Source organism: Salvelinus namaycush, unplaced genomic scaffold, assembly GCF_016432855.1.
Source record: "Salvelinus namaycush isolate Seneca unplaced genomic scaffold, SaNama_1.0 Scaffold6, whole genome shotgun sequence".
Taxonomy (NCBI): domain Eukaryota; kingdom Metazoa; phylum Chordata; class Actinopteri; order Salmoniformes; family Salmonidae; genus Salvelinus; species Salvelinus namaycush.
The window spans coordinates 943,449-1,067,799 of record NW_024061308.1 but is presented as its reverse complement, the minus strand read 5'-3'; the positions used below and the strand labels follow the sequence as shown (position 1 = coordinate 1,067,799).

General features: G+C 42.3%; 6 protein-coding genes, 1 long non-coding RNA gene and 2 pseudogenes across 9 annotated transcripts; 4 read left to right on the top strand and 5 right to left on the bottom strand.

Moving 5' to 3' along the window:
- Positions 1 to 8,576: 8,576 nt before the first annotated feature.
- LOC120042018 lies at positions 8,577 to 13,149 on the bottom strand. The gene is made up of 3 exons (XR_005475998.1): positions 13,119 to 13,149; positions 11,316 to 11,424; positions 8,577 to 9,877 (listed from the first exon to the last, which is right to left on the bottom strand). It is a non-coding gene; the product is annotated as an uncharacterized LOC120042018 (long non-coding RNA).
- A 348-nt stretch (positions 13,150 to 13,497) lies between these two features.
- agk (acylglycerol kinase) lies at positions 13,498 to 16,179 on the top strand. Its single transcript, XM_038986860.1, is given in 13 exon segments — positions 13,498 to 13,797; positions 14,036 to 14,075; positions 14,178 to 14,257; positions 14,412 to 14,487; positions 14,582 to 14,707; positions 14,827 to 14,921; positions 15,047 to 15,116; positions 15,257 to 15,336; positions 15,490 to 15,547; positions 15,638 to 15,703; positions 15,705 to 15,786; positions 15,897 to 15,994; positions 16,105 to 16,179. Coding segments are annotated over 13 exon segments (1,056 nt in total). The 5' UTR covers positions 13,498 to 13,687.
- A 2,860-nt stretch (positions 16,180 to 19,039) lies between these two features.
- On the bottom strand, positions 19,040 to 32,812 carry dennd11 (DENN domain containing 11). Of its 2 annotated transcripts, XM_038986858.1 has the most exons (9): positions 32,249 to 32,811; positions 31,476 to 31,575; positions 31,193 to 31,351; positions 28,554 to 28,710; positions 26,708 to 26,846; positions 26,401 to 26,532; positions 22,162 to 22,312; positions 22,016 to 22,084; positions 19,040 to 21,921 (listed from the first exon to the last, which is right to left on the bottom strand). In XM_038986858.1, exons 1-9 carry the CDS (start codon positions 32,604 to 32,606, stop codon positions 21,726 to 21,728), a joined length of 1,461 nt encoding a protein of 486 aa, XP_038842786.1. In that variant the 5' UTR covers positions 32,607 to 32,811; the 3' UTR covers positions 19,040 to 21,725. The 2 variants fall into 2 exon arrangements, with proteins under 2 accessions (XP_038842786.1, XP_038842787.1); XM_038986859.1 differs by lacking the exon at positions 22,162 to 22,312 and having other exon boundaries at positions 21,726 to 21,921; positions 32,249 to 32,812.
- A 201-nt stretch (positions 32,813 to 33,013) lies between these two features.
- Positions 33,014 to 38,584, top strand: wee2 (WEE2 oocyte meiosis inhibiting kinase). The gene is made up of 11 exons (XM_038986913.1): positions 33,014 to 33,930; positions 34,260 to 34,474; positions 34,606 to 34,663; positions 34,828 to 34,997; positions 35,356 to 35,477; positions 35,755 to 35,901; positions 35,985 to 36,083; positions 36,174 to 36,259; positions 36,346 to 36,516; positions 37,067 to 37,215; positions 38,000 to 38,584. Exons 1-11 carry the CDS (start codon positions 33,661 to 33,663, stop codon positions 38,163 to 38,165), a joined length of 1,653 nt encoding a protein of 550 aa, XP_038842841.1. The 5' UTR covers positions 33,014 to 33,660; the 3' UTR covers positions 38,166 to 38,584.
- A 1,380-nt stretch (positions 38,585 to 39,964) lies between these two features.
- Positions 39,965 to 51,678, top strand: bida (BH3 interacting domain death agonist). 2 transcript variants are annotated; one of them, XM_038986872.1, is made up of 4 exons: positions 39,965 to 40,159; positions 40,475 to 40,737; positions 43,186 to 43,319; positions 51,053 to 51,678. In XM_038986872.1, exons 2-4 carry the CDS (start codon positions 40,482 to 40,484, stop codon positions 51,254 to 51,256), a joined length of 594 nt encoding a protein of 197 aa, XP_038842800.1. In that variant the 5' UTR covers positions 39,965 to 40,159; positions 40,475 to 40,481; the 3' UTR covers positions 51,257 to 51,678. The 2 variants fall into 2 exon arrangements, with proteins under 2 accessions (XP_038842800.1, XP_038842799.1); XM_038986871.1 differs by having other exon boundaries at positions 40,472 to 40,737.
- Positions 51,679 to 53,885: 2,207 nt separating this feature from the next.
- On the bottom strand, positions 53,886 to 94,951 carry bcl2l13 (BCL2 like 13). Its single transcript, XM_038986891.1, has 7 exons — positions 94,758 to 94,951; positions 85,726 to 85,911; positions 79,449 to 79,544; positions 79,075 to 79,231; positions 78,332 to 78,404; positions 77,728 to 77,856; positions 53,886 to 55,640 (listed from the first exon to the last, which is right to left on the bottom strand). The coding sequence occupies exons 2-7, from the start codon at positions 85,847 to 85,849 to the stop codon at positions 54,705 to 54,707; spliced, it is 1,515 nt and encodes a 504-aa protein (XP_038842819.1). The 5' UTR covers positions 85,850 to 85,911; positions 94,758 to 94,951; the 3' UTR covers positions 53,886 to 54,704.
- Positions 94,952 to 96,324: 1,373 nt separating this feature from the next.
- LOC120041994 lies at positions 96,325 to 96,989 on the bottom strand (annotated as a pseudogene).
- An 11,454-nt stretch (positions 96,990 to 108,443) lies between these two features.
- LOC120042012 (V-type proton ATPase subunit E 1-like) lies at positions 108,444 to 113,253 on the top strand. The gene is made up of 9 exons (XM_038986892.1): positions 108,444 to 108,668; positions 109,782 to 109,847; positions 109,927 to 110,036; positions 111,147 to 111,213; positions 111,328 to 111,417; positions 111,564 to 111,632; positions 111,790 to 111,884; positions 112,277 to 112,364; positions 112,600 to 113,253. The coding sequence occupies exons 1-9, from the start codon at positions 108,636 to 108,638 to the stop codon at positions 112,660 to 112,662; spliced, it is 681 nt and encodes a 226-aa protein (XP_038842820.1). The 5' UTR covers positions 108,444 to 108,635; the 3' UTR covers positions 112,663 to 113,253.
- An 843-nt stretch (positions 113,254 to 114,096) lies between these two features.
- On the bottom strand, positions 114,097 to 123,040 carry LOC120041993 (annotated as a pseudogene).
- Between the last annotated feature and the right edge of the window lie 1,311 nt (positions 123,041 to 124,351).

The window sequence follows — 124,351 nt, the reverse complement described above, 5'->3', positions numbered from 1 at the left end:
GCCCTTTCCACATCTGTAAACAAGGTATGATACAGGCAACACAGCACATGAGCATGCGAAAAACAACAACTAGGGTCTCATCACTGCAGTGTACTTACCAAACCAACCACCCAGCCAAGGGACCAGTCCACTCTCCTCCACACCTGCAAGACCCTTCATCTCCACTGATAACCTTGCCAACCCACTCAGAGCTTTTGAAATGCTCCCATCCGGACTAGTATTGTTAGGGACAAACATGCAACACTGTTCTCCAAACATTTTACATACACCTCCCTGGTTGGCCAGAATCATGTCCAGTGTTAGTCTATTGTGTCTACTGGTTTTAGAGGTAGCATCCAATTGTTCAGCCATCCCTGTAAGTGCTGTGTGGGTGTATTTAACAAATCATTATTAATTATAGTAGATATAATTGATCCAGGCATTCTGCTTAGCATCAACAATAGCTGGGCCAAAAATGGGCAATAAATGCCACAGGCCATCATTCCTGTTTGATGTCTGGTATTCGTGGGGGACCCCTATTGGGACCCCAACAGGTTGGTGTGCATGTTATCTGTACCCTCGGACCAAGGAGCGTCACGGTTCTTCCGTCTCCTGGGTTGGTACCGAGTCTCTGTGTCATGTGCAGCTCCCAGAAGTTGGTTAGCTATAACCTCAATAATAGGCAATGGTGGTATCAGACTGGCCAAAACACATGTGCAACGACAATTTCCTTTCAAAATGGGGTCAACCGCCTGGCAGGTCCACACATCCACCATACATCAGCAACACCTCTAGTTAATAGTGGCATTAGTGATGCAGGTAGTAGTAGGGAGCCTCCCATAGTCTATACCCCTACCTGTACCAGTGATACAGCTGTAATATCCCCCATATGCCTTAACTCCCCACGGTACCTTCTGGGGAGGGACTTCTGGGAACACAAGACTCAGAGTTTTACACCGGGTTGAATTTGGCTTAAACTTTCCAATATACACATCCAACCTTCCCCATTACTTAGGGCAAATAGGTGAGCAGCCAGAATAGGTCTGGCATGTCCACATACGACACCGTCCTTTCTATTAAGTGTTTTGTAGGCCAACCACATATTCTCCCTTCCCTCATAACCAGTTTCAGTCCCCAATTGGTCACTATCTGAGATGTCTTTTACATTTATTACCTGTACCAGATTGGAGAGCTTAGGTGATGGCGTGGGACTTGGTCTTTAAGTGGTGGAGGAGGCCGGCTGAACCCTGGTCCGTTGGAACTGGTGGTGGTTCCGGCAGCACTGTGATGGTAACCTCCCCATCGTACCCTAAATCAGACAGCTCAGGACTACCAGCAGTCCTGTAAAAACCCCACCCTCTCTCAGAAAACGCATCATCAGCCAGAGATCAAGCAACACTTTCACTTCTATGAACGTACACAGTGTTGAGAGGTCGGGGTCAGGGATTCTTCATTAAGGAGTTGATCCCCGAGCTCTATTAGCAACGGTTCTTCTCCTTAACTCTGTGATCATTCGGCAGTGTCAGTGTGTCTCACCCTCCAAGTGCGATATGCCCCCAGGTCGAGTGAATCACCTTCTCCTTTAATTCACCTGTAACGCATAGAATCCTGGACATACAGGCTTGGCTAACAAACAGTTTCTCATTTGTTCTATCTGATTATATATTTAACTTCTATACCCATTTGTTAGCTAGTAACTTGTAATTTTTAATTTTTAATTAGTTTATTATCCAATAGGCCCCAATCCTATCCTAGACCACAATGTACCCCTCTCCCGTTTGATACCTGGCTCTGGCCAGGTATCAACCTTACCTACTCTTAATATTAACTTAGGTAAGATTAGCAAAAGGAATAACAGCCCATTCAAAACCGTCATAGCCAATGTTTAAAAACAGAAACCTGACTCCTCTGTGGTTAATTGCAATTATGGTCAAGAGTTATAAACTCTATTATAATCAATTTACCTCAAAATTAGTATTCCAAATGACCACAATTTCATTATCCTCACTACATTTCCCCTGTGGGTGATCAAACCACACGAAAATGCAATGAAGACAGGTCAAGAGGTTACATCACCTCCTTACATTCGTGTTTCATACTATATCTAGACTTACTAAAAGAACCCTTTATCTTAAAAAATCCCTTGTCTAAATAAAACTCAGAAAATAATCCTCCTAATATATATATAAGTGTACTCCTTTAAGATATCTTATCTCTGGGAACACGGAAACCCTTAACCTAAACGTTTACTCCAAAAAACAAAATTATGTCACCAGCATTCAACCAGGCTCCCCGTCGGCTGGGAGACCGTTGAGTGCTGCAATACTGCCATCTTCTGTCCATTCTCTGCACAGCTCTCCACCCGCTCTTATTCAACCTTCTCAATTTGAGCCATATTAGTTTCTTATTTTAGCTGTTGTTTTATAAATTTTGATTTTTTGATTTTTTTATCTGTTATTACCTAGTTAGACTAGAGTGTCCGTGACATACATCCATAGGGATCCGGTTATAGTTATTCTATTAACCATGTGAAAGTGCCCAGGGACACCCCAAATATCAGTAGGAATATCACAAATAAGGGGCCAGATATCCCTAGCCTTGCCCAGGGAGGGAGAAATGTCCCTCTAACTGGGCGAGGTTCCTTTTTCAGGGGAGGCGGAGTTTGATGCCGCATCCCCTGAGTCAGGAATGTCTTCATTTGGAATCGAATTTAAGCTGTTTAAACCAGCTCTGACTTCTGTCAGTGTTCTAGAAGGGATTGGGGCTGGAGTGCAATGTGTGAGGTGGTGCCAAGGTGCGCCTGATTTACCTTTGACCTGGACTGAGTGTGAAGTAACCTCCCTCACTTCGTACAGTCCAGTCCACCTGGGTTCTAGCCACTTTCTCTTGTGGACTTTAACCCCACCCAGTCACCAATTTTTACCTTCAGTGGTGCCGGATCTCCCGTCAGCTTCCCCATTGGACCTTGTGAATCTGTGTGGAGAGAGCTGCAGAAAGTTCCGTCAATTATCAGACATTACAATTTGTTGTACATCAAGGGCGGGCATATGACCTCCCTCCCTTGGTGGACCAAGCATGACTCTTCCAGCCATTATCTCATGAGGAGAGAGATGGGTGCCTGCACCTGGAGAGGCTCTCATGGCCAGCAACGCCAGGGGCAGGGCTTCAACCCAAATCAACTTCAAACCTGCACATACATTTGATTGGCGCGTTTCACGAGGCTTTTGAGATTGTGGCCTGTACACTAACCCAAACTTGTGCACAATACCCAATCTTTCCTCCACCTGTCTCAGGTGTTGGTTACTGAAATGGGACCCGTTTGTCGGATCGGATTTGCCTTGGAACTCCATACCTTGGTATGAGTTCGGTTTGCAGCCACTTAATGACCGATTTTGCATCCTCCCTTGCTGTTGGTATTGCCGCGACCCATTTGGAAAACCTGTCTACCATTACCAAAAGGTTATTCTTGATTTTTTGATTATTATAAATTTTGATTTTGATTTTTTTTTTTTTTTTTTTTTCAGCGCTGAACGTGAATTCTTTGCACATCAGATATGCTGCAACTCCATGGTGGGTGTGGATTTCCAATGGATGGCACATTACCAGATGAGCTGTTTTTTCCAATAGCTTTTGCCACTGCAGCCACATACCTGGAGCATGTGGTTTGTCCTACTTCAATGTGGTCCAGTTTGGAGGAGTGATACATCAACACTCTTCTCTCCCCCTCTTGTTTCTGGAAAAGGATGGATGATGTAAATCCTTCTTTTTCAGAAACATCCAGATGGAACTTGTGTTTTTTAGTCAGGTGCTGTTAAGGCTGCTGCCACTGAGAGATCTGTTTTCAAGAGTGCAAAAGCCTTTGATGCTTCAATAGTCCAGGTCAGTGATGAGTGTAGGTTAGTGGTGGCCAGCTTCAGGGCCATGGGGCATATTCGTCAGACATGCCCTGGAAGGGAGGAGGTGGCTGCTGATTTGGGTCTGGATTCGGGTGGTTGTATGCGGGTTGAAGGGCCGCACGTGGTTGATACATCATTGGCCTGACTCCCCCTCTTGGTCTAGGGGCGTATCCTCGTCCCCTATTGGCCAGAAACTGGCTTTGGGCCGGGGTTATTGGGTGCGGACACTGTCGCACCATGTACCCAGCTTGTTTACAATTATGACAGCTTCCATAAGATCCAGAGTACCTCTGGGGCTGTCCCCATGTGGGTGAATAGTTTGATTGTGGTAGTGGGTAGTAGGGTTGTAGTGGTGGTTCCGACGAAGGGTATGGCTGAAGCGGGTAGGCATACGGCAGTTGGAATGGCTGCTCCTGGGGTGGGTGTATAGGTGGTCTCTGCTGGGTGAAGATGGGTAGTTGTTGTTGCTGTATCATTTGGGAAACAGTTTTTTCAATAATTTGTGAGATTTCTTGTTGGTCTTCAGCCACCATCTGTTTCTTGGGTTTCTCCCCCTTCTGAGCCTCTTTCAATTGCAGTTTCAAAAGTTGTACCTGTAGGGACTGGACTTGTGTTTCAGCCCCTCCCTTATCCTTGTTGTATTGGGTGATGTGGTGATGCACATGGGAGTTGAACTGAGCCTGGGGAAGTGCCATTAACCCCACAGTGCCCCTGAGTTTAGTACAGACCTCGTTTGGAGCTCCGCTCACCACCATCTCCTTCCACATGCTGACCGTGGTGGCAGTGTGGTCATATGGTTCTTCGTGGACAGTTCTCCATGTGGTTTTTGCTCTGTCGAGGTAGGCTGCCGGTTGTTCCCCTGTATTGATGGTGAATGATGAAAGGGTTGCATGGTTTCGTTCTGTGGGATATGCCCTTCTCAACACTGCCCACAATTCCGCTCGGAAGTCTTCCTGGGCCAGTGCAGCCGGGGCTGTGGCAAGATCTGCATCTCTTATCAGAGCACTCATGGTGGTATGGTCTGTTGCTCTAGCCAGAAGGGCCCTCATGTCACCTAGACAGAGCCGTAGACCTGACGTTAGTGTTTGCAGTTGAAGGAGCCATGCAGAGGCACCCCCATGCAGGCTGGGTAATTGTTCCATCAAAGTGGTAAGGTCTGTCATTTTCCAGGGTTGGTATTCTTCATGCCCTCCGTCCGGAGTGGGCCTCAACGGCATCTGCATCTCCGACCCTCCCCGTCCTCCATGTTGGGGATCCCAGTCTGCCCTGGACGAGACACCCCTGCTGCTCTGTTCTTGAGAATAGGGAGGTGGTGTTATTTTCTCTCCCTGTGGCAGTTCCGGGTATAATTGGGTTGGGGCCGATGGGGCGACTGTGGTGGTAGGTGGGGCGTCATTATTGTTGGGCCTGCCCTCTTTGGTGTCAGTTGGGGCTTCAGTGACCACCCCCATCATGTCAGGTTTTCTGTATGGGAGAGCCCTTCGGATTTCCTCAATTGCCCACGATCCTACTTTCAGCTCAGCCTCTGCTCTTTCTCTATGCTTTGTTCCTTCCTTCTTAAATAAGTGACTCTTATTCTTTTCAACTTCACTTTCTATCCCTTCCTTCACTACTTCCTCTAATTCTTTCTCCATAGTGAGGAGTTGCCCTTTTGATGGGGCCGCCCCACTAAGGTAACCTGCCTGCGTCCATTTTAGCCTCACTTCTTCCCACACTTTTTAAACTATTTTATACTGTATTTTCCCCCCTGCTCTGTCTTTCATTCTCTGATCTAAGTATTCATTGAATTTGTGTTTGGGGACGGTGGTCGTGGCCATTTTGTAATTAAGCTATATCTGGATCTATTCTATATATTATTATTTTTTTCGTTTTCCAACAATATTTCAGCTATATCCTTTTGGAACCATATATTAGTATATTCAAGCGCTCCTAAAATAATTGGAATAAAGATTTTAGGAACTATTTCCCAAAAGTTATTATTGGTTTTCACTTTTTCGATTAATTAAATACTTTGCCAAAGTATTTCGGCAATAACCTTTTGGAACAATATGTTAGTAAATTCAAGCGTTTCTAGAATAATTATTTAATTAATTCTAGGACTCATTTTTCTCAAAAAATATTATTATCACAACATTCAACTAATTAATTAAATACTTTCCCAAAGTATTTCAAACGTTGGCTTTTGGGACAATATATTAGTGTATCCTAGCGCTTCTAGAATAATTATTTAATTAATTCTAGTCCTTAAGGCAAACCCAGCAGCACGAGAGGGAAAAAATCAAGTCAACTTATTAGCACAAAATAGCTTCACAACAGCCCACCCATTTTGACTCCGCGGTCACTTTCAACACAGCCTCAATTTAGCATATCCCTAATTAGTAGCAATCGGCCTCGTGGAACGTTCAATCACTCACATTGATTTGGCGAGTTCGGGTTTAATTCCTATACACCTAGTTCAAGCAATAACTTCTTACCAACGCTCCTAATCGAAAATTAGTTATCGACTAGTCTCGATTCTGCTCATGCAACTTATTTCATCAATTCCTCACTGGTACATCAGACTATTTGGAATACATTCAGAATAACACGCATAGCCTTCTGTCTACTGGAATGCCAACTCCAGTAGGCTCAGGTTCGCTATTACCAACTTGATCACACAATATCACATTTCATCATTTCACATAATTTCATCAATTCCTCACTGGTATATCAGACTACTTGGAATAGATTTCAGACAAAATTCATTTAATTCCTCACTGTTATCAGACTACTTGGAATACATTCAGACAAAATTCATTTAATTCCTCACTGTTATCAGACTACTTGGAATGGGATTTTTAACGCAGATATCCTTACACCATGCCTTAGATTCTAAACAATTCCACATAAATTTAACAACAATTCACACTCACCCCAGTACTCCTGATCACAATTTAGATATTGGCTATAATACAATATACAGATTTTGATTAAACAGGCATCTGCTTACCTTATAGTTTCGAGCTCTTTGATCAGTTTCCTGGGTGAGTTGAATCGCGATATCTCCTTCGGACAGGTCACCTCTCCTTCTGGAATCTTTCTCCCACACGTCTCCTGTCTGATCACTTTTCTATGGACCGAATTCAAAGGTGTCTATACCATCCTCTGCTTACCAAGTTTTGTTGATAAAACGTTTACTGGAGACAGGAGATCAAGTGGAGACATAGGACGAGGTGAATATTTGTATAATAAGGCCGTTTTATTCAAGTGTAAAGATATCAGGCAAAGCGTGCAGCACGGCCCCTTCTGTCTGATTCGTATGGAATCGTCGGAAAAGAGACGCTCTAAACAGTTCATACAGATTATATAGGCAACAAGCAAAGTAGGTTGATCTTGTAGTCTGGCCTTCTGATTGGTCGATCTGGGTCGTGGGTAGTCCTGATCAGGCCTGGTGTCAACGTTCCATTGGTTCTTGAGATAGTTCTTTGTCTTGTGCTCCAACCTTGAGTTGTGTGTGTCTGTGGTTGTCATGGGGGAGGGGAGTTGTGTGTGTCTGTGGTTGTCATGGGGGAGGGGAGTTGTGTGTGTCTGTGGTTGTTGTCTAATGAGACCAGCATATGTCCAAGGGAAAACGGGGGTGTGTGTATTTTGTATAAAAGATAGCTTATGTTGAGAAGTTGTTATTACAAGTTTCCAGTATCTATTACAATTTCTTACAGTACACTGGCGGCCGTTAGCCAGGCCCTTCAGCATGTGTAGGTATGGGATGTACAGGGTGGGGGCCAGAAGGTCCCCCATCTGACGTACAAACTTAGACAGCACCACCTGTGGCACAGCACACAAGCAGTTACAAAATGTCCTATTGGAGGATAAATGATCATGTTAGAGCTGGGCGATAGAGACAAAAATCTATATTGCAATAAATTGATAGCAATAAATCTGGCCTTTGTAAAATGGTATAGAATCAGCTTGATCCCCTCTGTCAAAGAAGCTTGGACCTTCTTTTTTTGATATTTTCAGTGGTATTTTTAACAAACACGCCCCCATAAAGACAATGAGAATTAAAAACAGGTTCAGCCCCTGGTTGGACCGTGATCTTGCAGTTACTCCACCTCAAGAATTGCATTCGGCGAAAGGCTCGGCACACGCATACTCAGGCTGACTGGCTATCGTTCAGGCAAATTAAAAATAAGTGCACTCGGGCTATCCGGAAGGCCAAAGTTAGTTACTTTAAGGAGCAGTTCTCTCTCTGTGGGTCTAACCCCAAGAAGTTCTGGAAAACGGTTAAAGACCTGGAGAATAAACCCTCCTCCTCACAGCTACCCATGTCCCTTAAAGTTGATGATGTGGTTGTTGCTGACAAGAAGCACATGGCTGAGCTCTTTAATCACTTCATTAAGTCAGGATTCCTATTTGACTCAGCCTTGCCAGTCCAACAGCCTTGCCAGTCCAACATTTCCTCATCTCCCATCGCTTCTAATGTGACTATTCTAAGCAATATTGTGCTGCTATTTTTTTTTACTTGGCCAAAGCTTTTGATACGGTAGACCATTCCATTCTTGTGGGCAGGCTAAGGAGTATTGGTGTCTCTAAGGGGTCTTTGGCCTGGTTTGCTAACTACCTCTCTCAAAGGGTGCAGTGTATAAAGTCAGAAAATCTGCTGTCTTAGCCACTGCCTGTCACCAAGGGAGTGCCCCAAGGCTCGATCCTAGGCTCCACGCACTCCTCAATTTACATCAACAACATAGCTCAGGCAGTAGGGAAGCTATCTCATCCATTTATATGCAGATGATAGTATGGCTGGGCGGTATTCCGTATTTTATGATATACCGGTATTGATGCAGGGACTGGTTTGGGTTTTCACTTTACCTTCTATACCGGTATTTGAATGTTTGGTTTGTTAAATGTGATACGCCATGTGTAATGTCAATTTTGAAAGTTTACTTGAGTCATCTCCCTCCGCTCTTTCTCTCCGTGCCACTTTCCACACAAACCTAGCCACGCCCCCTGTCACTCAAGTGAAAATATGTGGCTGGCATACATGCGATATACAGCTAAAACACTTAACAGAAAGGACTGTGTTATCTGTGGTCATGCTAGGCCTGTTCTGGCAACACACCCATTTGCTTTAGGTGACGGTGAGGGGTGGATGTGTATATTGGAGGGATTTTACCATGTTAAACCAAATTCAACTCTGTGTAAATCTTTGAGTCTTGTGTTCCCAGAAGTTCCTCCCCGGAAGGCCCCGTGGGGTGTTAAGGCATATGGGGGAAACTACAGCTGCATCATGGGTACAGGTAGGGGTATAGACTATGGGCGGTTGCCTGAAGCTGATTGCATCAGTAATGTAACCATTAATGCTACCTGGCCGGTAGAAGGGCTGAATCAAACTAGAGGCGTTGCTGACGTATGGTGGATATGTGGACCAAACAGGCGCTTAACACCTATTCTTAGAGGTGACTGGCAGGGTACGTGCGCCTTAGCCAGTCTGATAATACCATTAACCATTATTGAAGTTACAGCTAACCAACTTCTAGGATCCACAGAGCACGTGACCCATCCATGCACGCGACCCATCCATGAACAATTGGAGGCTACCTCTAGAACTGCCAGGCAAAATAGACTAGCCCTAGATATGATCCTAGCCAGTCAAGGTGGGGTTTGCAAAATGTTTGGAGAACAATGTTGTACATTTATCCCTAACAATACTAGCCCTGATGGGAGCATTTCGAAAGCTTTAAGTGGTCTAGATAAACTATCAGTGGAAATGAAAGGCTTGGCTGGAGTGGAGGAGAGTGGACTGTTCTCTTGGTTGGGTGAGTGGTTTGGTAAGTACACTGCAATGGTGGTTACTGGATTTCTGACCCTAATTGTTGTCTTTCTTATGTTAATGTGCTGTGCTGCTTGTATTATCCCGTTTGAGGAAATCTTTTACAGATGTTGCGCACGCTGCGGGTATGATGCCATTGCTTGCTCCCGGGGGGATGCTGAGACTGCCTTGGCAGAGGATGATCCATGGTTTGCTGTGAAAAAATAAAAAATAAATTCCTTATTTTTAGTTTAATTCATTACTTTTTGTTTCACAATATATCCCTGTAATATTTTACCCTGTATGTTGTCCTACCTTATGTCAAGGTTTAAAGTTCCTGGGTGGCTGGTAGCCAACCTAGTATCTGTTAGGTGTAGCAGGGTGGACTAGATGGTTTTTATTCTTTATACAATAAAGGTGTGTTTCTTTTAATCTTTGTATTCTGAGTATGACACCCTTGTGGGTGTCAAATGGGGGAGTCGAAAAGCAGTCGAAAAGCATATATAATTTGTTGATTTTTGTTTTTCTGTAAAAATAATTTGTTGATTTTTTCTGTTTTTTATAATTTGTTGGTTTTTGTTTTTCTGTAAAAATAATTTGTAGATTTTTTCTGTTTTTCTGTTAATTTTTATTTTTTTTATTAATAAACTTTTTATTATTTTCATGAAATGCTATCAACATATTACTATGTTGTGACCGCTGAAATAAAGGATAATGAGTGACACCCTAGGGGGTGTCAAAATGGGGACTCAAAAAGCGTTCATATATTTAATTAATGAACTGTTGTTCTCCTTTGAAATGAGGGTTTCAAGTTCCTAGGTGGCTGGTAGCCAATCTAGTACATAGTGGGACCGAATGAAGGACATGTAGGTATTTTAAACTTTGTTGCTTTTATATGATTCATTGATTAATTTTTATTCGCACCCTAGGGTAGAGGATTGAAAATATGCTTGGCCTATCATGGGGGTGTCTGTGTGTGCTGGAAGTAACATTTTGCACCAGATAGTGTGACTAGCTGAGAGGCTGTGGTTAACCTTGAGCGGGAACAGTATGTTTTCTATGCAGGTGTAAATAGCTCAACAATGTTGCAGAACTGTCTGTGTTAAATGAGGACACGAAAAACGGGAAGCGGGAAGCTGCCGCTGGCTGATCCCGCCCTGGCTTACTTTTTTTTTTTAAACAATTAACCTGAATTAGGGCCAGACTAGTTACCATATTTTCTCACATTGCCATTGACAGTTTTTTCTATTGTCTCTTTTTGGTCCATTTAGAATGTTAATGTAGATTGTATACAAAAAAACAATGTATGGTTAAAAATTTTCATGTTTTACTGTGACTTGTTGTAGGCTCCTAAGTGGACCATAAGGTTAAAAACCAATCCAAATTAAGAAAACTAAACTAAAAAACAAAAATAAAATACGAAGTAACTCTGCCAGAGTGTCTCTTTTGCCGGTCCCAAGCCCGGATAAAGGAGGAGGGTTGGAATTGTGACATAAAAAAAAACAAGAATCGACAGAATAAAGTTCATTTGTAGTTGTAAACATATTTAGGGTGTTTCGTCCATCGCAACTACATGCACATGGCCAATTATGCAAATGAGGCGATGACGTCATTTAGCGACTTTTAGGACAGCCAATAGCTACTTTCCTTACTGAGGAGTTGTCAACACTGCTGAGCTGCAGGTCCAGGAGTTGGACGCTCTCGGGTTGCCTCCTCCACACGCATCCCATAACTCCTTCTGCGGCCCACACTGACTGGCTCCTGATAGGGGTAAAGTAAGTCAGTCAGTGTTATGTGTGTAGCCATTACAATGTGTTCTGAGCATATCATATTGGCAAATTGTAGAGATTACGAGCAAGCTAACTAACTGGAGTTTAATAAGCATTTCCCATTTTGTTTTCCTAACGAACGTTAGTTAGCACATGATACTTTCACATTTGTTAACTCGGGAACGACCTCTTGAAGCTAACAGCACCATTTAACAAATAATACATTATTGAACTGGTAGGAGGTTTGCGGCATATTAATCAATATGTGGAGCTGGAGATTTATATTTCCCTCACTAACTTTAAACATCAGCTATCCCGAGCAGCTAACCGATCGCTGCAGCTGTCCATAGCCCATCTGTAAATAGCCCATCGAATCTACCTACCTCATCCCCATATTGTTTTTATTTACTTTTCTGCTCTTTTGCACCCCAGTATTTCTACTTGCACATCTTCCACTCCAGTGTTAATTTGCTAAATTGCAATTACTTGCTACTATGGCCTATTTATTGCCTTACCTCCTCACGCCATTTGCACACGCTGTACTGTATATAGACTTGCTTTTTTTCTATTGTGTTATTGACTGTACGCTTGTTTATTCCATGTGTAACTGTGTTGTTGTTTGTGTTGCACTGCTTTGCTTTATCTTGGCCAGGTCGCAGTTGTAAATGAGAACTTGTTCTCAACTAGCCTAACGTAAACTCACCACATTCCGTACAAATGTGCGCAACCGCAGCATTCAAACGAGGCTACAGAAGAAAACTAATGGGACTGAGTTGACTTCAAAATCGGGGGTGTGAACTAGGTTTCTATTCAAGCATTGATCGACATGGTAATGGCTCTATAGTATTGGAGAAAAGTTGAAAAAACGGACCCTCCGTTACATCGTGACGTGTCATGTCGTAACGTACAGCACGCATAAAGCAACTATTTATGTCTTACAATCTCTCTCCACCAGGTGTAGCACTTCTCTCATCGTTTAAAAACAAGAAATGGACAGTGACGGGGTAAGGCGGGATACCTAGTCATTTTTTGCGTCAAAGCCGCTGTTTTCTTCTAAGATCACTTTAGCACCGCCCTAAAAACCCGATTCAAATTCGACACAAACTTTCAAATAGGTATGTAATGACACATTATATAAACTCTTTATAGTGTTTTATTTACATTTTAGAGGCGATAAGGTGATAAGTTGGACAGATCGAGTGAAAAAAAGCTATTTTCCCACACAACCTCTCTCCTTCTCACTATCACGCATTAGTTTCGCTTCCCCACCCGCCATTTTTTTAAAGACCCGACAGGGCTCATTGCCTGCTTGAATTATGCAGAAACGGGCAGCGTTTAGGTCATGTAATTGATAATGTTGGAAAGGGGAGAAATTGTGCTTCACAATGATATTGACATTACAGTTGATCTGGAAGTATTACTTTTTGGGGCGCTAAAATAAGGGCAATTGTACGGACCAAGGCGATGTACGAGCTTACGTTACCTGGTTAAATAAAGGTAAAATAAAAAAAAATGTACCCACGCGTGTTATTATAGCGATTGGCTAACATTAGCTAGCGTTCCTCCTGTCTGAACTTGACACAGTGTTATATATAATTAAAGTGCTCTTGTAAAGAAATATGGATTGTGTTGTAAATAGCCATAACCAACCTCTCACTGCTCTATTATTTGAAATGAAACCCATACCCGAATTTCCCGCCATCTGCGCCACCATGTAAATGTCGAATTCTAGAGAATTGGCCCTGGCTTAGCGCCAGAGTAAAAATACAATAATTAACGTTTAAAAAAATCATTGATTACATATATCTTCTGTTCACCAGCCATTATACTATTCAGTATATAATGTGACTATTGATATTTTAAAAAATGCAGTGGCAAAGTAATAAAACATATATCTTTTTTTTTAGACTACTCTTCAGGCGAGGTCTTCTTTTTGTTTAGACCTCAGCTAGTGTATGGGAAATGTAGTGTTTCGTCAATAAGCTAAGCACTGAGCTAATGACGATTACTTATTTCTTTAAGTTGTGTACCATTTTCAATTTGTAAATTTCCCTTATTTTTGTTTATGTTGGTATGTTACGGGATAACTTATTTCATAACGTGTTTAATGAAACTCAACCGGAACTAATACTATTAAGATAGCTGCAGCAATGTGTCACATGCGAAATGGTTCTGACAGGGAAAGGACATTAATTGTGATGCTTACACAGATGATACATAGCGTTTTTTAAACGGATATTCTGATAGTGTCGATAATGGCTCGGGTTGTGAAAGTGTTTGTAACTCTGCGGAATCATTGGAAGAAGTCCACAGTCGCTGCGTGTGCCCTATCATACGGTGGACACTGGCTGTATGGTAAACACTGGTGCGTAACGTTTCCTTCAGAATTACCGGTATGGTTGTTAGATCAAGTACAGATCATCCCTAGCATTAATATCATTGAGCACGTACACAGGAATTGGTAGCCTTTGAGAAATCATCAGCCATCAAGGTCTTACAGAACGGTTCTTGTGATTTGAAATCCAACAACATTGAATAATAGGAGAATGTATTTTAATCAGTTGTTTTCTTTGTCAATACTTTTTTTATTTTTTTATTCACAGTGATAATCTGCTGCGAAGAGATGCTTGTCTGGCGGCCAGGGTGAGACATGGCTTATTGTGTACAATATGTGTCTGCATTCAAGGATTCTGCACTTGCATTTACTGTTTTCTCTAATACAAAATACTCCATTCTCAATTGCAGGAATTTGGACATCAGCAGATATCACCCCAGGAGCAGCTGAAGAAAGCCACAGTCATCCTAAACCCAGCAGCTTGTAGTGGGCAAGTAAGAGATAATTGTCACATTCCCTAAAGTTAAGCAAAGAGAATAAGCATGAGGTCCAGCTTATTGCACCACAGCCATTTCCCTTTTATATTGTAATTTGTGTTTAACTAATTTGTCTTGCTGTACTCTTGCTCTTCTCTCTGATCATAGGAAAGCCAACAACTTATTTGAGAAGAATGCTGTGCCTATATTACACCTGGCTGGTATGGAAGTAACACTAGTAAAGGTGGCCTACAATTTTGTTTCCCCATGGCATCTAAGGCCTTATAGTTTATAGTTCTACATAGTGTAATACTCTACATGTGTCTTCTCTCTTACAGACAGACTATGAGGGCCAAGCAAAGAAATTGATGGAGCTGATGGAGCAAACAGACATGCTGATTGTGGCTGGAGGGGATGGCACTCTGCAGGAGGTTATCACTGGCTTGCTGCGGAGGGCTGATCACGTAAGTTGTGTAGCATTGACTGTTGTGTATTACTAATTGTATGTTATAAGTGTTGTGTAATACTGTTTTAGCTAAGCTGTCTCTAACTACCCAGTCCTATGGGTGTTTCTCAAACCCAGGAGTCGTTCAGTAAAACCCCCATAGGATTTATCCCACTGGGCTCCCACAATTCCCTGAGTGAGAGTCTGCACATCCTCAGTGACAATCAGGTGAAGTAAGTATCCCATTGAAACACGGCACACTTGTTCATTCAGATACAAACCCATGCCATCATCTTGTCGTTAGTGTCCTAAAATATCCTCCAATCCTTTTGTCATCCATATTGCTTCTTGTTTTTAGACACATCACATCAGCGACATTGTCTATCCTGCATGGAGAAACGGTACCTCTGGATGTGCTGCAAATCAAGGTGAGACCAGAAGGGTCTGGGATTCAGGGAGGGGTCAAGATGACACAAACTGATATTACCTTAAATCGACATTGAATAACCATAACTCCATTGAGAGCAAGATAGAAAATTGTATTGTGTTTCTGGTTTTATGTATCCAGGGAGAAAAAGAACAGCCAGTGTTTGCCCTGATTGGTCTACGGTGGGGGGCCTTCAGAGATGTCGCTTCCACCATCAAAAAGTAAGAACCTCACAATTACTAGTCAAACTTCAGAGCTTATGGTAAACACGTTTCCCACATATTATACTTTTACGTGCATTACATTATAATAATATGAAGTTGTGTTTCTTCTCTAAAAATACATTTCTCATATTGCTGTGCTTTCTATCTTAGATATTGGTACCTTGGCCCGTTGAAGATAAAAGCAGCTCATTGGTTCAGTACATTACGGGTGAGAAACATGACTGTTTCCATTCAAAGTCCATGGACTGCCGTTGTTCCTCCATGCATTTGTACCATGCTGTCTTCTTGTATCCGCCAGGAATGGCCCCAGGTTCACGAGGCCTCTGTGTCCTACATAGCCCCGACCCTTCGCCCTCCTGACCTGCCCGGAACAAAAGCCCCAGCGCCCCAACCTAATGTACCGCATTGCCCGCAGACTGAAAAATGACTGGTACCCACCTATTCCAGGTAACACTATGTTTGTTTGTCTGTCTGTACATAACACTACATCCTTTAAATGTCCTTGTGTATCTTCTATTTAACAAAGCATGATTGGCATTGGTTTTCTGTTTGTGCAGCGTCTCCCAAAGTGGAGGAGCCAGAGAGGTGGGATGAGAGAACGCTGTCTACTTTGGAGCTGTCAATACAAACTCAGAACAAAAACCCTGTCCAGACGGTCAGCACATTTTATTTATTTTTTAATATATATATATTTTTTTACCTAGTAGCTACTACAACAAAAGTGACAGGATGTTTAAACTGCCTGTTCTCTTTTTTGTCCTTCAGCGTATTGATGACTCCCTGCTGGTGTGTGTGGAGCCGGACTCCTTCACTGTGGGAGATTTTATCACTGTTGGGTAAGTTGTGGAGATTTACAGTACCAGTCAAAAGTTTGGACACCTACTCATTCAAGGGTTTTTCTTTATTTTTACTATTTTCTACATTGTAGAATAATAGTGAAAACATCAAAACTATGAAATAACACATATGGAATCATGCAGTGACCAAAAAAGTGTTATACAAATCAAAATATAGATTCTTCAAATAGCCACCCTTTGCCTTGATGACAGCTTTGCACACGCTTGGCATTCTCTCAGCCAGCTTCACCTGGAATGCTTTCCAACAGTCTTGAAGGAGTTCCCACATTTGCTGAGCATTTGTTGGCTGCTTTTCTTTCACTCTGCGGTCCAACTCATCCCAAACCATCTCAATTGGGTTGAGGTCAGGTGATTGTGGAGGCCAGGTCATCTGATGCAGCACTCCATCACTCTCCTTGGTCAAATGCCCTTACACAGCCTGGAGGTGTGTTTTGGTTCATTGTCCGGTTGAAAAACAAATGATAGTTCCACTAAGCCCAAACCAGATGGGATGGCGTATCGCTGCAGAAAGCTATGGTAGCCATGCTAGTTAAGTGTGCCTTGAATTCAAAATAAATCAGTGTCACCAGCAAAGCACCCTGACACATCACACCTCCTCCATGCTTCACTGTGGGAACCACAAATGCATAGACCATCCATTTACCTACTCTGCATCTCACAAAGACACGGCGATTGGAACTTAAAATCTCTAATGTCCATTGCTTGTGTTTCTTGGCCCAAGCAAGTCTCTTGTTCTTATTGGTGTCCTTTTTAGTAGTGGTTTCTTTGCAGCAATTCGACCATGAAGGCCTGATTCATGCAGTCTCCTCTGAACAGTTGATGTTGAGATGTGTATGTTACTTGAACTCTGTGAAGTGTTTTTTTGGGCTGCAATTTCTGAGGCTGCTAACTCTAATGAACTTATCCTCTGCAGCATAGGTAACTCTGGGTCTTCCTTTCATGTGCCGGTCCTCATGAGAGCCAGTTTCATCATAGGGCTTGATGGTTTTTGGGACTGCACTTAAAGAAACGTTCAAAGTTCTTTACATTTTCTGGACTGTAATTTATCTTTGCTTATTTGAGCTGTTCTTGTCATAATATGGACTTGGTCTTTTACCAAATAGGGCTATCATCTGTATACCACCCCAACACAACTGATTGGCTCAAACGCATTAAGAAGGAAAGAAATTCCACAAATTAACTTTTAACAAGGCACACCTGTTAATTGAAATGCATTCCAGGTGACTACCTCATGAAGCTGGTTGAGAGAAGCTGTCATCAAGGCAAAGGGTGGCTACTTTGAAGAATCTCATATAAAATATATTTTGATTTGTTTAACACTTTTTTGTTTACTACATGATTCCATATGTGTTATTTCATAGTTTTGATGTCTTCACTATTATTCTACAATGTTAAAATAAAGAAACCCTTGAATGAGTAGGTGTCCAACATTTGGACTGGTACTGTACTTTCTCACATTATTTGTGTAATACCTGAGTAAAGTAAATGATTGCTTACTCATGTAGCATGTGTCAAGGCTGTTGCATTTTCTGCATTGCAGAGAGAAAAAAGTGGAGGACTCAACTGCATTCACAAGACAATCACTGAAGCTGGAGGCTAGTGCATGTCGACTCAATCTGCCCAAGGTCACATACTCCCTCATCTGTCTTAAGCCTATAAACTTCAGAGACAAGACCAATGAGCCACCGTGCCTCCATCTTGGCACTCCCCCAAGCTATAGAAATGCATTTCTTAATGTCTGCATACATTTTTGCCACATGTATTCTATTACAGACACCTTCATTTAGAAGAATGCATTATATTGTGAGCTAAACATAAAAATGAACAATTTATTAAAAAAAACTAAATTCCTTAAACTATAATTTCTGTCCCCACTACAACAGAAAATACTTAAATACCTTGAAACATTTCATTTAAATACTGTAGAATTCCATTCATTCTTATTCCTACTGTGGAGTGTCAATATGGCCGACCGGTGGCTTCAAAGCCTCTCAATGACCAAAACATTGCATCAGCAATCCAAGGTTTACATAAATGATTGGACAAGACGCATTACGGTCTTTGATAATTATAACCTTTAAACAAATTACATGTATTCTTGTATAAATTGGTTTATTTTAGTATGTGTGCGATACTCTTTTTGCTCTATGACCTCTCCCTACTGTCCTGTCCCGTTTCCTCTCCCACAGGAAGGTGCTGGCTTCTACAACATCGACAACGAGGAGTATGAGGCTATGTCGGTGGAGGTGAGGCTGTTGCCACGGAAACTGCGCTTCTTCTGCAGCGCTGAACGCTCCTGCTGCAGTGACAACAATATGCAGGACACAGAGAAATAGGGAGGAGGGTCAAGGCAAGAGGTCATTAGTGTCTGTACTGGGACTCTACCTCTACTGTATCTGGGTGTGTTTTTCTGGAGTATGTCCTTAAACATCCATAACACACAGCTGAACCAGGGTGGACCAGTCTACAGTGAGGTCTCATTGTTACAGTACATTGACATGTTCAGTTGAAATATTTTCACAATTATGGAAGATGACAATATGATGAAGTAACAAGAACCAAGCATTTTGGTTGCTATGTCCAAACCAATTAGCTTATAGAAGTCTGCCCGGCAGGACTATTGGTGTAACTGACTGATTTACTATTGTATATTGTCATGTGTATTGCTAAATGTGTAATGAGTCTTATTCAATAATTCTGTTATGATGCACACAGTTCTGTCACTTTTTAATACCAATGAAAAGTGCAGACTTTGTCCTCCATGTACAGTACTCTATGATAAGATACATTGGTATGAGAATCACTCTCCCTTGGCAACACTATCACAAATACAATCCAACAAGTATCAGAGAAAACCAATGTTTTATTGTTTTACAGTGGCAGTACTGTGTAATGTCACCAGCTTGAAAACAAGAGTGGCTCAGGCGATCAAGTTACTAAATGTGTATTCATCACTAAAGTCTCTTTCCATGTTTTATAGTAGTACCGGTTCTGGATGTAGCTGTGTAGTTAACCAATGTTTTAAGTATAGGTTTACATTACAGTTGCTGTGATCAAGGATTAACAGTTAGCTATATGAGTTGTTAAAGTACTTGAAGCATATTAGTGCTGAAGTAATACAGATTAAGCTTTCTATTGACATTCAGTGGGGTGACATACTGTACAAATATATTCAAATGAGCCAATGCTGGTACAGGTCTGAACAATTTCCACAAAGAAGGCATTTGATACATTTATTTTTGTGTCGTGTGCATTCTCTACTACATTTACATGATACACCTGTAAAACAAACAGTCGCATGCCCAGGATGTGCTGAAAAGAACAGGGTGGGACAGGTCAAAACAAACAGAAGGGAAAAGGGGCTAAGTCAACATGGCTGTGAACTACATTTAATCATATTACCAAACACCAATATCAGTAGTGTCAATTGACATGTTGATAAAGTAGTTGGAAGTGTTTAAAATCTAAAACATTTCCTCTATGCCTCTTCCTGTTGACAGGTATAATAAGCCTGTGGTCTTAATTGAGTGCCTGCACTTAACACAAAGATTACCCACTAATTAGGCTTTATAACCCACACTGTAGGACAGAACTGTCCCCAGCTAAACCTCAATGAACAGCGCCACTATTGCTGACATCTACTGACCAGTCGAACCCAATGAAAGCAGTTCGCTGTCTTCATCCAAAATATTTGATGCGTCATTGAACTCACATCTATTGGATGACTGCTTCATACATTGATTTAAATCAGTCACCCAGGACTATAGAACAAAATAACGTCATCTCCAGGGCCTGTTTTCGAAAAGTGTCTCACTGTAGGAGTGCTGATCTATGATCAAGTTCCCCTGTCCATGTTATCTTATTTTGATAAAAAATCTAAATTGATCCTATATCAGGGTCTGTCTGCCCAGAGAGGGGAGTAATTCCCTCTGTGAACCTCAAGCATACAAAGGAGTCATTGTTACAGTGACGGGGCACAACAATCTCCTTCCTGCAGCTGACAAGCTCCAACAAGAAAGAAAGTTGTATCTGCCCTCTCATAGACACCCGTGAATCTAATTTAATCTGCAACAAATCTCATTGATAACCGGGCAGTACAGTTTGAAGTACACAACACACAAAGCTTCCTGCTGGCTCCGAGACAGACAGACTGTTACATCACTGACTGCACTTTTAGTAATAGTTTCTCTGCTGACAACATTGGGCCATTAAATCAGAACACAAACAAGTTGACCCATAATCATGTGGTCATCAAACAAGAGTACAGAAGTTGTGGTGTGGTGCAGCATTCATGATAAGTTAGTGTCATAGAAACACATTCATTTAAGTTTCAAGTTCACAATTTTAAAACATCTAAACTTGATAAAACACGACACAAAACATTATCCAAAAGTCACCATACACATGTGCAATGTGACAAGGGAACAAGAAAAACATAAGTGACTGGAGCCTGTATGGGTGTCAGCATTGGACCAAGTCAGACAAACATGTGCAGTCTAATGAAATGTTACAGTATTTAACAAATATTCAACCTCAGCTCCATAATAAATACCTCCTTGGATGAGGGCATTATATCAAATAAATACATCTGGCATGACTCATCTTTCCCTTTTAATGTGTATGATTAGCTGACATCATGAAAAACACTATTTGAACCAAAAGAGGTCTTCTTGTTTATGTGAAGCAGATTCATGTGAATTAGTCTTGAAGTGTGAATCTTTCTTGATTATTGACTTTTATCAAACACACAAATATTCACATTGCTCCTTTTTTTCCATTCTGAAAAATAAAAGGTTGATCAACTTCAGCATAATTTGTTTAAGAGGAAAACCAAGTGAAAACACTTTATTCTCAGCTCTAGCAAACCTGATGTAGAAGTTTAGGAAACAACATCATGGTAAAGTTATTCAGCAGAAAGATTGAGATCCATAAAATAAAAGCCCTGACAATCACGTGAATATTTAGTATTACACTATACATGGTTAGGTAGAATCCTCTAAAGACGTAAGAAAAAAAGGGCTTGGTGCCATGGCTGAATTTGGAGTTAAGGTTCCAAGTGAGAGGAACAATCAATTATCCATCCCCAAACAGGATGCTACTGTAGATACATGGCGCTGTTGGTCAAAGTCAGCAGTGCTCCATAATATTGGGAGCAGTACAACGAGGCACATTGATCAAAGGTTCCGTGGAACTTCCACTTCCATTGACTAGGGCTGGTGAACCAAGCAGAAATCCAAGTGAGAAGAGAACAGATGCCAAGCGAACAGACAAACAAGACAAGTGGTTGTTGAATGTGAAACAGACTTTAGCAAGAGAACTGCAGAGTCCAGGCAGTGTCTATTATCGTGGCCCAATTGGCCAGGTGAGCTGTCTCTAAGTTAACACTGGCCAAAGGCAGCTGTATCCCGGAGTATGGCGAGAGACCAAGAGAAACCTGCAGGCATTTGACTGGGCAGGAGGCCAGGGGACGAAGAGTAGGAGGCAGTGTCTTCAGGGGAAAAGGAGAGAGGAGCACAGGCCACACAGGGCTCAGGGGCAGCAGGGGTTATCGATTACCAGCATGGCATCAATGCCATAGAGCTCCAGCAGATCCACCAGGAAAGTGCGGTCTGCCTGAGGGTCCAGCCCCATGGCCCTCACGTGCTCTGCCGTCAGGGTGGGGTCCGCACTCGCCGCCACCTCCGATAGAGTCTGGAAGATACGGTTATTCTGCTCCATGAAAAACCTAGTGGAGAGAACAGAGGACATTCTGTAAGAAAGTTTGATAAACACTCCAGACTGAGCTCAACCAAAAGATACTGTTGTGTAAACTAACTCACAGGATAAAGAGGTCCTCCTCATTTGATGTGCAGTCTCCATCCACCTCCTGAGTGTAAAGTAGCAGTTGCCTGAAAAGACAATAACATAATCATCATCAGCATCATCTCTTCAAAATGGCTTCCACCATTTATCAGTTTCTGTGTACCTCTGTTCGCTGAGTTTCCTATACTTCTCCCGGTCCACCCCATTCAGCCGGAGTAGTGGCTGAAGGCTATCTCTGTGTGTCTTCACATTCTGGTTGTCAACATATACATCATACAGCTCCTTCTTCTCCTCAAAGATCTTCTCTGTCGTACCTAAACACACACACCCCTTTATCAATCTTAGCATAATGTATAGTGAACCAAAATATAAACGCAACAAGCAATAATTTCAAAGATTTTACTGAGTTACAGTTCATACAAATTTATTAGGCCCTAATCTATGGATTTCACATGACTAGGAATACAGATACGCATCTGTTGGTCACGGATGGGGAGTAACGGATTACATGTAATGCGCTACATGTAAGGGAATACAAAAACCGGTAACTATAATCCGTTACCAGCAAAAATATTGTAATCAGATTACAGATACTTTTGAAAAACTAGATGATTACTTTTAAATTCAGAAAGGATGTCCGGGAAGAAAAATAAATGTTTGACATTTCTGTTCTCAATGACATCCAAATAAGCATTGAAAAAAGGCACAAGTTTAAATTTGTTCCACCTGAGCGAGTCTGACCACAAGTCAGAGACCACTATGATGACACACCAAATGTGTTTGATGGATCGCGGGAAAAGAGCAGGAATAGGCTTTTGTAGGCTGTAGTCCAATGTCTTCCAATGGTGTGACTGCTGTCGGCACCCAAAGATTATCCAACTTGATTAAACGCTTGGAGGTAAGGATGACAGCAGTGGTGTAGTCTACGGCGATACGGATATCACTTATTATTGATATCTTCATAGAGCATTGTGAATCACACTGCTGCTCTATCATTTAGCTATTTGTGCCTTATGGATTTTGGTTGTTGTGGACGCCTGTTTACAAATCTAAATGTGTATTTGAATCCAATAATGGTCGAATTCAAGAAGTTTAAGCTGCCTATCAATCATTGTTTTTGAAACAGGTGGACTGCCAGTGAAAAATGTGCTCTTGCAACAGCTGCATAATACGGATCCCAGCCTACGGAATAAAAGTGGAGCATTTATTGATCAGTCTAATTCGTGCTGATAAAAAAATAAATAAAAACATAGGCCTAATGGACACATGCTCAAACTCGCACACATTTGATAGACTTAAAGAGGAAATCTGTAGTTGCTACATCCCTTTTTGGACTTGTGTGTGTGTGTGTGTGTGTGTGTGTGTGTGTGTGTGTGTGTGTGTGTGTGTGTGTGTGTGTGTGTGTGTGTGTGTGTGTATGTATGTATGTATGTATGTATGTATGTATAGATATCCATTGATTCTTGAAGAATATCATTTATAAATGCCTCATGAGCTTAGTTCAACTGTCACAATCCATGGGAACCCCAAATATAAGCTTGTTTTTTTCCAACGTTTGTAAACATTGTAAATGTAAAACACTGTAAACCCTCATAACATGGTTAAAACAATCATTTTGATATCATGGATGGTCAGTCCTTGCATCCATAGCTCTGTCTATTTATCTGAGTGGTTACATTTCTCCAGGCCCATCCCTCAGCTTTTTACCAAAACAGAGGTGGTGCGACCGTTTTATCTGTGGATTTGCCTTTAAAAACCATTGCATATTATCAAGATATCACCAACAACAAGGTAAACAATAGGCCTATAGCAAATGGCATTCATTTTTAACATGTAAATAGCACTTTTCAGTAGTGCTCAAAGCATGCCATTCAATGAGCGCTGCATTTATTTTTCAACTCGAATCAATGAGCCCACTCAGTCCTCCATGACAACAAAATCACAAACAGAGTATGGCTGGCTAATAAGTCCTTCGTTTTGGGGTTATGCTCAGGTAAAACAATTTGGCTAATCTATTCTTCCATATTTCCTATTCTTGAAGATCAAGGGGTATATCATTTATTGGAATTCTGATACACTTTGGTTTTTAATGTAAAGATAAAATTTAATCGTATTATTATATGTAGTAGAAAACGATGGGTTAGAAGAAGCCTACATAACCAACCCATAAAGTAAAATTTTACATCCATATACGGTCAGCTATGTAATCTTTAACATTAATTTATCCTGCAATAGATGTTATTTAATTGGTAGCATACATTTTTGTCTTCTTCTAATGCATCTTAAGGGGAAATTAATCTAAAAGTAACTGAAAGTAATCAAATTACGTTACTGAGTTTGGGTAATCCAAAAGTTATGCTACTGATTACAATTTTGGGTAGGTAACTAGTAACTGTAACAGACTGCTTTTAGGAAGTAACCTACCCTGACTATATATACAAAAGTATGTGGACACCCCTTCAAATTAGTGGATTCGCCTACTTCAGCCACACCCACTGCTGACATGTGTATAAAATCGAGCACACAGCCATGCAATCTCCATAGATAAAAATTGTCAGTAGAATGGTCTTAAGAGCTCAGTGAATTTCAATGTGGAGTTCCAAACTGCCTCTGGAAGCAACGTCGGCACAGAAACTGTTAGTCAGGAGCATCATGAGCAGCCGCACAAAAGCCTAAGTTCACCATGCGCAGTGTCAAGCAACGGCTGGAGTGGTGTGAAGCTCGCCGCCATTGGACTCTGGAGCAGTGGAAATGTGTTCTCTGGAGTGATGAATCACGCTTCACCATCTGGCAGTCCGACAGATTAATCTGTATTTGGCAGATGCCAGGAGAACGCTACCTGCCCCAATGCATAGTGCCAACTGTAAAGTTTGGTGTAGGAGGAATAATGGTCTGGGGCTGTTTTTCATGGTTTGGGCTAGGCCCCTTAGTTCCAGTGAAGGGGAATCTTAATGCTACAGCATACAATGACATGCTAGACGATTCTTTGTTTCCAACTTTGTGGCAACAGTGTGGGGAAGGCCCTTTCCTTTTTCAGCATGACAATGCCCCCATGCACAAAACGAGGTCCATACAGAAATGGATTGTTGAGATCGGTGTGGAAGAACTTGACTGGCCTACACAGAGCCCTGACCTCAACCCAATCAAACACCTTTGGGATGAATTGGAACACCGACTGCGAGCCAGGCCTAATCACCCAACATCAGTGCCCAATCTCCCTAATGCTCGTGGCTGAATGGAATCACAATGTTCCAACATCTAGTAGAAAGCCTTCCCAGCGTGGAGACTGTTATAGCAGCAAAGGGGGGACCAACTCCATATCAATGCCTATGATTTTGGAATGAGATATTCGACGAGCAGGTGTCCACATACTTTTTGTCATGTAGTGTACCTTAAAAAAAAAAGTAGGGGCATGGAACAGAAAACAAATCAGTATCTAGTGTGACCACCATTTGCCTCATGCAGCACGACACATGTCCTTTGCATAGAGTTGATCAGGCTGTTGATTGTGGCTTGTGGAATGTTGTCCCACTTTAATAACTGTGTGAAGTTGCTGGATATTGGCGTGAACTGGAACACACTGTCATACACGTTGATCCAGAGCATACCAAACATGCTCAATGGGTGACATGTCTGGTGAATATGCAGCAATGGAAAAACTGGGACATTTTCAGCTTCCAGGAATTGTGTACAGATCCTTGCAACATGGGGCTGTGCATTATCATAATGAAACATAAGGTGATGGCGGCAAATTAATGGTACGACAATGGGTCTCAGGATCTCGTTATGGTATCTCTAGGCATTTAAATTGCCATCGATAAAATGCAATTGTGTTTGTTGTACATAGCTTATGCCTACCCATACCATAACCCCAGCATGGGGCACTCTGTTCACATCAGCCAACCGCTTGCCCACACAACGTACACACGTACTGCCAAATTCTCTAAAACGGCGTTGGAGGTGGCTTATTGTAGAGAAATGAAATCTGGCAACAGCTCTGGTGGACATTCCTGCAGTCAGCATGCCAATTGCACGCTGCCTCAAAACTTGAGACATCTGTGGCATTGTGTTGTGTGACAAAATTGCACATTTCTGAGTGACCTTTTATTGTCGCCTGCACAAGGTGCACCAGTTTAACGATCATGCTGTTTAAATAAGTTTCTTGATATGCCACATCTGTCAGGTGGATGGATTATCTTGGCAAAAAAGAAATGCTGAGTAACAGAGATGTAACAATATTTGTGCACACAATTTGAGAGAAATACGCTTTTTGTGCGTATGGACAATTTATGGGATATTTTATTTCAGCTCATGAAACATGGGACCAACACTTTACATGTTGCGTTTATATTTTTGTTCAGTGTATTAACTGTGGATTCAAAAGCCCCAGGTCAACACTCACAAGCCACGTATGACATCTCTGTTGCCAGGGCAGCGATGTCTGCCACATTGATGTAGAAGAAGGGGCGGAACTCAGGCACAGACACACCTATCCCAGGTATAGAGATGTTGGCCAGAGAGCAACAGCAGTACACTGTGGGGAGTACAGAGCAACATGAAAAACCACTACAAAGACAGAGTACTCAGTGACAGAATTCTGTAATAAAATCTGAAAAACAAATATGTGGGGGTTTGTAAAGGTGACTGTGTGTGTGTGTGTGTGTGTGTGTGTGTGTGTGTGTGTGTGTGTGTCAGCTGCTCCCTCTCACCCCTGTAGCACACGACACCCACAGGTGGTGGAGAGAAGATAAGGATTCGTTTTCGGAGTAGGGCAAACTTCCACAGCACCATGATCTGCTCCCCAAAGAAGTGGATGAACTGGGACATGCAGCCGGCCGGGTGGGTGATCTGGAGGGGACAGAGAGAGAACAGACTGTCAGGCTGTCTGATACGGTAATGCTTTTTCAGTCTGGATAAGCTTGCTCAGCATGGACCAAAAACAAACTATTGCACAAAATCTCTCCTTGACATCAGGAGTCTGAGTTACATGGACAAACAGCACCAAGTCTTACCAGAAGCTGCGTCTGGTAAGACGAGGGGTGGGGGTGTGTGTCTATTTGTCAATAACAGCTGGTGCTAATATTGTCTCATATTAAAGAAGTCTCGAGGTATTGCTCACCTGAGGTAGAGTACCTTATGATAAGCTGTAGACCACACCATCTATATTATTCGTAGCCGTCTATTTACCACCACAGACCGATGCTGGCATTAAGACCGCACTCAACCAACTCTATAAGGCCATAAGCAAATAAGAAAATGCTCATCCAGAAGCGGCTCTCCTAGTGGCCGAGGACTTAAATGCAGGAACACTTCAATCAGAAATAACCAAAGTTTTACCAGCTTGTCACGTGTGCAACCAGAGGGGAAAAAAACCTCTAGACCACCTTTAATCCACACACAGAGATGAATACAAAGCTCTCCCCCCCGCACTCCTTTTGGCAAATCTGACTATAATTCTATCCTCCTGATTCCTGCTTATAAGCAAAAACTAAAGCAGGAAGTATCAGTGTCTCGCTCAATATGCAAATGTTTCAGATGACCCGGACGCTACGCAACAGGACTGTTTTGCTAGCACAGACTGGAATATGTTCCGGGATTCATCCAATGGCATTGATGAGTATACCACCTCAGTCATTGGCTTCATCAATAAGTGCATCGACGACGTTGTCCCTACAGTGACCGTACGTACATATCCCAACCAGAAGCCATTGATTAAAGGCAACATCCGCATCGAGCTAAAATGTCAGAGCTGCCGCTTTCAAGGAGCGGGACACTAATCTGGACGCTTATACGATATCCCGTTATGCCCTCAGACGAACAATCAAACAAGCAAAGCGTCAATACAGGATTATGATTGAATCCCACTACACCGGCTCTGACGCTTGTCGGATGTGGCAGGGCTTGAAAACTATTACAGACTACAAAGGGAAACCCAGATGCAAGCTGCCCAGTGACACGAGCCTACCAGACAAGCCAAATGCATTTTATGCTAGCTTCGAGGCAAGCAACACTGAAGCATGCACGAGAGAACCAGCTGTTCTGGATGACAGGACTAGCTGTTCTTATGACAAGCCATAAGACTGCTAAATAATTAATCAAATGGCCACCGGACTATTTACATTTACACCCCCATTCCCACATTGGTTTAGTACACCGCTGCTACGTGCTGTTTATTATCTATGCATAGTCACTTCCCCCCTACCTACATGTACAAATTACCTCAACTAACCTGTATGTCCGCACACTGACTTGGTACCGGTACCCCCTGTATATAGCCTCGTTATTGTATTGTGCTACCATTTCGTAAATATATTCTTAACTCTTCTTGAACTGCATTGTTGGTTAAGGGCTAGTAAGTAAGCATTTCACGGTAAGGTCTACACTTGTTTTATTCGGCGCATGTGACAAATAAAGTTTGATTTGAAGTTATCACATATCTCAAAATGAACAAACGCACTTAAACCAAAACATTTAATTGCCAATTATCCACAACTAACACAAACAACAGCCACACAGTAACATCAGTGACTGGTGCAGGTGGCCGTAGGTGCTCACCTTCATCTCTGGGTGCATGCAGCGGTTGATGGCTGGGACCCAGGCACTGGTTGGACAAGCAGTGACAAGGCCGTTCCCTGCTGGGGGCAGCACAGCTTTCTTATCCTCATAGAAGGCCTCCAGAGGAGAATACGAGCCAGGGCACTGGAGCTGGTGTCTGCATGGAGAGACACTATACACTTTCTATATGCTGACTGCAGTTGGCATCTCAGTGAGAACACTGGTAAGAAAGAGACTGTTATCGAAGACTCGTCACAGCATGGTTAGATTGGATTAAACCTGGGATAATCCCTCCCTGGGAACTGGAAGTGGCGTAGTACTTCCAATGGATCCACATAAGTACCTGTACTGTATAAAGTCAAGATTAACCCCCCAAGCATACACCTCTACCATGAGCTGGATGTGTCACATCTTTATGCATAGTCAATGAGATAAGAGATAAGGCTCTGTTTGAAGATTCAAGCATAAAGACAAGATTTACTGAGGGAAACTGTCCGGGTTTCTTCCATTTCAATGATTACATACAAAGACTTCATATGATATAAATGGCTTCTAGTGACGGTGGTGGCACTGACTCAGGGCTTATTTTTAATAGATGAGGAGACTGAAAATACAGACGAAGGAAAGGAGGAAGGAAATAAGGGGAGAAATGTGAAACAGGACGGATAAGAAAGAGAGTGACAAAGAGAGAGAATGGACAGACAGTGACACAGACAGTGAGAGCGAGCGACAGACAGACCAGACAGTAGGGTTGAGTGGTATCCAGATATTAATAACGTCGTAACGTTTCTGTACCATACCAAGGTATACAGTATTACTGAATGTGCAATTTAGGCAACAGGGATCTTGATCCAGGAGGGAACCAAGAAGCTTGATCTTGACATCAGGCCGATGCTAGCAAGATAGCAAACCAAATGCATAGCTGGAGTCCTGAGCTGGATATAATTTATTTGGCATCTTAGATTTTTTTTATAGTTGTACTTAACTTATATAGGTAGAAGCAGTGGCATAGCTAACGTTAAATATATATATATATATTTTTTTTTACTGTATTCAAAATCATTCTGTCGGTATTTGAAAATAAACCGTTTATACTAGTGATGCACCGATATGACATGTTTGGTCGATACCGATATCCTATATTTTCCTTGCCAAAAAACAGATACCGATAACCAATATTTAACATTTTAGCGGCCTTTTAAGCATTCTAGTACAGTTAAATAGTTAACACACACGGATGCAGAGGTCTAAGGCACTGCATCTCAGTGCAAGAGGCGTCACTACAGTCACTGGTTCGAATCCAGGCTGTATCACATCCGGCCGTGATTGGGAGTCCCATAGGGCGGCGCACAATTGTCCCAGCGTCGTCCAGGGTAGGCCGTCATTGTAAATAAGAATTTGTTCTTAACTGACTTGCTAGTTAAATAAAGGTTAAAAACACACACGCGTTATTTTGTTTGCATTTACGTATGTCCCCATTACCAGTAAAACATAATCAAAACCTATTTCTTTCACTTACTTGCTGTGCTGTTTCGTTCAGTCATTCCATTCTCAACCACGATTTCATCATACATATCAAGCAGTGAAGTTTCAGCTCTCTGTCCGTGGCCTCTCTTCCTCGGTGCGCACTGTCACTGTGTCTGTTTCCATCTTGTCCAGCTGTGTATGTAACATTTTACGTAAACCTTGTTTCTTGTCTGCATAGAAGTAGCGGTCCTTGTACCTAGCATCGAGCATGGCGGCGACACAGTAGAGAGAATGCCACCGAATCACTTGTTCACAGTCTGTGTCGGCAGTTATGTTGAGCAGGTGTTTCAATGCTATGACAGAGGGTATCACGTCTGCTGCAGGCGCAGTTGATAAGCTTATTTCTCGAGCAAGTTGTTTGAATGGAGCTAGCGTGTTCATGTTTCCAAGTTTCAAACATGTTCTCAAAAGCCATTGAAAAGGCAGCAGCGGTATGACAACCAGCATATTCATGAGCATGCAATACAACTTTATTCAGTAAGAAATCCTTGACGACCCACTGTGCTGTCAGACTCAGCATGCTCCTGGGACTGATATCGCTGGTCCAAATGTCAGTCGTGAAGCTAATAGCAGTGACGCTATTACTGTGTAACTCTGGTAGGGCAACATCTGAAAAATAGCTCACTTGGTAGTGTGTACCGATGCTCGACCAGTCGGCGATGGCCAACATCACCTACGACAGAAAACGTTTGATTGTCAAGGGCAATGAATTCCATTATCTTGGCATTAATGGATTTTGCCTTTGAGTTGTCTCGCTGAAATGTTCTTACTCTTTCAAATGACTGCTCGACTTTTTAACTGCTCGATCCACACAGCAGACATTGTGGGCTAGGTTAGGAATGCCTGTTGCACGTGTAGCGCAAAATTTGACGTGGCGTCATTACGTCATGTACCTACGTTATATAGGTATGCGCGTCAGGTTTGAAATCGGTTTTGCACATCGCCGTTAAACTAGAAATCGGGCCAATGCCGATGTTGGCATTTTTAGCTAATATCGGCCAATTCCGATATGTTCACCGATATATCGTGCATCCTTAGTTCATACCATATACCGGGGTATTGCCCAAGCCTAACAGACAGACAGACACAGACACAGACAGACAAGTACTTACCTAACCTGGTTCTCCAGGAAGTGCATGTAGCGATATAGGAGGGTGTAAGAGGGAGACAGAATACCCACAGATTTCATCCGCGCCCCTCTCTCCAATTCACTTTCAACAGGCATGTTAGCAAAACAAGCCAGCCCAAAGTAGCAGCCTTTACGGAAATATCTGCAAAAATTAAAAAGACATGGATGAATCTTGTGAATGTATACAACATCGTACAGATTATTGATAGGGTTCTGATGGTCCTATGCCAATAACACTGTGCATTCAGTTGGGGGAATAGTCTTACATGAAGTCGTTGGCGATTCTGTGTGATCCGCTCGCCATTGACTTGAATTCCACTCCGTCAAGATTCACATCTTGGGGTAAGCACCATTCCACCATGTTACCTGCCATTGACACACACAAACACATACACTTGATTTTCCATACTGCTCACTTCACTGTGAGAGAATGAAATTCATCCACCATGTCCCAAGTTTTTTCCTTTCACATTCTATCTTACTATAAAACTCAGCGTACCATAAAAGGGAAGTTGAGGAGGGTAAGTAGTAACACTGGTTTCCCAGGACTCTCAGAAAGCTTTGCCTTCTTAGTGACACTGGTGTAACAACAGAGGAACACACAAACTGCCCCGGGTCAACAGATGCTTGCTATAATAACCACTGAGAAATCCAGAATATTTTCCAAGCTGTACAAGGGGAGGTTTGAATTATCAAATTAGAAATTAATGTAACAGTAGGTTAATGCATTACTCTATTATTCACATTATCTACATTTAAAGAGAGTTTATTGAACCTTGTGATGGCAGAAGAAAATTATAATTTGACAAACTGTGCTTTCCCTGCTCAACAAATGCTGACCACAAATGATTTGGGTCTCTACATATTGGGTCATATTTGAATAGCGTAGATAAGCAAAGCTAGCGGGAAGTAAAGAACAGTAGGCATTTCTTGCAACGTCATCTTTCAGTGTGTGCGCACTTCCATGGAATGAGTCAGTCCCCCACTGTGCCCAGTAAGGTAAATGGCACTCTCTCCATACTGTATTGCTCTTGCTCACCTGATCTTGTGTCAAAGGTTACCACAAACACAGCCACTATTTGGTCCTTTTCCTCCCATCCCAGTCGTTCTTTCAGAGATATTCTAGAGTCGGCATGGATGGGACTGGGAACATCCCACGGGCCAGGATGGTCAATGTGAGGGCTCCTGTTCACGCTGGGAATAGTTGTTACACTTGCTGGACCCCCAGAGCTAGTGTTCCACCCGATGGCGAGCGCGGTGCTGCCCAGAGAGCGGCCGTCTGGCGGATTTGATTCCGATCCATTTTCTTTTGCTGGTGCGGGAACCGCCTGGGTCAGTTCGTTTGGTGGAATCTCCTCCCAGTCGAGCAGTGGAGCGCGATCCGACTGCTCGACCATATTGCTTCCTAAATTGAGATGAACAACGCGGAACTATGGAGAAAATAATTCCACTAGATAAAGTCAGTAGGCTACTGCTTCAACAGACCCTTATGTGTTTCACTCCTCCCTGCCGTTTTCTTGCTATTTGTAAGCGTGTCACATGCGCCGATAAATAGTCTTCTGCCAGCTCCAGTGCCAGCGCCAGCGCACACAGTGTTTTGGTGATGATGTCACACACTTCCGCTCACGTGGATTGATCAATATTTGATAGGTGGCCTATTTTACATACCGGTATTTGTGATAAAGTGTGTTCATAAAGCTCCCTTGCTTTTCATGAATGTTATATGTGTAATCTAATGATAGACTGGCCAGAAGTTGTGTTGTTGATGAGTTCATAAATCATTTTAATCGTTGAGAAATATGTTCATTAATAGGACACAGACATTATGTCATTCTATGCATTATTTAGAATCATAAAATAAATTGTTTACGCTAAAAATGTTCATACTACTGTGCCTTTAAAATAAGGTGTGTTTCTTTATGACATACATTACATTCAGCCAATAGGATGCAGTAAAGAGGCCAACTTGATAGATGACGTTTCTAATTAGTTTAAATATAATCTGCTTATTAACATACTCAGCTAAATTCAAACCTGGTGTTCTGGTAGGCAACTTGATCGTAAGTAATTCAGAAGAGTATTCATTCAAACTGTCAAAGTATTGGAAAATATCTAAAAGTAAGGAATACATTATACATTTAGTACTATTGGAACTTTGTATGATCCAAGCGCCTGTCTCCCATTCCCAAACATTAATTTGTTAGTAGGCCATGCGTGTAACCATGTGAGAACTACAAGGGATTTGGGTGTTTTAGTTAAATTATCTCTTTAACAGAAATGAATTTTCTTTCAAAAATACATGTGTTACCTTGAAAGCAGCCTCCTCCATATTGCTTTCAAGGTAAGGAACAAGTCATTTGCACTAGGTTATCCCTTTATTGACCATTTGTTTCATCATGGAAGAATTACTTCACTATCAATGCCTGTCTTCTAGAACTCCTTGAGTCAGGGATGGCCATGGGAAGTGATTGGACGGTGCAAAACTTGGACTTCTCAAGCTGTGGAGAGGAAGAGGAGGGTAGTGACAGCAGTTTGGATGAATGGAACTCCAGAAATCCTCAGATCCTAAGTCCCAACTCTGTGTGCAGGACTCCCATAGTGCAGCGTCATTGCACCAGGAGCTTCACCATATCCCCATCCATCCCAGTTTCACCGACCACCCCCATTCCCTATGCCGCCTGGAGGAAACTGAGGCTCTGTGACTCCCCCAGTACTCCCAAGGTGTGTGGACATTTATCATATGTATAATATATGCCATTTAGCAGATGCTTTTATCCAAAGCGACTTAGTCATGTGTGCATACATTTTACATATGGGTAGTCCCAAGAATCAAACCTGCTATCCTGACGTTGCAAACTCCATGCGCTATCAACTTAGCTACAGAGGACCATGCCCTCATGGATTACTTTCTTGATTTCTTTCATCTGAAACTATTCAAATCATCACACACTACATTACAATGTGTAGCTACCTCCAATGTAAAATCCTGTAATTCAGTGCATTTTTACATGTCAGAAGGATTTATTTCTCCACATCCCTCTTCACCCAAGAGTCTGCTGTCCAAGTCGGCTCTGCCCAGTTCCAGCACCAAGATATGCTGCAGTCAGAGGGCTCTGCGTTTCGCCACTTCCACTGACCCTGCCCAGTGCAGCCGCATGCCCTCTGTCAACGTGAATCCCTTCACCCCCGACACATTCCGCAGGACCAGGGAGCACTACAAGAGGAAGAGTCGGAGGAGTGACGACGATGACGACTATGGATGCAGGTAACCCAACTAAGGGTTCGGTTGTGATTGTTTTGGTGATTGTGTAATAGCACATGGTAGCAAGGCCATCTGAGTCTCTACCGTGTTTTGAGGTTGAGTGGGTTTTGTGAAGTTATCATCTCGTCTTTTAGAATGAAACCGAGCCATACGTCATCAGAGGAGGATGATGATGCATTTCTCCCGTCCAAGGTACAAACTATTTTTGTCAATTGAACAGTTGGCTCTCCCTCTACCCTGCCTGTCCACGGCTCATTTAGTCACTAAGCTCATCTCTTTTGGCCGTTTCCTCTGTCCCTCCTAATTCTCTGCCATTCACTCTCCCACTTCCTGCTTTTGTCCTCCTGTCTGTGCAGAGGCAGGCTGTCCAGGCTTTCATGCTGTCTAGGTATGAGAGTGAATTTCTGGAGCTTGGACACATCGGTGCGGGGGAGTTTGGAGTGGTGTGCAAGTGTGTGAAGAGGCTGGACGGCTGCTTGTACGCCATCAAGCGCTCTCGCCGACCACTTGCCGGGTCTGCCAATGAGTGAGTCAACACTACCGGCCTCACACTGTTTAAGAATACCCTGGGCCTTATGATCAGCGTGAGAATAGGAAAACGATAATCTACAACACATGTCAACTCATTCCACGAAGGGCTGAGTGTCTGCAGGATTTCGCTCCTCCCTTGTACTTGATTGATGAATTTAAGGTCAATAATTAGTGACAATCTCCCCTCACCTGGTTGTTTAGTCTTAATTGAAAGGGGAGAAACCTGTAGACACTAGGCCCTCTATGGAATGAGTTTCAAACCCCTGATCTACAGTTAAATCAAATGTTGAGATGTTCTATTTGATTATTTACAGTATGTAATGAGGTTTGTAAATGTCTCCTTTTGTCCCCAGGCAGCTGGCCTTAAAGGAGGTGTATGCACATGCTGTACTTGGGCATCACCCCCATGTCGTCCGCTATTACTCAGCATGGGCTGAAGATGATCACATGATCATACAGAATGAGTATTGTGACGGTAGACTGACTGGATATTATTATTTTTTAAAGTTTTGTTTCATTCTCACCTGCACAATTGGCGCATACGCATATGTATTTCACTGTACACTGCAACTACATCTATGACCCTGTGCAAGTGACTAAATAAATCTAATCTAAATGACTGAATATTAGCAGGGGGGAAGGAACACTGACTTTTGGGTTGAGTAAGTGTTTGTCAGTAAGATGGCTGGATTGATGTATGAGACTTTTTCTTTCTTTGCTCATCTCAATGTACTGTGTTGTAAACAATGCAGGTGGGAGTCTCCACGATGCCATATTAGAGAAGGAGGCACGTGGAGAGCTGTTTCCAGAGCTGGAGTTGAGGGATCTACTTCTGCACGTCTCCATGGGTCTCAAGTATATTCACAGCTCTGGCCTTGTGCACCTGGACATTAAACCCAGTGAGTCTCGTCTTTATTTCTTCTCATTCACATCAATGTATACTCCTCACTTCCACCGTTTCTCACCCCGCTCTTATTTGTAGGTAATATCTTCATCTGCCAATGCTCGAGCGCAGGTGGAGCGGGTGAGAGTGAGGAGGAAGAGGACGGAGGCCCTTCAACAGGGGTGGTTTATAAAATTGGTAGTAGTTTTTCACTATCACGTTTTCTCTCCTAGCTTTGATACACTGCGTCATTGAGATGCCATCTATGATTTCTGTTTGTCTTTGCAGGTGACCTGGGCCATGTGACGTCCAGCAGCAGTCCACAAGTAGAGGAGGGGGATAGCCGCTTCCTCGCCAGCGAGGTCCTGCATGAGGTACGGTAAAAGGTGTGGCTCTATTCAGACTACTTATGTATGTTTGAATGTATACCTTGTATCCCTTCCTTCTCCCTGCTGCCCAGGACTACAGCAATCTGCCTAAGGCGGACATATTTGCACTAGGCCTGACTGTGCTGCTGGCAGCAGGGTCGCCCCCTCTCCCTCAGAATGGAGATGAATGGCACAGTCTCAGACGGGCACAGTTACCCAGCCTGCCCCAGGAGCTCTCCCCTGCTTTCAGAAGTCTCATTCAGGTACCACATGTACCCATAATTTACTTAACTGTACTTGTTTTGGTCATGTCTGCACTCTTCTACCTTTGTCTTTTACACCATCTTGTTTTTTCTCTCCTTGGCGTGCTCTATGGAGCGTCTTATGAAATGCCAGCTGAATATATTTTTTTAAATAACATTTTATTGATCATCTGCCAAATGCAGCTGGTGTAGACTTTTTATAGTGAAATAATTGCTTATGAACCCTTCCCAATAATGCAGAGTCTTTAAAATAGTAACTAACATGATGAATAAAATACAGAAGAATGGAGCTATGTACAGGGAGTACCAGATCAATGTAGGCTGTCATTGTAAATAAGAATTTGTTCTAAACTGACTTGCCTAGTTAAACTAAAAATGTGCAGAGGTATTCACAGCTTAGGAAGGGACAGATATTAACCAGTACCACACAAAGCTAAGTCAACACACTGATTTGCTTTTCATTCTAGATCTACAAATGTCCCAAGGTTTATCTCTTGCCTTTGCTACATTAGCAGCTGTTTGGGATAAGCTCTCTTTGTGTGTCTGTCAGACTCTGCTGGATCCGGAGCCATCTCAACGACCCTCTGCGTCAGCGCTATGCAGACAACCTGTTTTGAGGAAGGAGAGGACTGGGAAGCTGGCTGCTCAACTACGCAGAGAGCTCAATGTGGAGAGGTTCAGGACAGCCATGCTGGAAAAGTGAGGGCAGAGATGTCGTTTGCATAGACGTTGGTTGAACTGGACAGCCCTCTCCATTAGGGGGCGCAGTTAATATGAAACAGAAATGCATTTCACCCCTGTGGCACAAAAGCAGTGGTGGAAAAAGTACCCAATTGTCATACTTTAGTAAAAGTAAAGATGGCTTAACAGAAAATTACTAAAGTAAAAGTCACCCAGTAAAATACTACCTGAGGAAAAGTATTTGATTTTTAAATATATAAGTACCTAAAGTAGAAGTGTAAATCATTTCAAATTCCTTATGGCAAACCAAATGGCATGATTTCGTTTTTTTTATTCACGGATAGTCCGGGGCACACTCCAACACAACATAATTTACAAATGAAGCATTTGTGTTTAGTGAGTCTGCCAAATCAGAGGCAGTAGGGATGATCAGGGATGTTCTCTTGATACGTGTGTGAATTGGACCATTTTCCTGTCCTGCTTAGCATTCAAAAAAGTACTTGTGGGTGTCAGGAGAAAATGTATGGAGTAAAAAGTACATTTATTTTCTTTAGGAATGTAATGGAGTAAAAGTTGTCAAATATAAATAGTAAAGTACAGAACCCCAAAATGACTTGAGTAGTATTTGAAGTTCTTTACACCACTGCACAAAATTGCTGCTGGTTGTTAATATAATGACTTGATCAGTAAGGCTGGGGTACATAACGTATGAGACTGAAGAAATGATTTATGCTTTCAAACTATTATTAAAGTAAGTGAATTATTCCATGTACATAAACACCCTCTCTCGATTCCTCCACAGAGAGCTGCAGGAGGCTCGTTTGGCAGCACTGTCCCCACAGCAGGCTTTTCCACCTGGGCTACTGCAGCCCATTAATACAGGGTCCTTGCCCAAAGCTGGGCGGAGGCTGGTCGGTAGGAATGCTGCCCGGTCCATGAGCTTTGGATGCCCAGGGTATGGAGTGTGAAAGGTGATCACATGCTGGGCCTTATTGGAAGTACCAGAACACTCTCCTCGCTGCAAAGTCTTGGAGTTTCCCCTGACTCAAGGGACTTCTTAGACTGGCTCAATGTATATTGGTGAGCAGCAAGGTAAAAGGTTAGGCTCTGCTAGGTGTGGTGGTTTATTTTGTGCAGTAGAATCACAGTATTTTAGACTAATTTATATCAAAGCGGGAAGGATTTGAAGCAAAATTCCATTAATTCCTTGTGTAGCACTTCTGCCTTTCAGTGTTTAACTTTTGTGGAGTAGTAGGTTTTACTTTGCAATCATTTAGGCCATTGAGAACTGCTGCAGACACCAGTGAGTGCAATGCCAAGTCAGCAATGTTTTATTAACAGCAATGATTTGTTGCTTTTTACAATGTAAATAAACTTTTAAGGTCTTATGAAATGGCCCTCAGGCTTGAGTTCTTTGTAATATGTTTGCCTTGCTTTGAAAGTGTAGACCACTGAAACATCTAAAGAGTATTTCATCATAAGGACACTAGAAACAAATGCAGTTTAGCTGCTTTACATGTTTGTCTTTCATTAAAGTCACACTTTAATTGTTTATCAACGGGCATCGGAATTACCGAAACCACATTAACTGTGGGACTTTCCAGAGGATTAGACCGAGTTTATCTATTGGTACAGAACTGTGTTAATATAACTGGTGGAAGGACAGATTTATTTCAAGGGGTAGCCACGTGCATGTTTATTATTCATTTGCATGTTAATTTCTCTGACCATAAACCACCATGGAGTTAACAATTTATGTTATTAGACCTAAACCAATACCCTTGTTTGGGGTCAGTATTTTACATTTTACCTAAAATGTAATTCAACATTAAATGCAAGGATAAAGCAGTCACTCATCACACTATTTGCAATTGCATACATGTTTTTATATTTTTTTTGCGTCATTGTACAATTGAGACCAATGTTTTGCTCAGGAAAATGTTTGGTCCCGACTCTAGCAGGACTTTACTTCCTTATCTTGCAGTCACAGCACTGGGCTGAAGGGGAAACCCCACAAGTATATCACGTGTGCGTATGGAAGATTCAAAACAATTTGGGTTACATCATCCTCCCATTACCATCTAGTTTTTGTTAATTGGTCAGCGCAGGTCATGAAATGGGAGAAGTATTGTATGCTAATGTAAATCCTTGTTTTTGGACCAGCTATTTCGTGTGGTTAGGGCATGTCACTTATTACAGCATGCAAAACCGCGTATTTTTCTTGTTGAAAGAAGCCTGGTATTATTGATCTGAGGATAGCCTGTATGTATGCAATTTGGTTTAGGATTTAGAAAACGTTGTCAGCAGGGCTAGAATGGTTCACAATCACGTTTTGCCCATTTCAATAGAGTCTTCAAATTTCCTTCGCAATTAGTTGTAGATCTTCCGAGAAATGGTACACCAACACACTATAGTAGCTACAACGAGGGAGTTCCGTTAATCCTGCCTGGGCGCCGGTGTAGGCGTGTTTTGCATCGAAACTGAGGGTATTCGATTTGGAGCCCACGGTGGCGTCGGCTCAAAACAAAAGTGACAACGCTTTATCTGCCTTCCCAATTAAAATAGAAGAAAAAAATATATATATTTCATGGAAAATATGTTTCTGGATAATGCACCATGCTTTATTGACAAATGACCGAGCGGCGCAGATCAGTGTTATATTTGAGAAAGAGCGCCTCCCTCACCGCTTTTGCTCTCATGTCACGGGCCATGGGCGGTACACCACGACTCAGCGTAATCGAATCAGCCCAATGTAGCCACATATGTCGTAAAACCAGTCGGTGGCGGGGGAAATGTCCCAAACCCCCAATTTGCCCAAACTGATGGGGTGCGTGCGTGTTGTCTGGAAAGCAAGGAGAACAGCTCCGACTCGGCGGTGTCAATCAGCGTGTGTTGCTAGCAATTTCAAGCTGTAATAAGCAAGCTAAACTTTACCAGCCAATATATTTACTGTTTTTAGACGGTGAGTGAACAGAGAAAATATGTTACTATTGAGCGTATTGATATTTGCTAGCATCAACACTGGCAAAAGTTACGTTTAATAGCTAGCTAACGTTAGCTAGCTAGACTTGTTTTGTTCGCACACCATTGAATCGAATGTAGCGCGCTTCTGCAGGTTAACTACTTAGCTGCTGACTGTGCCCTCTTGGTAACGTTCAGCTAGCTAGTAAATACTTTGGGGAAAATGCATTCGTAGGAAACTCTATGAACTTTAGAGCTAGTTTATATCAGATGAAATTGCAATGGATAGATTATGTTATGCTTTTCCCTGTAGCAGAACAGCGATGGACTGTGGGGATGTTCAGTGCACTCCCCTGGTCTTTCTGACTTTCCTTCAGCAGCAGAGCTGCAGCAGTGCGGAGCTCCGGATAGAGCTGGACTCATTGGCTCGGGAGCTGAAGCTAACCCAGGACATAAACGGCAATGGTCTGGGTCTTAACAACCACGAGGAGGGCGAGCTTCAGACAGATGGACACTTCTGCAGCAGCAGTAGGATCTTACTGGAGGGGCTTGAGCCTCAGGCTGCGCTGGCATGGCCCGGTGAGTTGGTTTTGTTTTCGTTTTTCTTTTATAGTATGATTGAAATTCCATCAGTCACATTCACTTAGTTTTGACAAGTCAAGACCTGCAGACCGTAAGGTTCTGACATTTCTGTAAAAAAATAGTCACATATATTTGATCTTCATATGTCTGTGAAGTAAATTTTAAAGCTGCGATATGTAACTGTCAGGCGACTAGACCAAATTCACATAGAACAGTCTGTTATAGATCTGTTATTCTCATTGAAAGCAAGTCTTAGAAGCGGTAAATCTGTTTTAGGTGTGCTATTTCTATGCTTCCCGTTCTCAAGTTTCGTTTTTGCTTCTTTTACTTTTGTTTTTGTACTTTTGTAACTTCAAACAGCTGAAAATACTATTTTTGGTTACGGAAAATATCTCACAGCAGTTTAGATGGTACAATGATTCTCTACACCAGGAAATGGCAGAGTGATTTCTGCATAGTACATCTTAAAGTGAAAAAACTGGAAAGCTCTATATGTATAAACCAATTTGAACTTGGTGCTATAAGGTTCTATCTTTAATCACAAGCCTGAACAAATACACACGTCTTTGCCATCTCTCTCTATGTATGGTCTAGGCAGGCTAGTCAAGCCAGCAATAATGCCACTCAAGCAAAAAAACAAGTCAGAAAACTTAAAGTAAATGATGTTGTCACATCATTGTTCAGTGACAGTAATTCAGCTGATGATCATAATACATTTCTTAATGTATTTGATAGTGTTCTATCTTAGTAAAATAGAATAACACTATCATTTATGTATTCAAATAGCTACAGTTTTCTTAACTCAACATGTCTAATTCATAAGTGTCAGAACCTCAAACCCAGATTGACATTTCAGAACCATAAGGTTCTATCTACAATTGCATCCCCCAAAAAACAGATTTACAAATGTCTCAGGATTTTGATACTCTGCACTTTGGGTACCTTTTTAAAGTAAGGTACTAATTGTTACCCATAAATGTTTTGATATGTATATAAAAACAGCTGCATTGGGCCTTTAACACCTCCCTAATTTGTAATGCAAACAGACCCCATCGTTTAACAACACCCCCCAAACCTCCCAATTTGCCAGTTACTCACTGAATGTATAAAAGGGGTATACCAGAAAATACGTGGTCAATAAGGGTCTGTTTAAAAACATTGTCTTACATCGTCTGTCTGAAATTAGTGTAAGGCACCCAGCTGGGGATTAATTCTGCTACCATGTTTGCAAAGCACACAGACCAACAACTCATGACCTTCTAGTTACCTATATTCTGCTTGTTTAATCTGGATTTAAGCACAAAACAATGTCGAATCAAACTTGTATTGGTCAATCAAGCCCATACTTATTCCCTGAGTCATGTTAAGGTAACTAATTTACCAAGGTGCATTTGAAACCTGTCACCAGTTGTCATTCAGAAAGAAAGACACTTTGTGACCAAGGTTTAATCTGCACATAGCATAGTTCTGAGATATTGAGCATCAAAGATTTCACATCCCACATCTTAGAACTGTTTTGAGAATTCCTCGTTCATAACCCATTAAGGTCCTTACTATAATAGATTAGCAGAGAGCTTTGGAACTATTTTTGTTATTGGTCTATTAACCAATTTACCACATGGTGATGTCACCATGGAAAGCCGGAACTTCCGCCCATGCAAACCTGCTGATTAGAAGGTCCTGTGTAGATTGTATTTTCAACGAGCAACTATCAGGAAACAACACTGATACATTTCTTTCACAATTTTAGAGCTTTAGTTTAATCAGCTGTTGTGCAATATGATACAAAACACAGTAAAACCTCATTTTCACTGCACTGGGTTTAAAAAAAATTGTATGTTAATGAGTTCACAAACAAACAAAAGCAGAGAACCATTCACACAGACCCGATACCTGTGTTTTGGTTACAGGGTCTGTGAAAATGCAGGAATCATGACTATGTCTTTATGTGGGTTTTATTTTACCATGGGGCAATTTCATGGTAAAATAATGATTCTGAGACGATGCCAAAAAAAACAATGATTACAAAGTTCAACAAACCATACAACTCTATGCACAAGGATGACTTGTATGGTTTGTTTAACTTTGCAATCATTGGTTTTTGTTTGGCATACATTTTAAAGTGAAACATCTGAGTTCCAGCATTCTGTTACTGTGGAATTGCCCCATGGTTTTTACCCCCTACCCCTTTCAGATATGTAAAAAAGCTGGCATGGTAAAATAGTGGGATTTTTGTCTGTATATGAAAAGGATATTAGAAAAGGGGCAGTATATATACTGCTGGACATCTTATCTTTATTGTACTATGTGACAGGGATCTGGCACATCTGGGTTGAACCGTTGTGTAAGTGATTGAAAATGATACTGTGTTGACATCAAAATGTGGATACTTTATAGCTGTTCATATTCAATATGATTTTGACTAACATGCTCTTTGCCCTCCAGATAACCCTGCTGATGAAGAAGCCCTCAGAGGTGTTGCTGCAGGGCTGATTGAAATAGCTGATCAGCTTGAGCGTAGTGTGATGGCCCAGGCTGCTGAGAATCTGACCAAAAAACTGCAGAAGTATTCCATTGGGGTAAGTTTCTGGAATCCTTGTTACTTGGATTGCTCAGAACTATACTGAACAAAAATATAAAGGCAACATGTGAAGTATTGGTCCCATGTTTCATGAGCTGAAATAAAAGATCCTCGATTTTTTTCCCATACGCACAAAAGGCTTATTTCTCTCACATTTTGTGCACAATTTTAATTACATCCTTGTTAGTGAGCATTTCTCCTTTTCCAAGATAATCCATCCACCTAACAGGTGTGGCATATCAAGAAGCTGGAAAATCCCCCTGGATAGATGACAAATTGTATGGTTGAGGGATGAGGCAAATAAGTCTGACAACACAGCAGACTGGCAAACATACAGTAAATTGAGATCACTAAACAAAAAGAAGAAACTATACTATGTAACAAAGATAAATTATATAAAGAATGATGGTAAAAAACTCTGGAGTACTTTAAATTAAATCCTAGGCAAGAAAGCAAAGTCCGGCTCCATCCTTCATTGAGGCAGATGGCTTGTTCATAACAAAACCCTTTGCCATTGCCAACTACTTTAATAACTTTTTTGTTGACAAGATCAGCAAATTTAGTTATGACATGCAAACAACAAAGGCCGTGCCTTCATATTCATGCATAATGGACCAAATAATGAAAGACAAGCACTGTAGTTTGTGGGTGTGGAAGAAGCAAAACATTTTTATTGCCATCTATAAATAAGGACAAACCACCCGGTACTGAAAACCTGGATGGTAAATTGCTGAGGTTGGTTGTGGAATACATTGTGACTCCTGTTTGCAACATCTTCAATTTTAGTCTGGAAAACAGTGTGTGCCCTCAGACATGGAGGGAGGCAAAGGTCATTCCACTACCCAAGAATAGCTGAGCACCCTTCAATGGTTCAAACAGCCGACCAATCAGCCTGTTAAGTGCTTAGCAAACCTTTGGGAAAAATTGTTTGATCAAATAGTTATTTTACAGAAAACAGTTAACAGACTTTCAGCATGCTTATAGGGAAGGGCTCAACATGTTCAGCACTGACACAAATGACTGATGATTGGCTGAAAGAAATTGATAGTAAGAAGATTGTGGAAGCTATTTTTTTATACTTCAGTGCAGCTTTTGATGTCATTGATCCTAACCTATTGCTGAAAAAAAAACTTAGGTGTTATGGATTTGCATCCTCTGCCTTATAATGGATTTAGTTACCTATCTAATAGAAAACAGAGGATGTTTGTTAATGGAAGCTTCTCTCATGCAAATTCAGTTGAGTGTGGTGTACCGCAGGGCAGCCGAGCCAGCTAGGGCCATTATTGTTTTCTGTTTTTACCATTGACCTTCCACCGACCTTGAATAAAGCCTGTGTGTCTATGTACGCTGATGACTCAACAGTATACATGTCAGCTGCAACAGTTAAATAAATAAACAACTGACACCCTTAACATAGAGCTCCAGTCAGTTTTAGAATGGGTAACTAGCAATAGGCTGGTGCTAAATTTCTCAAAAACTAAAAGTATAATTTTTGGGACAAATCTTTCGCTAAATGCTAAACCTTGTTTTAGCTCTATAATTGAATGTGGCTATTGAGCAAGTTGAGGAGACTAAACTGCTGGGTGTAACCCTAGATAGCAAGCTGTCATGGTCAAGACATATACACTTAATGGTTGCTAAAATGGGAAGAGGTCTGTTCGTGATAGGGCGTTCTGCCTTCTTGACATCTCAGTCGACCAAACATGTCCAACTGGGTCAAGTTCTGTTGCACCTGGACTACTGCCCAGCTGTGTGGTCACGGCAAAGAACGACATACGTAAATTGCAGTTGGTCCAGAACAAACCGCACATATCGCTCTTAGATGTACACAGAGGGAAAGTGTCAGTAACATGCATGTAAGTCTTTCCTTGCTCGGCCTCCTGAGTGGCGTAGCGGTCTAAGGCACTGCATCGCAGTGTTAGAGACGTCACTAAAGACCCGGGTTCGATACCAGGCTGTCGCAGCCGGCCGCAACTGGGAAACCCATGAGGCGTCGCACAATTGGCCCAGCATCGTCCGGGTTAGGGGAGGGTTTGGCCGGCTGGGTTGTCCTTGTCCCATCGCACTCTAGCTGACTTCGGTCGCCAGCTGTACGGTGTTTCCTCTGACACATTGGTGCGGCTGGCTTCCAGGGTAAGCGAGCAGTGTGTCAAGAAGCAGCGCGGCTTGGCAGGGTCATGTTTCAGAGGACGCATGGCTCTCGACCTTCGCCTCTCCCGAGTCCGTACTGGAGTTGCAGCGATGGGACAAGACTGTAACGACCAATTAGATATCACAAAATTGTGGAGAAAAAGGGGTAAAAATGTTCAAACAAATTAAGTCTCCTGGCTCAAAGTTGAGGAGAGATTGACTGCATCACTATTGGTCTTTGTGTGAGGTGTTGATGAGTTGAAGTTGTCTGTTCAAGCAGTTGGCACACAGTTCAGACACTCATTGGTACAAGACATGCAACCAGAGGTCTCTTCAGGTCCAGAACAGAGGCTGGGAAACACACAGTATTAAATAGAGCCATGACTACTATGAACGCTCTGCCACCCCAGGTAACTCAAGCTAGCAACAAAACCTTTTAAAAGAACACCCTGTGGCGCAATCCTGCACGGAGCCTTCACCGTGCGCTGCCACTTTAAGAGCGCATCTGCAGTAAGGAAGGAGAAGATAAAGACGGCTTTTTCAGCTCTCTGGGAAGGCGCTCTTGGTTGGCGCGACAGTTTGATTGTGTGTGCTATGCTGCAGAAGTCTTTGTTTATTTTTAGCGTGTTTGAGTTAAACACTTTATAAACTAATCATCGGTGTGACTGCACTAGGTCATGGTTGTTATCGTTTGGGACTCCACCGGTTATGGATCGCATGGATCAGTAGCAACATTGTTGCGAAGCTTTGACATACAAACCATCAGACAGTACCACTGCAAGCCTGAAGTCAACAGCTAAGATCTCTCTTGCTCTCTCTCTTTTTATCTTCCCTCTATCGTTCCAGTGCTTTACACTGCAGAAGACTTTCTATTTTTCAAATGCACTTCCCGTTGATGTTCATTAGCGCTGGACTATTATTGCCCTGCCAGAAGTACTTGGGTTGATATTTTAGTTAAAAGGGAGGTTGCTTGCAAGTTGTGTATTGTTAGTTGAACTGTATTGAGGTGGTGTGTACTAATGACATGTGGCCGAGAAGATTGTGGACATTTTAAGGCCTTGTTTTGTCTTTGAACAGCCTCCACACTCCTGCACTGGAAGGTAATACAGATTATTGCAAATCCTCTGTTCATGACTGGGTTCTTTCTTGTAAATTGTTTTTATGAAGTTGCCGTTCAATTGCTCTGCCATTTATTATATGAGGTATTATTGGTGGGGTTACCCCTGTGCTGTGACGTGGGTGTTATATGGTGCATCTTCTCTTTTCTCTCCTCTGGCAAACAGGCTACACTCTAGGCAGTCTCTTCTGCTGATGTGTGTGGGTCTGGTAGTGGTACTCTCTCTATTCTACTCTTTTCCTTTCGGCATGGTTAATACCTGCCTGCCGCCCGAACAAAATCTTTATCTTTACCCCTCTAATAAATACCGCTACAACCTTACCCCACAAAGGGGCTGTGAAGAGACACAGCCATTTTATACATAATGTATTGTAATTTGCACTGTATTTATGTATTAGACCTAGATATTGTGTGTATGTACTAGAGGTCGACCGATTATGATTTTTTAACACCGATACCGATTATTGGAGGACCAAAAAAAGCTGATACCGAATAATCGGCTGATTTTTTTTATTTTTTTATATTTATTTGTAATAATGACAATTACAACAATACTGAATGAACACTTATTTTAACTTAATATAATACATCAATAAAATCAATTTAGCCTCAAATAAATGAAACATGTTCAATTTGGTTTAAATAATGCAAAAACAAAGTGTGAGAAGAAAGTAAAAGTGCAATATGTGCTATGTAAGAAAGCTAACGTTTAAGTTCCTTGCTCAGAACATGAGAACATATGAAAGCTGGTGGTTCCTTTTAACATGAGTCTTCAATATTCCCAGGTAAGACGTTTTAGGTTGCAGTTATTATAGGACTATTTCTCTCTATACCATTTGTATTTCATTAACCTTTGACTATTGGATGTTCTTATAGGCACTTCAGTATTGCCAGTGTAACAGTATAGCTTCCGTCCCTGTCCTCGCTCCTACCTGGGCTCGAACCAGGAACACATCAACAAAAGCCACCCTCGAAGCAGCGTTACCCATGCAGAGCAAGGGGAACAACTACTCCAAGTCTCAGAGCGAGTAACGTTTGAAACGCTATTAGCGTGCACCCCGCTAACTAGCTAGCCATTTCACATCAGTTACACCAGCCTAATCTCGGGAGTTGATAGGCTTGAAGTCATAAACAGCGCAATGCTTGAAGCACAACGACGAGCTGCTGGCAAAACGCACGAAAGTGCTGTTTGAATGAATACTTACGAGCCTCCTGTTGTCTACCATCGCTCAGTCAGACTGCTCTATCAAATCATAGACTGAGTTATAACATAATAACACACAGAAATACGAGCCTTAGGTCATTCATATGGTCGAATCCGGAAACTATCATCTCGAAAACAAGACGTTTATTCTTTCAGTGAAATACGGAACCGTTCCGTATTTTATCTAACGGGTGGCATCCATAAGTCTAAATATTCCTGTTACATTGCACAACCTTCAATGTTATGTCATAATTACGTAAAATGCTGGCAAATTAGGCGGCCCAAACTGTTGCATATACCCTGACTCTGCGTGCAATGAACGCAAGAGAAGTGACACAATTTCACCTGGTTAATATTGCATGCTAACCTGGATTTCTTTTAGCTAAATATGCAGGTTTAAAAATATATACTTCTGTGTATTGATTTTAAGAAAGGCATTGATGTTTATGGTTAGGTACACGTTGGAGCAACGATACGCACCGCATCGATTATATGCAACGCAGGACACGCTAAATAAACTAGTAATATCATCAACCATGTGTAGTTAACTAGTGATTATGATTGATTGATTTTTGTTTTTTATAAGATAAGTTTAATGCTAGCTAGCAACTTACCTTGGCTTACTGCATTCACGTAACAGGCAGGCTCCTCGTGGAGTGCAATGTAATCAGGTGGTTAGAGCGTTGGACTATTTAACTGTAAGGTTGGAAGATTGAATGCCCCAAGCTGACAAGGTAAAAATCCGTCGTTCTGCCCCTGAATGAGGCAGTTAACCCACCGTTCCTAGGCCGTCATTGAAAATAAGAATGTGTTTTTAACTGACTTGCCTAGTTAAATAAAGGTGGGGGAAAATAAGAAAAGAAAAAAAGTCGGTGTGCGAAAATACAGATTTCCAATTGTTATGAAAACTTGAAATCGGCCATTCCGATTAATCGGTCGACGTCTAGTATGTACTGATGTGCAGGCTGTGTGACATTTTAAATGTATGTGTTTCAGTCCTTGGCTAATAATGTTCTGTATGTCATGTTTCATGTGGACCCCAGGAAGAGTAGCTGATGCTTTTGCAGTGGCTAATTGGGATCCTAATTAAATACTACAGTGCTTTGCGAAAGTATTCATCCTCCTGAGGAAAAATGCTATTTTGTTGCATTACAACCTGTAATTTAAATAGATTTTTATTTGGATTTCATGAAATGGACATACACAAAATAGTCCAAATTGGTGAATTGAAAGGGGGAAAAACTTGTTTAAAAAAAATCTGAACAGTGGTGCATGCATATGTATTCAACCCTTTGCTAAGAAGCCCCTAAATAAGATCTGGTGCAACCAATTACCTTCAGAAGTCACATAATTAGTTCGATTGCACAGAGGTGGACTTTAAGTGTCACATGATCTAAGTGTATATATACACCTGTTATGAAAGGCCCCAGAGTCTGCAACACCACTAAGCAAGGGGCACCATGAAGACCAAGGAGCTCTCCAAACAGGTCAGGGACAAAGTTGTGGAGAAGTACAGATCAGGGTTGGGTTATAAAAAAATATCTGAAACTTTAAACATCCCACGGAGCACCATTAAATCCATTATTAAAGAATATGGCACCTCAACAAACCTGCCAAGAGAGGGCTGCCCACCAAAACTCACAGACCAGGCAAAGAGGGCATTAATCAGAGAGGCAACAAAGAGACCAAAGATAACCCTGAAGGAGCTGCAAAGCTCCACAGCGGAGATTGGAGTATCTGTACATAGGACCACTTTAAGCCATACACTCCACAGAGCTGGGCTTTACGGAAGAGTGGCCAGAAAAGCCATTGCTTAAAGAAAAAAATAAGCAAACATGTTTGGTGTTCACCAAAAGGCATGTGGGAGACTCCCCAAACATATGGAAGAAGGTACTCTGGTTAGATGAGCATAAAATTTATATTTTTGGCCATCAAGGAAAACGCTATGCCTGGCGCAAACCCAACACCTCTCATCACCCCGAGAACACCATCATGATGTGGGGATGTTTTTCATCGGCGGGGACTGGGAAACTGGTCAGAATTGAAGGAATGATGGATGGTGCTCAATACAGGGAAATTCTTGAGGGAAACCTATTTCAGTCTTCCAGAGATTTGAGACTGGGACGGAGGTTCACCTTCCAGCAGGACAATGACCTTAAGCATACTGCTATAGCAACACTCGAGTGGTTTAATGGGAAACATTTAAATGTCTTGGAATGTCCTAGTCAAAGCCCAGACCTCAATCCAATTGAGAATCTGTGGTATGACCTAAAGATTGCTGTACACCAGCGGAACCAATCCAACTTGAATGTGCCGGAGCAGTTTCGCTTTGAAGAATGGACAAAAATCTCAGTGGCTAGATGTGCCAAGCTTCTAGAGACATACCCCAAGAGACTTGCAGCTGTAATTGCTGCAAAATGTGGCTTTACAAAGTATTGACCTTGGGGGGGTGAATAGTTATGCCTGCTCAAGTTCTGTTTTTTTGTCTTTATTTCTTGTTTTTCACAAAAAATATTTTGCATCTTCAAAGTGGTAGGCATGTTGTGTAAATCAAATGATACAAACCCCCCACAAAAATACATTTTAATTCCAGGTTGTAAAGCAACAAAATAGGAAAAATGCCAAGGGGGTGAATACTTTTGCAAGTCACTGTAAACAGCATCATTACACAGGTACACCTTCTGCTGGGAACAATAAAAGGCCTCTAAAATGTGCAGTTTGTCACAACACAATGCCACAGATGTCTCATGTTGTAAGAAAGCGTGCAATTGGCATGCTGACTGCAGGAATGTCCACTAGAGCTGTTGCCAGAGAACTTAATGTTAATTTCTCTACAATAAGCCACCTCCAATGTCATTTTTAGAGAATTTGGCAGTACATCCAACCATCTCAGACCACATGTAACCATGCCAGCCCAGGATCTCAACATCCGGCTTCTTCTTGGGATCGTCTGAGACCAGCCACCTGATGAAACTGAGGAGTATTTCTGTCAGTAATAAAACCCTTTATTACAGGCTGGGCCTGGCTCCCTGGTGGGTGGCTGCTCCCCTGCCCAGTCATGTGAAATCCAATTGATTGATTTCCTTATGAACTGTAACTCAAACTGTTAATTTTTGCATGTTGCATTTAGATTTTTGTTCAGTGTAGATATGGAATGTATGTCCAAATCATGGTGTTGCTGCTGTGAATTGAAACCACAGGGGTTATAAAATATAATCTAGTAACGGGTATAAGATTAATCCATAAGTATGTCACGAGTCTGATGTCTGTGTTTCCTCAGCTGTGGAAGCACCACCTAGCCCTGGAAGTGGAGTGGGTGAAGAAGCAGGGCCTGGGCCCCGTGCTGGACTATCTACCACAGGAGAAGGTGATCATGGCCCTCACTCTGACCCTGGTGAAGGGGGTGTGTGAGCACGCCCCCCTGCTGCTCCGTAATCTGTTCAGCACAGCAGTTCAGTTCATAAACCCTACCGTGGCCAGGTGACTTCAAAACAGACCCCAAACTCTACGGACTCCCCACTCAGGACGTACACTGAGCCTGATGCTTGATTATCAGTAGTGAGTGGGACATTTAGTTCAGGGGCACATTCATTTTCTTAACAAGCTGCTCCGTAAATGTATAACTTCCAATCATTTTTGTGAAAAGATATGAAAGTGTTTGCCGCTGGATTTGGAAACTTCAGTGCTTTATTTGACCAGTTCTGATACTGAAAGGGATGGAGAAGTGTCATGCATCGTCTGCTGTTTTCACTTCCACATTGTGCTTAAATGATTTCTGTAACAATACATGGCTTCCTCAAAAGGGATAAATCCCCTTTTGTTTTTGTTAAATGCCTTTTGGTTTGTTTTATGCATAGAGATCCATTTAAAATAAACTTAAGAGTAATAAAATGTAAGGGAGAACCATTTTATTAACTTGTTCATGTGTCCAAAACCACAACGATGCAGTTTACATGATGTATTCTGGTCTCAAACTACACATAAAGGGAACTTGGTAAAGTGCCAAGATGGGGATTTTACATCCATACTGTACTTTCCAAATACTCAATTTCCAGGTACATTTCAGATAATTTGCATACCTATTATCTAACACTGACATACATTTGCATTCAATGGAACAAACCCATTTATGGTCATTTGTCTCTCCACACAACTACCCCAAACCACACATGGTTGTATTTTGTACACTTGGCTAAACAGAAGTGAGTTGTGTGCATCTTTAGTTTTGACATTGACCAAGTAAGCTGTGGGAATCCACTGACCAGTGAACACAACAAAGCTGGAACCACTACTACTTTTTCACTTGGATCAAGTGTTCACATTTCATGCTCCAGACTTAGGTGCCCAGTAAAAAAAGCACTTAGGGGCCCAGTTATTTTTGTACTCTTGACACCTGAGGCCTACAGTGTAGATTTTAGTTTTAGATTCTAATTGTACCCAACTAACAGGAAGATATGTTTCCCTTAGTGGGAATGTTGCCTATGTTGATTGTCTGTGGCAGGGCTGGCATGTGTCATTCCTACTCTTCAAGTTGTGGACAGACCTCCACTCTGACTTGAGAAATAGAGGGAGCTGACCCCTTCAAGAGAAGGTTAGGTAGTAGTGGGAAGAAGACGCTTACAAAGCAGACGCTTTGTAAGTCTCTGTACAAGGTAGGCACGCTATGGGGTTACAGCGGAATGGCAAGGCAGTGCTGGGTGGGAAGTTTGGGCCAGCCGAGGGGCAAAACATAGGGGTTGAGGACAGGGTAGCTGAAGAAAGGCAGTCCCTGTGAAGTTAGACTGGGGGAGTTGGGAATGAGAGCATAAATTGATTCAAGATTAAACTAATTTCTCCTTCTGATTTTATAGTCTCAACATCAGATGAAAGATGACTACTTGATTTCAAGTTTTATATTTAAATCTTAAACCTAATATCCCTCTTGAACACGACTTGTGTTGAACAAATGAATATGAAATTCAGGGTCTTGGTGCAGTCATTCCCAACCCTCCATTCCCTGTCAGAGCACATGGTACAGTACATGGAACATTATTGACCATGGTGCCATCATGGTTAAGCTGGCTTTAGTTTCACTCACACAAACACAATAGTTAACACACAAAAGGTTGATAGTGACCATTGACAGTTCTATACCAGATAATCTAAATGCCTATTTTCAAGGAGATGGTTAGTAATCAAACGCAACGGTGTATGCCACTCTGGCTGTGAGCTGCGGTAGTCTTTATCCTCTTTTTTTTTTTTACATTCAAAATCTATTTAATTGCAGATACTACTGCAATATGATCCCAAATCGTAACTATCTAAAGCTATAAGAGACACAGGAGTCTGTTTACTAAATGACTGAAATTAGTTAGTGACAAATGAATTGAGTCATGGCATCCTATTCACATCTTAAAGTGGAATCCCTCAATTTCCCAAAACTTAACAAAATAACACTTAGGTGATGTAGTAAGTGACTGGAAAGAAGTAGATAAACATACACTATGTGGACACCCCTTCAAATTAGTGGATTCTGGCACATCCGTTGCAATGCTAAGCGTCGGCTGGAGTGGTGTAAAGCTCGCCGCCATTGGACACGAGCGATGAATCACGGTTCATCATCTGGCAGTCCCGACGGACAAATCTGGGTTTGGTTGATGGCAGGAGAACGCTACCTGCCCCAATGTATAGTGCCAACTGTAAAGTTAGGTGGAAGAGGAATAATGGTCTGGGGCTGTATTTCATGGTTCAGGCTTGGCCCCTTAGTTCCAGTGAAGGGAAATCTTAATGATAAAGCATACAATGACATTCTAGACAATTCTGTGCTTCCAACTTTGTGGCAACAGTTTGGAGAAGGCCCTTTCCTGTTTCAGCATGACAATGCCCCCGTGCACAAAGCAAGGTCCAAACAGAAATGGTTTGTCGAGATCGGTGTGGAAAAACTTGACTGGCCTGCACAGAGCCCTGAACTCAATCCCATCGAACACCTTTGGGATGAATTGGAACGCTGACTACGAGCCAGACCTAATCGCCTAACAGCAGTGCCAGACCTCACTAATGCTCGTGGCTGAATGGAAGCAAGTCACCGCAGCAATGTTCCAACATCTAGTGGAAAGCCTTCCCAGAAGAGTGGAGGCTGTTGTAGCAGCAAAGAGGGGACAAACTCCATATTAATGCCCTTGATTTTGGAATGAAATGTTGAAATGAAATGTGTCCACATACTTTTGGTCATGTGTATCTACTTTACATTTAAGTGCGATATTATTAATCCCTATCAAGTGCTCTATGAAAAATATTGTCTCTTTATGGGGCTCAATTCTGCAGAAATATTTTATAGGCACATCAGTGTCTCCAGTACAGTGAATTCTAAAAACAAATCAAAAGTCTAATCATGATTAGTTAATTGCCATAAAAAACAAACATGCTCATCTAATCCTTGAAGACAGGTTTCCTTTTCAGAGGACATAATGTGATCAGAACTTATATTGTTGTATATGAAAATATTGGAATAGCTTCCCTTTTCCCTGCAATAGAACAGGGAATTCTGACTCTTCTGCGCTACACCCACTAGGCTCTGAGGACAAAGAGGTACCCCAAGCTCCAGCCGAGTGAGTAACATACAAACAGGGTGTGTCTGTGACGTGCATCCGCATGGCACCGAACAGAACCAAGCACCCGGAAAACATAGAAACCGCTAGAAAATCTTACAAATGTCCTTTCCAGTTTGAGAGGTGATGGGTTGGAGGCAGCAACTGAAGAAAAACATCAAATTGCCAGATGAGCAGAGAGGAGAACGGGGGAAAACAAAAATGGAGAGAAGGAAAATAAGTAATTGTTCACATGGTGTGTCCACCTGGTAGTGGCAGGCCCAGCAGCCCAGATTAGCAGCAGTGAGCCAGGCAGGGACCAGGGAGGAGGTGAGGTCTGCAACCCGGTTCAGGAGCACTGCTAGGCTACTTCTTCCGGTGGGTCATGACTCCCCAGGTCACCACAGCAACAAGGGCCACCAGAGCAGCTCCACCATACAGCAGCACTGGGATCTCCGACTTGGGCTCTGGTTCCGTCTGCACCGGGGGCTCCTCGGCTGGGGCCACAGGAGCTGGGAGTGCCTCCAGGAGGGGCGCTGCAGCCGGCTCCAGCACAGTCTCTGACTGAGGTTCAGGCTGGGGCTCCTCTGGAACTGGCTCTGGCGGTGCTGCGACTGGCTCTGGAACAGGCTTTGCTGATGGGGGAGTAGAGGGTGCCTTGGCGGGGGATGGTGGTGCTGCCTCCACAACAGGGGCAGGCTCAGGCTCAATCATAGGGTCTGGAGCAGAGGGCTCGGGCTCTGACACGGGGACAGGCGATGGGGCATGCAGCTCTGACAGAACTGCTGACAGGGGAGCAGGCGTCTCTATGATGACCGGCTCCTCCAGATATACCACGACGGGCTCTGGGGCTGCTGGGACAGGAAGCGGGGTGTCATCCCTAAACTCCGCCCTCAGCTCAGCCAGCTCGCTCTCCGTCCCCAGCACACTCAGCATGCTCTCCTGCAACTCGGCCCCACCCTCCTCTGCGTCCTCTCGCTCCACGTGCACAATGTCAGAGTTGGAGGAGTTGTTCTCACTGCGCTCCTCAGCCAGGGCGCCCTCGTTGCTGTCCAGACTCTTGACATCTTCGGGGTGGTCCATCATGCTCACCTGTGCCCAGGAATCGTTGCCTGCCAGAGACACGGGTAAGCTCTCTGTCTGCCAGCTGCCCGGCCCACTGCTGTCTCCAGTGCCCAGCAGCGACGCGGGGGGACTGAGCTGGCCAGGAAGCTGTTCTCCAGACAGGATGTAGATGTCGTTGCTGTCCTCGGCTATGATCACGCCCTGCTCCTCCTCTTCCTCCAGGCTAAACACTGTACCCTAAAGAGAGGAGAGAGGTCAGTGTGAAACCAAACAATTACAAGTTAGTGCTTTATTAAAAGTGAAAATGGCTAATAGGTTATAAGCATATTACATTTCAATTAGTAAATAACTTATGCCAGTGGCACTACATAGCCCACTATTAAAAAAAAAAAAAAAAAAAAAAAAAGTGTCAATCAAAATTCTACAATTTGTTGTAAATTTCCAAGCAACATTACAAAAATGTATGACGCAAATCTGAGAAACAGTCACCACCTGAAACCCCAACATCAGCTCATCGGAGGCTACTGTACAGTTATCTTGAAACTACAGAAGTAGCCAAACTGCATTATCGTAATTACCAAAGACCTGCTGTGTTGACTTCCTGCTGCTCATTCTCAGGAAGACAGAGGATATCACAACACTTCATGTATATTTCTGTGGTTTATTGTCAACTGCTTTGTGAAGAGGCAGAGTGTTACCCTCCCCTTGATGAATACAACTCCCATAAATAAAATACACACCCGTGACAAGTTACATACATCAAATATACACCACTGACAAAGGGCCATAGCCCATGGGAGGGATCGACTAGTGTAAAACCTCAAGAACAGCTGCATTTATTATTCACTGTGGCATAAATAATTCTGACAGTGGTGAAACAGACTTCTAAAAAGGTCTCAGAGAGCTGTATGTCCGTAGCTGTTCTTGGGTGACTGACTATAGGGCAATGGGAACAAGCTAGAAGACAATCAAACCAAGCTCGTGACCAATGATGGATTGGTATAATATATATATAAAAAAATAAACCCTGGACCGCTGATGCTATGTATGGTCCAATTAGTACTCCCTTATAATAAAGAACCAGTCAAAAGTTAGGACACACCTACTCATTCAAGGGTTTTTCTTTATTTACCTATTTTCTACATTGTAGAATAAAAGTGAAGACATCAAAACTATGAAGTAAGCAAAAGTGTTAAATCAAAATATATTTTATATTTGAGATTCTTCAAAGTAGCCACCCTTTGCCTTGATGACAGCTTTGCACACGCTTTGCATTCTCTCAACCAACTTCGAGGTAGTCACCTGGAATGCATTTCAATTAACAGGTGTGCCTTGTTAAATGTTTGTTTGTGGATTTTTTTTTAGCTAAATCAGATGTGTTGTGACAAGGTAGGGGGGAGGGGTATACAGAAGATGGTCTTTTACCAAATAAGTCCATATGGCAAGAACAGCTCAAATAAGCAAAGAGAAATGACAGTCCATCATTACTTTAAGACACGGAGGTCAGTCAATCCGGAACATGTCAAGAAATTTGAATGTCTCAAGTGCAGTCGCAAAAACCCATCAAGCGCTATGATGAAACTGGCTTTCATGAGGACCGCCACAGGAAAGGAAGACCCAGAGTTACCTCTGCTGCAGAGGATAAGGTATTTAACAGACACGTCAACATCAACTGTTCAGCGGAGACTGTGTGAATCAGGCCTTCATGATTGAATTGCAGCAAAAAACCACTACTAAAAGGACACCAATAAGCAGAAGAGACTTGCTTGGGCCAACACGAGGAAATGGACATTAGACCAGTGAAAATCTGTCCTTTGGTCTGATGAGTCCAAATTTGATAGTGAGATGCTGAGTAGGTGAACAGATGATCTCTGCATGTGTGGTTCCCACCATGAAGCATGGAGGAGGAGCTGTGATGTATGGGGGTGCTTTGCTGGTGACACTGTCAGTGATTTATTTAGAATTCACGGCACACTTAACCAGCATGGCTACCACAGCATTCTGCAGCGATACACCATCCCATCTGGTTTGCGCTTAGTGGGACTATCATTTGTTTTCAACAGGACAATAACGCAACACACCTTCAGGCTGTGTAAGGGCTATTTGACCAAGAAGGAGAGTGATGTAGTGCTGCATCAGATGACCTGGCCTCCACAATCACTCGACCTCAACCCAATTGAGATGGTATGGGATGAGTTGGACAGCAAAGTGAAGGAAAAGCAGCCAACAAGTGCTCAGCATATGTGGGAACTCCTTCAAGACTGTTGGAAAAGCATTCCAGGTGAAGCTGGTTGAGAGAATGACAAGTGTGCAAAGCTGTCATCAAGGCAAAGGGTGGCTACTTTGAAGAATCTCAAATAAATTATTTTGATCTGTTTAACACTTTTTTGGTTACTACTATATGTGTTATTTCATAGTTTTGATGTCTTCACTGTTATTCTACAATAGAATAGAATATAGTGTAGAATATAGTAAAAAAAATAATCCTGGAATGAGTAGGTGTCAAACTTTTGACTACTACTGTATATATATTTTTATGTTCAGTTCACATATAATTTCTAAATAAGCATTAAGGTGACTAATAGAATATACTTGTCAAAAACTAATGTTGATGTTAAATTTCTATAGCTTCCGAAATATATTTTACAATGCAGGAGTACCAAAATGGCTGTGCGGTCACTTCAATACAGCACCCCCTGTCAGTCATCCAAGGTTTATACACATCATTGATGTGACAAGTTTGTGTTTGTATGCACAACAACTCTATGGTTTTCATGCCACCTAGTGGTATGGATGAGAACTAACAGGGTCAAAAGCCTGACATTATGTAATCTGACAGTCATATGGCTGTTGAGTGAATCTGGATATTAAAAAAAGGTGTCATGACTGTCCTGTGAGGATCAGAATGCATCAGATCAGACGGGTGGGGGGGCTGCTGGATGGTCGACCTTTCACACCTGGTCGTGTAGACAGAGAGACACTCCCTCTTGGTCTTTAGTATCAGCCAAACGCAGGCCTGGGAACCTCCAGCCCTCAGGGGCCTGATTGGTGTCACACTTTTGCCCCAGCTAACACACCTAAACTAAATCATGATCTTCAGTTAAAAATGCAATTAGTTTAAATCAGGTGTGTTTGCTAGGGATGGGGGAAAAGTGTGACACCAATCAGGCCCCCGAGGACTGGAATTGCCCAGGCCTGAAGCAAAGGAATGTCTTTGTTCAGACACTTTTGTCCGCCCAAAACTCTAGCGTCCAAAAAGTGAATAATGGAACAATATTTCTAACGTAACGATGTGGGAAATGGTCAGTGGGGAGATGTAGAAAACGAATGTCATTGTTTTTCATTTTGTGATGTTATTAAAAACTGTGTGGACCAAATACTGTAACTTGGAAAGGATAACCCCTTTATCTGTCAAGTTTTCATCCAATATGTTGTGAATACAAAATGAAAAGTGATGAAGGCATGTGTGATTTTAGTTTTCTAATGAGATAGTTTTTGATATCCTTTGCACATTAAGTAGCCACGCCCCGAGTGAGGTCAGAGAGCTTTACAGCATGACGGAACGCCCCTTTTGACCAAGAGTGCATAAAGGCTTGGAAGAGGAATCAACCTTTAGACCAGGAAACGTGAGACGAGAGCTACATGTTTTAAATGGTTGAAACTCTGAACCTCAACACGAGGTGAAGAAATAAACTCTCCTTCCTTTAGACCAGAGAGACAAAGAGCTGCAGCTCATGTCCATCGTGGTCCGAATCCTCAATACCAACACGAGGAGGAAGAGGTGAGAAGCTCACTTCAGACCATCGCTGGTACAGCTGATTAGCAGTCTTAAGTCAGATATCGAGAAAAGCGAATCTAAGTGAGACTCTCCTACTACGCTCATCACCAAATGGGAACCGTTGACATGGCTGGTTATCTTCCAGAGTGAACAACATTAGACGGGAAAGGGGAGACCCCTTTCGGACAATTAAAGCCATACAGCTGAAAAGCCAACAACTTTACGAGAAGGCTTGGTTCCGACCAAGATAAACAACAAAAGGCATTTCACACAAATACATTTTTGCAGATCCAAGGTTACGATCGTTCAGAATGAGTATTTGGTAAGAGGTAATGATTAATAAGATGACTGTTTATTGATGAAATACGTAAAAAACAGAGTTTAATTCGGGAGATGGTAACTTTCTAAACAACTTCTTCAGTGGTGCCCCAAATCCTAATGAGTGAATTGTTACATGATTAATAAAAACAACAATTGGGTAACAATTTAACATAGTGGATTAAATAAATAACAGTCATCAGATTAATGAAAGTAAAGTCACGACAAATTATATGAATGCCTACTACTCCACTAACACAGATGTCTACTCCAACTGCAACAAAATAAAACACTCCGACTCCTGCAGGCTAAAAACATCCCTGAACGGTGTCTGTCTCAGTGCCCCTATTCCCATCTCCCCTTTCAACCAAATGATGCTCCCTCATTCCTACAGACTCATAGGATCCCATATAGGAGAACTTGAGGTTAGGGAACTATGGCACATCCTTGGCATTCACCCAACGGTACACCAGACTGAAAACTTCTACTTTAAAACACTTTCTGTAAGAGTTTCCTAGTATTAATCCATGAGTTCCCCTCTAGCGTCTCTCCAAGCCTCCCACCCTTTAATCCCAGTCATATCTGCCCTCAGATCTGAGCAAGCAGATGCAAAGATTAATATTTCAAATCTGTAATCCGCCAGGGCGTACTTGGATCCCTGTTCACATGTAATCCACGCTCAGATCCAGAGATCAGGGCAAGCAATTGGATCTTCCATAGCTGCAGCTAGCACAGCAGAGGTGGCTAGGAGCGGGTTGGGCTGGGTTAGGGTGGCTGGCTGCATCACATGTCAGATGGTGTGAAAATGGCTGCCTCAGGGATCAGACTGAACTCCTTCAGTAGGGGCAGCAGGTAGCCCTGGACCTGACAGCACTTGCTGACAGCCTAAATCGCATCTCCCCCACGAAAATAAAAAAGGTTAAACTTTTACGGTTCATTCAGGTAGGCTACATAACTGCTCTGGTACACTCATCTTCCATTCAAACAGGCTTGCAAATGACTACTTATTTGCATCGAACTCACAGCCCATTTTCCTAACTAATGGGGCCCCTACTGTATCCATGTAAAATACAGTTTACCCTATGGGCCTACGGCGTCACTGAAGGTTATGTTCTCCTTACAAGGACATTCTCTCAGAGAGGCCAGGCTGCATCACCGGAGGCCAGGCAGGGGATTAAAACAAACGCCAGCCCTTTCTAGCATTTACTCTGGCTGGCTATAAGCTGATTTGCGTGTGGGACAGTGGTTTAAATACATTTTCTAAAAACCCTCTTCTCTGGGTAGAGGTTGCAGTGGTTTGATAAAGCAGCCATGTTGTGTGAGAACCAAGGGGAAATGTCTCAATCTGTTGGGAGTAACATCCGTTGGTTTTATACGCGAGTCAAGTCAATATGCATCTTAGGTTATAATCAGTAGTAGGCCCTCACTGAGTTACTGAAGCCATAAAACTATTTTCATTCTATATCTATTTTCTCAAAAGAACATATGGTAAAGCACTAATAAAAGCCATCTCCAGCATCAGGCTAAGTAGATCACCTTCAGAAGCTAGCAGCTAAAACACCTTGAAACCTTGTCATAAGACTACATGCATGACCAAAAGTGAACAGTGATTTCTGCAACTCACAAGAACAGAGCATTAGCAGACAACACTGAAATAGATATTTCTAGTCTAGATATTTAGGCTACTTCATATAAAAATACAAAAACACCAAACCTGAGACACCAAACTGTCCAAACCTGTAGTTCTCACCTTCACTCCCTGTGTGAAAACCCGAAAACACCAATTTATCCTGTAAAGACCAGAACTTCCCAATAACCTGCGCCCGTCACGTTGAAACTAAGACCGTAGCTGTAGAGCTTTGAGGTGTTGTGATCTGTTGTCAGGCGTGTTACACAGCTCTTCACCCTCACCGCAGGACAAACACATACCGACACACACCCACATTCCTCTGAGAGGAAGGCAGGCCTCCCCTCCTCACAGGAAAAGAGTGGAAAAGGGAGAACAGCTATTTAGCAACCCTTCCCTCTAGGTAGTTCCCATTATGCACTCAACAATGCTGTGTTAAAACCCCTGAACAAACCAAAAGGTAAGTGATACCACCACACCCACTGTTTAACCCACTGGACTCCCGAGTGGCGTAGCGGTCTAAGACACTGCATCTCAGTGCTAGAGGCGTCACTACAGACCCTGGTTCGATAAATACCTCTAACAGTGTCAGGTAGAGATGAGATCCTTCAGAAAGGGAATCATGCATTTCTTGGACCAAGCTCGTACACTAGTGTAAAACACACATCCCCTCTTCTCCCTGCAGTCTCAGTCACATGTGACTTGCTGCCTGGCCTGCCACCCAAAATTGTCTGTAGAGGTCAACATGACACAGCTCTTTGCCAATACAAATACTAGAACTCAAGTCATGTCACAGGCTGGCTGACTTTGCTTCACTTGTTTTTTTAGCTCCATAAAATAGTGAAAGAATAATAGTTTTTTTGTCCTCTTATCCAATGTTAACGCTTCGCATAAATGTATGCATTGGCGTGTACAGATTTTCCAATATGTCCAGATTTTCCAATATGTCCAGAACTGAGTGTTCTGCAGATAAGCAGACTTTACATTATTAGGTTATGAAACATTAACAGAGACGTTCCTGGTAGTCAAACACTGAAGGGTTCACAATGACATCAGGCTCCATGCTGAGCCAGCCCAGAGCTGCCTGAGGGATTGAGCCAGTTAATGACAGTACTATTCATCACCCTCTCCATTACCAAATGAAAAAGTCCTTCCTGGCAAGAGAAACAGACATTTACAGAAATCTGATGCATTTAGATTGTCACATTGAAAGTCTGTACGTAGAACACGTACTGTAGTAGTGTTATGGTTCTAATGTTCGTCTAACCTTCCTCAGTCTACTCAGTAGTTTCTGAAAAACAGAAGCTGACCTATAAAAAAGAACACCTGCACTTTCCATGACCTATACTGACCAGGTTAATGCGATCATCTTGAACACATTGCACACACACGTCACTTCCTGTTGAACGCGGGAGAGCTCGGTTTGTTGTTTTGGAAAGTTTTAAGTCTATTGAAAAAGTTAAGTTAATAGCCAACTACCTTTTGAATTTGGATCCCGCGACGCGGTTGGTATCAGTTGCTGGGACCGCTACCATCTATCCAGTGATCCTGCCGACCAAATCCGGGTCTGAGGAGCTGTTTGCTAGCGTCTTCTTGAGGGCTTGAATGCAGCCTGTGACGCAGTTAGCCATTGTGGCTGGGACCGTGGATTGTCACGGGCTTGAGGCTGTCTAGATCCCTGCCATTTGTTGTTTCTAATTTTCCAGTGACCTGCCCTGTCTGGAACTATGAGGAGTAACCATGACAATGACCAAAGCAGGCGGGAGTAGCGGTGAGGACAGTGGTGTCTCACAGGTGAAGGATCTTTTTAAAAACAAAAATTGTTCTACAAGAAAATAGCTTCAACTGTTGCGTCCAAATACTGGTGGAGTCAGCTAATAAACCTGAAATCAGATTATCATCGAGGGACAATCAAGCCGGAACAACATGGTTGTGGACGTAGTAATTGCACACACACGGACTAATTAATGGGCTGCTGAATGTATATATTTTTTCTCTTGCTTTGTTTGATATTTTCCATATTATGTCTGTCTATCTCTGATAAGTTACTCAGGAAAGGGCTGAAAATAGCCCATATTAATATACGTAGCCTTAGAAATAAGGTTAATGAAATCAATAACTTGCTAACATCAGATAACATTCATATTAGGCATGATAATTAATTTGATGATCCAGCAGAAGCAATACAATAGCTATAGAAGAGACAGGAATGCTTAAGGGGGAGGTGTTGATGCATGTACAGTACCAGTCAAAAGTTTATTCGAGGGTTTTTCTCAATTTTTACTATTTTATACATTGTAGAATAATAGTGAAGACAAACTATGAAATAACACATATGGAATCCTGTAGTAACCAAAAAAAAGTATATTTTATATTAGAGATTCTTCAAAGTAGCCACCTTTTGCCTTGACAGCTTTGCACACACTTGGCACTCTCAACCAGCTTCATGAGGTAGTCACATGGAATGCATTTCAGTTAACAGGTGTGAATTAACTTAATTTGTGGAATTTCTTTCCTTCTTAATGCATTTGAGCTAATCAGTCGTGTTGTGACAAGGTAGGGGTGGTATACAGAGAGAGCCCTATTTGGTAAAAGACCAAGTCCATATTATGACAAGAACAGCTCAAATAAGCAAAGAGAAATTACAGTCCAGAAAATGTAAAGAACTTTGAACGTTTCTTTAAGTGCAGTCGCAAAAACCATCAAGCGCTATGATGAAACTGGCTCTCATGAGGCCCACCACAGGAAAGGAAGACCCAGAGTTACCTCTGCTGCAGAGGATAAGTTCATTAGAGTTACCAGCCTCAGAAATTGCAGCACAAATAAATGCTTCAGAGTTCAAGTAACAGACACATCTCAACATCAACTGTTCAGAGACTGCGTGAAATCAAGCCTTCATGGTCAAACTGCTGCAAAGAAACCACTATTAGAGGACACCAATAAGAAGAAGTGACTTGCTTGGGCCAAGAAACATGAGCAATGGACATTATACCGGTAGAAATCTGTCCTTTGGTCTGGAGTCCAAATTTGAGATTTTTGTTCCAACCGCCATGTCTTTGAGACGCAGAGTAGGTGAACGGATGATCTCCGAATCTGTGGTTCCCACCATGAAGCATGGAGGTGGTGGTGTGATGGTGCTTTGCTGGTGACACTGTCAGTGATTTATTTAGAATTCAAGGCACTCTTAATTGGCTACCACAGCATTCTGCAGTGATAGTCCCACTAAGCCCAAACCAGATGGGATGGCCTATCATTTGTTTATCAACAGGACAATGACCCAACACACCTCCAGGCTGTGTACGGGCTATTTGACCAAGAAGGATAGTGATGTAGTGCTGCATCAGATGGCCTGGCCTCCACAATCACCCGACCTATACCCAATTGAGATGGTATGGGATGAGTTGGACAGCAGAGTGAAGGAAAAGCAGCCAACAAGTGCTCAGCATATGTGGGAACTCCTTCAAGACTGTTGGAAAAGCATTCCTCGTGAAGCTGGTTGAGAGAATGCCAAGTGTGCAAAGCTGTCATCAAGGCAAAGTGTGGCTACTTTGACAAATCTCGAATGTATTTTGATTTGTTTAACTCTTTGGTTACTACAGGATTCCATACGTGTTATTTCATATTTTTGATGTCTTCACTGTCATTCTACAATGTAGAAAATAGTTCAAATAAAGAAAAAGCCTTGAATGAGTAGGTGTCCAAACATTTGACTGGTTAAACGGCAAGTAGCAGGTAGCCTAGTGGTTGGAGCATTGGGCCAGTAACCGAAAGGTTGCTGGATCGAATCCTCGAGCGGACAAGGTAAAAATCTGTCGTTCTGCCCCTGAACAAGGCAGTTAACACACTGTTCCCTGGTAGGCTGTCATTGTAAATAAGAATTTGTTCTTAACTTGCCTAGTTAGATAAAGGTTATATTTATTTAAAAATATATATATATATTTTAAAAAACACACCATACTTCAATAACACTTGACGTAATATCTCCTCTAAGCATTACAGGGATATAGGGATAGTGTAAACAGTCAGTATCTAAATAATGTGTGAAATTCTTGATAGTGTATGTGATGTAAACAGAGAGGTCTACTTTCTTGGGGACCTGAATATTGACTTTTTTTAATCAAGCTGTCCACTCAAGAGGAAGCTTCTCACTGTAACCCTATCAACATCGATGGGACCGCTGTAGAGAAGGTGGAAAGCTTCACGTTCCTCGGAGTACACATCACTGACGATCTGAAATGGTCCACCCACACAGACAGTGTGGTGAAGAAGGCACAACAGGAGGCTGAAGACATTTGGCTTGGCCCCTAAGACCTTCAGAAACTTTTACAGATGCACAATTGTGGGTATCCTGTCGGGCTGTACAACCACCTGGAACAGCAACTGCACCACGCGCAAGGCACTCCAGAGGGCGGTACAGTCTGCTCACATTTTTACTAATACTGTAACTTTGTTGTAAAGCTGTATCCATACCCGTTGGATGCAGTGATCACAATATAGTGGCTATATCCAGGAAATCCAACGTTCCAAAAGCTGGGCCTAAAATAAGAATAAATACAAAAGATTTTGCTGTGATTTATGTAAAAAATATTTGTTGGTCTGATGTGATTAATGAGCATCCAGACTAGAGGTCGACCAATTTTTTTTTTACACCTTTATTTAACTAGGCAAGTCAGTTAAGAAAACATTCTTATTTTCAATGACGGCCTAGGAACGGTGGGTTAACTTGCCTTGTTCAGGGGCAGAACGACAGATTTTTACCTTGTCAGCTCAGGGATTCAATCTTGCAACCTTACAGTTAACTAGTCCAACGCTGTAACCACCTGATTACATTGCACTCCACGAGGAGCCTGCCTGTTACGCGAATGCAGTAAGAAGCCAAGGTAAGTTGCTAGCTAGCATTAAACTTATAAAAAACAATCAATCATAATCACTAGTTAACTACACATGGTTGATGATATTACTAGTTTATCTAGCGTGTCCTGCGTTGCATATAATCTATGCGGTGGCATTCGCGAAAAAGGACTGTCGTTGCGCCAACGTGTACCCAACCATAAACATCAATGCCTTTCTTAAAATCAATACACAAGTATATATTTTTTAAACCTGCATATTTAGATAATATTGCCTGCTAACATGCATTTCTTTTAACAAGGATAATGGTGTCACTTCTCTTGCAACAGAGTCAGGGTATATGCAGCAGTTTGGGCCGCCTAGCTCATTGCAAACTGTGAAGACTTTCTTCCTAACAATGACAGCCAACTTCACCAAACGGGGGATGATTTAACAAAAGCGCATTTGCGAAAAAAGCACAATCGTTGTACGACTGTACCTAACCATAAACATCAATTCCTTTCTTAAAATCAATACACAGAAGTATATTTTTAAACCTGCATATTTAGCTAAAAGAAATCCAGGTTAGCAGGCAATATTAACCAGGTGAAATTGTGTCACTTCTCTTGCGTTCATTGCACGCAGAGTCAGGGTATATGCAACAGTTTGGGCCGCCTGGCTCATTGCGAACTAATTTGCCAGAATTTTACGTAATTATGACATAACATTGAAGGTTGTGCAATGTAACAGGAATATTTAGACTTATTGATGCCACCCGTTAGATAAAATACGGAACGGTTCCGTATTTCACTGAAAGAATAAACGTCTTGTTTTCGAGATGATAGTTTCTGGATTTGACCATATTAATGACCTAAGGCTTGTATTTCTGTGTGTTATTATGTTATAATTAAGTATATGATAGAGCAGTCTGACTGAGCGATGGTAGACAACAGGAGGCTCGTAAGCATTCCTTCAAACAGCACTTTCGTGCGTTTTGCCAGCAGCTCGTCGCTGTGCTTCAAGCATTGCGCTGTTTATGACTTCAAGCATATCAACTCCCGAGATTAGGCTGGTGTAACTGATGTGAAATGGCTAGCTAGTTAGCGGGGTGCACGCTAATAGCGTTTCAAACGTCACTCGCTCTGAGACTTGGAGTAGTTGTTCCCCTTGCTCTGCATGGGTAACGCTGCTTCGAGGGTGGCTGTTGTCGATGTGTTCCTGGTTCGAGCCCAGGTAGGAGCGAGGAGAGGGAACGAAGCTATACTGTTACACTGGCAATACTGAAGTGCCTATAAGAACATCCAATAGTCAAAGGTATATGAAATACAAATCGTAGAGAGAGAAATAGTCCTATAATTCCTATAATAACTACAACCCAAAATTTACCTGGGAATATTGAAAACTCATGTTAAAAGGAACCACCAGCTTTCATATGTTCTCATGTTCTGAGCAAGGAACTTAAACGTTAGCATTCTTACATGGCACATATTGCACTTTTACTTTCTTCTCCAACACTTTGTTTTTGCATTATTTAAACCAAATTGAACATGTTTCATTATTTATTTGAAGCTAAATTGATTTTGATGTATTATATTAAGTTAAAAGTGTTCATTCAGTATTGTTGTAATTGTCATTATTACAAATAAATAAATAAAAGGAGGACACTATGTACTGCACCGACACAAATGACTGCTGATTGATTGAAAGAAATTGATAAGAAGAATGTGGGAGCTGTACTGTTAGATTTCAGTGCAGCCGTTGATATTATTGACCATAACCTGTTGTTGAAAAAAACTTGTGCGTTGTGGCTTTTCAACTTCTGCTATATCGTGGATTCAGAGCTATCTGATAGAACGGAGGGTTTTGCTTTAATGGAAGCTTCTCTAATGTCAAACATGTAGCGTGTGGTGTACCGCAGGGCAGCTCTCTTGGCACTACTCTTTTCTATTTTTACCAATGACCTGCCACTGGAATTAAACAAAGCATGTGTCTATATATGTTGATGATTCAACCATATAAGCATCAGCAATCACAGCAAATGAAGTTCCTGAAACCCTTAAAGAATTGCAGTCTGTTTTGGAATGGATGGCCAGTAATAAACTGGTCCTGAACATCTCTAAAACTAAGTGCATTGTATTTGGTATAAATCATTCCCTATGTTCTAGACCTCAGCTGAATCTGGTAATGAATGGTGTGGTTGTTGAACAAGTTGAGGAGACTAAATTACTTGGTGTTACCTTAGCTTGTAAACTGTCATGGTCAAAACATATAGATTCAATGGTTGTAAAGATGGGGAGAGGTCTGTCCAAAATAAAGATATGCTCTGCTTTTTTGACATCACACTCCACGAAGCAAGTGGCCCAGAAAAGAGCGGCACATTTGCTCTTCATTGTAATCAGAGGGCTAATATAAATACTCTGTATAGCTGTCTCTCTTGGCTAAGAGTTGAGGAAAGACTGACTGGCACTTCTTGTTTTTATAAGAAACATTGTGTTGGAAATTCCAAAATGTTTGCACAGTCAACTTACACACAGCACTCACACTTACCCCACCAGACATGCCACCTTGCCATCTTTTCATAGTCCCCAGGTCCAGAACAAATTCAAGGAAACACATTATTATACAGAGACATGAGTACATGGAACTTGCATCTTATATATTGCACAAATGAACAGCAAACCTGTTTGAAAAAAATATATATAAAGCAACACCAAGGCACAATACCTCTCCCCATGTGATATACTTGTGTGTATGTACAAGTATGTGTAACAGATATGCACACACACTACAATGTTAATGTTTTTAAATGCATGTAAAATTGTAAAAGTCTTGTCTGTAATATTTTTTGTTATGTGTCGGATCCCAGTAAGACTAGCTGTCGCCATAAATCAAATTGCCATAGTAGCGAGTCTTTCAGTCAGAGGGGCCCATTAAACAATACCTCTCAATTGGTGCCTTGTGATGAGGTGCAGACTGGGATTGACAAGAGTGCCTCACTGCCTGGAGTGACAATGGCTCACAGTAACACAACGGCCATTCACTAATCAATGGATTAACCAATATGGTCGCAGAGAGAAGTGCAGGCTCCATGAGGACCAAATCCAGTGGTGAGACAGTTGTCAGTGACATAAGATCTCCCAGTCAGGATTCCCCCATTTCCTCCCTCATCCAATTCATCCACTACTGCTGAAGAGCAACAAAGCAATTCTAACCTAAAGGAATAAGACCATTTAAATGTAGCTTTCATTCAAATGTATAAAAAGGATCCAGATAGCGGGACTGTGCTTGGCCCTGGAGCATCTGACAGAGGTACTTGAGACCAGGCGTCCAAAAGGTGTCCAGCACCAAAGGTAGTGTTACTCACTCTGTCAGTGTATGTGACGCAGGTTGTATCAGACAGCAGCGGTAGACACTGACCTGGGTTCAGCCATTTGCAGCGACACAACAGAAGACTGACGCAGGGATGGTATTGTAACCGTCTCTGTCCTCCACTGGGGGATCTGATCTGGGTTTAGTTTTTAGCAGGGGACAGAGGTGGCACTGCTCTGGGAGGCTATAAGTAGGCCAGTTTGGCCTCCGGTGATTTTTCAGAGGATTTATTTCAGGGCTTCCTCTGCTCTGCCGCACAGCCAGTCACTGTAGGACGAAGAGATGCACGCAGCATTCCAACACAACAAAAGAAAAACGTCTCTTACATAACATGGCGGAGGGCTGTGCAGCCTGACGTGTCCCGACTAAGACCAGAATGCTCTCAGCACCCCCCCCCCCCCGAATAGGGTTGCAAAATGATGTTCCTTAAATTCCCCAGTTTTCCAAAAATCCTAGTTGGAGTATTCCGGATTTCCAGCTTATTTCTTCCCGATTCCGGGAAACGCCAAGCGGGATTTCTAGAAAACCAGGACATTTGGGGAAAGTTAATGGAATTTTGCAACCCTACCCCCAAATATGATTTGTGCCTGTGTTTCTATGCAAATTCTTACCAACATCAAACAGTAAAATGTGAAATTATATGGGCTTTAGCCTGACAGTTTGTGCACTTTTGGCAAGCAACTTTACAATTGTGTGCTGTAACTAAGGTGTCAAGCACTATTTGGGTGAGCAACATAAAAAAAAAAACTAGTCATACTAGTCACATGAGCAGTTTGAGGTGGACACACCAAAATAAAAATACAACTTTAATATAACTGCATTCAGTGTCTGACCTTTTTTTTGTCTTGTCACTTCCTAGCGACAGTTATATTAAACCGACGACAAGGTACGTAATACAACATGGCTGAAGTGCCCCGTCAGAACACACAGCAGTTTTCATTGTGCCCTGAAGCACAGCAGTTAGTGTAGTCTGAAGAACAGGACCGTGCCAGACAGAAGAGAACAAGAGAGACTGGGAGAGAGAGGTTAGGTGTGTGGGGTGGGGGGGGTTCTCAAGGGCAAAGTTCAGATAGCGACCTCTCCACCAGCTAAGTTTAATACAGAAACACCCCCTCACTCTTTGACCAGCTACATAGGGTATTAAGCTCTCACACAGTTACAGTATGTCCCAGACTCAAACCCTTCATAGGGAACAGCTTCAAATGCAGTCATACCATGCTAGTCCATTTTGTGTTGGAAGCTGTCTTGTTCAAAATGTCTCCCTAGTGTATTGCATTTCCCTTACTCAATCTCCCCCTCCCCCTCACATGGCCACCTGGCTGGGTCAGATTTATGAGATGCTGGTGTTGTTGTTGCCCAATGAAGTGAACACAACATAATCCTTTTTGTTTCCTCATGTAATTAAACAGAAGGCATGGTCAAGGTCAGAGCCACCAAACACAGCAGGAGGGGCAACTGTCACAAGGAGGGCATGACGTACCTGTCCTCTATATCAAATCTGCCTCCTATCAGATTTGTGATAACTTCAACCAATCAATCGCTCAATTTCCTCTGAGTTATAAAAAGGTGCAAGATAGATGGAGGGAAAAATCATCATTCGGACACTTTCTGTTCCAAGTACTCCGTCAGAGGACCGTGGATGGTTCTCGTGTTCCAGGCACTGTGCTCAAAATGTCAACTCAGATGTCCACACACCCTTCACGGTCAAGAGAGCTGGAAACGGGAGCCCTTCCCTGCGGTCCAGAGTTCATCCATCCTCTGGACCATCTCTTACTATGATCAAATGTTCTATACAAACACGCACCACCAAAAACCACAAGATAAATATCCTACCTGAAACTGACTCGGCTCACGCAGCAACTACACAAGGACTGTGCTTCCCTGAGCACGGCAGAAGCGCAGACAGGGTCCAAAAGAGAGTGGAGAGAAAGAAGAGAAGGGAGGACCCAGCTGTCGAGAAGTGGACCCACACACCGCTGTCAGAGTAATGAAGCTTTATCTGCGCTGCATAGGAGATCTCACTGGCGTGTCATTCAAACCCCTCCCTCTTTTTCACTCACCCTCTCCCTTGCTGCTATCCCAGTCTATGGTCTATCCCTGACGTAACATTTGAATCATTTAGCAGATGCTCTTATCTAGAGCAACTTACAGGCGCAATTAGAGTTGCGTGCCTTGCTCGAGGGAACGATGGAAGATTTTTCACCTAGTCGGCTCGGGGATTCGAACCAGCGACCTTTTCGGTTACTGGCCCAATGCTCTTAACCGCTAGGCAGACTGAACCCATATGGAAACAAGAGATAATGGCTACCCTAGCAGTTTATTATCATCAGGTCACGTGACCTTGCCACGGTGCCCTCATTCATGGTGGTAGAACGAAGCCGTCTGTGGCGCAGTAGTGCTCTACTTTAAGACACAAGCTCAGGCCTCCACAATATATAAACAGAAAATGTCTGTAAACTGATTTTTTCCCCCTTCTGCTTCCTGATATTAATTATGTTCAAATGATTGCAATGAGGATGTCTTCCATTTTTTCCTTAAAGGAGTTCGGATCTACCAACCTTAGGTATTTGTATTGTTTATGATAGGACATCAGGGAATAAAGGGGGGGGGGGGGGGGGGGGGTGTAGAAACAGTAGTAGGGTCGCCAAGATGGGCCTCAAACCCCTGTTGCCATGGGGGCATGTGTGGTCCAGAGTCGAGATCGTTACTACCGTGCCAGACTATAGCCATTTTTATTTTAAGGGAGATCAGAATTCTGACACGTCCCACGTATTTTACTGTTGTTGACAGTACAATAGGGAGAAAAACAGACGGACATAGATAGGAAAGTGGCCAAGACTACTCAAACCCCCGTCGCCAGGGGGATGTGGTCTGGAGTCGGGAGCTTTGACTGCCATACAAGACTCTGGCACACGCTCTAAGGGTTTCTTAAAGGCCCGCACACGTCGCACCGAATGTGGATCGAGCGTTTATCTGTCGATCGTTCAGCGCGCTCTGTTTTAGGGACCACCCGCTGTAGACGTCTGAATTAAGACATTTTTAAAGCCATTCTCCATGTAAAATCAGTGCGCACTCGGTTTGAAAATTAGGTGCTAAGTATTCTCGGCTAGCAAACCCTATTGATGTGTAAGCCTAGACCTCAGTCAGAAAGTAAGACTGCCTAACACACACAATTACATTGTATTAACACAAAACTATGCATTTCTTCTGACAAATCATTACTCAGACTGGAAATGCTGCCATGCAGTCAAGTCATCTGAGGCATCCAAAGGGTGTTTGAGTGAATGTTTATTTTCTGAGCAGAGTTGAGTCGGTATTGTAGTTAGTACTTTATTATCTTAGCTAACTACATTACCGACTCAACTGCCCTGTGTGTGAGAAAAACAAATTGTTATTCATACACAATGTTGACCGCAGTCATTTGGCTGACCAATAACAGTCATCCAAAATTCCATGACTGTCACAGCCCTAGTAATCATCATCACACACACACACACACACACACACACACACACACACATCTATTTGTATTGACAGCAGAACCACTTTCTACAGGACTGGCCAGACTTCTGGGTTGTTTCATTTGATTTAATTCACTTTTTGACAGCACCCTTTTGCTTCGAACAAAACTTTTCATACATACACTACATAGCCAAAAGTATGTGGGTACCTGCTTGTAGAACTATCTCATTTGAAAATCATTGGCATTAATATAGAGTTGGTCCCCTCTTTGCTGCGATCGCCTACAATCTTCTGGGAAGGCGTTCCACTAGATTTTGGAACATTGCTGCGGGGACGTGTCTTCATTCAGCCACAGCAGTATTAGTGAGGTCGGGCACTGATGTTGGGCAATTAGGCTTGGCTCGCAGTCGGCATTCCAATTCACCCCAAAGGTGTTCGATGGGGTTGAGGTCAGGCCTCTGTGCAGGCCAGTCAAGTTCGTGAGAATATTTCAAAGAGAAATACACAACGCAGAGGACGAGAGTTCAATAGAGTACTAACGATTAATGGAAAGTGTTTTTTCTGTAATAGGGGATTAATGATCAATGGGTCAGAGACATGGGAGGAATTTCAGTCCAGGACTCATAGCAAGTTCTCATTGGTCCAAATTGTTTATACATTGAACCTGAAATAGGATACTTGTTATTTGGCCAGTGGCCCAGTTTTATTGCAAGGAATTCTAAATTGGTCACCCACAGGCTAGGGCTGGGTTATAAAGTACATCCTGTCCCTTTGTTCTGGGAGAGAATCACAGAAGAGAATCACTGAGGACAGGGAAGAATGAACATCTACCTCCCCGCATGATTAGTTCTCTTTGAATAAACCTATTTTCCTCCCCGATTTGCATCGGGGTCTGTATTATTGAAGAGTAACATCAACTGCTAACAAGTTCTTCCATACAGATCTCGACAAACCATTTCTCTATGGACCTCGCTTGTGCATCGGGGCATTGTCATGCTAAAACAGCAAAGGGACTTCCCCAAACTGTTGCCACAATGATGGAATCACAGAATTGTGTTGAATGTTGTGTGCTGTAGCGTTAAGATTTCCCTTCACTGGAACTAAGGGGCGTAGCCCAAACCATTAAAAACAGCCCCAGACCATTGCAATCAGGCACCACTATGCAGTCGGGCAGGTAGTCTTCTCCTGAAGACATCCGCCAAACCCAGATTTGTTTGTCAGCCTGCCAGATGTGAAGTGTGATTGATCACTCCAGAGTCCAATGGCGGCAAACTTTACACCTGCATGTTGATCTTAGGCTTGTGTGCGGCTGCTCTGCCATGGAAACCATCTCATGAAGCTCTCGACAAACAGTTGTTGTGCCGACGTTGCTTCCAGAGACGGTTTGGAACTCGGTAGTGAGTGTTGCAACTGAGGACAGGCACTTCAGCGATCCCGTTCTGTGATCTTGTGTGGCCTACCACTTTGCGGCTGAACCGCTTTTGCTCCTAGACGTTTCCACTTCACAATAACAACACTTACAGTTAACCGGGGAAACTAGCAGGGCAGAAATTTGGAGAACTGACTTGATGGAAAGGTGCCATTCAATGACGGTGCTACATTCAAAGAAACTGAGATCTTCAGTAAGGCCATTCTACTGCCAATATTTATCTATGGAGATCGTGTCGCTGTGTGCTCGATTTTATACACCTGTCTGCAAAGGATGTGGCTGAAACACCCGAAATCCACCAATTTGAAAGGGTGTCCACATCCTTTTGGCCATGTATTGCATTTTCCCATGGTCGAAGTGGTCAGAAACTGAGTTTTTGGACCTGAATGCCAAAACATTTAGGAGATAGAGGGGCTTAAAGTCAATGCATTTTGCATACCTCACCCAACCATGAGACATCCATGTTTTCCCTCACTGGAAAAGATAAATGGTTGAGTTTGATATCATTTTAAAGTTTACAAAAAACAGGGTTGTCAAACCACAATTTCTTGGTGAATTTTTTATTTATTTCTTAATGTCTATCACATATGTGGTAGTTTATACCCTACTTTACATAATCGGAGTTGTTTTCCCGCCATTAGTTAAGACACAGCATACTCTTGAATGCAGGGTGGGTGGCATTTCAAGCATAGAAATAGAATTCGTAGACTAGCCATATCCCTTCAGATCAGTGTTAACTTCCTATTACTACCACAAAGATGGCCGCTGGTCCACCCACCGTCGAATGTCAACTTAAAATGGGAAAGTATATTCCATCTATACTTCTATGATTTCAATAGATTTTCTATGTAAAACTGATATTCCCATTCATGTCAACATTCTCTGATGTGTGGAACCATTTGAAAAATGGACCTTTCAATTTTATGTACATGTCAGCCAAAACATGACACCCACACTGTTTTCAAGAGTATTCTGAACAGCAGTTAAAACTGATGGCGGGTACAACACAAAAACCTACGATTATGTAAAATGAGAGTTTCAACATATGCAAAAATACAAAAATCGGATGACGTTTTTAGATAATGACTATTTGAGATCCCTATTTGTAAACTTTTAAAATGACAACTCAAACAGTTTATATTTTCCATTGATGAAGACATGTCTCATAGTAGGGTATGTAAAATGGGTAAATTTTGAGAACCTCCATCTCCTAAATGTTTTGGCATTCAGGTTAAAAAAAAGTTACTTTCTGACCACTTCTACCATGGGTGAAAATGTATAGACCGTTTCGTTCAAAAAAAGTGTGGCGGTCAAAAAGTGATTGAAATCAAATGGAACAACCCTTCTATCAGTTCCAATTTACATAATGAGAAAATCTGGATGCATTTACAGAGGCAGCAATTATTATTGGTCTTTTGACCAATCAGATAATATCTCTTGCCCATAATTGGGCAAAAGATAAGAATTGGGCTGCCTGTCTAAACACTGCATATTTAGACTACATTTCACTTAAACTAGGTTCAGTTAGGATTGCCGGAGTTTTAAATGAGTCCCGGGTTTATTAAATGCTGGGTGGATTAGAGGACAGGTGTCAAGCAGCCTCTCAGCACAGGGGCACTTCACAATTGTGAGCCCAATCTACACTGAACAAAAATATAAAAAACGCAACAATTTCAAAGATGTTACTGAGTTACAGTTCATATAAGGAAATCAGTCAATTTAAATAAATTCATTAGACCCTAATCTATGGATTTCACGACTGGGAATACAGACATGCATCCAATGGTCCCAGTCACATAGGGCGGCGCACAATTGGCCCACCGTCGGCCGGGTTTGGCCAGGGTAGGCCGTCATTGTAAATAAGATTTTTTTCTTAACGGACTTGCCTAGTTAAATAAAAAAAGGTAAAAAACAAATACGATTGCAAAAACATTTTCAAAGTAGGGGTGTGGATCAGAAAACCAGTCAGTATCTGGTGTGACCTCATGCAGCGCAACATCTCCTTCACACAGAGTTGGATCAGGCTGTTGATTGTGGCCTGTGGAATGTTGTCCCAATCCTCTTCAATGGCTGCGTGAAGTTGCTGGATATTGTCGGGAACTGGAATACGCTGTTGTACATGTTGATCCAGAGCATCGCAAACGTGCTCAATGGGTGACATGTCTGGAAGAACTGGGGCATTTGCAGCTTCCAGGAATTGTGTACAGATCCTTGCAACATGCGGCCATGCATTATCATGCTGAAACATGAGGTGATGGGCAGCGGATGAATGGCACGACAATGGGCCTCAGGATCTCGTCATGGTATCTCTGTGCAGTCAAATTTCCATCGATAAAATGCAATGGTGTTCGTTGTCCGTAGCTTATGCCTGCCCATACCATAACCCCACCTCCACCACGGGGCACTCTGTTCACACACATCAACAAACCACTCACCCACACGATACCATACATGCTGTCTGCCATCTGCCCTGTACAGTTGAAACTGGGATTCATCCATGAAGAGCACACTCCTCCAGCGTGCCAATGGCCATCGAAGGTGTGCATCTGCCCACTGAAGTCGGTTGACACCGAACTGCAGTCAGGTCAAGACCCTGGTGAGGACGACGAGCACGCAGATGAGCTTCCCCAGGACGGATTCTGACAGTTTGTCCAGAAATTCTTCACTGTGCAAACCCAGTTTCATCAGCTGTCCGGGTAGCTGGTCTCAGACTATCCCGCAGGTGAAGAAGCCGGATGTGGAGGTCCTGGGCTGACATGGTTACATGTGATCTGCGGTTGTGAGGCCAGTTGGACGTACTGCCAAATTCTCTAAAAAGACATTGATGTGGCTTATGGTAGAGAAATTAACATTCAATTATCTGGCAACAGCTCTAGTGGACATTCCTGCAGTCAGCATGTCAATTACACGCTCCCTCAAAACTTGACATGTGGCATTATGTGACAAAACTGCTAATTTTTGTCCCCAGCACAAGGTGCACCTGTCTAATGATCTTGCGGTTTAATCAGCTTCTTGATATGCCACACCTGTCAGGTGGATGGATTATCTTGGCAAAGGAGAAATTCTCACTAACAGGGATGTAAACTAATTTGAGCACAACCTTTTTTCTGTGATCTTTTATTTCAGCTCATGAAACATGGGACCAACACTTTGCATGTTGCGTTTATATTTTTGTTCAGCGTAGAATGGTGATAAACCAAGCACCCTTACAACAACTCTTTACCAACAACAACATCCATGTTAACATATTATGCACTTAAGTTTTATCGTTATGTTCTGGTTTATCAAAATTCATTACCAACAAAGACAAAATTCCCTTATAGCCAACCATGTACAGTGGATATTTGGCGCCCTACTCTGGCTATACTGTGTACAGCAGCCAACAGGTCAAGGCTGAAACATTTATCTGCTTGAACTTCGTATGAGAAATTAATAAGTGGTTCATTCTTGGTCCGTCCCGTCCCATCCTACCAATATGTACCACCCATCCCCTTGTCCAGTGTCCACTCACCCATCCTCCCTGCTGGATGACGTAGTCTGCCTCAGCCTCCTCCAGGAAACGGACCCCCAGAGGTAGCAGGTGGGCCAGGATCTGTCCTTCTCCCTGGAGGGCCTGCAGCAGCACCAATGGCACCAGCACCTGGGGACAGGGGAAGGCAGTGTCCCGTTCAAGACACTGTCCAAAAGCAACCAGGATAGGTAGCCGCAAAGGTCTCCCGAGTGGCGCAGCGGTCTAAGGCACTACATCTCAGTGTAAGAGGCATCACTATAGTCCCTGGTTCGAATCCAGGCTGTATCACATCCGGCCGTGATTGGGAGTCCCATAGGGCGGCGCACAATTGGCCCAGCGTCGTCCGGGTTTTGCCGGGGTAGACCGTCATTGTAAATAAGAATTTGTTCTGAACTGACTTACCTAGTTAAAGGTTAAATAAAATATATTTTTTTAAACAAACAGGCTTCCACCATGATGTTTACACCTATCAGATTCTTCAGATCGGCAAATTCCATAGGCCAAAGAGCTAGGGGAAAAATCGTATGGGTTGTTTCTGAGCTAGACCTCATAGGTTGTCAGTCAGAGTCAGTAACTGCAGGTGAACAGTAGAGAGATCCCTCACCTTGCTCCAGCCACTCTGCGTGTGGCAGGAGATGTCTTGTGCTGCTTCTCTGAAATGCTCGTAGTCCAGCGGGCTGTCAAACAAACACACGGGGGCTCAGGCTGGAAACATAACAGGGTTGGTTTATACAAGTTCACAAACTGCTCGCACACACTAACACCCCTCAGTGATCATTCAAAGTAATTTGAGAAATTGAAATGCATGTGCCACTGAGAGCTGGTTTATAAATAAGACTAACCTAGATTAGACACACACCTAGCCTACGTGATATGAGTAATGTCCTTGCATTTCTGTAACTTGAGAAAATGAATGGTAGGCTAGCCTATCTGATGGTTGTGTGCCATTGACTAAACCTATGTTAGGGATTCTTGGAATCTAATGTCATCATTAAAAAGATTAAAAATAAACCTTGAAGTAGTCATGCAATACTTTCATAAGGTCTGTGTGCTGTTCTGAACTTGCTACACAGGAACATTTTCCCTACGGCGGTATGAAAGACACAATCAACCTTGAGTTTGACTTCAGGCCTACAGTACAGGTGAGCCACCCAGGCCCTGCTGAGCAGACTGTATTTCAAGGACTGAAACGTATACCTTTTCTCAGGCATACATCGAGTTAACTAATTAGTTCTCTTTTTAAAAGGGTGAATAGTGAACAACACTACAACTGGCTGCTCATTGACTGACTGACACACACACACACACAATATTAGGCTGGGTGTACACTGCAGAACAGATACTCACGCACTGAGGAGTGTGTGTACAGTAGAGGCCAGGTGTGTGTCCAGGTCTCTGGCCACCCGGTCGCCCAGAACAGCCAGGCAGTCCTCGATGGAGCTCTCTGGGTTGGCTGGGCTAAACACTGGAGATGTATGGCAGTCGAAGCCTGTACTGGAGAAGGCTGCACACACACACACGTATTTATTTGACAGTCCCAGACCCAGTTGTTCAAGAACAGAGACCCAACTATTAGCATGTCAGACTTGTCGGTGTTGTGATGGCATACAATATATGGTATATGTGTTTTTATTTTTAAAAATGTATTACAGAAAAACCAGTATACATACAAGAAGTATACAAACGGACTATACGGTATATGTGTTTGTGCTTCCTCTTACAGTCTGAGACTTCATCTTCCAGTTGCTTCAGCTCTTCCTCTAGCTGTGCCTTCATTACTCTGTTCCTCTCTCTGTCCACAGCATAATGGCCATCTCCTGGAAGGGAACACAACATCACATGACGGTCAGCTAACAGTCACACATTACATATTTAGAATCAATGACAATGTTTGAGTGGCTTTACAACTTTGAAGTGGATCAATTAGCGATGCATACAAGCATGAATAGCCTACACATTCTAAAGGGCTAGGTCATGACGACGAGGTGTGTAACCTACAAGGAAGATCACACAGGAGTTTGTCCTGGGGAGGCATAATTATTATTTTTTATATTTTAAACTCTTAATTGATCGATACATTAGAACCAAGCCTCTTTAGCTCTAAGCTTCTTGACCCAAACAGAAAAGCCTCAACTTGGCAACCAGACAAGGCATTTCCCCTGAAGTAATCTCTAGGGACTCAGTCTAGTAATTCTCTGATCAGTACTAAATGACAAGTAAAATCAACAGTAACACTATAAATCACATTGGCAAATGTATTTCTAAATCAGTTCTCCCAAAAGAGTCTTCACCTCTGATGTAACTGACTGTATGATGTAATAACTGCAGGTCACAAATGTACACATACTGTATGTAAAGGTTTACAGGGAGGTTAGGTTAAGAAGGTAACAAAAAACAGAACATTGCGTAAAGTGTGTAGCAGCCTTTACAAGTCAAAGCAGCAGTAATGCACCCCAACTCCAGAGTGTAGGCCCCTCTTTATATTTGCATTTACCCGGCATTCAGAAAGTATTCAGACCCCTTGACTATCTCCACATTGTTACGTTACAGCCTTATTCTAAAATTGATTAAATATTACACTATAAAATGTTATGTAATTATATTTATAAAAAATAAACTGAAATATGACATTTACATAAGTATTCAGACCCTTTACTCAGTACTTTGTTGAAGCACCTTTGGCAGCGATTACAGCCTCGAGTCTTCTTGGGCATGACGCTACAAACGTGGCACACCTGTACTTGTGGAGTTTCTCCAATTCTTCTCTGCAGATCCTCTCAAGATCTGTCAGGTTGGATGGGGAGCGTCGCTGCACAGCTATTTTCAGGTCTCCAGAGATGTTTGATCGGGTTCAAGTCCGAGCTCTGGCTGGGACACTCAATGACATTCAGAGACTTGTTCCGAAGCCACTCCTGCGTTTTCTTGGCTGTGCTTAGGGTTGTTGTCCTGTTGGAAGGTGAACCATCGCCCAAGTCTGAGATCCTGATTGCTCTGGAGCAGTTCAAAAAATAAATAATCAAGGATCTCTCTGTACTTTGCTCCATTCATCTTTCCCTCAATCCCGACTAGTCTCACAGTCCCTGCCACTGAAAAACATCCCCACAGCATGATGCTGCCACCATGCTTAACCGTAGGGATGGTGCCAGGTTTATTCCAGACGTGACGCTTGACATTCAGGCCAAAGAGTTTAATCTTGGTTTCATCAGACAAGAAAATCTTGTTTCACATGGTCTAAGAGTCCTTTAGGGGACTTTTGGCAAACTGCAAGCGGGCTGTCATGTGCCTTTTACTGGGGAGTGGCTTCCGTCTGGCTACTCTACCATAAAGGCCTGATTGGTGGAGTGCTGTAGAGATGGTTGTCCTTCTGGAAGGGTCTCCCTTCTCCACAGAGAAACTCTGGAGTGACCATCGGGTTCTTGATCACCTCCCTGACCATGGCCCTTCTCCCTCGATTGCTCAGTTTGGCCGGGCAGCCAGCTCTAGGAAGAGTCTTGGTGGTTCCAAACTTCTTCCATTTAAGAATGATGGAGGCCACTGTGTTCATGGGGGACGTTCAATGCTGCTGATATTTTTTGGTACCCTTCCCCAGATCTGTGCCTTGGCACAATCCTGTCTCAGAGCTCTACGGACAATTCCTTCGACCTCATGGCTTGGTTTTTGTTCTGACATGCACGGTCAACTGTGGGACCTTATATAGACAGGTATGTGCCTTCCAAATCATGTCCAATCAATTGAATTTGCCACAGGTGGACTCCAATCAAGTTCTAGAAACATCTCAAAGATGATCAATGGAAACAGGATACACCTGAGCTCAATTTCAAGTCTCATAGCAAAGGGTCTGAATATTTATGTCAATAAGATATTTCAGGGTTTTTTTTATACACATTTGCAAACATTTCTAAAAACCTGTTTGTGCTTTGTCGTTATGGGGTAATGTTTGTCGATTGATGAGGGGAAAACAATATTTAATCAATTTTTGAATAAGGCTGTAATGTAACAAAATGTGGAAAAAGTCAAGGGGTCTGAATACTTTCCGAATGCACTGTAACCTTTAGTTAACTAGGCAAGTCAATTAAGATACAATTCTTCTTTACAAGGACGGCCTACCAAGAGGCCAAAGGCCTCCTGCGGGAACGGGGGCTAGGATAATATATATATATTTTTTTTAATAGGACAAAACACAAATCACAACAAGAGGGACACCAACACTACATAAAGAGAGACCTAAGACAACAACACAGCATGGTAGCAATACAATATGGCAGCAGCACAGCATGGTAGCAGCACAAACATGGTACAAACAAAGTGTCAATAAAACTGTCCAGTTTCAGTGTTTTTTTGCAGCTCGTTCCAGTAGCAAGCTGCAGCGAACTGAAAAGAGGAGTGACCCAGGGATGTGTTTGCTTTGGGGATCTTTAACAGAATGTGACTGGCAGAACAGGTGTTGTATGTGGAGGATGAGGGCTGCAGTAGATATCTCAGATCGGGGTGAGTGAGGCCTAAGAGAGTTTTATAAATAAACATCAACCAGTGGGCCTAGTGCCGGGTTTTCAGAAATGGCCAGTTTACAGAGGAGTAGAGTGCAGTGATGTGTCCTATAAGGAGCATTGGTGGCAAATCTGATGGCCGAATGGTAAAGAACATCTAGCCTCTCGACAGCACCCGTACCTTATAAATGACATCTCTGTAATCTAGCATGGTTAGGATGGTCATCTGAATCAGGGTTACTTTGGAAGCTGGGGTGAAATATGAGCAATTATGATAGAGGAAACCAAGTCTAGATTTAACCCTCTCAGGTATGAACATTCAATAGTCACCATTTACCAAACAGAGCAATCATGGATGGATCCACAACATCAGAGCTTGCTACAGTGCAGAAGTAGGCAACTAGATTCAGCCGCAGGACAGTTTTTGGGGGGAGCTGATGGTTGGGGGGGCCAGAAAATAATCATAATCATTTGTACACTGCAAACTGAACACAACTAAGCCCATACCCCGGTTACATTGGGACAAGATCACATATCTCTTTTTGTATTTGTGGAAATACTTGGGAACAGATTTTCTAAATTAAACACATTTTTGCTGAATTCCAGGTGATTTGTATTTACAAAAAAATATAAAACTTGTTGCCGACCCTTGCCATAGGAGATAAACAGCACTGAGCTGTATACACAATGTACACATGCTCCACGCTCTATTTACAAGCTGACCTCCTCGTCCTTCTCTCTCTAGCAATACAGGCCCTCTCATCGCGTGTGTACAGGCCCACATGCCCACCACTCATTTACACACACAAACACACACACACAGGGGAATTATTCACAACATCCATTGCATGCTGCTGGGGGCAGGCAGAGAGACCCACATGAGGGGGCACACACAGCACGGAGCCTTCCCTGTACTCCCCCACATCTCTCAAGACCTCTTACTGGTTAAGACAGAATGCAGCCATTCAGCCAGTGAGCACCGTGGGAGGGGGCGAGTGTGATGCAGAGAGATTGCATTGGGCCGATGCTCTGTCAGTTCACACTGCCTCCATGGAGCTGCATTGGTCAACTCCACTATGCTTCTAACATGCCGTATATTTGACTGGGCCCAAGGCTAGCCTCCTACTGCTCTCCTTTGTTTGGAAGCAAGCAGCACAGATAAAACAAGGCATCTGAGATCACTTATAGAATTAATACACACAAGGGCATAGCACAAAAACTGGGGGCACTCAAATCCTGAGTGTACTACTTATTGCTAGGAAAGGGGGGAGGTCAAACAGAGGGAGGGACTAATCTGTACCCAGGTAACGCCTAGTACAACAGCCAATTTCCACACATCAATCGCCTCACCCTTAGACCCTCTCCTGGTCGTTCACACATTAACTCACTCAGTGAGACACAGTGAGGCTCAGTGTTAGTTTTCCAAGCCAGGCTAGGTGCTGGTTCAGCAGTCTGTCCAGCCTGCCTGCGCCTGTCTTTGCTCTGGCCCAGTAACGTGTGAGTAATCCTACAGTGATTGCACACGACAGGCTGTCAGAACGAGGAGTGGGCCAAGCGGAAAGCAGGGATCAGGCATTTGTCTTTACTAGCCCTGTGACGATACCAGTGCCGCAATATTTCAATATTTTTTCCATGGTAAAAATGAAAAACATGAAGCAGATCAAACTATTTAGTCCTTTAAAACCTGCTGTATGGAAAATATTGTGCTATAGCTTGGAAAATAAATACATGGGACAACATGATGTTAATTTCCAACATTAGGGTCGTTTTCCTAACGAAGTTAAATCCTTTTCCTGTTTTGTATCTTTGCCACAATACTAACGAGTTTTGTGATACTGGTCTCTACTCCCTTCACTCATCCCTTCCATCCATTCCGGACCTACCCGATGGCAAAACAGTCTTGCTCTTCCTGTCTGAAAGACAAAAGGCATTTGCCTTTCAAAGGGGACAGTCAGACTCATTCATATTCCATGGCAATCACATGGAACACATGGCAGACCTCGGAGAACCCCGGACTACTGCTCATGCAAGACGGTCAGTAGTTAGGCTAGCAGGTCAGGCCATGGTAACATGAACTAGCTGGACTCCCTGGCATGGTGAGACACTGATAACCCTAAACCAATATAGGCTAGTGAATGGAGTTCATGATGGACATATTTTGTATATCAAACTATTTCCCACCCTAATGTCAGTGACTGTCAACATTACTAGATGCTGTTCAGCCTCCGCACAACTAGGTTAGAGATACCAATGTGCTTGGAGGTAGAGGGCTGCATTCCAGCGCGGTCTGCATTTTTCATGTTGCGGTTGGGAGCAGGCGGTCAGACAGACGACTTTGGAATGAAAATATTTGTTGTCCAGATTATTTGGAAACTGTCGTCTTTCTGCTTTGTATGCATTAGCCTAAATTTTGTATTAAAAGCACATCTGTCGCATTATTCACACACTTTCATAATTCGCTGCTTCAACTTAAGTAGCCTACTTCTCTTCTAGTTGGGCGTGTGAGATCAAATGTGCCTAGTATGTGTGGTCTCATTGAAATAGAGTAGGCTGCCTATGCATGGGCGGAGAATCACTGGCAGTTATCTTTTCAAGGAAATGAACTTCCTAAATATGATTAGGACATAGTTTACTACATTGCCTTGAAATAAATATTGACTACCCATATTTGTCTCAGTCTGAAAATCGTCCCAGTCCTAAAAAGGTAGGCTATAAAAATAGCTCAAGAGAGTCTCTCCAACTCTGCTCTCTTCCACTACATTTAGCATATTGGCTAATATAGCCGTTAATACCACGTGAGAATCTCTAGCAATGTAACCTAGGCTATTTCTTAGGTCATTTTTGCACATTTTGATATTGCCTATAGGGTGCAAAATTGCTGGAACCATGGCTGGCAAGTGAGCTGCGTCACATACTCATAAAATAACATTGTGGGACTGCGGTTGGGTTCGGGACCAGTTCTTACGGTAGTTGGACAGAAAGGCAGCGGGTGCGGCATGTAAAGCTGAAGAAATCAGTCCACCGCAGACCTCTACTTGAAGGTGGTGCCAGCACAAGCTGCCCATACATTCTTTGATTGACACGTGGTTCTCACCATTTGTGTGAGAGCTTCCAGAATTAGGAAAAGAAAAGACACAGTGCACTAGCTCAACCCAGGAACAACACAAGACAGCCTCTGGACTGCACTAAACCTACTGGGCAGGTTTTAATGCCAGAGACAGATAGCAATCACAGCATAGTTCTATTGAGAGATGATGAAAGGGAGGATAGGCACCGGCAGGCAGTCTGCCTAGATGCTGTCTGCACCCCAATTCTTTACCCTTCACCAGAAGTGTGCACCGGTACACTCTCGCATGGATTTAACTCAGTCCAGGCAATGCTTAAACCATGGTGAGGAGTGTGCAGTGCTAGTGCTGACTTGGATGAGGGTGGAGAATCACGAAAGGGAAGCAGCCGCTCTCTCCTCTTCATCCTGATTTAGTGGGAGTTAAGGGGGTGCAGTGTCCCTTACCTCCGCCAGCGGTGGCCTGCAGCCGAGAGGGGGGCAGGAGTCCCAGGTAGTTGAGGACGATGTACTTGGTCTCGTAGTGGAAACCCTCAGGCACAGAGGTGGAGGAAGAGCCCGAGGCAGCCATTGAAGAGATGCAGCGTCAGACTCTCAGGCACATGCAGTCAAATGTGGAAAAAGTTAAAACTCCTGAAAGTATAAAGGAAAGCACACTGGTTATTACAGTTATCAAAGTACCTAGTAAGAACATTGATGTGTGTACAGTGAGAAACAAAGTGTGAAATCTATGCTGAATACAAGCCGTACACACATTTTGCTCAGGCATGAGAGTAATAAAAACGCATGGTAAAGACTGCTTCATGGATTGCATGGGGATGACAAGTGCAGCAGCAGAGAGAAAGCCTGAGGCACCGTTTATGAACAGCACAGTCTGGCCACATTATCTCATCATTCCATTCATATCATGGCGCAATAGCAATGATGCACTGCAACCTCTGTGGCAGCTCTTTCCATGAGTGATATCATAGCCAGCTCCATTTTCAGAAGAGCATTTGAATATAAAGCCATGTGGTAGTGGAAGGAGCAAGCCCCTTTCACACAGGGTTGCTATGTTCACGGTTTTCCAGCCAAGTTGGGATACTTTGAAAATATATTGAGTTGCGGGGTGTTTGGGCTACTTCTAAGTTGCACTGCGGCCACCATGCCTTTTCTCTTTAAAAAAACAAACATGTATTCACTATGACCTGCTGCTGACTATCAGGCAATGTTGCTGAGTGAGTGAGTGGTGGGAAGGGCCAGTGTGTGTGTGTTGAGAAACCACTATTGGCTGAGTCAAGTGAGTGAGGAGACAGAAGCACACGTGCACATCACAACAACTTTTTACCAGTTGTAGTAAGGCTATTTAATTTGTCATTATGCGCGAGTGGAAATTTGAAATTGAAGTTATGGAACGCCCTCGCGTGCTTCTGTTATGGGGGGGAAGTACTCAATGAAACTGACAATAAAATGTGGAGAATGATACATTTGCATCTGTTGGCCATCAAGTAGCCTATTAATTTATATGCCATTGTAGGCTACCATTTGGTACAATTAATATGTTGAAATGACTATCACTGGAGTCATTTAAAATAAATTTGTGCCACCTGTGTAGCCTACCTGGAGCTGGCAAATGGATTTAATAAATAGCCTATAACTTCAGTGTAGTGTTGTTGCAGCCTTGTGTTATTATGCAATTATTAAATGGCCATGTTAAGTTAACTTCAAATTTAATTATCAAAGCTCTATCGCAATTGCCGATCAGTTGTTAGAACGCATTATATTGATGGTAACCGTCAGTCAGATTAGGCTACAGGTAAAAGAAACAGTCTGATGTTGACAAGCATATTCAGTGTAACGATCGTCGTATAGAGGAGAAGGAGAAGACCAAGGTGCAGCGTGGTAAGTATTCATAATTCCTTTTAATGAATACGAATACTAGAACAAAACAACAAAAACGATAAACAAACAGTTCTGCAAGGTGACATACACTAAACAGAAAACAACCACCCACAAACACAGGTGGGAACAGTCTACCTAAGTATGATTCTCAATCAGAGACAACTATAGACAGCTGCCTCTGATTGAGAACCATACCAGGCCAAACACACAGAAATACAAAACAAGGACAACATAGAACACCAGACATAGAATGCCCACCCAAACTCACGCCCTGACCAACCAAAATAGAGACATAAAAAGGATCTCTACGGTCAGGGCGTGACATTCAGTTAATAAAAATATTATTAATATTTAATTCAGTGATTGAAATTACAACTCCATCCTCAGTAGCCTACTCCAGCAGGCTATGGGGAAACACAAGCACTTCTTACCTCGAAATCGCCAAACTATTCATGATGAATAAATTAGTCTTAATTTGAACTAAGCAAGTTGCTAAATTGTTCAATTTACATCTTGCCTACATTTAGCCTAGGCTACTGTAGACTATCTGAAATAAGATGTAGGCCTATCAGGGGCTATAGACTACCTGCATCTACAGTGCCTTCGGAAAGTATTCAGACTAGAGGTCGACCGATTATGATTTTTCAACACCGATACTGATGATTGGAGGACCAAAAAAAGCCGATAGCGAAGAAATAAATACATTTAAAATATATATATATACACACACACACATACATACAGTGGGGAGAACAAGTATTTGATACACTGCCGATTTTGCAGGTTTTCCTACTTACAAAGCATGTAGAGGTCTGTAATTTTTATCATAGGTACACTTCAACTGTGAGAGACGGAATCTAAAACAAAAATCCAGAAAATCACATCGTATGATTTTTAAGTAATTAATTTGCATTTTATTGCATGACATAAGTATTTGATAACCTACCAACCAGTAAGAATTCCGGCTCTCACAGACCTGTTAGTTTTTCTTTAACTTCTTAATAGGGGGGCGCTGTTTTCACTTTGGAGGAAATCGTGCCCAAATTAAACGGCCTCGTACTCTGTTCTAGATCATAAAATATGCATATTATTATTACTATTGGATAGGAAACACTCTGAAGTTTATAAAACTGTTTGAATTATATCTGTGAGTAAAACAGAACTCATTTGGCAGCAAACTTCCTAACAGGAAGTGAAAATTCTGAAAATGAGGCTCTGTGTCAGGGCCTGCCTATTCAACTGGCTTTTATTTATGGATTTGTATGCCCTTCATACGCCTTCCACTAGATGTCAACAGGCAGTAGAAGGTTGAATGGGGTGTCTAGCTTGATGTGAGGCCGAATAAGAGCTTTTGGAGTGACAGGTCCGCTCTTTTGTCAGTTTTCAACTGCGCGCCGGGGAACCTCACATTGTCTTCTGAAAAGCGTTCGGTATACACGACGAATTGCTCCGGCTCTGATTTTATTGGATACATATGAGAAGAACATCATAAATTAGGATTTTCAACCGAGTTTGACCAGTTTATTCGACGTTTATTGGGAATATTGGAATTTTTCGTTCCAGGCGCCAAGAGTTGATGGGCATGTTCGCGCCACAATGCTAGCCAAAGTTGCTAATTTGAAGGCAGAAATGGACATTCTAAAACCAAACAACGATTTATTCTGGAAGTAGGACTCCTTGCACAACATTCTGATGGAAGATCAACAAAGGTAAGAGAATATTTATGATGTTATTTCGTATTTTTGTGGTAAATGTTGGCTCCAACAAGGCGGAGAATATGTGAGCGCTGTCTCACAATACTGCATGCTGTATGTTGTACTAAAGTTATTTTTAAAAATCTAACACAGCGGTTGCATTAAGAACCAGTGTATCTTTCATTTGCCATACAACAAGTATTTTTATGTAAAGTTTATGATGAGTTCTTTGGTTAGATTAGGTGACTGTCCAAAATATCTCCGGACGTTTTGGCGTATTGTGGCTACGTATTCACAATGTATAACCAGGATTTGTACCTCTAAATATGCACATTTTCGAACAAAACATAAATGTATTGTATAACATGATGTTATAAGACTGTCATATGATGAAGTTGTCCAAAGGTTAGTGATTAATTTTATCTCTATTTCTGGGTTTTGTGAAAGCTATTTTGGCGGTGAATAAATGGCGTTGTGTGTTTGGCTATTGTGGTGAGCTAATAGAAATATATATTGTGTTTTCGCTGTAAAACATTTTAAAAATCGGAAATGATGGCTGGATTCACAAGATGTTTATCTTTCATTTGCTGTATTGGACTTGTGATTTCATGAAATTATATTATATGATATCCCTGTCCCGTTAGGCTAGGCTATGCTAGTCAGCTTTTTTGATGAGGAGGATCCCGGATCCGGGAGGGAGACTCGTTAGAGTTAAGAAGCCCTCCTGTTCTCCACTCATTAACCTGTATTAACTGCACCTGTTTGAACTTGTTACCTGTATAAAAGACACCTGTCCACACACTCAATCAAACAGACTCCAACCTCTCCACAATGGCCAAGACCAGAGAGCTGTGTAAGGACATCAGGGATAAAATTGTAGACCTGCACAAGGCTGGGATGGGCTACAGGACAATAGGCAAGCAGCTTGGTGAGAAGGCAACAACTGTTGGCGCAATTATTAGAAAATGGAAGAAGTTCAAGATGACGGTCAATCACCCTCGGTCTGGGGCTCCATGCAAGATCTCACCTCGTGGGGCATCAATGATCATGAGGAAGGCGAGGGATCAGCCCAGAACTACACGGCAGGACCTGGTCAATGACCTGAAGAGAGCTGGGACCACAGTCTCAAAGAAAACCATTAGTAACACACTACGCCGTCATGGATTAAAATCCTGCAGCGCACACAAGGTCCCCCTGCTCAAGCCAGCGCATGTCCAGGCCCGTCTGAAGTTTGCCAATGACCATCTGGATGATCCAGAGGAGGAATGGGAGAAGGTCATGTGGTCTGATGAGACAAAAATAGAGCTTTTTGGTTTAAACTCCACTCGCCGTGTTTGGAGGAAGAAGAAGGATGAGTACAACCCCAAGAACACCATCCCAACCGTGAAGCATGGAGGTGTAAACATCATTCTTTGGGGATGCTTTTCTGCAAAGGGGACAGGACGACTGCACCGTATTGAGGATGGATGGGGCCATGTATCGCGAGATCTTGGCCAACAACCTCCTTCCCTCAGTAAGAGCATTGAAGATGGGTCGTGGCTGGGTCTTCCAGCATGACAACGACCCGAAACACACAGCTAGGGCAACTAAGGAGTGGCTCCATAAGAAGCATCTCAAGGTCCTGGAGTGGCCTAGCCAGTCTCCAGACCTGAACCCAATAGAACATCTTTGGAGGGAGCTGAAAGTCCGTATTGCCCAGCGACAGGACCAAAACATGAAGGATCTGGAGAAGGTCTGTATGGAGGAGTGGGCCAAAATCCCTGCTGCAGTGTGTGCAAACCTGGTCAAGAACTACAGGAAATGTATGATCTCTGTAATTGCAAACAAAGGTTTCTGTACCAAATATTAAGTTCTGTTTTTCTGATGTATCAAATACTTATGTCATGCAATAAAATGCTAATTAATTACTTAAAAATCATACAATGTGATTTTCTGGATTTTTGTTTTAGATTCCGTCTCTCACAGTTGAAGTGTACCTATGATAGAAATTACAGACCTCTACATGCTTAGTAAGTAGGAAAACCTGCAAAATCGGCAGTGTATCAAATACTTGTTCTCCCCACTGTATATATATATAATAATAATGACAAATACAACAATACTGAATGAACGCTTTTATTTTAACTTAATATAATACAGAAATAAAATCTATTTAGTCTCATAAATAATAAAACATGTTCAATTTGGTTTAAATAATGCAAAAACAGTGTTGGAGAAGAAAGTAAAAGTGCAATATGTGCCATGTAAAAAAGCTAACGTTTAAGTTCCTTGCTCAGAACATGAGAACATATGAAAGCTGGTGGTTCAATATTCCCAGTTCTTCAATATTCCCAGTTAAGAAGTTGTAGTTATTATAGGAATTATTACACGTCGACTATTTCTCTCTATACCATTTGTATTTCATATACCTTTGACTATTGGATGTTCTTATAGGCACTTTAGTATTGCCAGCCTAATCTCGGGAGTTGATAGGCTTGAAGTCATAAACAGCGCTGTGCTTCAAGCATTGCTGGCAAATAAGCATTGCTCGCAGTAAAGTGCTGTTTGAATGAATGCTTACGAGCCTGCTGCTGCCTACCACCACTCAGTGAGACTGTTTATTATAATTAAGTCTATGATTTAATAGAGCAGACAGCAATACGAGCCTTTGATAATTTTTATGGTCAAATCCGGAAACTATCATTTCGAAAACAAAACGTTTATTCTTTAATTGAAATACGGAACCGTTCTGTATTTTATCGAATGGGTGGCAACCCGAAGTCTAAATATTGCTGTTACATTGCACAACCTTCAATGTTATGTCATAATTATGTAAAAATCAGGAAAATGAATTAGTCTTTGTTAGGAAGAAATGGTCTTAACACAGTTCGCAATGAGCCAGGTGGCCCAAACTGTTTCATATACCCTGACTCTGCTTGCACTGAACGCAAGATAAGTGACACAATTTCCATAGTTAATATTGCCTGCTAACATTAATTTATTTTAACTAAATATGCAGATTTAAAAATATATACTTCTGTGAATTGATTTTAAGAAAGCCATTGAGGTTTATGGTTAGGTACATTTGTGCAACGATTGTGTTTTTTTTCACGAATGCGCTTCTGTTAAATCATCACCCGTTTGGCAAAGTTGAAGTAGGCTGTCATTCGATGATAAGTTAACAGGCACAGCATTGATTATATGCAACGCAGGACAAGCTAGTTAACATAGTAATATCGTCAACCATGTGTAGTTAACTAGTGATTATGTGAAGATTGATTGTTTATTATAAGATATGTTTAATGCTCGCTACAACTTACCTTGGCTCCTTGCAGCCACAAGGTCCTATTGATGCTGCACTCGCGTAACAGGTGGTTAGCCTGCCACGCAGTTTCCTCGTGGATTGCAATGTAATCGGCATCCAAAAAGGCAGATTACCGATTGTTATGAAAACTTGAAATCGGCCCTAATTAAATCGTTCATGCCGATTAATCGGTCGACCTCTAATTCAGACCCCTTGACTTTTTCCTCATTTCGTTATGTTACAACCTTATCCTAAAATGGATTAAATAAATAAAACATTCAGCAATCTACACACAATACCCCATAATGATGTTAGGTTAAAAAAAAAACATACTAAAAACTAACGGACAACTATTTAAAAACTCAAACCAAGTTCATTCACCCAATGGATCAGACAGCTGAACAGACAAAGACTTGTTCCCACCAGCACAAGTATATATACCCTACTTTAGGTGAAGTCTCCTCCTTTTCCCAAACATTGCATCTTTATTGCTATGCAGGAAGTTGAGTGATGTGGGTAATAAACTGTTCCTTCTCCCTTAATGTGACCTGACCTCGGCCCCCATTCCTCACTAATCCACAGCTCTCCAACCTTATCAGTGACTGCAAACATGCGATGGCCTTTCCCTTACTCAGTAACATTCCAAGCCTTTGGCTCATATTCAACCTTAATTGACTGATAACTCATACTTGGCTGCCAAATGTATAGGTCTCCCCATAATATTTAATATTATGAAGAGTGATCATAATCATTATTTTAGCGATCCATCCATGGCACAGATCCTTCCTAATAACAATGCCCCACATCCTGCTGATTTGAGCTGCTGAACTGTACTTGCACTTGACTGTGTTTATTATGGATGAGAAAGTGAACTTGCCATTTCCAAAAAGTTTAATGGGGATGCTGGTTTGCCATCCATTGCCTAGGACTGGGCTCTCCAACCCTGTTCGTGGAGAGCTACCATCCTGTAGCTTTTCACTCCTACAGGAACAGGGTTGGAGAGCCCTGACCTAGGACATCATCAGCCAGCCAGGGTTTAAATAAACTATAAGCAATACGTTTTATTGCACATTTAGGCCTAATTAAAATTATGCATTTGGCGATGTTCAACGAAATTCACTGGCACTATGAAGAATAGCTTAGCCATAAGCATACTCCTTACGCCATTTGCACACACTGTATACAGATTTTTCTATTGTGTTATTGACTGTACTTTTGTTTATTCCATGTGTAACTCTGTGTTGTTGTTTTTTTCGCCCTGCTGTGCTCCATCTTGGCCAGGTCGCAGTTGTAAATGAGAACTTCAGAACTTCTCAACTGGCCTACCTGGTTAAATAAAGGTGAAATAAAATTGCCTAATATATAGCCTACTTTAATATAATGTTGGTAAATTTACGAGGCATTACTAGATTACCAAAATATAGCCTATACGCACGGTTCTGACTGTATCTCTGCCTGCAACGATCCTCCCTCGCCTGCTCCCCTTTCACTTCGCTATGAAAAACGCTAGTGTGTGTTTGGTCTTCGGTCTGTACTCACAGATAGCCCTTACTTTAGTGAACCTGCGAGAGACATTGCAAGCCAGGAAATTGCGAAATACAGCATTGCGATAGCCTATATATTTTGATTACCGATTAACGGTTCTGACTGTCTGCCGGATGGCCGACATGCCTACCTATGGCTAGTTGTGCCCCTCCCATCTCTCCCACTGCTGTGAAAGATGCGAGAGTTTGTGTTCTCGAAGTAGACTATGGAAAATTGTTTGCTCCACTGCAAAAATACAGATTCTTAGGAGTCGATTCCGCAACCATGACACCCAAAAATAGGAGTCGACGTGCAAGGAGTCGAGGAATCGATTATTTTGAAGTCGACTCCGCACCACTACATCCACTGATGTTAAATGATCTGGCGAGTTTAATAAGGGAGAATTATCTTTTATCTAGCGACATATCCAAATTTATTTAAGTAATCTCATAGTTCGCAATAATAATTGATGAAAAACGATTTTTGCTTCTAACAGTTACAAGTTACTCGATATTCCTTAATTGTTTCGATAACATTTTCTCATGGGGGGGTGGGGGTATTGTATAAATGTGGCAACTCCTTTCTTGGGCTAGTTTCAGGCATTTTGTTCGGGTTTTGAGTTGTCATTGAACTAGACCTGGCAACCCTGCTTTCACCTCCACATTATTACACAACACATCATCGGCATGAACCATGAAGTTGTTGGAGTAATCAACCAACATTTGAGTACTGTAACGTTAGTACTAACAGTGTACTAAACCACACAGGAAAACAGCGTCCGTTCATGATCAATATGCCACTACAATGGGAGAGAACCCCAAGTTCATAACCGTAGAGATCCACATTGTTCAGTGGCATTAAGCCATTGTACGCGATGTACTAACTAACGTAGCTAGTTCAGTACAAGCAAGCTCGATGGAGATTCTGTCTAGCGTACACACCCCCCCCCCAACTGTTCCTGTCGCCTCTACGATAAACTTTATAACTAGCTAGCCTGCTAACTCGTGCTACTGAACACTGTTAAGATAGTAATATTGGCTCATCCTGAAGATCGATTGTCAAATAGCAGCTAGCTAAGTGTAGGGCACATGACGTACCGGTTTCCAGAGGCAAATTCGGTCCTGACGACGTTTTGCTGCGTGTTGAGAAGCAAAACGTGAAGCACACGCTCCCCACACTAGTACCAGCAGCCGCAAACCAGTTGTCACCAGGGTACGCCGTGTCTGTTTTATCTCGACCCTTTCCAACCAAAGCCCACAAAACGTGTCCCACGCGTCTCAGCCATCATACGAACAACATGCACCTCAGTTAGGGGAGTTTAAAGGGCATTTTCATTTATTTGGCTAATTAATTAATTACATAAGCACACCCACATCAAGGTGTATAACGAATTGCATGTTGCATTTATATTATGTAATAAAAATGAGTATCATGCATTTTGATAACTGTTTGAATTCTAATTTTTATTAATTTCACAGTTAAAATAAAGTTAAATTGTGCAAATTACAAAATATAAAAAAAATACAAATAATGTAGCTTGACAAATACAACATAAAGAACAATAACAAAATACAGTTAACAGGAATGAAACAATGCAAGTGCTGCCACCACGCGGATATTTTTGTTGTTGTTGATTTAAAGACATTATATTGTGGTAATAATGTTTGGAAGAAGCAAGCAATCATAAACTATTATCGTCTTAAACTGTTTATACATTAAGAAAACAAGTCAAACATGCTCAAATGGCATGCTTCAAGGTCACATCAATTGACTGTATAGGGCACATCGGACACAAATTGGAAGTACACTTATCACATGACGGGAAACACTATTTAAACGCCACTTGGATACCGAAGTGACTTTTTACTTGCAGGTTAGGAGACTGAGGTTAAGGTTATGAAAAGAGGTAGGCCCTTCTAACCTGCTAAGAAAATCACTTTGTATCGAAGTGGTGTGAAGAGTCTGTCCCATTACATGAAAGGTCTGTGCATGCTCATCGTGGTCAGCCCATGGTGCCGCGCACATCTGATGTATATTTAAATCTGTATACTATGGCTGCGTTTAGACAGCCAGTCCAATTATTTTTTCCACTAATAATGGTCTTTTGTCCAATCAGATCAGCGCTGATGTGAAAATATCCGATGTGATTGGTCAAAATACCAATTAGTGGGAAAAATATTAGAATTGGGCTGCCTGTGTAAACACTGCCTATGTGCTCTGGGGTTATGGTTGTCACAAAGTCAATATTATTGCTAAAACCTGCCTATTTCTAAAATTTATCTCCTTAAAATCGGGGTTTAAAACTAACCCTAACCTTAAATTAAGACCAAAACGCTCATTTTTGTTTAGAACATTTTTGATGATATAGCCTATTTTGACTGTGGCTATAGAATCTAGTAGAAACCCAGGTTTACTTGTGGGGGCGAGACAACATATTTGAATAACATTTATTTCATGTGATGTAATAAATTATTTTTACAATGTGTGATGTAAAATTAGAAAATACAATTTGTTCATGTAACAAAATGTTTGATCATTTTGAGACTACAGAAACAGACCTAAAATGTAGCGTTGACATCCTCGTCATCAAACAGACACCAGGCTTTGGCAAGCTTTACTATGTGCTGCAGTGTGTGTGAGCGTGTACATTGTTTGTGCTTTAGACTATGTGTGTGCCTTCTTGGAGCAACAGAAGGCCATAGCAAAGAAGTGGCCCTCCCCCTCCTCTCTTTCTACAAACTCCTGACAAACATGCGCCGCATCCCAGATTAAGGAGTTGTCCTGGGTGTCTCCATGGTTCACTGGCCCCTCCATCCTAGGATCCAGCAAGTATTCTGTTCACCTTGACAAAGGTAGTTAAATGGAAGTTGACGTGATCTGCTTCAACCCGGCATTGGCCCTGTGCTGCCACGTCATAATAGGCCTCTCTGGTGGCCTGGTTCATCTCTAGGTGGGTAGCTTTGTTAAGGGGGGTCATCCAATATGTCTCGTCCACCTTCTTCACAGGCGAGTCACCATGGTACTACCATGTGGGTGGAGTTTTTGCCGACTGCGTGCAGCAGAGCTACGGTGCCACAGGAGTTGACCACTTTGTTTCTCAGGAAGAAAACAGTCAGACCCCCAAACACCAGCTCTCCTTCCTCTTCCTGCTCTTCCCGGAACAACTCATGCTGTTCCATTAGCAGGAACCGCAGAATGACGGTGCCGCATGGAATTGGTACAGACGACAAATCCTCCTCGTCCAGACCTAACATGTCCATGAAACGCCAGCTACCACACACACCCAGCTTAGTAAGCAGTTTGTTGAACATCAAGGGGTTAATCTTCATAGGTTTCTACTACATCCTACTCGACTAGTTTAGGTCCCAACTGTCGGTAAATGTTGCAGCCTGTGAACAGCCCAACTTTGCCCTGAAGTTGATAAATATATTGATAAAAGTCACCTTGTCAGAGAGAGATTTACACAGTTATCAAAATGTCACGCCAGCGTAAGCCTACACGAAACACAGACCTTATTTTAACTGTTTCTAAAATCCCCTATGGGAAAAATTAATGTTGGAAAAATTATTTCCTTGTTTGACCGCTACGTTTTATAGGTAATATGACTCATACTGTGGTACTCCATATGGCGACCGGAGTATGGGCAAGTGGGTGTGTCAAAAGGAAAGTAGTGGGCGTGTGGAAAGGAGTGGATGTCGTAGCTGGCACTAAGACCGCAATCAAGGAGCTGTATAAAGCCATAAGCGAACAAGAAAATGATCATCCAGAGGCGGTGCTCCTAGTGGCCGGGGACTTTAATGCAGAGAAACTTCAATACGTTTTTACCTCATTTCTACCAGCATGTTACATGTGCAACAGAGGAAGAAAGAAACTCTAGACCACCTTTACTCCACACACAGAGACGCATACAAAGCTCTCCCTCGCCCTCATTTTGGCAAATCTGACCATACTTCAATCCTTCTGATTCCTGCTTACAAGCAAAAACTAAAGCAGGAAGTTTCAGTCACTTGCTCAATATGGAAGTGGTCAGATGATGCAGATGCTAAGCTACAGGACCGTTTTTGTTAGCACAGACTGGAATACGTTCCGGGACTCATCCGATGGCATTGAGGATTATACCACATCAGTCACCGGCTTCATCAATAAGTGCATCGATGACATTGTCCCCACATTGACCTTACGTACAACCCCAATCAGAAGCCATGGATTACAGGCATCATCCGCACTGAGCTATAGGGTAGAGCTGCCACTTTCAAGGAGCGGGACACTAACCCGGACGCTTATAAGAAATCCTGCTATGCCCTCAGACAAACCATCAAACAGGCAAAGCGTTAATACAGGACTAAGATTGAATCCTACTACACGGGCTCCGACGCTCGTCGGATGTGGCAGGGCTTGCAAACTATTACGGACTACAAAGGGAAGCCCAGCCGCGAGCTGCCTAGTGACACAAGCCTACCAGACGAGCTAAATGACTTTGATGCTCGCTTCGAGGTATGCAACACTGAAGCATGCATGAGAGCACCAGTTGTTCTGGACGACAGTGTGATCATGCTCGCCGTAGCCGTAGCCTTTAAACAGGTCAACATTCACAAGGCAGCAGGGCCAGACGGATTACCAGGACATGTACTCCGAGCATGCGCTGACCAATTGGCAAGTGTCTTCACTGACATTTTCAACCTGTCCCTGGTAGTCTGTAATACCTACATGTTTCATGCAGACCACCATAGTCCCTGTGCCCAAGAACACCAAGGTAACCTACCTAAATGACTACCGAACCGTAGCACTCACATCTATAGCCATGAAGTGCTTTGAAAGACTGGTCATGGCTCACAACAACACCATCATCCCAGAAACCCTAGACACACTCCAATTTGCATACCGCCCCAACAGATCCACAGATGACACAATTTCTATTGCACTCAACACTGCCCTTTCCCACATGGACAGAAGGAACACCTACGTGAGAATGCTGTTTATTGACTACAGCTCAGCGTTCAACACCATAGTGCCCTCAAAGCTCATCACTAACCTAAGGACCCTGGGACTAATCACCTCCCTCTGCAACTGGATCCTGGACTTCCTGACGGGCCGCCGCCAGGTGGTAAGGGTAGGCAACAACACATCTGCCACGCTGATCCTCAACACGGGGGCCCCTCAAGAGTGCGTGCTTAATATCATCCTGTACTCCCTGTTCACCCATGACTGCGTGGCCAAGCACGACTCCAACACCATCATTAAGTTTGTCAACGACACAACGGTGGTAGGCCTGATCACCGACAACGATGAGACCTATAAGGAGGAGGTCAGAGGCCTGGTTTTGCCCTTGCACTACATAGCTGTTTAAAATAATCAACTAATCATCAAGTTTTGATCACCTGTGTAGTGTTAGGGGAAAAAATCTAAATGTGCACCGAGTTTGGGAAACCCTGTGTTAGACGGTTTTGATTGAGCAGTGTTTAAATTTTTTTACCACGCAACTACCATACATTGACCTACTATATGCCGAGAGTTTGAACTTCTGTTTTTAAGACAGAGAATAAGTCTGAGTTTAGTATTTCACTGTTAGTTTTACACAACTTTTTTTTACATTTTAGGTTATAAAACGGACCATTTTTTATTAAAAGTAAGAGATGATGGGTGTACTTCATGCGTTGTATGCGTGTGCAGCTTTCACCTTGATATTGGCTACGAGGTACATACTTCCCACTCCATTGCCGGGGGAGCGAATGGCACTGTGTCCCATTGTTGTCCTACTTTAAATAAAATCATGTGAGAGATAAAATATTGGCCACGTTAGCTACTGCCAGCAACACGACCATGATACCGAGTAGAAAACACTTCCAAGTTGGCAGGCACATTGATTTACCACCCAGTGCATTGGTCACCGTAGCATAACCGGCTTATCGACACGTCAAATATATATATATACTGTATATATTTTTTATTTAACCTTTATTTAACTAAGCAATGGAGCCCAATCAGCCATGCAAAACGGTGTTACGTGGCAACAAATCTGCCCAATTAGCTGATTCGCTTTCCATAAACCACTCCTTTCAAGACACTCACTCGGTCATACTCTGGTCACCATATAGGAGTGCCTGCAGCTACTCATATTTGCCTTTGCTCGACCTGGCCCGGGTATCCTGGATGGATATTGACCTCATCCCGTCAGTAGAGGATGCCTGGTTATTCTTTAAAAGTGCATTCCTCGCCATCTTAAATAAGCATGCCCCATTCAAAAAATGTAGAACCAGCAACAGAAATAGCCCTTGGTTCTCTACAGACCTGACTGCCCTTGACCAGCACAAAAACATCCTGTGGCGTTCTGCATTAGCATAGAATAGCCCCCGTGATATGCAACTTTTCAGGGACGTTAAGAACCAATATATACAGACAGTTAGGAAAGCTAAGGCTAGCTTTTTCAAGCAGAAATTTGTATCCTGTAGCAAAAAATCAAAAAAGTTCTGGGACACTAAAGTCCATGGAGAATAAGAGCACCTCCTCCCAGCTGCCCACTGCACTGAGGCTAGGAAACACTGTCACCACCGAAAAATCCACTATAATTGAGAATTTCAATAAGCATTTTTCTACGGCTGGCCATGCTTTCTACCTGGCTACCCCTACCCCGGTCAACAGCCCTACACCCCCCACAGTAACTCACCCAAGCCTCCCCAATTTCTCCTTCACCCAAATCACGATAGCTGATGTTCTGAAAGAGCTGCAAAATCTGGACCCCTACAAATCAGCCGGGTTAGACAATCTGGACCCTCTCTTTCTAAAATGATCTGCCGAAATTGTTGCAACCCCTATTACTAGCCTGTTCAACCTCTCTTTCGTATCGTCTTAGATTCCCAAAGATTGGAAAGCTGCAGCGGTCATCCCCCTCTTCAAAAGGAGGAGACACTCTAGACCCAAACTGCTACAGACCTATATCTATCCTACCCTGCCTTCGAAAGCCAAGTTAACAAACAGATTACCGACCATTTCGAATCCCACCGTACCTTCTCCGCTATGCAATCTGGTTTCAGAGCTGGTCATGGGTGCACCTCAGCCACGCTCAAGGTTCTAACCAATATCATAACCGCCATCGATAAGAGACATTACTGTGCAGCCGTATTCATCGACCTGGCCAAGGCTTTCGACTCTGTCAATCACCACATTCTTATCGGCAGACTCAACAGCCTTGGTTTCTCAAATGATTGCCTCGCCTGGTTCACCAACTACTTCTCTGATAGAGTTCAGTGTGTCAAATTGGAGTGCCTGTTGTCCGGACCTCTGGCAGTCTCTGTGGGTGTGCCACAGGGTTCAATTCTCGGGCTGACTCTCTTCTCTTTATACAGCCGTGGCCAAAAGTTTTAAGAATGACACAAATATTAATCTTAACAAAGTCTGCTGCCTCAGTTTGTATGATGGCAATTTGCATATACTCCAGAATGTTATGAAGAGTGATCAGATGAATTGCAATTAATTGCAAAGTCCCTCTTTGCCATGCAAATGAACTGAATCCCCAAAAAACATTTCCACTGCATTTCAGCCCTGCCACAAAAGGACCAGCTGACATCATGTCAGTGATTCTCTCGTTAACACAGGTGTGAGTGTTGATGAGGACAAGGCTGGAGATCACTCTGTCATGCTGATTGAGTTCGAATAACAGACTGGAAGCTTCAAAAGGAGGGTGGTGCTTGGAATCATTGTTCTTCCTCTGTCAACCATGGTTACCTGCAAGGAAACACGTGCCGTCATCATTGCTTTGCACAAAAAGGGCTTCACAGTCAAGGATATTGCTGCCAGTAAGATTGCACCTAAATGAACCATTTATCAGATCATCAAAAACTTCAAGGAGAGCGGTTCAATTGTTGTGATGAAGGCTTCAGGGCGCCCAAGAAAGTCCAGCAAGTGCCAGGACCGTCTCCTAAAGTTGATTCAGCTGCGGGATCGGGGCACCACCAGTACAGAGCTTGCTCAGGAATGGCAGCAGGCAGGTGTGAGTGCATCTGCACGCACAGTGAGGCGAAGACTTTTGGAGGATGGCCTGCTGTCAAGAAGGGCAGCAAAGAAGCCACTTCTCTCCAGGAAAAACATCAGGGACAGACTGATATTCTGCAAAAGGTACAGGGATTGGATTGCTGAGGACTGGGGTAAAGTCATTTTCTCTGATGAATCCCGTTTCTGATTGTTTGGGGCATCCGGAAAAAAGCTTGTCTGGTGAGCGCTACCATCAGTCCTGTGTCATGCCAACAGTAAAGCATCCTGAGACCATTCATGTGTGGGGTTGCTTCTCAGCCACAGTCATTAATAAAGAATGGTACCAACACATCCTCCGAGAGCAACTTCTCCCAACCAACCAGGAACAGTTTGGTGACGAACAATGCCTTTTCCAGCATGATGAAGCACCTTGCCATAAGGCAAATGTGATAACTAAGTGGCTCGGGGAACAAAACATCGATATTTTGGGTCCACGGCCAGGAAACTCCCCAGATCTTAATCCCATTGAGAACTGGTGGTCAATCCTCAAGAGGCGGGTGGACAAACAAAAACCCTGACAAACTCCAAGCATTGATTATGCAAGAATGGGCTGCCATTAGTCAGGATGTGGCCCAGAAGTTAATTGACAGCATGCCAGGGCGGATTGCAGAGGTCTTGAAAAAGAAGGGTCAACACGGCAAATATTGACTCTTTGCATCAACTTCATGTAATTGTCAATAAAAGCCTTTGACACTTATGAAATGCTTGTAATTATACTTCAGTATTCCATAGTAACATCTGACAAATATCTAGACACTGAAGCAGCGAACTTTGTGGAAATTAATATTTGTGTCATTCTCAAAACTTTTGGCCACGACTGTACATCAATGACGTCGCTCTTGCTGCTGGTGATTTTTGATTTTCTGATCCACCTCTACGCAGATGACACCATTCTATATACCTCTGGCCCTTCTTTGGAAACTGTGTTAACTAACCTCCAGACGAGCTTCAATGCCATACAACTCTCCTTCCGTGGCCTCCAACTGCTCTTAAATGCAAGTAAAACTAAATGCATGCTCTTCAACCGATCGCTGCCCGCACCTGCCCGCCCGTCCAGCATCACTACTCTGGACGGTTCTGACTTAGAATATGTGGACAACTACAAATACCTAGGTGTCTGGTTAGACTGTAAACTCTCCTTCCAGACTCACATTAAGCATCTCCAATCCAAAATTAAATCTAGAATCGGCTTCCTATTTCGCATCAAAGCATCCTTCACTCATGTTGCCAAACATACCCTCGTAAAACTGACCATCCTACTGATCCTCGACTTCGGCGATGTCATTTACAAAATAGCCTCAAACACTCTACTCAACAAATTGGATGCAGTCTATCAAAGTGCCATCTGTTTTGTCACCAAAGCCCCATATACTACCCACCACTGCGACCTGTACGCTCTCGTTGGCTGGCACTCGCTTCATACTCATCGCCAAACCCACTGGCTCCAGGTCATCTACAAGTCTCTGCTAGGTAAAGCCCCGCCTTATCTCAGCTCACTGGTCACCATAGCAGCACCCACCAGTAGCTTGTGCTCCAGCAGTTGTATCTCACTGGTCACCCCCAAAGCCAATTCTTCCTTTGGCCGCCTTTCCTTCCAGTTCTCTGCTGCCTATGACTGGAACAAACTGCAAAAATCACTGAAGCTGGAGACTCATATCTCCCTCAGTAGCTTTAAGCACGAGCTGTCAGAGCAGCTCACAGATCACTGCACCTGTACATAGCCCATCTGTAAACAGCCCATCCAACTACCTCATCCCCATACTGTATTTATTTATTTTGCTCCTTTGCACCTCAGTATCTCTACTTGCACATTCATCTTCTGCACATCTACCATTCCAGTGTTTAATTGCTATATTGTAATTACTTCGCCACCATGGCCTATTTATTGCCTTACCTCCCTTATCCTACCTCATTTGCACACACTGTATATAGACTTTTTCTACAGTATTATTGACTGTATGTTTGTTTATTCCATGTGTAACTCTGTGTTGTTGTATGTGTCGAACTGCTTTGCTTTACCTTGGCCAGGTCGCAGTTGTAAATGAGAACTTGTTCTCAACTAGCCTACCTGGTTAAATAAAGGTGAAATAAAAAATAAATAAAATGTATAACATCTCCTAAGCCTGTGTTAACCTCAGACCTTATTTTCTGTGTTTATCGCAAAACCCCATTATTTTCCCCCATAGGAATGGCTGAAAGATCAGAGATAACTCATTTCTGTTTTTTACGACTACAAGATGACGAACTCTCTAACGTTATAGGGATTCCGTGTCTATGACAACCACGTTGTCGTTGGGGGACCCATTTATGGCTATGATGACGTCTACGTGGTTTTGGCTAGAAGGGATACAGTTTGTCAGACTTGACTTTTCGCATTAGTTTATGAGAATAAGGTTAAGGTTATGAAATGGCTTAGGGTTAACTAAAACATTCAACGTTTGACGTCAATTTGGCATAAACTGTTTCCCATCTAGCGAATACCCATATACGTCTATGCTGTCTAAACTGCGCCGTATAAATCAATTTACACTAAAAGACAATTTGAGTAACCAAATACAATTAGTTCGTTAACTAGTTAGCTTACATTGGTGTGTTCTGGCGAGCTAATTGTACCGGTATTGACGAACTGTGCCATGTCTGTAAGCTAAGTTAGCTAGCCAAACAAAACTCCAAAGTAATGTAATGAAACAGCAGGGAGCAGGTCTCGAACCCTCGACCTTCTAGCCCGAGGTCCGGCGCGCTATCGACCGTACCGCAAAAGCATGCTCGTGCGGCAAAGTCGATTTCCGCGCTTATAAACCCAGGGTCTTTACAATAAAATTGTCAAGTGACAAAACTACAACCTTAACGATAAACTCAAGTTGGGGACGGTGTTGAAAAAGTGTATTGTAATAACGTTAGCTGCTGGCTGGAAAGAATAATACCTATATTATATTAGCTATAATAATATGTCAGAAGTATGACAAAGATCTAGAGGGGTCCTGCTGGAGCAAGTCACAAAAAAAGTCTGAAATCGGTGCAATATTTAAAAGTCACAAAAAAACTAGCTTGTCAAAGATTCTTATTATGGAAAATAAGCCAAATATGCGTGGCACTTCATAAACTGAACCTTGAAAAGAAATGGTGATGGCATGAAGCGAGACGGTGGTTGGAAGAGCATGCTTGTTTGAAATGGAAAAGCGTTGCGGTAGCTTTTGATAAAGACGAACATCAGAACGAAGCAGCTGCTTTATAAGTGGGATGCACTGTTGAGGGCTACTTCCGGAGGGGTTCTGCTAATTGCACGGAGATTGTGACTGACGGTTAAATGGCGTCCCTTGAGAAGGCAAGAACAAGATGTATGTCAGGAGAAGTGCAGTATTATCATAAGGAGAAATACTTGGAATACGGAGGAGGAATGGAGGGGAAAGTGAGGCAGAGGAGGTCTAAGAGAGAGGCAGGAAGAAGGTGAGCTTGAGTCGGTTAAAAATTGCGGGAAAAAACTAGACGGTTTGTGAAAGAATAATGGTAGAAAGTGTAAGCAGAGTGAGCTGAAGACAGGAGGAGAAATGGAAGTGAATGAGGTTGAAGTATCGAAGGTGGTAGGTTTGATGAAGTTCTTGGAGCCCGAGGCTTGCACGAGGGTCAGGATAAAGAAGAGTATGTGACAGTAGGAGTGAAGTGTTTGGAGAAAGTGGACCCTTGCCTTTTCGCTGATCCATTTATGGTTTCAGGGTGGGTGAAAACAGAGTTGGGTGCTGTGGAATCAGTGAGGTTAACCAGAAGTGGTCTTGTGATAATTGTTTGTGTTTCTGCTGCTCAGAGGGAGAAGGCTCTCCGAGTTAAACGAATGGGGGGCAAGACGTGAATTGTTTTGCTCTCAAGAAAAGTGTGCCATTGAAAGGAGTAATTACTGACGTAGCAGAAAATGTAAAAGTTGACCAACTGAAGGGGAAGATTCCCGGTGTTTGTGATGCTCGTCGTTTGGTGTGACGCAGACAGAGTGAGGTGAGTGGTAAAACAGAAGAGTCATTGTCTGTTCTTTTGAGTTTTGATGTTGAGTCTTTGCCTGATAAAGTGATATTAGGATATATAAGTTATCCTGCACAAGATTTTGTGCCGAATACATTACGTTGTTACAGGTGTCAAACTTATGGGCATGTGGCAGCAGTGTGTAGGAGGGAGGTTCCTAGGTGTGAGAAGTGTGCAGAAGGGCATGACACAAAGGAATGTGTAGCATTGGGGAAAGTAGTGGTATGTGCTAATTGTAGGGGTGTCCATGGGGGCTGGAGATAGGCAGGTTGAGGGTTCCAGGGTTAGAGAAGTGCAGAAGTTGTCATATGCTGAGGCAGTGGAGAAAGTAGAGGAAATGGGTCAATGGAGAGGGATCCTGAGAGGAGTGGTATGAGTAGTAGATCTGTACCAGTACAGAGGGATAGGCCAACAAGTGATATATATTTCAGTAAGATTGGATTTTTAGCATTTATAGCAATGGTTATCAACTGTACTGCAGGGATGGAACGTAAGTTGCAGAAAATTGAGGTTGTGGTGGCAGCTGCAGAGAGGAAGCAGAAGAGTTACAGGGTGTGTTAAGTGGTTGTGTCCAGTGGCGGTTTTAGCATGTAAATCTTGGTGGGGCAAAAAAGTATAAAAGTGGGACGCATGCCAGCAAAGCCACTATACAACACAACACTAAACAATACATTAATTGCATTATAAGGTTGACAAACGGTGCCCACAAACTGTTAGGGCCTATATAAAGCTGTCCCAACAGCAGTCCCAACATCTTACCACTGCTACACCTGGCTATCAGCAAAGCCTTGTCTGGCAATGAAACTGTTCATTCAGCCTCATTTACTGCCTTTTTAAAAAACATAGCTGATATGGCTGACTTGCTTAAACAAATGTGGTTTCTAATGACAATTGAGATGTACAAACTATGGCATAAGGGGATGACAAGCGGATAAGAGGCAATCTGTAATTTCTATTAAGACATTAATGAGCGTGCTAGGACGGATTTAGTCAATATAACTATTTGTATAGCACTTTTGAAATGTACGGCGACAGAATTCAGAACATGGGCCGTTCTTACAGTGTTCTCCCTGTACACCAAGTCAGAATCGTAGGATAAATACAGGGGGCATGAAGCAAAAAATGAAAGCTCTTACAATATTTGATGATTACATTTCTCTAAAACAGGTTATGGGCTACATGTGCACCACCAATTCAGAACAATAGGTGACATTAAGAGGGGTAAATAGACCAAATTATTAGGGTGAGGCACATGGGCTACTAACATCTTACTACACAACATACACTTAGTATTACTTTCTTAGCTACAGTATATATATCTCCCTGGCATATTACATAATTTATGCAGCAGCATACAATACATTTTTGGACTCACCTTGTTGTGCTGTGCTCACTTGAACAGGAAGGTGGCGCCGCGGTCCTTCGTAGGCAAATTTAGTCATTTTGTCATTCTCTGGATGTATGGTGCTTTCAAAACAAATGGGAACTCTGGAAAAAAACAAGGTTGAATCATGATGACGTCATTGATCTTCACGTCGTAGCTCTAGAAAGAGCCCGGATTTACAATTCCAAGTTCGATGACCGTTCAAAACTTATTTTCCCAGTCAGAGTTTATTCCCGATTTACCTTTTTTCTTGAACTCGCTGAAGTCAAGTTTTCGCAGTTCCGAGTTAATAGTTGTTTTGAGCATGACACAAATCATGCTTCATTGACAGCATGGCCAATGTTGAACGTTTATCATTTTAAACTTGGAAAAGAGCCCCCTAATCCCAGATTTGGGACTACACAGACACTGTCACTGATTCCTTCCAAACCACTCATTGTTGAATTTGTGATTTCCAACTTGCTGTGTAATGTTTATGTCTAATGGCTGATGAGCACCGATATGTTTTATCTGTAATTTCTCTTCATTATTTATCTTCATATGACAAGGATTAAAAAGGATTTGCCAGTAGATTGTCGACTTGATTCATGATAATGACTGCTAGCTAAGATTTTGAAAGTATGATGTTGACAGTCCAATCAAGGCTACTGTACATATAACGTGATTTGACGTCATTTTATCTGTGGCCATTGACTTTGAACCTTCTTGGATAGGCACTTCTAATGTAACTCTATGGCAGCACCCAAGGGGCTATTTTCGAGGTCTAACATTAGACTTGGCGGTGACGTAGCGTCCCCATGAGTGACAAAACACTGAGCCAATCACGGCGCAACGCTCCATGTTTTCTGCTGGCTTGCACCACCACCACAGAAAGCACTGAGCTAGGCTGAAACACCTGCATTTTGGTGCTGCCTTACTCAAGAAAACAAAAAAGAGACCATGTTTGTATGCAGCTTTATTAACTCAATGATATATATTTTTTTACACTGTTTGCAAACTGATATGTGACACGTATTAATTTCAAAATAACATGCAAAACAGGCAAGCATTTGCTAAAAATGTGGGGCTCAAAATCCCTGAATAACGGTTCGCCAATGGTGGTGTCCCATCCTTTCAGGTTGTTGGTCTGAGGTAGGACTAATAGCTTGAAATAGTGGAGTAGGATGGTGTTATTTTTTATTTTATTTTTATAACAAGTTGTGTGTCGTGTTAGATGGTAGGGTAATTGTTTATTTATTTTTTCAAGCGAAGTATAAGGGAGTTGAACTCCAGTCTAGTAGGTGGCGGTAATGCAACATTTATTGGATGCCAACCGCCGTTAAACCTCATCAAACAAGAAGTAAACCGACCCTTGTTGTGAACGCGCAGTTCTCTGTCACCCAGTCAGCTGACTTTCAGTGCCAGTTTGTTGCTTGTCATTAGACCCATGTTTTGTGTCGTGTATGCGCAACTGAAAAACTCTTTAGTCAAATCAAGTAGCTGATTATTATTAGTCAGTTGTTTTCTAGCTACCTTTATTAGTAAGCAAAAAACAACAACTGAAGAACCAGCCATGGCGCTCAGCGATGCCGACGTACAGAAACAGGTAACATTATCTTGCTTGCTAAAGCTAGCTGTCTAGTTAGCTTTTCTAGTTAGCTAAGTTTTGCTAACACAAACTATTATAAAGTAGAAAGGGTAATCTGTGTCCTTTCGTTTTAGTTAGTTATACTAACATGTCTGCTTTGTGAGATATATAGCTAACTGTAAATGTGTCAGCTCTCACCAAATGTCAAACGAGCTAACTGTTACTATAGTTCGATGCATCATGGCACTTCCCCTTGTGATTCAAAATTCAACTAACTGTCCAGTGTTTCCAAATTTCTATGAAATATGATCTATAATTAATTACAATATGAGTGAAATAGTTTTCCTTCACAAAAATGTATTTAGTATGTTAAAAAGCAGCTTTTATGTGTGGGCATAACGTTACTCCAACAACAGAATGATGTGTACTTATACTTTACAAAAAAAATTGATGTGTAGACCGCTGATTGGCAGCTCATCATCATCTATGAGGAAATAACTTTTTGAAACGGTCTATTTAGATACAAGTTTCAGGTTGTTTAGTGTTTTTTAAGTGTTTTTTTTCTCCCAATTCATGCTTTGGCCACATACGAGTATAGGATGATTCAAACATTATTTGGGTATGAATTAACAGAATATTCACCTCTAAAAGTGAGATTTTCACTGGACAATTAGGCCTACTTTAATTTAGCAAGTTAGCTAACAAGCTAATTAATCGGTGCTTTCTATGCATTTCAAGCCACTCTAATCCATGAGTAGATTGGTTTGCCATGCCAGTCATTTGCTCTGCCTTGATATATTGTGCCTCTGGGTTTTTGTGTTGAAAAGGCACTTTGGGAATCAATAATGTCCCCCTGCCTAATGTTTTAGAGTGCATTATCTGAAAGATGGCATACAGGCAAAAATGTACTGCGTCTAGGCATAGCTACCGTAGTTTAAAAATTTGACTTTGTGACCAATGACAGTGGATTCCTCACTTGTTCATGAGAAAGTTAGTTCTACACACAAACACAGCGGGGTGCCACTGCCACATTCCACATGTTAGGGATAAGGGGTTATTTTATATAATGGTATGAGTTATGATGATATAAGTTAAATGTTACTTCTTCATCCCCTGTTTCTCCTTGGACAGATCAAGCATATGATGGCCTTCATTGAACAGGAAGCCAATGAGAAAGCAGAAGAAATTGATGCAAAGGTAATACTCTCCCATCTAGCTGGCAAGTCTGGTTAAGGTACTATACAAAATATTAACAAATTTGTGTCTGATCCTAAAGGCAGAAGAGGAGTTCAACATTGAGAAGGGCCGTCTGGTGCAGACACAAAGGCTCAAGATCATGGAGTACTATGAGAAAAAAGAAAAGCAGATCGACCAGCAGAAGAAAATGTGAGTTTTTTTCCCCGTTTTATCCCAGCAGTTGAAGTGAATTCTTCTCAGCTGAATGGGACATACTCTTCATAATGATATCTTTTCCGGAGGCAGATCCCAATTTAAACAGTGCGACATTTTGGCAATTACTACTTCTTCTTACCCAGAGTCAGATGAACTCATTGATATGTCTCTGCGTGCAGTTTGAAAGTGTTAGCGCGATGACTGGAAGTCTACAGGAACAGCTAGTATGCTAACTACAAAATGACACCGTGACATCACTATTCTGCCCTACCAAGCAAAAAGCAGTGGTGGGAAAAGTACCCAATTGTCATACTCGAGTAAAAGTAAAGATGGCTTAACAGAAAATTACTCAAGTGAAAGTCATCCAGTGAAATACTACTTGAGTAAAAGTATTTGATTTTAAATATACTTAAGTATCAAAAGTATAAATAATTTAAAATTCCTTATGGCAAACCAGACGGCACGATTTCTTATTCACGGATAGTCAGGGGCACACTCCAACACTCAGACATAGTTTACAAAAGAAGCGTTTGTGTTTAATGAGTCCATCAAATCAGAGGCAATAGGGATGAGCCAGGATGTTCTCTTGAAAAGTGTGTGAATTTGACCATTTTCCTGTCCTGTTGAGCATTCAAAAGTACTTTTGGGTGTCAGGGAAAATGTATAGAGTAAAAATGTAATTCTTTTCTTTAGGAATGTAGTGGAGTAAAAGTTGTCAAAATATAAATAGTAAAGTACAGATACCCCCACCAAAAAACTACTTAAGTAGTACTTTAAGTATTTTCACTTATTTACCTTGGTTTCACAGTAACTTTATGCAGTTACTGCTAACATGACCCCCATTTTCTCCAAAACACAATATAGGCAGGATACTTGTCCACATGATTAAGCATGTATTTAATGTAGCAAAAATTACATTAACTAATTATCAACCAAATGAGCAGTTACTGCCTTTTTTTACCTTCTTGATAGAGCAGTATTCTTCCCTTTTGCACCATAATTTGTTCTCTCCATGTTGTCCTGTCCAAACCATGTGTTGTGCCTCCCATTGATAAGAGTGCTTGACTGCCAGTCTGCCACTTAATATTTGGCTTCTCCACACAGTCAGATGTCCAACCTGATGAACCTGGCTAGACTGAAGGTGCTGAAAGCTCGTGATGACATGATTTCGGTTAGTGGCGGCTTTCCTTCAATTATCTGACCACATTAAATGTTTTGCCTATCAATAACATTTTAGATATCTTGGTGCTAGTGATGTCTGACTCTTTCTCTTTCCGTGTGTCAGGATCTGCTAACTGAGGCTCGTCAGAGGCTGGCTAACATTGCCAAGGACCCAGCGAGGTACCCTGCCTTGTTGGAGGGGCTAGTTCTGCAGGTAGTCTTTCTGTGCGCTCAGGAGTAATTCGACTCATGAGCTCTGCTGTAGTCTGACAGAAGTTTGCCGTGCCGCTAATACTCACTGTCATGCAATGAACCATGGCTACTATATGCGGTCTAATTATGTCCGGGCTTCAATTTCAGGGATTCTACCAACTGCTAGAGCCCAAAGTGATAATTCGCTGCCGGCAGCAGGACATTGCCATGGTGCAGGTCAGTGTTATGTTATTAGGGATACCTTGTTGAGTCACTTACATGTTTTGCCATTGTCTGTGTATCATACTGATTTCAGCTTGTATTATGACTTGAATAGGCCTACTTGTGTTTGAGAAAATGTTGATTTATTCACAATTTGGTTTTCACCATACAGGCTGCTGTACAGAAAAATATCCCCATCTATAAAGATGCTGTGAAGAGCAAAATTGAGGTCGGCATTGACCAAGACCGGCACCTTTCACCAGACATGTATGAGATTCCTTTTCATTTCACATTAATTGTGGCTAAACAAAGAGCACATCAATGACTAAGAGGTACAATAACAACCCAACAACCAGGATGCTAAAAGGGGAGTCAGGTAGTTTCAGTTGAATGCATTCAGTTGTTCAACTGACTAGGTATCCCCATTCCCTAAAATAGAGTGCATGTATTTGTATTCGGCACATTAGCAATGCAAAGGAATCGGAGAGATTACATCTACTTGACTGTTAAAATGGTTTTACATCTGTTTTTGAACGTTAACTTTATCACACTGTGCAAATTAGGTCTATCCATGTGATTGATTGAGTAAAGAGGACATAAGCAAGCTATAGTGGTCTTTCAGCGAGTGACTGTGACCTGTATGTTTCTGGTGTCCACAGCTCTGGAGGTATTGAGATGTACAACGCTAATGGGAAGATCAAGGTAGCCAACACCCTGGAGAGCAGGCTAGACCTCATGGCCCAGCAGGTACAGTATTGACATATTAGGCAGAGGAGGAGGGGTTTGGAATCACAATAGAAATACCCCAAACACTAACCCAAGTATGTCACATGTACTCCAACAGGATGAGGTTGATTTGAATCTGTCTGATCTTATCTACCATAATATCCTTTGTAAGCTCGGTTGATGAGTACTCTGTATCCTGAGTAGTACCGGGACAGCTGAGGTATTCACTCTGACCCCTCTGTTTGTTCTCTGACAGATGATGCCTGAGGTCAGAACGGCTCTGTTCGGTGCCAACCCAAACCGTAAGTTTTTGGACTAAAAGATAATGATGCTGTTGGAGACAAAGGTTAAGGGATCATTGGAAGTGTTACTGCGAACAAGCCTCTCATTTGGACTGGATATGTTGGAAGTTGTGCAGAGCCCAAGAACACCCTTTCTCTGATCTTCCCAACTTTAAGCACTTATCTCTATGATCTTCCAAAGTAAGAAACTGTTTTATGAGACACGATGTGAGGGAGAATGTGTGTTGTCTGGTGTTAAGGGTAGGTGGCTTTCACAAGTGTTTTATACTACCTCCTCAGTTTACCACTGCTCCCCTCCCATCACGAAGGGTTGTCTGATTGTCCCTTTACTTTCCCTTGAGGAATAATCAAGTTATTTTTTGTTTACTGTAAGGTGTCCAAACACCTAACAGGGTGGCTGCCGCTGTATTCCTTTTGATGTTTGTGTGTGTTGAGTGGGAACATATTGGATTGGAGAATGAATGTCTTTTGTTGTTACTTACCCATGTGATTAACAATACATATGCAACAAAGAAACATGAATATTCACTGTTTGTAAACAGATTGTTCATTCAATTCAGATGTTATCCAATGAAGAATAAAATGGTTATTCCAACCCCATCATAAAATGTATAAAACAAAATGCTTTCATTGCCACCTAGTGGACTTAATCCAAAGTGCGTTGGCAAGAACCTGGTACTTTTTTAAATGGATCTTATCATAGGCTATACTAAGTTGTACATCAAACAAACTTCTGCTGAATTCCAAAATGTGTAAGATAAACGCAAGATGTTTAGGACAAGAGACTCCATCACCAGAAATAAGGCTTTATTTGCATAATCTTTATTGTGCGTATGACATGTAATTCAAAGATGCATTAAAAAAGGTTAAGTTAACAGTTACAGCTAGCTCTGAATAGGTTTGCTTCCGAGCCTGAGTTGTGGAGAACAGGAAGGTAAGACTTTTGAGTGCAGGCCCAGCAGTCTTAACCTGTAGGAGAGGAGCCTGGCTGTTCAGTGGGTTACAGTACAGAGACTAGGATTAAAGCATTAACAGGAGGAGTCCAAGATTACAACTCTGGACTCACGGATGGGAAAGAAACTCACTGGGGAGGAAAGCCAATGCGGAGGTTGTCCTTTTTCATGAAACGAAAAGGATCTCTGTGAAAGGTGGACCAATTGCTTTGAATTGCCGGCCACATTTTAGACTTCTCATGGCAGTGTAATCAGCATTATACAACATTAGTAAATAAAATGTTTGATAGTTTAAAAACAAATGTTGATGGATTTGTCACTTACATATAAAGTTCTTTTGTCAAACAACATGATAGCTTGGTAACTTCCTTAGTGATGGCAAAGTCAAGGAGCCTTTGCATAAGAACCATGGAGAGTTATCTCTCTCCCTCCGTTCACGTTCACTGCTGAATGAAGCAGTATGTTTTGTACTGTAAGGGACACTGCCACATGCTGTTGCTATCCCAGTAGCCCTAGCAACAGCTCTCCTACACCCAGGAAGTAGACCCCTGTGCGATGCCAAAGAGGGGGGCGATGACCAGTAAGCGACACGTTGCCCCCTTGAGGAATGTTGCTGGGCCCTCTTTACTCCAGATCCTCCTATCGAAGTGTGAGAAACCTGCTGTCAACCAAAGGTTAGCACATACATATTAGAGAAATGTGTGTTTTATGGTGCAAACCAGTCAACAATGCCACGGTATGTGTCCTCCCCCTTCTGCAAGGTCTGTATACGAGTCTTTATGACTGCCAACAAACACACACACACTGAAACCAATGTAAACTCAACTGCCCTTAACAAAGTACAGACAATGTGGGTATCGTGCTCTGGGATTGCAGAGTTATTGATAATGTATTTCATACCATTGTACTTGGGGTCTCATGGTATAATTTAATTGTAATCCGCTAATCAAATTCAATAGCCTTTGCAATCCCAACCCAACACAGGAATCAGCCCTTACAAACTGCCCCTGTATGACATCTACAGATTAGATGGTCTTATTGTGGACATTAACGTTTAGGACTGAATGATATGCACTGCTACTGAATACAGTGGTTTATCTCTCCTTTATGGGTCTCCCCCAGCCCTTCCCTGCCTCTGTCTCTCACCGTCAAATGGTGTGACAGCTACAGCTGCCACTGATCCGGCTGTGCAGCCTGCTGTGAAGGACTGCAGGAAGGGGGCCCGCTCCTGCAAGTCTCCATGACTACTCGGCCCTTCCCAGCGTGTTCAGGTTGGTGAACAGCGGGAAGTAGATCATAGAGAAAGGAACATCCCAGGAATACGAAAAGAACGGAGGCATGTTTCAAACGGTCCACAGCTAGATTCAGCCTGCCAGACATACAATAACTGCAGTAACCTATTGATTTATGTTGGCCTTGATTAGCCAGGGTGCCAGACCACACATACAGTAAGTACTGTACATATGTAAAAGACCAACGTATCAACAGAAATACAAAATATTGAACGGAGCGATGCAATATGTGGTATATGTAAATCAGGCAGCCTTTACAAGAAGTAAATCAAAGTCTTTGCCACAAACTAATCACCAGTAATGAGACAAATCAGGCCTCACAGTGAGTCTAGCAGGTTACCTCAGTTCAGTCAGTTCAGGATTTAGTCATTCCGAACTGAACAAGAGAAACGTGTGTGTGCTTCACAGGAGGCTGCTGAGGGGAGGACGGATCATATTGATGTACGGAACGGCGCAAATGGAATGGCATCAAACACCTGGAACCATGTGTTTGATGTACAGTATTTGATACCGTTCCACTGATTCCGCTCCAGCCATTAACACGAGCCCATCCTCCCCAATTACGGGGCCTCAACCTCCTGTTGTGTGCTTGTACCACAGGGAGTGAGTGAGTGATTGAGTGTGTACGTGCGGTGTGCGTTTTTTTGACATGTACAATTTGTCTAATATCTTTCATTTAGCTTTTCACTTTCTATGCTATTTGCCTATGTGGATTTGTCAGAGGCAGAGAGAGAGACAGAGAGAGTGTCATACCTCATCAGTGTGGCTCCTGCTCCCCAGTAGAGGCCTGGCAGGCCTCGTGTCTTCAGTAGCTCCAGGGTGATACGGATGGCAGTGGTCCGAGGTGGAAGGGCAGGCTGGGCTGGAGGAGATGGACCAGGAGCTGGACCAGAAGCTGCAGTGTGTGCTTGGACCACTCTGCTTATGGCAGCTGTCACACACACACACACACACACACACATCACATCAGTGCCAAAAAACTTCAGCAGCAGAGTCTGAGATGTGGTTGGCCTAAGGACAAACGGTTCACAGAACTCACCCAACCTTCCTGCGTCCTGCAAATGGATCGCATCTCCATGGGTGTGGTCACTATCATCTGGCAGGTCCCCCCCCCATATCCTGCCAGTATCTCCCCCCACAGGGGCAACTTCCTGTGGGCCAAATGACAGGGTTAACAGACTAATAAATAGACACATAGCAATAATAACAATAATGGCACCACCCCTGATAAAATGATACAGTTTACTGTAGCAATAGTACCTTAGTTCGTCTGACTTTATTACATGAATGTTATGTTAACTTGATGGATAAAAAAGTACTCTCGGGTATGTAAATTTATGTTTCAGTTAAATAGTTAAAAGTGTAAGTGCTGTGCTGTGCTGTGCTGTGCTGTGCTAGGACAAAAAGTTAGTTTCCCATCCTTGGAGAGCTTCTGTCTGAAGATATAATTTGCTGCCAGTTTAATGGCAATCTCTGGTGTGACGAGTGAGATTCACTGCTGCACCTGCGGAAAAAATAGTAATGGATTATAACAACACAATCTACAGTTAACGTCATTAAAAAAACGTCCCCTGCACTTTCATATGATTAGCTCTAGGCTAGTTAATAACTCTAGGTGCTCAATACTTTCAAAGGGTATAATACATGGTTTATAGCAGTTATTTCAATTTAGGCAGTGTCAGCTACACTCATAACACAGAATTATACATTACATTAATCCAGGGAAATAGTACCTCGATACATCCCAAAGTAACCTTCCAACTTTACTCTCTTCATCAAACAGTCCAGCCTTCACATCAAAAGGAGAAGTATTCAGGTAAAAATCAGTTTGGGTGAACTTTCTGATATATTCATGATATATCTTATAAATCAAATCAAATCAAACTTTATTTGTCACATGCACCAAATACAACAAGTGTAGACTTTACTGTGAAATGCTTACTTACAAGCCCTTAACCAACAGTGCAGTTCAAGAAGAAGAACATATTTACCATGTAGACTAATAAAAGAACGAGGCTATATACAGGGGACACCGGTACCAAGTCAGTGTGCGGGGGTACAGGCTAGTTGAGGTAATCTGTACATGTAGGTGGGTGCGAAGTAACTGCATAGGTAACAAACAAACAGCGAGTAGCAGCAGTGTACAAAAGGGAGGGTCAAGGTAAATTGTCCAGTGGTGATTTTATGAATTGTTTAGCAGTCTAATTAATGGCTTGGGGGTAGAAGCTGTTGAGGAGCCTTTTGGTCCTAGACTTGGTGCTCCGGTACCGCTTGCCGTGCGGTAGCAGAGAAAACAGTCTATAACTTGGGTGACTGGAGGGCTTTGGGCTTTCCTCTGACACCGCCTAGTATATAGGTCCTGGATGGCAGGAAGCTTGGTCCCAGTGATGTACTGGGCTGTTTGCACTAACCTCTGTAGCGCCTTATGGTCAGATGTCGAACAGTGATGCAACCGGTCAGGATGCTCTCAATGGTGCAGCTGTAGAAACTTTTGAGGATCTGGGGACCCATGCCAAATATTTTCAGTCTCCTGAGGGGAAAAGGTTTTGTTGTGCCCTCTTCACAACTTTTATAACTGATGCTTATTGACCATGCATAAACAATGAATACCATTTAGTAATTTGCTTTTCCTTACAATGACAAGACACTGTAATCTTAACAAAACCCTACATCACAGAATGTTGGTTGTTCAGCATCACTTAAACACAGCTACACACTACAAACATAATTGATGGACACTTTCCTTTAAAGTTAGAATTCTTAATTGAATCAATAAGTTGAGGGATGGGCCTGTAGAAATGTAACCACTCTTAAATGAATAGACAGCGCTATGGATGCAAGGACCGACCATCCATGATACTGTTTACATTGTTTACAAACAGTAAAACAGGTTTATATATTTGGGTTCTGATGGGGTTCCACAGTTGAACTAAGCTCATGAGGCATTTATAAGTTATATACCTATTGATTCTTGAAGAATATATCATTCATTTCTAAGTCCAAAAATAGATGTATCAACTAAGGATTCTAACTTTAATTGGTTCACATTTGGTTCACAGTTTGATTTTCCATTGATTTGATTAAACTTCATTAGCAGCTACTAGATTGTTACTTAATTAAAAGACCATGAGTAGTCAGGATGCCAAAGGATCACTCCTGTGCCAACCAGTAACTCACTTTACCAATGTAAATATAGGCTCAATGCACACTCAACCCTATGATGCCATAGTGTGTACAGGTGTATAGAGATAGACAGTTGTCTGTACTAGACAACTAGTAGAGCCAAGCATGTAAATAACTAGTACTATAGAGCCAAGAATTGGTTATTTTCCCTGTCTGATTTCTTGTGGAAGCCACTCAGTAAATGTAGCACTCACCAAAACAGCACCAAACACTTGTTTTGAATGCAAATGTTCAAAAACACATTTGACCTAATCTGCCCTTATGGACAGCTTAGTCTGATTACTTGAAAACAATTACTGTGTGCATGAGTCAAAACAGAACTATTCTCTCTTTCATCCAATTCAATAAACTGTACTTTATATACTTTTTTTATTTACTTTTTTATTTTATTGTGTGAACAAAGTAAATGAGGAACCAAGCCAAGGCAGTAGGTCATCACTAGTTACCAAACACACAAAGTAATAAACAATTTATCTTCCTAAAATGTGAATTTAAACCTAACCTTAACTACACTGCTAATTGTATGCCTAACCTTAAATACAATTTTACAAAAGCTAATTTTGGTTTTCATGAATTTTTACGATATAGCCAATTTGGACTTTTTGGCTACGGGAAAACAAGGCAGTACTCACATTCTGGTGTGGACTCGGGCACCCTGCTGGTTCTGTAGGCGGGTCTTGGCCCGATCATTAGGAAACACACAGCTCACACCCACCAGCCATGCCACGCCCCCATTAATCAGCTTAGCAGGGAGGCTGCGGAGGAGGGAAACACGCACACACACCCACGCAAGCAGCCCGAGTGACACAAAACCATGCATAAACACAGAGGAACACATACAAGGAAAAACACAGACATAAGCACTATGTATATCGTTCCAAGATGGCAGCATGTCAAGTCGTTTGTCTGTGACTAGTACATTTTAACCTACTAATAACCTATTTATTTATGGTTGCGTAACTTCGTTGTTGTGTGGTGCAAACTATTTTATTTTTGCTGGTGTAAAGATCACGGGTCCTCCTCAACTCGGCACTTCATTACTTGAAATTTACCAAAGTAACCCTATATCTGGCTGGCCTGAGTTCCTCCTTCGTCCGCGGAGTGTATTGTCCAAGCTTTTTGCTCTTCGCCTGGCTGTCAGTGGCAGCTCAACCCGTTCTCTCTATCTCCCTCAACACCCAATCTACTCACACGCGCAAACACTCACATTGACTCACATACACGCTGTCCCTTTCTCCCCTTACCTTCGTTGGCCTCTTATTTTTTTTCGTGGTATTGCTTTGTGCACTGACTTTACTGAACTCTGGAGAAAACGAACATTGTCGCAGGGTTAGTACATCTGACAATGTGCTCTCCCGTCCATTAGACATTTTGTCTGCAGGAACTCGCTCTTTTTTACTCGGTCCACTCGTCCAAGTGCCGATCAATTTGTGGCATGATGTGAACAGTACGAATTTGTGTCACTACCAAAGTAAAATGGTTTTAAATGGCTGTTTTGTATTGTCTGGAAACTCACTTGTAGAATTCGCTTGCAGTAGGTCTCTTAAAAAAGAGAAGCCGTGCAAGGTTATTAAACAGAAGTTATTCTTCTTTTGTTGATATCAGGTAACGTGCAACCTAACCCTGGCCCTGATATGCAATGTCTCCAAACCCCCTCTGATTTGAAATCAAGATCTGGTTTTGGTATTTTTCATTTAAATGTACGCAGCCTGTTGTCAAAAATTGATGGGGTTAGGATTTGGGCTAAATCAACTGATGCTGATGTAATTGGGTTTTCTGAAACCTGGCTCAGCAAGTCTGTTTTTGATAAGGATATTTGTATAAGTGGTTACAATGTTTATCGCACTGATCGGGTTAAGAAAGGTGGGGGTGTGGCTATATATGTAAAATGTAAATTCCATGTAAGTGTGGCAAAGTCTGAAACTATTTGTAAACAGTTGGAATTTCTTGCTTTGAATATTGAGGTTTCAAAGGGCCTTTCTATAACTGTGATTGGCTGTTATAGACCCCCCTCTGCTCTCGGTGATGCATTTTCTTCTTTGATGCACCTTATGTCTAAACTTCTTTACAGTGAAATTATCTTGATTGGTGATCTCAACTGGTGTTGGTTAAAGCCTGTGTCTGATGATTTAAAAATGTTTTGTAATTCTATGAATCTTACCCAGTTGATTAACTCACCCACTCGCCCAAATCTTAAATGCCCAGATAAATCTACCCTGATTGATTTGATATTGACTAATGTTCCACATAAATATTCTGCGGTTGGTGTTTTTTGTAATGATTTAAGTGACCATTGTGCTGTTGTTGCTGTTAGAAATACTAAGGTTCCAAAGACAAACCCATGTTTTATTCGTAAGAAAAATTTGAAGTGTTTTAATGAGCAGGCTTTCTTTCATGATTTGTTTTATTTTGACTGGAGCAAGATTGAGCTTATCCCTGATGTGGAAACTGCCTGGATATTCTTTCATGGTGTTTTTTTCCAAATAGTAAACAAACATGCCCCATTCCGCAGGTTCAGGATTAAAGGGCGGGATAATCCATGGTTTTCTTCTGAGCTGTCTTGTATTATTCACGACCGTAATCTAGCCTGGGCTAAAGCAAGGAAATCTTGTTCTGATGCTGATTGGCTTATTTTTAGGCAGTTAAGAAACAAGTGTTCTTTTCTTCTCAGGAAGGCCAAGTCTGAATATGTTATGTCTGTTACCACTGATAACCTGAATGACCCTAGAAAGTTTTGGAATGCTATTAAGTCTATGTCTGGTAACAGTAATGTTAATGAATTACCGTCATGTGTTTTGAAGGACTCTGTTGCTATATATGACAAAACTGAAATGCTGAATTGTTTCAATGGGAACTTTGTATCATCTGGTAGGCTGTTTGATTCAGTGTCCTCTGTCTCTGTACAACCCTGTATGGATGAACCAGTGAGAGCTGGTCAAACTTTTAGCTTTTTGCCATTCTCAGTGCAGGTGGTACATAAAGCCCTGAAATCCTTAGATCAAAGAAAGCCTGCAGGTCCTGATCTTTTGGATCCCTGCTTTTTAAATCTGGCAGCTGATTTCATAGCTGAACCACTTACATATCTGTTCAATCTAACCCAGGAATGTAATGAAATTCCAAAGACCTGGAAATCAGCATTTGTCCTACCACTTTTAAAAGGGGGAGATCCAACTCTTTTAAATAATTATAGGCCAATCTCAAAGCTGTCACCCCTGGTGAAAATACTTGAAACCCTTGTAAGTGAACAGCTAAAAGAGTTTTTATTTACTAACTCTATTTTATCAATGTACCAATCGGGCTTCAGGAAGAAGCATAGCACAATTACAGCAGCCATGAAGGTTTAAAATGATATCACTGAAGCCCTTGACAAAAAAACAGCACTGTCTCACTTTTTATTGATCTCTCTAAGGCTTTTGATACAGTTGATCATGCTATACTAAGGCAGAGATTGTTGAGTGTAGGTCTTTCGGAGCATGCAGTTTGTCACGATCGTCTATAGGTGAAAGAGAGGACCAAGGCGCAGCGTGATTAGAATACATTCTTCCTTTTAATAATGAAGAACACTTAACAAACAATACAAAATGAACGTGACTGCTATAACACTGAGTGCAAACATGCAACATCACATAGACAATTACCCACAACCCGTCTAATGCCTATGGCTGCCTTAAATATGGCTCCCAATCAGAGACAATGATAGACAGCTGTCTCTGATTGAGAACCACTCAGGCAACCATAGACATACCTAGACACCTACACTGAACACAACCCCATAAACTCTACCAAAACCCCCTAGACACTACAAACCCCCTCGACTAGACAAAAACACACAAACATCCCCCATGTCACACCCTGACCTAACTAAAATAATAAAGAAAACAAAGATAACTAAGGCCAGGGCGTGACACAGTTGCATGGTTTGCTAACTATCTGTCTCATAGAACTCAGTGCACTCAATTTGATGGGCTTATGTCTGTTAAATTGTCTGTCCTGAATGGTGTGCCCCAAGGCTCTGTACTTGGTCCATTCACTATTTATATAAATGATTTAGACAAAAATGTCCAAAATGCACAACTTCATTTTTATGCTGATGATACTGTTATTTACTGTTGTGCCTCGTCTCTTACAAAAGCTTTCCAGAACTTGCAAACTGCTTTTTATACTGTTCAACATACCTTGTGTCAATTGAAGCTTATCCTCAATACTGACAAAACTAAACTAATGGTGTTTTCTAATGCAAGAAATAGACCTCTGAACCTTTCACATATTACTACCTGTCAGGGCAAGGAGATTGAGGTTGTAACCTCATATAAATATCTTGGAATTCTAATTGATGACGGCCTCTCTTTTAAATTGCATATTCAACAACTTACAAAAAAATTGAAGCTGAAATTGGGATTTATTGTTCAGAAATGTGGTGGGTACTCTCTTCGTTCGCTGGACTTTATCCTGCTAACTGTTCCAAATGTCCGAACTGAATTTGGTAAAAGGTCTTTTATGTACTCTGCGCCATTGTCTTGGAACACCTTACAAAATAATTTTAAACTGGAAGAACTTGTCCCGATTGGTGTTTTTAAATCACTGATCAAGGATTTTGATTCCCTGACCTGTCAATATTTTTAATTTTCTGTTTTTGATTTTGTTATACTCTTGTGAATTCAATGGTTTTTACTAGATTACTTGTAGTTTTTCATGTTGTCTGTCTGTAATTTCTGTAATGACTTGGTGCTGCCTATCTTGGCCAGGACGCTCTTGAAAAATAGATTTTAAATCTCAATGAGCCCTTCCTGGTTAAATAAAGGTTAAATAAAAAATAAATAAATACAAATAAATAAAATGGAAATGGAAATGCTGGCATAGGGCAACAAAATGTTTCCTCCTTTCACATTATTGTTAGATTGAATCATCCAGGTTCTAGGTGAAGAGATATATTGCAATGGGGGTTACCTAACTTTCTGCTCAGCCATCCTGTCTCTCATTGGGCTCCAGGCCCACTTCAGTTTCCTTCCTCCTCCTCCTCCCATCGGCACAGCAGCTCAGCCCAAAGGTGTCATCACCACTACCGTACCCTTACCGGCCCACCTGTCTTCAGCACAAATGCAGCTTGCCACCTCTATGGTATAAATGTGGTGTCTGTTCTTCCACGGTGGGGAACCAATAGGGTTCCTCTCCCCTGTATTTTGTGGCACCCACCACCTGAGCTTAACCGGTGTCCTCTGGCCAGTATTCCTGCTCTGCTGTGCCACACAGGAATACCAGTGGTCTCTGTCTGTTCCAATAGAGCAAGGCCACACCAATGACAAGGGTCAGGTTACCTTTTCTCATACCTCACTATCATACAGAGGTCCTATTTATCTCTTTGTAAACTCTCTCAACTGCAGGGACAACTCTTTATGGCAATAGTTGTTCAGAGTATTGCAGAGGATTGAACATCCACACACTGAATAAGAATTTTGACCGTAGATCTTATGATTGAAGGCCATCTTGGTCATTCATTAGCCGGATCCCAGATCTGTTTGCGCCATCATGCACAGGACAAGGAGCAGCAAGGAGTGGAAGGTCAGCACAAACACATCTGGTACCCAGGTAGGTCATTCATAATTCTGAGGCAGAATGTCCTGTGGCTCCCACACAGAAAGAGAACATCTTAAGTCTCTCTAATCTTATTGCTAAAAGGGATAAGATGATTTGATCTACCAAGGAGGGCAAAACTGAAAGATGACAAGCTTACCAGTTTCCTTTAGCTGTGTTTGAGATCCACCATTGTAACATTGGTTTGACAATTTTTTTCTGCTAACAATAATTGTCAGAAGCTGGTCTGTTATTATGCACAATATTACCCAAGCCGTAAAATCGACATCAGGTGTTCCCACCTACCCTCTTCTCCTCTTGTCCCCTTTCTTCCATTCTTATTTTTTTCTCTCCTTATTTCCTTCTCAGCTCCCTAATTAATCTCTCTTAATCTCCCCACCTCCATTCCCCTTCTGTCTATTTTTACCACTGTAAGCCATCTCTCTACCCTCGCTTCTCTCCTCCTTTGAAAAAATAATGAATTCACCTTTCTCCATCTCTCACCTTAGTTTTGACACCATTCTCTTGATTTCTCCTCAGTTCTTATCTTCCACCACAACCATCCTCCTAACCGTTCCTCTGGATCCCTTTCATCTTACAGCTCAGTCCTTTCTAGTGCCCAGTCAGTCACATTCTGCACATGCCTTTCACTGAGCCGCTCTGTGAAACTTTCTTTCAGCTCCGTTCCATTCACACTAGTCCCCTGC

Excerpts from the sequence above, each read along its gene's own strand:
- dennd11 (XM_038986858.1), bottom strand. The coding sequence starts at position 32,606 with ATGGTCGAGCAGTCGGATCGCGCTCCACTGCTCGACTGGGAGGAGATT. Across the intron at positions 31,352-31,475 it reads AGAATCGCCAACGACTTCAT|ATATTTCCGTAAAGGCTGCT; the intron begins GTAAGACTATTC and ends TAATTTTTGCAG. Across the intron at positions 26,533-26,707 it reads GGGTGTCGTGTGCTACAGGG|TGTACTGCTGTTGCTCTCTG; the intron begins GTGAGAGGGAGC and ends TACTCCCCACAG.
- LOC120042012 (XM_038986892.1), top strand. The coding sequence starts at position 108,636 with ATGGCGCTCAGCGATGCCGACGTACAGAAACAG. Across the intron at positions 108,669-109,781 it reads ATGCCGACGTACAGAAACAG|ATCAAGCATATGATGGCCTT; the intron begins GTAACATTATCT and ends CTCCTTGGACAG. Across the intron at positions 111,633-111,789 it reads AGGACATTGCCATGGTGCAG|GCTGCTGTACAGAAAAATAT; the intron begins GTCAGTGTTATG and ends TTCACCATACAG.
- bcl2l13 (XM_038986891.1), bottom strand. The coding sequence starts at position 85,849 with ATGGCTGCCTCGGGCTCTTCCTCCACCTCTGTGCCTGAGGGTTTCCAC. Across the intron at positions 78,405-79,074 it reads GTACACACACTCCTCAGTGC|CCCGCTGGACTACGAGCATT; the intron begins GTGAGTATCTGT and ends TTTGTTTGACAG. Across the intron at positions 55,641-77,727 it reads TCATCCAGCAGGGAGGATGG|GGTACAGTGTTTAGCCTGGA; the intron begins GTGAGTGGACAC and ends TCCTCTCTTTAG.
- bida (XM_038986872.1), top strand. The coding sequence starts at position 40,482 with ATGGACTGTGGGGATGTTCAGTGCACTCCCCTGGTCTTTCTGACTTTC. Across the intron at positions 40,738-43,185 it reads GGCTGCGCTGGCATGGCCCG|ATAACCCTGCTGATGAAGAA; the intron begins GTGAGTTGGTTT and ends TTTGCCCTCCAG. Across the intron at positions 43,320-51,052 it reads TGCAGAAGTATTCCATTGGG|CTGTGGAAGCACCACCTAGC; the intron begins GTAAGTTTCTGG and ends GTGTTTCCTCAG.
- wee2 (XM_038986913.1), top strand. The coding sequence starts at position 33,661 with ATGGCCATGGGAAGTGATTGGACGGTGCAAAACTTGGACTTCTCAAGC. Across the intron at positions 35,902-35,984 it reads GCACCTGGACATTAAACCCA|GTAATATCTTCATCTGCCAA; the intron begins GTGAGTCTCGTC and ends TCTTATTTGTAG. Across the intron at positions 36,517-37,066 it reads CTTTCAGAAGTCTCATTCAG|ACTCTGCTGGATCCGGAGCC; the intron begins GTACCACATGTA and ends TGTGTCTGTCAG.